This window comes from Pinus tabuliformis, chromosome 5_1 (genome assembly GCF_031772625.1).
Source record: "Pinus tabuliformis cultivar Carrire ecotype Pingquan chromosome 5_1, CPIR1, whole genome shotgun sequence".
NCBI lineage: Eukaryota > Viridiplantae > Streptophyta > Pinopsida > Pinales > Pinaceae > Pinus > Pinus tabuliformis.
In genome coordinates, this window is record NC_142305.1 from 530,673,853 (window position 1) to 530,781,248 (window position 107,396).

Below are 107,396 nucleotides of genomic sequence, written 5' to 3' on the forward strand. Positions count from 1 at the left end.
TGGAGGAGTTATATTAAACCTAGCTGGTTTTAGGATTCACAGTTTCCCCTAGGGCTTGGGCATTGCTTCCAGCATCCAAGCAGAGGCTTTGGCTCTTTTTCAAGGACTCATGATGCTGAAAGAGCTGAACATCAAGGAGGTTAACGTTATTGGAGACTCTCAGGTTATTATTAACACTATGGTGACATGTTCTAAGCCAAAGGACCTAAGGCTTGCAAGGCTGATTCATAGAATTTCATACCTTGGTGACTCTTTCCAGAATTTAAATTTCTATCATGTGTTGAGAGCCAATAACAAGGAGGCGGACACTGAAGCTAACAAAGCAGCCCTTCTTACGGCTAGTGCTCTGCTCAGAGGTAGACGGGAAATATGGGAACCAATCCCTTAATTTAGAACATTGTCATGTTTTATTGCTTTCTGTTAAATTAGTTTGTTTGTACCCACAAGCTTGGGAAAATCTTTAATATTGATCACATAGTTGCACCTAAGAAAAGATGTGAGCTAATCATAAATGTCACGGTCTTGCAAGGCTATTCGGTAGTTATCGTTTTAGACTCATCCTTTGTAATCTACTCTTTGGCATTAAGGCCAAGTTTCTAATATATCCACTACCCGTTTCTGTAAAAAAAAAAAAATGTTGATCAATCAAAATCACCCTCAGGACTAGGCCTGAGCATCCCCAATCAAGACTAACATTCTGTCAAATACTTGGCATCAATGCAAACAACAGGTTTAGGATACAAGATAAAGCATAAACAACCTAAACAACTTATGAAACATAAACCGAAAGATCACCTCCTTCTCCATTGAACTACTACATCATCAATTAGGTCTTGCATCCATCCATTTAACAGTTATAGTTAAATACAAGAAATAACCATGACATGAACCAATAATTCAACAATGCTTATAACCAACGTAACACCAGATAAATATCATAGATATGACATCCATTAAATCCACATATAAATCAATGCAAAAGTAAGAGAATTTTAGCTTTTATTAATCATATGCAAATCCGACCAGGTTCAAACTTCCACATACAACCCGACCATAGACATGGTTGAACCAAATCTCTCTTTCATCCAGTCACCCTCATGCCATATTCCAAGCATGAATGTGGGATCTCATAGAACAACCAATCCAAGAATAACCAAGGGAATCTAGAGGTTAAACCACCTCCACCCTCATCAAACCATGATCACACCAAAACTAGTGCTCCGATCACAACCGAACAAAACTTGGAATGCCATCTGGAATCCATCACTATCCTTGAGGAATTTTCCATCTCCTTGTCTCTCAGACTTTACTGCAATCCAAACTCTGATGACTAGGCCCTAAACTGACACCACTCCCTCAGGCTTTACTGTGTATCTCGCCAAAACCGGTCAAGGGATTCCTAAGCCTTTGGGAATGAACCTTGAGACCACCTTCACCCCGAATTTTGAAATCCATCTGGCAATTCCAAAGTTCTAAAACTGAAATAAACATCCCAACATACCATGGCATCTAGAAAAAGGCTAGGCTAGGCTGAAATCCACTATCATAATCCGGAAAAACCATGCCACCAAAAACAAAGGAACCATACACCAACATGCAAAGTCATGCATGTATAAACCAACTAGGAAATCACACATACAAAAAGTTACTTGCAAGTATTCCTGCTGAAGCAGCTTGATCCTGCTTTCCTTTCCTTGATCCTTGCTTGCTTTTCCTTTCCTTGCTCCAAACTAGAGTATTCCAAGAAAATTCTAAGTGACCAAGAGAGTCAGAGAGAGAGAGAGAGAGACAAATAATAATGAGAGAGCTCCAAACTTGAACTGACAAAAGGTTGAACTGAAAAAAGCCATGAACTAGTCCTCAAAAGACTTTTTATGCACGAGGCCTCTAATCTCTTCATTTTCCATTATTTTCCTTCAATTTCCTCCTCACATGCAACCTATGACCTTTCACCTTACTGTTCCCCTAATTTCCTTTATTTTCATAAATAAATGTGTCAAAAATGCCTTTTTTCCTTTTAATGCCTTTGCCTTAGCCTTTTCCAAATTTTCTTAGCCAAAACGCACATCCAGTGATGCCCACTATGATATATTTTCCCAATAGTCAACTTCGAATATGTGTCCCTTACCCGTGGTCTTATTTTGCCTTCATTAACTTTTATTGCATGAACTTTTCACTATGGCTATTACAGAACCCTCCCCCTTGGGGAACATCATCCTCAGTGTTAAACCACACCAAGACCTCAACAAAACCGCTGAAAAGCAAACATACTTCCTATGGATATTTATAACTTAGCTCGTTGCGGTATTTACAATGAAGAACCTGCTCAAAATCAAAACAACTTGAAAACACGACAAGATAATAACCATACTGCTTATTGGAGCTTTATAACTTAGCTCATGGCGGTATTTACATCCATATACATATACATATACAAATATCAAAACATCAGCAAAACATATGCCAAACATAAACCAACATCAAACCAAAACTGCTTTGCCTCAACCGAAAACAATGAAGGATATAGGGTTCGCATCTGATCCATCATCTCCCATGTAGATTCTTTAGGCCCAAAGTGCTTCCACTGCACTTTAACTTGCTCTATGGCTCTATTACTGAGTATGAGATGTTCCCGCTGCAGTATGCACTGAGGCTCCGACTGGAACTCTCCTTCTTGCTCCACCTGTAGTACAGACCAATCAATAACATGATCAACATCCTTTATATACTTCTTAAGCAATGAAATATGGAAAACATCATGGACTTTCACTGTTGCAGGTAGTGAAAGTCAACATACCACTGGTCCAATCCTCTCAAGGATCTGAAAAGGCCTACAATACCATGGTGCCAATTTGGCACATGAACCAATCCTCAAAGAGATTTTCTTGGGCTTAATGTGCAAATACACATGCTCCCCAACCTGAAAATCTTTGAACACCCTATGTTGATTTGTATAACTCTTCTGTCTATCATGTGTTGCCTTTAAATTCTTATTTACAACCTGCATTTCCTGCTCCATGTCCGTCAACATGTCTGGTCCAATAAGTACCCTATTCACTGGATCACTCTAGCTGATGAAAGTGTTACAACTTCGTCCATACAATGCCTCGAAAGGACTCATCCTCAATGACTCCTGATAACCATTGTTTTATGCAAGTTTGACCAAAGGATGATACTCCTCCCATTTCCTTTGTTGGTGCATCACGTACATCCTCAACATATCTTCTAAGATCCTATTGACCCTCTCTGTTTGACCATCTGTCTGCGGATGATAAGCTATATTGAAGGCCAACTCTGCACCCAAGCCTGCAAATAGCTTCTTCCAAAACTTGGAAGTGAACTTTGCATCCCTATCTGACACAATCTTCTTTGGAACACCATGTAGTCTCACTATCTCTCTAATGAACACTTGTGCTACCTCACTGGCTGAATATGTAGTCTTCACCGGAATGAAGTGAGCTACCTTGCTCAACTTGTCAACCACGACCATAATAGAATCATGTTTCCTCACTGTCCTCGGAAGACCTGTGATGAAATCCATGAAAATGACCTTCCATTTCCATTCCGGAATCGCAATAGGTTGTAGCAAACCACCTGGATGCTTGCATTTCTCCTTTACCTGTTGACAGTCTAAGCATCTAGCCACGAACTCTGTCACTTCCTTCTTCAGATTCAACCAATAATAGAACTGCTTAACCGCCGTCAATGTCTTTTGATATCATGGATGACCCGAATACGGTTTCACATGAAACTCCCTCAAGATAAGCTTCTTGAGCTCACTGCAATTCGACACATAGATCATGTCTCGAAACCTCACCAAGCCATATGCCATGAGAAGATAGTCTGCATCCTGATCCCCTATACATGTACATGTACCTGCATTTGTACTTGTGCCTGCACTCTGTTGTACCTTGTTCATGATCTCCATGTATTTGTCATCTCGTTGTCCTGCCTGCAAGATCATATCCTGTAACTCTGTCCCATAGGAGCTTATAGATGCTATATGATTTACCTATACCTTCCTGCTAAGAGCATATGCAACCCAATTCTCCTTCCCTTTGATGTATATGATCTCGAAGTCAAACTCACTAAGGGTAGCCAACCATCTAGCTTGCTTGGCATTTAGATTCGGTTGGTCAAACAAATACCTCAACCCACTGTGATCGCTCATCAATGTAAACCTCCTACCCAGAAGATAATGTCTCCACATCTTCAATGCATGTATAATCATTGCTAGCTCAAGATCATGCGTTGGATAGTTCTTCTCGTGCTCATTCAATTTCCGTGATTCATAGCACACTACCTATCCTTCTTGCATGAGAACTCCACCAAGTCCCCTCTTGTAAGCATTTGTACACACTACAAACTCCTTGTCTGGATCCGTAATCTTTAACACTGGTGCATTTTTCAACAACTGCTTAAGCTGCTCAAAACTACCTTCACATTCCACCATCCATTCAAACTTCTTACCTTTTTGCTGCAATGATGTGATAGGATATGCAATGCATGAGAAATTCATGATGAACCTCCTGTAGTAACCTGCCAATCCCATGAATGATCTCACCTCATCTACATTCTTAGGAGTTGCCCATTCCATGATGGCCCTTATCTTTTCTGGATCTACTGTTATGCCTTCCTTGGAGACAACATGTCCCAAGTAGTGTACCTCAGTCTGAAAGAAGTTGCACTTGCTAAGCTTAGCATACAACTGATGCTCTCTTAGCAATCTCAACACTGTTGCTAAATGTTCGACATGTTCTTCCTCATTCTTAGAATATACCAGTATGTCATCAATGAATACAATAACAAACTTGTCCAAATAAGGACGCAACACACTATTCATCAAACACATGAATGTAGTTGGAGCATTAGTCAAACTGAATGGAACAACAACAAACTCATAATGCCCATACCTGGTCCTGAATGCAGTCTTGAAGATATCCTCTTCCTTGATGTGTACCTGATGGTATCCCGATCTCAAGTTGATCTTAGAGAACATTGTTTCTCCCTTTAGTTGATTAAACAAATCATCAATCCTCGACAAAGTGTACCTGCTCTTGATCATTACCTTGTTCAACTGCATGTAATCAATGCACAATCTGAGAGTACCATCTTTCATATTTACGAACAACACTGGTGCGCCCCAAGGTGATACACTGGGTCTGATGTATCCTTTGTCCAACATTTCCTTTAGCTGCAACTTCAACTCTACCACCTCAGGTGTCCTCATCCTATAAGGTGCTTATGATGTTGGAGCTGCCCCTGGCACTAGCTCAATAGAAAATTCTACCTCCCTTTGAGGTGGAAACTATGTAATGTCCTCTGGAAATACATCCTAAAACTGCTGCAAAACTAGGTACCTGCTCAACACATCGACATCCTGAACCTCCTTACCCTTGTCACTGGAAATGTGTACTACAAACATCACACAACCTTTTTTGCAACTACGCTTAGCCTGCATAGCGGTAACTATCCTCACTGATGTAGGTTTCTTCTTTCCCTATAAGTTCCTCTTTTCTCTACTATCATCCACACACTCAATGGCCTTATCGAAGCAATCCACTATGGTTCTGTGAAGGTATAGCCAATCCATACCCAAAAGCATACTTTACGAACCCAATGGCAATACATTCAAATGTGTTGTTGTAGGCATACCATTTAACTCAAATTCACAAGCTCTTACCCAATGGTGAACTCGCTTCTTTGTACCTATAGCCAACTGTACCAACCAAGATTTTGCATGCACTTCTTTTCTCAAACCACACTTATCCACCAGGTCAGGATTAATATAACTATAGTTAAGATCTAGGATCAATCAAAATAGAAACAACTTGATCTGGGGTCTACCACCACTCTGATACTGTGGACAATCCCTCTTACAATGATCCTTACCACATATCCAACACTGTAATGGCTCCCTACCACCACCTCTATCTTGTTGCTCTCCATGTCCCTTCTCATTTGTATTGAATCTCTTGTAAGGAACTGCATTATCTTTCTCACTTACATCTTGAGGTCTTTCTCACTTTGGTGGCCATTTTCCTTTAGCTTTGTCGTTTCTCTTCAAGTCATGCTTTGACTCAACTTTTCACTTTGACTGCTCATAACAATGCTTCCACTTTTGGATGGCCTCCTCCAATGATCTAGGCTCATCGAACTCAATCTAGTCTCTGTATGCAATGGACAATCCACTGATGAATCTATGAACCTTGGCCTTCTCCTCTCTTAGGTAAGGTGCATATCTCAACAACTCCAAAAATCTGCTAGTATACTCCTCATCTGTCATAGAACCCATTCACAACTCATAAAACTCCTTAGCTTTGTTATCATAATACCTCTCAGACAAGTACTTCTTCTTGGAGAGCCTTTCAAATGCATGCCAAGTAAAATCATCCTCATGTATGTCCCTGACATCCTTCACATCTTCCCACCAAATATCTGCTTGACCTTTGAGACTGAAAAGTGCTATCCTTGCTTTCATGTTTTCTGAGTAATCATGCAATCTAAAGAATTTGCTCATGCCAAGCAACCAAGCCTCTGCATCTTGCAATTTATTCATCTTTCCATCAAAGGTAGGTGGCTTTGCCTTCTTGAACTCATCTGGAAAGTATCCCCTATCATTCCTCCTGTACGAATGATAATGATGACGATCATGATGTCTATCAGAACCAAAACTAGAGTAATACCTGTGTCTGTCATCCCTCCTATCCAGAGTGTCCAACATCTTGTCATCTTTGATAGTGTCAAATCTATTTGACCTATGTCTACTATGAGACCTGCTGCCATCTGCCCCATTAGTTCTGTTCTCATGTCCATGGTTGATCCGAAGAGGTCCTTGTCGCTGCATATTTGACAAACTCTGAAGGAATATTGCATTCACCTCTGCTTGTTTCTCTTATTCCTGCATGATTTTGTTGTCTACTTTGCAACTCCTTATTTCTTCCTTCACGGTTCTCAATGTGTTTGCCAAGTCAGAAGAGTTCCCCACACCATGTTGCCCATCCGATGCATAGGGAGATTGTATGTAGTCTACCACCTTGCTAGCCATCTGATCTCTTTCCTGCAAGGCATACTATGCCTGCTAAACCAAATCACCATAAATCAACGTACCTTAGCATAACTCGGGGAGGATACCTTGTCTACAACATCATCAAATCAGCATGATTCATGTACAACATAACCATAATAACATATAAACATATATCAATAAGTGCATCAACGCATAACCATCATACTAATTAGGGTCCAGTCATCAATGCAAGGCCATATCAACAATGCATGCTATGACCTCATGCATGACAACAACCATTACTCCAGTATACACATTGCCTCATGCAACTATCCACCTACATAAGCAATGCCTAATCAACTACACATACGCATAACCGCATGTAGTTGAGCATAAGCGATCAATTCTTGTAATCAACCTACAAGATTGATGCATGTAATCAAATAACCAAGAATGAAACCCAACGTACAAGGATGTAATCAAGCTGCATATAATTGTATAACCAGTCATATACTCATGACGATGCATTCCATAAAATCGACATCAAGTTCCTCATGATAACCTTACTACTACCATGATCAATATGATGCAGTGCAACAAGCACATGGAACGCAAGTGTAAGAGCCACACATGCAACTGACATGCATGCATGACCAACACATTCACCCATATATGTAGCACTAGATATGACCCAAAGAGAGCATAACCATGCTCTGATACCAATCTACAACACCCCCTCCCAGGTCTACCCAAAGTAACCATGCCAACCGAGGTAAAATGAGGAGAGATGTTACTACAATCATATTCGACCTCCTATGTCACCTTAAGGAAGTGAAATCGACGGAACATCACATACAGTCATCCAACATCATCAACAAAAACCTCAGGACACAAGTTAGCCACTCAGACAACTTGTTCCTAGGTCCCATTGATATACTGCAGCTCTTAGGCCATAATATCTCTCATGTTATGGGCAAGGGAGCGACCACAAACCCAAAGTCGCTCTCATAGGCCTGCTTGCCAAGCGACTGTGGATCAAAATTGCTAGTTCAGTGCTAGCAACCTCGGGATTTAAGCCACTTTTCTAGCCCAAAATCCCGGCCTCTGCCCAGAACTTGTTGTAACTTCTAGAATTCATTAAAAACATGATAACAATGTTGATCAATCAAAATCACCCTCGGGACTAGGCCTGAGCATCCCCAATTGGGACTGACATTCTGTCAAACACTTGGCATCAATGCAAACTACAGGTATAAGATACAAGACAGAGCATAAACAACTTAAACAATTTATGAAACATAACCAAAAGGATCACCTTCTTCTCCATTGAACTACTAAATCATCAATTAGGTCTTGCATCCATCCTTTTAATAATTACAAGTAAATACATGAAATAACCATGACATGAACCAGTCATTCAACCATGCTTATAACCAGAATCACACCATATAAATATCAAAGATATGACAACCATTAAATCCACATATAAATCAATGCAAAAGTAAGAGAACTTAGCTTTTATTAATCATAGGAAAATCCAACCAGGTTCGAGACTTCCACGTACCACCCAACCATAGACATGGAGGAACCAAATCTCTCTTCATCCAGTCACCCCCGTTCCATACTCCAAGCATGAATGTGGGATCTCATAGAAAAACCAATCCAAGAACAACCAAGGGAATCTAGAGGTTAAACCACCTCCACCCTCATCAAACCGTGGCCACACCAAAATCGGTGCTCCGATCACAACCAAACAGAACTTGGAATGCCATCCAGAATCCATCACTATCCTTGAGGAATTTTCCGTCTCCTTGCCTCTCAGGCTTTACTGAAATCCAAACTCGGATCACTAGACCCTAAACTGAGACTACTCCCTCAGGCTTTACCGTGTATCCTGCCAAAACCGATCAAGGGATTCCTAGGCCTTTGGGAATGAATCTTGAGACCACCTCTGCCCCGGATTCCGAAATTGATCTGGTAATTCCAAAGTTATAAAATTGAAATAAACATCCCAACATACCATGGCATCCACAAAAAGGCTAGGCTAGGCTGAAATCCACTACCATAATCCAACAATACCATGCCACCGACAACAAATAAACCATACACCAACATGCAAAGCCATGCATGTCCAAACCAGCTAGGAAATCACACATGCAAAAGGTTACGTATTCCTGTTGAAGCGGCTTGATCCTACTTTCCTTTCCTTGATTCTTGCTTGCTTTTACTTTCCTTTGCTTGATTTTCCTTTCCTTGCTCCAAACTAGAGTGTTCCAAGAAAACTCTAAGTGACCAAGAGATTGAGAGAGAGAGAATAATGTGAGAGCTCCAAACTTGAACTGACAAAAATTCGAATTAACAAAAACCATGAACTGGTCCTCAGAAGCCTTTTTATGAATGAGACCTCTAATTTCTTCATTTTCCATTATTTTCCTTCAATTTCCTTCAATTTCCTCCTCACATGCAACATGTGACCTTTCACCTTACTTTTCTCCTAATTTCCTTTATTTTCATAAATAAATGTGCCAAAAATACCTTTTTGCCTTTTAATGCCTTTGCCTTAGCCTTTGCCAATTTTCCTTAGCCAAAACACGCATCTAGTGATGCTCGCTAGGATATATTTGCCCAACATTGAGCTTGGAATATGTTTCCCTTACCCGTGGTCTTATTTTTCCTTTATTAACTTTTATTACATGAACTTTTCACCAGGTTTGTTACAGTTAGGTCAGTATTGGCAAATGTACAAGTGGAATATTGTAGATATTGTAGCATTTTGTTCAAAACTAATAATTTTGTAGATGGTCGTTGATACATACTCCATTCCAACCATGTTCATTGGTTTCAACTTGCTTATGTAAATCCTGTATCTAAATTGAGCTTTAGCTTAATGTCTTTTAATATAATAACTATTCTTGGTTCTTGTTAACAAAAATTAAAAAAAATCAAGGAGGGTTGGCATTGGGGACCCTATACTAATGAATAAAGCAATAGGGGAATTTTTTTTTGGAGATTCATCGCTCAAGAAGAAGACTGATGGAAGGAAATTCTCAAGGAAAAATACCTTCAAGGAGAAAGAATAAGAAGTTTGGATTCAATTCAAGCCTCAAGAGGGTGCTCCTCAATTTGGAAATTATTTGTATCAGTGACCCCTCTCATTCGTTCAAGTCTGTATTGGAAGCCAAGAAATGGGGAAAATATAAACTTGTGGACTGATAAAATAATGGATCAACAACCACTGGAATGTTTCCAGGAGTTTCTTCCTCTAAGAGAATTCTTATGTGCTCAAAGAAAATTCACCCTAGTTGATATTTCTAGTTGGGACTAGGAAGATAATTGTATTAGATGAAACCTTAGAAAGATCCAAAAGAATCTATAGCACTTGGCATTCAAGCTTCATGATCGACTGGTGGGATGCACACCATTGAGATTAAAGGAAGTAGATCAAGTAAGATGGAATGCCTCGACTTATTTAATGAAGGAGGGATACATCGTTTTACTTTTCTAGTCTCGAGTTTGCCCAAAGCTCAACACTTGGGATACAATATGGAAAGCTAATGTTAATCCAAAGTTAAATTCTTTTTGTTGGCTTCTTGCTCATAGAAAAATTCTGACAACTGAGAATTTAAGAAAAAGAGGCATTCATGGCCCCTCTCAATGTCCTTTTTGCTTGCATCAAACATAATAAATCTCCCATATCTTTTTGGACATTGATTATACCATAGCAGTTTTGATGGAAGTAATTGCCCCACTCTATAGTAGAGCAAAATGGCTCTATGATTTTCAATAATTCTTCTTTTCCTACACAAAAAATTATGCTAGAAACTTTTTGAGGAAACCTCTCTCCAAAAGTTATTGGGAAGCTCTCCCAAAATTTATATGTTGGAAAGTATTCTTAACAAGGAATAATGCAACATTTAATAACATGAATACTCCTCCCCACAGCACAGTGATCAAAGCAATCTCATTATGTGTTGAGTTTGGAGCTCAAAAGATAGAGTAGATATCTTCTAAAAAACCTTAGACCAAATAGAACAGGATTGGCTTAAAAATTTTATAATTTTGGACAACTTTTCCCAAAAAACATGATGGACTGAGTATGAAACAAATGAACGTTGAAATCTAAGACTGACATAGGTAGAATTAAGAGCATGGAAGGGTTCACGACAAGGTTGAATTCTCTATTTTGATGGGGCATCCAAACAAAACCAAGGGTGGCAGTAGGGGGAGGGGTACTTTATAGCCTTCAGGAGGACAAAGTGTTCAAGTACTCATGGGGCCTTGGTCATATGGCAAATAATCAAGTAGAAATATGGTCTCTACCAGAGACTTTTGTTAGCCAAAGAACATTAGGTGGACACACTTAGGGTTATGGGAGATTATCACCTAATCTTGCATTGTCTAGCCAAAGGCTCCCTCCAAAAGAGAAATATATGGAAAATATTATAGAAAAAATGTGGAAGGTATCCCATCCAAAGCATACTCCCATGTCCTAAGAGACTTCAACAGAGAAGTAGACAAGTATGTTGATGAGAGGTGTAAATGGAGCATAGGTGAATTAAAGATTAATGACCAAATCAAGTCTATTATAATTCCCTAATGGTGGATGAAGTCTATTAAAAAAAAATTCGTAGTAGTGTTATGTTAAATTTTGTAAGGTATTCACCCATACAAGCCATCATTTTGTTGCTAAGATATATTATCCTCAAAAAAGTTATGTATTCTTATTCGAAAGGAAAAAATAATTAATTTTTTTAAATGAATTAACTTTGTAATACCTGATATTTGTTGCAAGCTAGACACAAGATTATATACTATAAATACTTTTCCAATAAAAAATAAAAATAATAATTAATTATTAAAAAACATTATAACATACAACTGTATTATATTTAAGATGTGAGATGTATTATGTTTAATATGTCATATGTTATTACCTTGCAAAATGGATTTTGTGTTTAAATTATTTATTTCTTAAGTTAGGGAAGATTGTTAACCATTCATGGCAATGACCTTCTCACAATTCATTGTTCAATAACCACCTTTACATTCCCAGTCGTCTAGCATCTAATGCCTTTTTGGTTCAAGGGAATTTTAAGGCTTAAAATTAACAACATAGACACTCATGTCTCCTCCACCTCACTTTTTCTATATTCTAGCAACTCCTAGAAAAACTTCCTCATGAGCAGAGATGAGAATTCAACAATATACTCATTTCCTTCGGATAAATTTATGTATTTAAATTTTTTTTGGACTAAATATTTAATAACTATTGACTTTTCTTGCATGTCTCTTATATGAATCGAGTTGTTTTTAGTGAGATTTTTTGGAAGCTTTTCTGGTGGGTTTTTCCGATTTAATTTCTCTAAAATCCGACACGAATTTATTAAAATCACGAGCTTGATGGGTAATATTTGCACAATCGAAGTGCCATAGGGGTTTTCCAAGGTGTTGAATCCATATATACAATAAATAGAAAAACTAGTTTAAATAACACAAATTGAGATTTCATCTCAAAATTTTCTGCTGGATTTCGGCACCGGAAAATCCAAAAAGTCGCACTAAATACAACTCCTATATGAATTCTTTGTTTTTAATGCCAATGTCTATTTGCTTTATGTCGACTTTTTGCCTTTGTTGCCACCAAAGCCTAGCCTGATATGGGGAGATGGTTTTGTCCGCTGTGTTGAAGTTTTTTCTCAACATATAGTTCGAGTTATATTTTGTTGGAAATAATATGAATTTTAATGAGTTAACATATCAAAACATATTTTACATGATCCTTTGAATAGTTTTGATTGGGGCATTTAAACTTTTTTTTATTACATTATTTTATTTAATTTTATATATGAGAGGTTTACGAGGCATAGAGTAGATAGTGATAGGGTGATTTGTGTGATTTAAAGGTTATTGGTTTGAAATTTCATGGGTAAAAATCCACCCATGCAAAGGGTTGGTGTGGCCTAAGTCAGGTGTGATCCTCAAGTGATTTTGATAAATTAGATGTCCCTAAGTCGCGACTACTCAAGCCACAAGTTAATCATGCAATGATCACAAGACTCACATAAACTAATAAATAAATAAAAAATTATGAGAAATTTCAAATTTCAGAAACAAATTTAAATTTAAATATTTTATATTAAATTATTGTTTATGATATTAAATTTAGATTCAAATAGAGTAGGATTAAAAAAAAAAAAAAAAAAATGATATAAAAATTTAAAAATTCAAATAACATTGCACTTAATATTATTAATGACTTATCCTTTTAAGAGTTTTAATATTATTGATGCCATATCCTTTAAGAGTTTTTTAATTGTTTCTAATATGTGGTTATATTATTAGGAAATTGGATCCATGATGTGAGGAATGGTCATGTGACTCCTTTGAATTTGTAAGCACATTGATATGTGATGAACGAAGTGCTCATGTGACTCCTATGAATTTGAAACTTAGTTATTAAGGTGAGAAACACATTTATTTATTTATTTTACAAGAGTATAACATTTTGTGATTCCTTTGAATTTGAAACTTAGTTATGAGGGTGAGAAACTCCATCCTTATACTACAAAAGGATAATTATTTATCTTTGAGTTTATGGATACTTTGAAAACCTTGTGGGAATTTGAGGATTTTTTGTATTGCTGGTTTTCATTTGTATCTAAGTCTTTCATTACAATGAGCATGAAACATGTAATTTATTTATATAGAAATTGCGTTGATGTGTTATATGGTTGTTGTAGGAATTTATAGGGACACCGCTCACAAACAGATCACAGTTCGGTACATCAATATTTTTGACATGGTTAAAACCCTCAAAGAGGGAAACAGTCCACTGCCTAAGACAACACGATCACTTCAAGCAATTTATTAATGTAAAAGAAAGAAAATTTACATAAGTTTCTCTTATGAACGGTCACCTTACAAATGACCCTCCATGCTCTTTAAATAGAGATCATGGACCAATCGGGTGTTAAGCCATGGATCAAGTGTCGGTAATACCGAGGAGAGAATGAACCGTCAGATCACTTCATGTCTAGAACATATCGTGGCTGTCGGATTGTAAGTTACAAAAAGTACATAGTAAAGAAACACACTTTACCTAACTATACACTAGACCAAGTTATACTTAACTATTTCCTATGTGTCGGAATATCCTAACATCCCCCTTAAGAACAACTTGGGATAGGATTGAAGGATGTACAAAGATGACACAATAGGAGAAGGAAGGAGGCATTAGAGCCTATCCCCCTTAGTGACAACTTCCCGAACTCCAACCATAAATCGAAGTTTAGTAAACTTCGCCTCTGTGAGAGCCTTTGTAAAGATGTTTGCAACTTGATCATTGATTAAACAATATTGCACTTCAAGAACATGGTCATGAATAAGCTTTTTGATGAAGCGCATGTGTAGTTCAATGTGTTTTCTGTGCTGATGTTTGACTGGATATTTGCATAGTTGAATGGCACTTTGATTATCACACCAAAGTGTAGTCAGATGCTGCTGCTGAAAACCAAACTTTGACAGGATCTGACGAAGCCATAGGGCTTCCTTACTAGCTTCTACAACACCACGATATTCTGATTCTGCTGAAGAAAGAGAAATGGCACTTTATTTCTTGCAAGCCCATGTAATAGGTCCAGAACCAAGAGTGAATACATAACCTGCAATAGACTTCTGATCATCAGGGTCACCAGCCCAATTGGAATCAGTAAAACCAACCAATAGAGGAGATGCTTCTGCACTATAATGAATCCTAAACTGAATTGTACCTCGAACATAATGAAGTATTCTTTAAGTTTCTTTCCAATGACTTTCATGTGGGTTTTGCATAAACCAACCAATAAGGCCAACAACAAAGGAAAGGTTAGGACGGGTATGGGTCAGATACAAAATTTTTCCAACAAGCTGACGGTATAAGGTAGCATCAACTTCAGGGAAAGTACAAGTGACTAAAAGTTTGGCTCCAGACTGATGGGGAGAAGGGGATGGCTTATAGTCTTCCATGTGAAAGTGGCATAGAAGATCACAAACATACTTGGACTGGGAAAGGGAAATACCTTCTTTGGATTGTAAGACTTGAAGACCAAGAAAATAATGCAAGTGTCCTAAGTTTGTCATTTCAAACTGCTTTTTAAGGCTAGACTTCACATGGTTTATAAGGTTGCGATCACTACCAGTAAGGATAAGATCATCAACATAAAGAATAAGAATGATAAGAGACTTACCCACTTTCTTGGTGTAGACAGTATTGTCAAAATGACACCTAGAAAAGCCAATATTTAAAAGAAAGCTATCCATTTTGGCATACCAAGGCCGAGGGGTTTGCTTGAGACCATAAAGGGATTTCTTAAGCCGACATACAAGGTTGAAGTTTGTTTGTATAAAGCGAAGAGGTTGTTCCATATAGATTTCTTCATGCAAGTCCCCATGCAAGAAGGCGGATTTAACATCCACCTGATGGACTTCCCATTTGAAAGAGACAGCAAGGGAAAGAACAAGGCAGATAGAGTTCATTTTGGCAACAGGGGAGAAGGTTTCAGCATAGTCAATGCCTTAAACTTGTGAAAAACCCTCAGCAACAAGACGATCTTTATGTTTATCAACTTTTCCATCTGGTCCAAACTTGGTTTTGTAAACCCATTTGCATCTAACAAGTTTTCGTCACTTTGGAAGAGGAACAAGGTCCCATGTATCATTTGACAATAGTGAATGATATTCTTCATTCATAGTTGCATCCCAATCTGAATGGCCTGAAGCTTCTACAAAGCTATCAGGATCATAATTCGCTGAAGCTTGAGCTAGTAAAGAAGAGGCTCTATCAAACTAAGAACGTGTATGACGATGATTTGTAGGATCACCTGCAAGAGCACCTGCTACATCCAGAGTAGCACGGACCCATTTTGGAAGCTGAGGAGCAGAAGGAAGATCCCGAGAAGGTGGGGGAGGATTGTCATCCTCGTTGTCATCATCTGAAGAAGAAATATTTTCAGAAGTAGAAGGGATAGAGAGAGGTGGCACAATCACTGAACTAGGCTCATAGGCTGATATATTTTCAGCAAAATTTACATCTCTTCTAATGATAATATTTTTGGATTTAGGTTGAAGAAGTCTATATCCTTTGACATCTTCAGAATATCCAATAAAAATAAAATTTTCACTCTTAGGTTCTAAGGCTTTATGTTTCTCGTCTGGAATATGGGCCCATGCTTCACTTCCAAAAACACGAAAGTGACTTACATCTGGTTTAATTAAGCTCCATGCTCCTTTTGGAGTGATATTCTTTAAAACCTTAGTATGAGTGTGATTTACTACGTAATTTGCATAGTTAATTGCTTCTGCCCAAAATTGAAGACGAAGTCCTTTAGATTGAAGCATACAATTAGCCATTTCTTTTAAGGTGTGATTCTTCCTTTCAGCTACACCATTTTGTTGTGGAGTATATGGAACAGTATGTTGCAATTGAATTCCATGCTCAATGCAAAAGTTGATGAATTTGTTGTTAACATATTCTCCAACATTATCAGATCTTAGCTTAATGATTTGATGTCCAGATTATTTCTAAACAAAGGCCTTAAAGGCCAAGAACATGTTAAAGACTTCACTCTTGAGTTTTAATAAGTATACCCAAGTGCGTCTGGAGAAATCATCAATGAAAGTTAAGAAATACTCGTAGCCAGAGAATGAAACAACTGGAAATGGACCACATAAATCACTATGCACAAGCTGTAAAGGGGTTGAGGCATGCCAAGAGGCACGTTTTTCAAAACTATCCCGATGATGTTTTTCGAGTACACATCCAAAACAAACACCATCTCTGCAAGATACCATAGGAAGACTTGTCACAAAAAGATATAAAAGAAAGATCAATTCCTTAGAATTCAACCACTTCGAGGGGGCAACCTCCTTTACATTACACAAATGAACAATTCTTGAATGATACAAATGAAAAAACCTCTTTTCTATATGTAGGAGTTTATGGTCACAATATAATCAAAGACGACATAACAATAATAATATAAGGGCACAACAATAACAATAGTGGGCTTCTATCGGGAACAATAATAACAATATGGGGACAATAGGGGCACAACAATAACAATAAGGGCTACAATGACCATAGTAATGGGGGAATCACTAGTATTATAGGGACCTAACATGCCCCTCTCCTTCAACAAAGCGTTGTCCTCAACGCTTTAGTAGTTTTGGATGCTTCTGTATAAAATTCTCATCCTCCCATGTGGAATCTCCAGCGCATAAGTTCTTCCACTTGACAAGATACTCCGAAATTGATCGATTTCGCAGCTGTCGAGTTCTTGTTTCTGTGAGTTCTTCAGGTTCCAATATGATTTTTCCTTCCTCGTCAAGTTCTGGCAATATTGTTTAAACTGGGAGCTTGTCACCAATAACCTTCTTTAAGCATGAAACATGGAAAACTGGGTGCACTCGGGAAGTTGCAGGAAGCTCCAATTTGTATGTCATAGTACCAATATTTTGCAACACCTTGTACGGACCATAATACTTTGGTGATAATTTATTATCCTTCTTAGCTTGCTTGAGGGACATTTGTTTATATGGTTGTAGTCGTAGAAATACCTAGTCACCTATATCAAAACTTCTTTCGCTGTGATGTTGATTTGCCTGTTGTTTCATTCTATTCTGTGCCAAAGTTAGGTTATCCTTTAAGAGTTGGAGAACTTGTTGTTGATGCTCGATGTGATCTTCCACTGCTTGAACCTTAGAATTTTCTCTTAAATATGATGTGATGGATGGTGGGTGATATCCATAAATTACCATAAATGGGGTCATTTTTGCTGCAGTATGGAAGGAAGTGTTATACCACCATTCAGCCAAAGGCAACCATTTGACCCATTATGTCTATTTATCAGATACAAAGCAACGAAGATATCCTTCCAAACATTTGTTTACTATCTCAGTTTGCCCATCAGATTGAGGATGACAAGATGAGCTATGAGCTAACTGAGTACCAAGACAAGAAAATAACCGTCCAAAAATTTCCAGTGAAAATGGGATCTTGTTTCTTACAATAATCTTTGGGTTTCCATGTAGCTTTTTAATTGTTTCCATAAATTCAGTAGAAACTGTACTAGATTTAAATGGATGAGATAATGCAAAAAAGTGTGCATACTTGGTAAGTCTGTCGACTACGACCATGATGAAACTATTTCCTTCGGAATTGGGTAAACCTATGATGAAATCCATTGAAACCTCCTCCCAACGTTGATTTGGAATGGATAAAGGTTGTAATAGACCCGGGGTCTTAATTGTTTCAACTTTATTTTGTTGGAAAACCAAACATTCCGCCACGAATTTTTGAATATCAGACTTAAGGCCATCCCAAAAAGACTCCTTCTTAACCCTGTGGTAAGTTTTTAAAAATCCTGAGTTCCCTCCTAAGGGAGAGGCGTGCAATTCCATAAGAATCTTTTGTTTGAGTTGGGAATTCTTACATAGGTATAAGCGATCTTTGTACCATAATGAATCATTTTTCCATCTAAATGTATCAGATGTACTGGGATCTTGTTGTAACTTTTGAATGAGTGCCCACACTTCTTCGTCATTCTTCCATTCATCCCTTGCTTCGTTTATCTAATCTGGTTGGATAATAGAAATGGAACAAAGCAATGCTTCCACATCCTCATCCTTTCTTGAGAGTGCATCTGCCACAACATTTTGCTTCCCTTTTTTGTATATGATTTCAAAGTCATAACCCGACATCTTTGTGACCCATTTTTGCTGCTCTTTTGAAGATAATATTTGTTCTAAAAAGTATTTAGGACTATCATGATCTGTTTTTACCTTGAAGTGCCTTCCCATTAGGTAGGATTGTCATTTCTTAAGTGCATGTAGTATTGCCAACATTTCCTTCTCATAAATAAATTTGTGTAAATACTTTCCTTTGATTGGACGACTTTCGAAAGTAATGGATCTTTCTTCTTGCATTAAAACAACACTAATTCCATTTCCTGAGGCATCACATTCCACAATAAAGGTTTTTGTGAAGTCCGGCGTAGCTAAGACTGGTGCTTGGCATATTGCCTCTTTAAGATGTTAAAAGGCCTTCGTTGTTTCTGGAGTCCATAAAAATGCATCTTTCTTCAATAATGTTGTTAGAGGTGCTGCTATTCTCCCATAATTCTTAACAAACTTGCGATAATACCCTGTCAACCCGAGAAATCCTCGCAGATGCTTTATGGATGTGGGAATTTTCCATTCCTTAATGGATTTAATTTTGCTAGGGTCTACCTTAACACCTTCATGAGATACAATATGACCTAGATATTCCACCTCTTGTACTCCAAAGAAACATTTGGAGCTTTTTGCATATAATTGTTTCTCCTCCAATAGTTTGAGCACCCTGTCAACATGTTGAACATGATCCTTCCAAGACTTGCTATAGATTAGTATATCATCAAAAATTACTAACAAAAATTTTCTAGGGAAGGGTTTGAAAATGGAATTCATCAAACCTTGAAATGTAGAAGGTGCATTGGTAAGGCCAAAAGGCATGACCAAAAATTCATAATGACCGTCATGAGTTATAAATGCTATTTTTGGAATGTCTTCAATCTTCATTCCGATTTGATGATATCTTGAACGAAGATCCAACTTGGTGAAGTAAATTGATCCATGCAATTCATCCAATAGTTCATCAATGACAAGAATGGGAAATTTATCTTTAATAGTGAGCTTGTTGAGCTCCCTATAATCTGGACACATGCGCCATGATCCATCCTTCTTGTGCACCAATACTACTGGAGAAGAGAAAGAACTTTGACTAGGTTGAATTATACCAGCCTCTAGCATTTTTGCAACCATACATTCAATTTCACTCTTTTGGGTAGAGGGATATCTGTAAGGCCTAATGTTTGGAGGAACACTTCCTGGAATCAAATGAATATCATGGTCATGATCACGAATAGGTGGGAGACCTTTGGGAGTCTCAAATACCTTGGAATGATTGTCCAAGACTTTTTGGAGATCTGGAGAAATAGATGATTTTGATGTGGGAACCTCTAGCGAACATAACTGTGCAATTATGCCTCGTTGTTCTTTCTTTAGAAGCTTTGTCATTCCATTAGCACTGATTATATTTCCTGGTTTCCCTGCGATACCTCTTAATTCAACTTCCTTTCCTTCCGAAGAAAATTTCATGAAAAGTTCTTGAAAATTAAAAGCTATTGTACCCAAGGATTGTAGCCATTGGACTCCTAGTATTACATCAGCACCACCCATTGGAATGGAAAGCATTGGGCTATTCAATACATATTCTCCCATGGATAGCTTGGTATTATGGCACTTTCTAGAGCAATTTATGGTTCCTCCACTTGCAACCATCGCTTGACACTCTAGCGCTGGATATAGGAAGCAATTCAATTCCTTGGCTATCTTACAATGAATAAAATTATGGGTATTGCCCGAATCAATCAACACTATTACCTTTTTCTTCTTGATATGTCCTTCTATCTTGATAGTTTGAGGAGTGGTAATTCCGGCCAATGCATTAAAGGATATGGTTGGATTCATTTCTTCTTTCTCTAGGGTTTGTTCCTTGTGTAAATCCTCTTCTTTTGACATTTCTTGTTCCTTTTCTTCCTCCTCTTCACAATCTATGTAAAATAATTTTTTCTCAACACACTTATGACCTTTAGTGTATTTTCTATCACAACTGTAACAAAGCCCTTTTTCTCTTTTTTCTTCCAATTGTTGGGGTGTCAACCTTGTAGGTTGTGGAAGGCTAGGGGAAATAACACTTCCATCCTTATAGTTGTGAGTGGCAGGCTTCCTTATTGCCATAATTTTGCTTTCCATTTTTCTTGCCAACCTGAATGCCTTCTCCAATGAGTCAGATACCCAAAGGCGAACCTCATGTTGAATGTTATCCTTTAAAGTCCCTATGAACACATCAATCCTATGCTCCTCTGGAATATCTTTTACCCTTATATTCAATTTTTGTAAGTCCTCAATGCGCTCCATCATTGAACCCTTTTGTTTGAGGTTTATCAATTGGCTAAAAAAAGTGTTGCTTTTTGTATCCTCATAATGTGCTATCATTTCTTCTGTAAATATTGCGCAAGTAACAATTTGTTTACGAGAGCAAAGCCATTTATACCATACAAACTGATTTGGTTCCAAATATAAAGTTCTAATGCGTACCTTTTGTGTGTTTTGCACATTATGGAGATCGAAAAATTGCTCAATCTGTAGTATCCATGTTACGAGATCCTTGCCATCAAGCTTCCTCATATCGATCTTTGGAACATGGTGGGTCTTCAATCCAACATTAGAGTCTATGAAATCATGATTAACATTTCTTTTGTTCTCATCATGAGTTTCCTTTACTACCCTTTCACCATTAGTAAGCATTTCTTGTAGCAACTTATTCAAATCTATCTTCAAATCTTCCATCTTAGCGTCCATGCCATTCATCTTAGCTTCCATGCCATCCATATTAGCTTGCACGCCATTCATATTAGCTTCCACGCCATTCATCTTAGCTTCGGTTACCTTTTGTGAGAGTGAAATTTGTTGCACTTGGTCTCGTAATTTTGATATATCATGTTGCAATTCTTCCTCTTCTTCATGAGTCATGCTAGAGCTTTCAGGTTGCTTACTAGGTGTTTCCATTTTCTTTATTCGGGGCATCAATTAATGATAATTATGCTTCACTATGCCCTTTTAACTTCAACCTAATTTTTCAACCCAAACTTATGCAAATTTTTAAAAATACTACACAATATTTTCGCTTTGTAGAAGCTCGATATTGAATCTGTTGTATCTCTATAATGATCTCCAAGGTCTGAAATTTCTTCCTGTGGTAGCCCTCTGAGTCCTCTTTCCAATGCCACCAGTCTGATCAAAATTGGATTCTCCAAGAAAGAGTTATGCCCAATCTCCCAAGATGACCTGATTATATAATTTTTCAGTAGAGCGAACTTGTACGACGTGCCATGTGTCACTGTTTCGACCTTCGGATCTGAAAAAGATACACAGAAAACTACAGTCCGTCCTATTTTTGTAACTTCTTACGAAATTTCAATCAGATGCTTAAAGAGAAAGTTATGACAATTTTCCCAAGGTCACCTGTTTGGAATGTAATTCGGGAGTCTGCAAAAACCCTAACTTCCTCAGATCATATCTCCGAAAATATAGCGAGACAAGATCTGAAATTCGGACCCGAGGTTTAGAATGATTTCAGCTCAAATGGTTTTGTTTTTAGCTTACGAAACATCGTAGAATTTTTTTTATAGCGGAAATTCCACGATGACCTGTTTAGAGCAGCGAAACCCTAGAATCCAAAGCTCTGATACCAAATGTTATGAAACCAGCTCACAAAAAGGTATAAAAGAAAGATCAACACCTTAGAATTCAACGTCTTCGAGGGGGAAACCTCCTTTACATTACACAAATGAAGAATTCTTGAACGATACAAATGACAAAACCTCCTTTCTATATATAAGAGTCTAAGGGGTCACAATATAATCAAAGCCAACATATTAATAATAATATAAGGGCACAATAATAACAATATGGGGACAATAGGGGCACAACAATAACAATTAGGGCTACAATAACAATAGTAATGGGGGAATCACTAGTATTATAGGGATCTAACATTCTTTACATAGATTTTGAAGGGAGCAATAGTTTAAGTGACTAAATCGCTCATGCCAAAGTTTGCTCACTTCATCATTATAAGCAACAAATACCGAGGGAAGAGTTGATGACCCAAAGTTGTTAAACTTATACAACATTGTAGAATCACCAACAATGTCAGTAGCTAAAATCTGTCTAGGATCTCTTACGTCCTTAATTACAACATCATGAGATGAAAATTCAACGATTTTACCTTCACCTGAATGAGTTATCTAATATACAGATAGAAGGTTGCAGGATAAGGTAGGAACATATAATGCATCATTAAATTGACCATTGTCTAGATGAATAGTTCCAGTCCCAGCAACACTAAGAGATCTATCATCACCAACATATATATTTTTGGTGTTACAATCATTTAAAGAAGAAAACATGGCTTTGTTTTTGGCCATGTGATAAGAAGCTCCATAATCAATGAGCCACTCATGAGAATGAGAAGAAGAAGATACATTTAGTGCATAACCAAACCAAGATGCTTGAAAACCACATGCAAAAAGTGTTATTCCTGAAGATGAAGTTGAAGTTGATGTTGAAGAGTGCTCCAAATGGATGTTATGGTTCTTCATTGCTGCTTCCAAGGCTTCCATCTTCTTAAAGCATTTGGATTCTAAGTGGCCATCACGATTACAAAAGTTGCAATGTTTATTAGTCTTCTTCCCTTTGTTTTTATTTGCCTTATCATTTTGTTGAATTGACTTTTCATTTTGAGACTAAAATTGCTTCGGACCCTTGTTTGGTTTAGGACCATTCCTTTTAGAATGATGTTGTTTAGGATTCTTTGAATTTGATTGCTGCTAGGTTGATAAGGCTTTTTTAGAAGAGTTTCTAGTATTAAGAAGACCAAGATGTAAGAGTTTTTCTTGTTCTCTTATTAAAAAATCACAAAAGGCATCAAAAGATGGGGATTTGTAGGCTTGTCCTTGAGAAATAAAGGCTTCTCTAGTAGAATGGAAGGTGGAAACAAACACAGAGTAGGTTGTTCCTAACTTAGTAAGAATGGAATAGATAAGGCTACCATCTCCTTTCTTAACCTTAACACATTCCAAGAGAAGTCTAAGGATCTTGAACTTGGACAAAAAATCTTCAATGGAAGAAAAATTATTGTGGTCCAATGTAAGCAACTCATTTTCGAGTTGATAGGCTCTAATTTCATTTTTAATTCCAAAAACTTTATTGAATTGTTTCATTGCTTCATCAGGGGTATCAAGTTCTGCGATATGGAATCTAAGGTCTCGAGAAATAGACATCTCTATTAACCCACATGCTTGATCTTGTTTATTTTCCAGTTTAGCTGCCTTATCTTCATCTTTAGGTTTAGATTCTTGGCCTGAGGCTATTCTATAAAGACCTTTACTTCTAAGTAAATCCACAATGTAGGATAACCATTGGAAGTAGTTGGTGTTGTCAAGAATAACTAGGCATGGAATTTCCATTTTAAAAGAAACTGAAGCTGAAGATGTTGAAACTAAGTGTTTCAATGGAAAGATCTCGAAAAATTAGGTCGATTAAAAAAAACGGCTCTGAAAACAGCTTCCAGATGAAGAAGTTATGGCTTTTTGAAGAAAAGTTGTTGAAGATGTCGATGAACTACGTGAATGTTGGGAAGTGAATGATAATGTTATATTTAAAAAGAATCCCCTCCCTTCCCTCCCCCCTTTCCAAACTTAATCTAATTAGCTCACTTTTAAAAAAGATTACTTTATGTGGCCCACTTTTATAAATCACTGAAAGTCACTTTTACAATGGTATTTTATAAACTACCCACTAAATTGTAACTTAAATCAAAGATAAAGTGACTTAGAATTATAAATGACTCACTTTTTATAATGGGTGTGAACACTTTTACATAAAGTAACTTTAACACATAAGTTACACGTGTTTTTTGAAAAAGTAATTCAACAAAAAGAAAGACTTGAACCCAAGACCTCTCTTCTCATAAAGTAACTTTGGACCAAGTGAGCTAGTTTAAAAGGTTAGTAATTTTTGGAAATGAGGAAGGGTTTTTTTTTCTTGCTCACTGAAGCTTTAGAGTGCGTGCTTACTTGAAAAACCTATTTTTGCCTTCTAAACAAAAAACACCACACAACCCAAAACGAACATGCAAAATAAATCCAAGCCTTACGGCTTAAAGTTAGATTTGGCCATAAACTAAATATTTTCCTCAATATTTATGATTTTCCGAGATCACACTAAGGCACAGCGGAAAAGAGCATACGCATGAGAAAAATCATTTCTTTTTGTTTCTGGTTTGCCCAGGTCATACAAAGTCGCAGAGCAAAGAGCATACGCAGAAATGAAAGGTATATATCTGGTAATAATTTTTTTCTATAGAGGACTATAAACCGAAATAAACAGAGAGATAAATAACTGTAACTGCAAATAAAGACTGTATACCTCGAGATCTTAAAAATGACATAGCTAAATCTACCAGAAACCTTTTCGCGTGAAACGAAAGGCATTCCTCACTGGAAGAGATGCTCCTAACACAATAGAGCAATCATCTCGCCCTGAAAGTAGTTAGAAACAATAAATCTAGGAAACAACAGTTGGATGCAGTTGTACTGGCTTCGGATTTGGATCACCAACAGATGTGGCCTTCGAATAGCTCCGATACCATGTAGGAATTTACAGGGTAAGTTCCTTAGATAGAACACCAAAGGACACTGCTCACAAACAGGACGGAGATCGGTACACTAGTATGCTTGACGTGGTTAAAACCCTCAAAGAGGGAAATAGTCTATGGCCTGAGCCAACGTGGCCACTTCACGCAATTTATTAATGTAAAAGAAAGAAAATTTACATAAGCTTCTCTCTTGAACAATCACCTTACAAATGATCCTCCATGCTCTTTAAATAGAGATCATGGACCAATCGAGTGGTAAGCCACAGATCAAGTGTCGGTAATACCAAGGAGAGAATGAACTGTCAGATCACTTCATGTCTAGAATATATCGTGACCGTCGGATTGTAAGTTACAAAAAGTACATAGTAAAGAAACACACTTTACCTAACTATACACTAGACCAAGTTATACTTAACTATTTTCTATGTGTCGGAATATCCTAACAGTTGCAATTATCTTTTATGTGTTCTAATTTTTGGTTTTAGAAATTTCTTGGTATAAATTTCTAATTGATTCACCTCTATTCTTATCACGGGGTATCTTTACTATTTTCATCTTGAGAATCAATATAAGCAACTTCTATATGTCTATGTATATAATCCAATATTTTTATATATATTTTTCAAATTAATGAATATCAAACTAAGCATGCATTTTAGATGAGACATCATTTGGTAAATAAGGAAATGATCATAAATAATTTGAATCATAAACCAAAATCATTAGAGCTTCCAAGTCATAAAAAAATTTGGAGACAAAGCTCCAAACTCGGTTTCAGTGTGGAAAGGGAATTTTATTTCCTTATTGTAAATAATTTTAATTTCTTTATTTCTAAAAAAATTATGGATATGGATGACATAATAGATAAGATTTTAGCGTGGGAATCTACCTTGAAAAGCTTGAGAGATTCTAGGGATAGATTGAGTGGCTTTAGAATGTAGAAAAATACAATTTATGGAGTGATTTTAGGATTTAGGAAAAAATGATTTATGGAGTGCTTTTAGGATTTAGAAAAGCTATTGCATTTCTTAATTCTACTTATTGTAAGCCTACCAACAATGAGAACTGATGGCCAAAACAAATGTAGAAATAGGCTAGAGGACAATAAATCAAGATTTGTATTATATATGTACATTTCTGGTGTTTATTAATGAGAAGAGGAATTCATTAAATGTTGTGCTTTGATTTTGTATGTTTATGCATGAATACATGGATATCTAAATGTGAATGATTACTTATTATTGTACAGGAGTCCTGCCAAATTTGCGTGAATGATTGTAAGAGAAATAAAGGCGTGCTAATTTGTTTAGACAGAGTTGAGTTGCAGGAAAAGTCAAATTTTCTTGCTTCAAGTGGTATTAGAGCAAGGATATGCTCTTTGGGAAATATAGATATGAGTGAGAAGGTTTTTTGCATGAACATAACACATAGAAGCTTGTGCAAATGATGGAAGAGCAGATATATTGAGATATGATAGGTTATTGGTCTTGTGTTTTTTAATAATTAATTAATGTGCATGTAACAACCATTACGACAGTAAATTTATGACAGAGGGAGAAGAAGCATGCAGAACTCTCAAGAGAAGGAATTGTGACAGAACCCAACAACAATATGAATTGTTGAAGAGGAAGAGGACAAGCAAAAGTTCTCAGTAAGTAAGTAAGGAAAATGCAACAACCAAGAGAGCAAGGAGTGCTTAGAAAGAAGGTTCAAGCGAAGTGAACCATTGACCAAGTTTAGAGGAGATAGCTTGGTGAGGTGTTGGCTAGATTGTAGCTCACAAGTGGACAAGGAGAGTTCATGAAATAAGGAAGTGATCATGAATACTGATAGTCATGTCAAGGGTTTAGTGAGAAGTCACAATCAGATGAAATAAAATTCCAAAGTAGTTGGCATGAGGAATATGAAAGATGAATAATTCAAGAACGAGATGGTTGAGGTGAAGGCACAGTTATATGTGCTTATGGAGTTACTACAACAAGATGAGGAGAACCAAAGAAGCAAATGAAATATGAGGAAAAGGGTTCAATGGCCTATTAAGAAATTAATTGCAAGGAAGCATATACAAAAGCTAAAACACAAGTTAAAGGAATAACTCAGGGCAGTTGAGTCTAAGCAAATAGTTCATAGGGGTGAACCTGAACAAGGAGAAATCCTTGGAGAGGATGGTGACAATGTTGATGGAGATTTGATGTTTGAGACATCAAATGAGGCTACAAAGCCTTATGTTTTTTTTATGATTCGTTTATGGTTGCAGATGTTATTGCAGATGATGGACAATCTTTTGAAATTATCATGAAGAGAGAGGAAGTTGGAGGGGGGGAAAATCTGAAGTCAAGATAAAGAATAATACTTGAATGGGATGCTCATAAGGGGTGATGAACCAGAGACAAAAATAGTTTTAAGTTCTCAAACTAATCACATGTATGCAAGAGGAACAAAATGTGAGGATGGACAACTTTCAGAAGTTGTTATGAAGGAGGATATGACAAAGCCAAAGGATGCAGAATTTACTGGCAGCATGGAAACAAAGCTCAATCAACAAATTGAAGCAGGGCAAATAATTTAGGCAACAACTCTACAAGCATGGGATGAGGTTGAAAGTATATTTGTTTGGTTATATACTTTTGTTTTGATCACTTTATTGGCTAGAAAATTTTCACTTGAAATGGTGAGCAGAAGCACAGTGAAGACAAATGTCTTGCAATTAGAAAATTAGGAGTGGAATTATGGTGGAATTTGAGAACCAAGTGCAAAAGGACAACAATATAATGAGATGGATGACCAGTTGCAACACAAAGTTTGGGATCCTAGAGGATTTGGAAATTAATGACACATGGCCAAGAGGTCATGATTTTTTTCTACCTTGGGAGTATGATGCGGGAGCATTAGAGCTTCCAAGTCATCAAGCTTTTTGGAGACAAAGCTCCAAACCGGGTTTCAACATGGACATGCAATTTTTTGTAAATAAATTTAATTTCTTTATTTCTAAAACAATTATGGATAGAGATAAGACAAAATAGATAAGAATTTAGCATGAGAATTTACCTTGAAAATCATGAGATATTCTAGGGATAGATTGAGTGACTTTAGAATTTAGAAAAATATGATTTATGGAGCAATTTATGGATGATTTATGGAGTGATTTCAGGATTTAGGAAAAGTTGATTTATGGGTGATTTATGGAGTGATTTCAGGATTTAGGAAAAGTTGATTTATAGGTGATTTATGGAGTGCTTTTAGGATTTAGAAAAACTATTTCATTTCTTAATTCTACTTATTGTAAGCCTACACACAATGAGAATTGATGGCCAAAGTGAATGTAGAATTAGGCCAGATGAGAATAGATCATGATTTTTATTATGTATGTATAGTTACGGTGTTTATTAATGAGAAGAGGAATTCATTGATTGTTGTGCTTTGATTTTGTGTGTTTATGCATGAGCATGGATATCCAAATGTGAATGATTACTTATTATTGTACAAGAGCCCTGACAAAATTATGTGAAATATTGTAAGAGAAATAACGAAGTGCTACTTTATTTAGAGCAAAGTTGAGTCGTAGGAAAAGTCAAATTTCTTGCATCAAAAAGTCTAAAACACATAACAAAAGTTTGCATATGTCTATTTGGAGATGGGTTCAGGCAACTTTAGTAAGGCTACTCCTTTTAATGAACTTATAAATGTTACTACAAGATTTGTTAAGTGTTTGTAGCCCTTATACAATTCTGATCACAATGTTAATTGATTCCATGAAGCAATATTATTATAATTACTAGTGGTTAAATTGTACTGCATATGTTAATTCTAACTAGCATATCTAATCAATGTTATCTTACTTGATTCTTCGAAGGTTGTTAAGCCTTTATTTCCTTCTTAATTGTTTATAATGCCTTAGTATTCATTCCTATAAATAATGTTGTTAGGGAGAACACACAACTTTCACAAGACAGGGGCATTGTCTTGCCACACTAATTCCTTCCAAGCAAGAATGTATAAACCAATGTGTAACCTAAGCTCAAGGTGCCTACTATAAACTCAACATTTGTTGTGATTGATGGTTTAAGCTCTATGAATAAGTGAGTCTCCTTTCATTTCCACCCATTTTATTTTAATGGTTTCTTTTGAGAATGTAATCCTTTAGTTTCATATTGTCTCATCCATCCTAGAGAAATTTCTAAGAACAATCTAATGTGGTCCTAAATCTGTTTCTAGAAAAACTAATATTAAGCACCAAATTGAATATTGAGGATCTCTAATCAATGATAAAAAAATAAATATATAGAAATAGAAATGTGATTTTTACAACTATAACATATAGATCCTTCAACAACAATATTTAAAAACTTCAAATATAACATACAAAATTGTCTATTATAATAGATCCAAAATACAATAAAAAAATGCACCAATAACCATGTATTATTTTCAATATTGTCAATATGAGAAGGAATAACATTACAAAATGAATTACATAGAAGGAAGGAGTTGAGCCAAAAATATGAATACATCGAACATCGAATCTCCCTTCATTGAAATTATGTGGATATCTCATCAAGACATATTGGAGCCGAGCCCTCCTATGAGGGGCTCCTCCCTATAGCATATCCAACCTCTTATTTATCATTGTTGAGGTGATGGGTACTACAAAACAACTCCAAATTATTGTGTTACCATTTTATATAGTCCCTTAAATGACTTTCAAGGCCATCCAACACTACCCACAATTTTTCTTTGATAAAATAAGATGCCCATGAGGTCAAATGTAATCCCTAACAACAATAAATTATGAAATTCATACGCAAACATAAAACAATGAAAATAACATATATAATGTGGATTATTTCATTTCTCATTCGACCCAATGCATGAGCAAAATAGAAAAAGCGTTGTATAAGAAAACAAGTATGAATACTTATATGCAAATAAAGCCATGTCCATCAGAATCATTTTCGAGGAGCAATGTTCCACCATAAGCACCAACAATGGATTCCACCCCAAAGCCAAACCATGATACCACAAAGCCAAAGGAGCCTCCAACATGGTTCTAAAATCATTTAATCCAACCAATTACTCACTTAATAGGCCAACCTACTTACTAGAAAGCTCTCTAGGTCCTCTTCTAGCACTCTCCATTACACTACCCCACATAACACAAGGAAGATCCACTCCTTTGTTCAATAGTCCCTCAAAGTTCTCTTAAGTGTGTGCAAAAAGAGCCCAATATATTGTCTACCTTCTAATAATAACCCAGGACAAAAATAATATGTCCTCTTATAGTCAATGAACATCCTTAATATAGTGATAAATATGAAGGTTTTTCCTCGGCTACTATAGACATTTCCATATTTTTAGTGGCAATATTTCCCAATTTCTATGGGCTCTTATCATCCATTGGCAAATGGAAAATTTATGTCATTTTCAACCATAACAACCATCTGAATAAGCATGAAAATTAGGGAGAAATATGCCCATGGCATTAGAGCTTGTCTCCTTTCCATGCCCATGAATGGTTGCATAAAATATGTGATGGTAAAAAATCCTTGAATGTATGGAAAATACTATAGAAGACATTTTGATGCATAGATCCCCCTCTTCTCAGGATATGTCATATATGACACAAACATCTAGTTTATACCCACAATTCAAATATCAATAGGAAGGCTATAAGGAAGCATGGACAAGGAAATATAGTACTTCCAAAGTGTAATGACAAGATCAAATCACCCAACACTCCCTTTTTTCTTCCCCTCTCATCATATCAAAGCCCCTTTCTCCCTCGAGCAACCATTTTTTTGGATACATATTATTATGCATTTTCCCTCTTCATATATGATTTTACATACACAATAGCATATTATTGAAAGTATATCTGCTATATTGTAAATCTAGCCCACCACTTGGACTCCTTTGCATTTTCTAGTTAGGCCTTGGCCTCAACCTTCGTAATAGGAACATTTGCAATGCACTGTATTTTTTTCCTATGTAACAAAACAGCCCACCCTCCAGCTCGTAGATAAGGGTAAGATATGCTTCATTCAACAACAAGGCTTAAAGCCATTACAACAATATACTCAAAATGAACTCAACATGTCACTTCAGTAATTGAAGCTGGGTGGGGAAGATAATAATAATTTATTCCATCCACCCGAAACAAACATAATTGACAACATTGCATTGCACTTATTTACAATGTGGGATCATTATATCTCAAGCCACACAGCTTTATTACCCTCGCATAAGCCACATCATATACATGATTTATTACATTACAATTGAGGGTCAATACGAGGATATTACACTCACCTCCTTCTACAGTTACCTGGCATATAGTTAGTCAATTCATTGATAATACATTAACAACATCCAAGACATTGATAAAATAATTTTTAGAGAAAATATATGAAAAAGAGATCAAAACATAGGATCTATCAAACCTTGCAGATCATAATAATAGAATAGTCAACCAATTGAGCACATTCCAAAAGAGGAAGATCCTAGGAGAAGCTTGCACATCTATGATATAAGAATGTAATTCTCATGAGAGCCTATATTAGTATGTAAAGCAATTACACACATCCAAACATTCATTACGTCAAATGTACCTAACATGGTAGGAAAAATAAAATGGCACTATATGTCTACATCCCTAAATTGAAGCCACACCTACATATTGTTGCACATCTACAAACGTACACAAAATACAAGTTAAAAATTGATGATGTCTAAACACATTTATCCAAACATGTTAATCTCCTCATTATATCAAACTTACTTAGGATGATGGGGGATGCATTATTTGGGTGGGGACATCCCTACTTATTGAGGTATTGAAAATGAAATGGTTCATATTCAAAGGCGTGCATATGCTCATGTTCATATTCAAATCAATTATAAACTACAATTTTGTTTGCTTCTAATGTGTTTCTTTTTGGGATAAGGAAACTCTTCTTTAAAGAAAACTTGAAAGCACCTAACTCAAGTGTGCAATCAAAATCCATAATATGTACATGGTCTCATTCGATATTCTTTTAATCACACTAACCAATTGGTTGGTCTTTCTCAAACCAACAAGAAGATTGCTTTGAAGCATATCAAGGTAGTCAAAAAATTCATCTTGAGCTAACTAAAGTCCCTCAACTTCTCAATTGATAGTATTAATGTCCATGAGAGTGCTATCAACATGTGCATCAAGGTTTAGTGTCTCTATTTTTGTCTTAATATTTTTGTCTTAAGAGGAGCATTAAGTGCGTCAAATGTTGCATCATGATCCAATAATATGTATGAACCATTTAAGGGGAAATACAACTAATCAACATTTAAGATGCGCTTCTAGTTGTTACGTGAATAGACCACAACATTCACATGCTACAAAATTTGTGTGATTCCAGGTGACAAGTCTTCTTAATTGCTTTTTGTTTTTTTTACAAGGATGATTTTTTTTATAAGGATGATATTTTTGTTTCTTCTTTCAATTCCTATTATTAATTTAGTTTTACTGTACCCTAATTTCTATTATTATTAATTTATTTTCACTATACTCTTTTTAATATTTTTATATGGTATATTTGGTCTCCTTATAGTTTATTAATCATATGTATTTTTATAAATTAGTTATTAAAAGTTTTCTTTTCCTTATATTTTATACTTAACTTAAATTCTTTTCTTTATTTTTCTTCTTGTTATGTTTGACCTTTATCCGAATGGTCTTTTTCTGTTTTATTTTTTTTTCATAATTTCATTAATTAATTAATTTGATTATTCTTATTAATTTTTCCAATATTTATCTGTTTGATTTATTTATCTTTTTATTTTAGTTATTGATTTTATTTTATTTATTTATTTATTAATTATTATTATTATTATTTAGAACTAATTTGGTTCTTTATTATTTGTGATAGTTTATTGATAATTGTTTTTAATATTTTTTATTTTTTATTTTATTTTTTTAATTAATTTTGATGAGTTTTTTTGTTATTTTTAGATCCCTTGACTTTATATATATATATATATATATATATATTCTTTGGTATATATTATTTTTATTTTTTATTATATTTTTTTGACCTTGTTTCATTTGGTGTTATGTTTGACTTGACTGTGTTATTATATTTTTACTAATATTTCAATTGTATATTAACTCAATATTTATTATTATCATATTTTTTAACGTTATTTTCTCTCTAATATTTTCTTTATGATTATTGATTGCAACTATTTGACTCAATTCTATCACCCAGATCAAACTTTTCATCTTAGTCTTGATGATGAACCACACTGGATGGTTCGAAACGCGTAGACACAAAAATTCCAATGTGATTTTTACCGAAAGAATCAATTTACAAAAATATGGATCACAGAAGCCTAAATTCAAAAAAAAAAAGTCATCTTTTATCGTGATTGGTTTGACTCCTCCCCCAATAAGAGTGTGATGTACTCTTATGACACTAGTAATCATTATCTAGAATTCTTCTAGCTTTCTCCATTGATGATTCATGACACTATTTCTTTTACTCATTCAAATACTCTTATTTAAAAAAAAAAATTGTTGTACTAGTAATAGGGTTCAACATTTCTTAGGATCATGCACAACAACCAAACCATAGTATGGACTCATTTTTGTAGGTTTTAACCTTCCACAAATAATTCTTGCAAACAAATTCTCAATAAAATATAAAATATTCAATAGCAAACACGCACACATTAAGTGAGATTTTATCCTGGAAACCTAAAACATGTAAAACTATTATGAATTTTCAATATATATATTATATTTACTAAATCTGGTATAGGAATAGATTTTCATTTTGAAGACCTTGGAACCTCTTTGACTCTCATTAATCTGTATGGTCTGTCTATAAACATGGTGGAATTTTGGGACAACTTTTTATCAAAATCTTTTGGGAAATCAAACTCATTGATCATAGGTGGGGATCTAAGTTTCTCACCGGGGGCTTCAAAGGTATGAGCTACGAGGGCCAAACCAGATTCACTAGTCGAATTCTTCTCCCATAAGCTAATAACCTCTAAGTTAGTTGATATCGAATTGACAAAGCTCAAAGCAACATGGAGAAATTTTCAAACAGGAGAAGAGCACATTGTAAAATGATAGAGCATTCTAACTTGATCAGACAAATGGTTAGGAATAGGGGGGAGTTTGATTACTCTCTAATTATCTTGGAAGCTAAAGGGTCATAAGACAAGCCTTCTAGTCATTTCAAAATGAATTCCTATTGGTTAAAAGACGAGGAATTCATCTCTATTGTAAAAAAACCATTGGAAAGGCTATGGCATTTAGGTGGGAGGTTCTGCAACAAGTCAATTTAAGGCCACTCTCAAACTTATAAAAAACATAACCAAGGAATGAGCCTTTAAGAAAAGACAAGTCCAAGATCAAGAACTCAAAGAAGTGGAGAAGGAGATCCATTCTTATTCCAATGATGGAGGTGAAGGATTCATTGATGCCAAGTCAAGGGAGGCCTTCATCTGTTTGGAGGCTAAAAGAAAAATTATTTTGGAATCAAAGGAAGCAGCTTGGAAACTTAAAAGTAGGTCAATCTGGTTGGAGAGTGGGGACAAAAATACAAAATTCTTTCAAGCATACACTAAGGGATGTAAGATGGACAACACTATTTGGACCCTTGTGGATGGGGATGGAAGAGATCTCTCAAGTTTCAAAGATATGGATGCATTAGGGAAGAATCACTTTCAAGATATCTTTAAAGCACCAGAGGGGGTAACCATTGTAGAAATCATTTGAGTGGCACAGTCTTTCCCCAACTTCATTTAGGAGGAGGAAAACAAGTCATTAATGGAGGATGTCTCCGAGGAAGAATTCAAAATGATCCTTCATTCCTTTCAAAGGGATAAAAGTCCAGGTCCTGATGGTTTTTTTGGGCCTATATGACATCCTTGTGCAAGATTTACTAAAGGTCATTGAAGAATCAATGAGAGAGTGCAACTTTCTTCCAACCTTCAATTCTACCTTCATTGCCCTCATCCCAAAAGTGGATAATCCTCAGACCCTAGACAATTTCCATCCTATTTCTTATGTAATCATATCTATAAAGTTATTGCCAAAGTGATTTCCATGAGATTGGAGCCTATCTTGTCTAAATCCATCTCAAAAGAACAATTTATCTTCCTAAAAGATTGATAGATACAGAAAGAAATTGGTGTGGCTCAAGAAGGTATTCATAGCATCAAAATACACAAATTCAAAGGGGTTGTCCTCAAGACAGATCTTTGAAAATCCTATGATTGGGCTAGTTGGTTATATATTAGGATCTTGTTCACTCATATAGGTTTCATCCCGAACTATGTATTATGGATAATGAGTTGTATCGAAACTGTGCCCTTTATAGTTTTAGTTAATGGTTATGTGTCCCCTTTGTTTCATTCTTAGAGGGGTCTTCGACAAGGATGCTCGATATCTCCACTCCTCTTGCTTTTGGTGGCAGAAGGCTTAAACAAAATGTTATCAGAAACAAAATGGAGAGGTGAGTTCAATGGGACAACCATTGCTCAAGCTCTTGTTATTACTCATCATCTTTTTCTTGACAATGTTCTTATATTTTGCAATGGCCCCATTAGATTTTTTTATAAACTCCTTGAAATTGTACCTCTTTTTGGGAAAGCCACTCAAATTCTTATAAATGATAGGGAAATCTAGTATCTCCTTTCACAACTTGGATGATAAAGGGATCCAACACCTAAGATATAATTTTCCATATGAGCTAAAGAATTTAGATGATGGGATGAAATACTTGGGATACCATCTCAAACCAAACAGTTATAACAAGGAGGATTGGAACTGGCTTTTAGTGAAGTTGGAGAAAAGATTAAAGATATTTATATGCAAGATCCTTTTTGCCTCCTTCGGGTTATAATTCATGATTAGTCACAACACTTGGACAAATATGTCTAGAAAATGAAATAATCCATTATATTCCTATAGACAGTGGATAACTATTTTAATTGATGTTATCTTTTATGCTTCTTTTTTTGGTATTTTTATCTTTATAAAACAATGAAGAAAATAATTTGTTTTTTTCTAGGATTTTTTGGTTGGTTGTTGGTAGTAGGCTTAGTGCCTCGTGGGGTCAAGAACAATAAGCCTATAATATTTTGTTATCTAGAGCTTATAAATTAGAGTGTAAGACTAGAGCCTAGAGGCTAAATATTCCCTTGTCTAATAAAGATAAGCCATGAAAACCAAGGCCCTAAAATAAGGGTTTCATCAAGGGAAAACCTTCACCAACAAGATCAACAATGGGTTGGAAAAAATAGTTACAAACCTTGCCAAGGAGCATAAAACCAATCAAGATAAGAGATAGAGTAGTTATCAAGCCAATTAAGGAGAACAAGAGAGATGCAAACCTTAGATGTCCTCCTTCCATGAGACAAAATTACCCTTCAATGGATCAATCTTGCTAGCTTGTATAAGTCTTGAACAATCACAATAATATCTTCAATGATAAATCAAGAAAAAATATCAAGATAGAGAGAGCTCCAAGAATTGACACCAAAAGTCCAAGAAAAGATCTTCTATTAATGGCTTATGAAAATGATCTCCCACAACTCACAACAATTTGGAATGAGAGGACGACCTTTATTTATAAATGAAGCTTCTAACTCCTTCCCATTCTTTATTCCCTAATTCTAGGTTAAGGAACCAACATAAAAGTAACTTGTCATCCACACAAGTAAGGAGACCAAGTAAAAAAACAAGTAAATGATGCCACTTGTACACAAAGCCTCACAAAAGAGGTGATGGCATCCTTAGAAGGGGAGTGACTAGCCTTATAGGCTCAATGTTCTCCTCAAAATGGTTTGGACATACTTTAAATAGGTAATCAAGCATTCTTGCCCATGTTTCCTCCAATATCTAGTCTTAGGAGGTGGAACCATCTCTTTAAAAGTGGAAATAATGCTCTCATAAGTGGACTTCTCCTCCAAACGGGTTATATGTCCTCAAACAATACTCTTAAGTCACCTCCACATCATCAAGTTTGCTTTACATGAGTGCTATGCCATTTCTTCATGTTAGTAAGTCACTTAATTGACCCCTTTAAGTCATCATATGCTTAAAATAACCCCTAGGTTGTCATAAAGAGGCCACACGTGCGACTTGACCCTCATAGTGGATAAAAATCAGCTCCAAAAAGTGGTAAATACAAGGAGCACTCTCTATCTCTTCACATGGTATGTGTAGATGATGTCCATGTGTGTACAAATAGTCCATATGTGCCTCAAAGAATGTGACTAATGCCTCGATAAATGTGAAAATGCATGAGTAAGAGCAACATTATCTCTTGCCCAAAGTGTGGTACATACATAAGAGAAGGGGTACATGCGGGGTACAAAATAGGTGTGTTGAACATAGGTATAACTACCTTTATATAGTGCAATCACCTTTACATAACATATAAAATAAGTAAGTGACTGGGGCTCTTGTAGATCATGTATCCTATTAGATCCACCCCAAGATGCATGAATACCTACCTATGACATAAATGTCCAACTTCAGGGGGTGTTATTGCCATCAAAGGGTAGCCGACTCTAACAATAAAACTAAGCACCTTGTAATGGGGACTAAAATTATCAGCTATGATTGAAGACCAAAGGGGTCTAGGCTATTAAGTAGACATACACTTTTACATCAATCATCCTAGCATGACCCAAACATAATACGTAGATACATCATCAACACACTTTTAGCTCATCAATCATATTCATTGAAAAAATGTAGAGTACACTACAAAGTATATAGGGTGTAACATGTTGTTCATAAAGAAATAGTAACACATTCATTAGAAGTTTGGAGCATACCTAATAAGAATCATTATGATATCCCCCATTGATTCATAAGTAAGGTCATGATTGGTTCTTCCTCTACACCAAGTCTCCTCTTCTTCACCATTAAGCAACACAAATAGAGACCCGAGATATCAAATAAATGAACAATTATTAAAGAAGAATCAACAAAAGAATTAGTTTACCATTTATAATACATAAATTTTAAGATATAACACATTTGATTTAATAAAAAATTGTGCATACTAATATCCACAACTTGCAAGTTCATAGTAACAAAAAAAACTTGCAAGTTCATAGTAACAAAAATATGTGATTTGGTAAGGATCTAGACATACAGAAACTTTTCCATGTGGGGTTTCAATCCACAAGATACCTACCTAGGGAAAAAACATATATTCTTAACTATTTAACTCAAATTACAGTAAAATAATTATTTATTAACCAAAAAAATATTAAACTACTTTTTTCGAGATCCATGTTATTAATATTTTATTAACCAAAAAATAAATAATAAACTCAGAGCTTTTTTCGAGATCCATGTTATTAATATTTTATTCTAATAACAATTACTTCATGTGTTCCTAGTTTAAAAACCCTTTAACTTGTAACATAATTATTTATTAACCAAAAAATAAATATTAAACTACCTTTTTCGAGATCCATGTTATTAATATTTTATTAACCAAAAATTTCGAGATCCATGTTATTAATATTTTATTCTAATAACAATTACTTCATGTGTTCCTAGTTTAAAAACCCTTTTACAAGTTAAAGGGGATTCAAGGTCTCTTTCAAATCTCTATGTTGTTAAATTTAAAGTCTCTGTTCATATCTAAGTATTAATATTTTATTCCAAAAACAACTACTAGTCTGTATTTTAGTTAGAACAAACATATTTTCACAAGTCTGCAGGTCACACGGGAAATCTTTGTAGGTGACCACGGATACGCAACCATGAAAAAAATAGGCTTAAGGTCACCTAAGTCCTCCACCCGGAGAAAAGGGAAATGAAATGAAACAAAACAAAATGAACCGAAATGCAGGCCAGACCTCGTCAAATCCGCTAGGGCATAAACGAACGGCCTCCACGCCATGTGTCCACCCGCTTCACCAACTCCAACCTTCCCTCCTCGATCGATGCCTGCGAGGTACTCTGAACCTTATTAGATCCATGACACATTGCTTCACGCTCCTTTAGAGCTTCGAAATTGCTGGAACAATGAACTCTTTCGCGTTCTCACCCGCATTGAACTATTGTCACACGAGATGCGAGTCTCCGAGCAGCAGCAGCTCCAATGGCGTCGCTGCGCCTTCGCTCGTTGCAGAGAGGTCCATTGTTCGAGTCCTCCAGCGATCTGTCGTCGCACCTGTTTTTATGGGCGCAAAGATCCGCAAGGGGAAGAAAGGTCGCGAAACAGAGTATCCGTGGCCGGAGAAAGTCTGCGGGGACCTCAAAGACGGTTATCTGAGCTACTTGTCGAGTTTCAAGCCCAGTTCTATCAAGCCTAAGCCCTTCATCCTTCCTTTCGAGAGGCCAATTGCTGAAATCGAAAAAAAAATCGCTGAGGTAAGTCGAATTCTGAGCTTGTTTTAGTGTCGATCTGGTTCTGTTTTACAACATTTTGAATTTTAAAAGTTGTTTGTTGGAGGTTAAATTTTACTTCTGCTTCGTTCTATGAGGGTTTTTATGAGGCTTTATCTCGCTTTAATTTTCTTTAAATGGATTGTGGTGGAGCTCAAGAAGTAAATGACGGAAAAACACTTGAGCTAAATGTTGTCGTTGCTCCCGCTTCTTTCTTGTTCCGTGATTTGATCTCGTGCATCTTGTTGATTGCCTACTCATGTTCTTTATCGAGCTTAAATTTCTTTTGATTTTTTTTTCAAATTAGTCGTCCTTCGGTCTGGAGAGAATAAAACAGTTGTTAATTTCGGTGTCTTTACCTTGACCTTGAAACTTTAAGGAAGATTTCAACCGTTTGCTTCAGTTATGTTATTGTGCTTTAATTTGGATACTTTTAGAAGGCTTAAAATTATTCTGTTTCTGGTTGCTGCTGACCTGTTTAGATCGACTGGCGGGCATGCACTGCTCTATATTTTATTTATTTATTTTTTTCTTCTGAAAATTTAATTGTAAATTCAAAGTGCTCTTAAAATAAATTGTTTTGGTACTCTTAAAATTAATTTCAACCTCAAAAAGGAAAAAGAAAATTACAGAGCTGCATTTGAAAACTTTATTTTTCAGAGTTCATCAACTTAAAGTTTCATCTGCGTGGCCGTGTATGGCTTTTAATGGGATTAAACTTGTTCTGCTCGACTTTAAATTACCTGTCGACGTGGAGAAAACATCTGACCTGTTTAGATCGACTGGCGGGCATGCACTGCTCTATTCTTTTTTTCTTCTGAAAATTTAATTGTAAATTCAAAGTGCTCTTAAAATAAATTGTTTTGGTGCTCTTAAAATTAATTCCAACCTCAAAAAGGAAAAAGAAAATTACAGAGCTGCATTTGGAAACTTTATTTTTCTGAGGTCATCGACTTAACGTTTCATCTGCCTGGCCGTGTATGGCTTTTAATGGCATTAAACTTGTTCGGCTCGGCTTCAAATTACCTTTCGACGTGCGAAAACAGCATAGGCCAGCCGGCTCTGATTTCCTTGTCAAAAATTTTTCTTATTCCCTTTTGCAGCTTTTTCCTCTGCTCCGACCACGATCGTATATCGACTCGTTTGTGGATTTTATATTAGGTTATATTTTCAATGAAGATCTAGGAAGAGGGCCACCGCCATCCCTTCTACCAAATATTCTCGACGTCATATCGAGAAGTTGTCAGTGAGCTAAACGAATCTGCATTCGGACAAAAGAGAACTTGTGTATCTCAATTTCCGCAGGAATGGAGATGGAATGGTCATTTATCCAACGAAGGCTTCCAGACCTTTAGGGCTAATCCTAAACTATTTTAGGAAGTTTATTCCATAGTTTTTGCATGTCATACACCCGTCTACAAATCCGTGACCACCGCATTTTATCTCTAACCATAACTAAGTTCATTTCATTGTAAAAGCAATGCGCTTTTCTTGCTAACTATAAATAAGTTCATTTCATTGTAAAAGCCATGCGAGAGGAAGTGTTTTGACGAGAACATCAAGTCATGGCCAAGATAGCCTATATGGAGTAAGCCTTGGAATAAGGCTTTGAGGTTGAGGTGGATGCGAGAAATGCAATATGCAAAATTCTGATGCAACGACAAGGACTTGTGACTTACCATTTTAATTTTTTTTTCAAACAGTTATTTTACTATTCCATATATTGTGAGTTGGTTCACTGATGCAACAACGAGGACTTGTCACATACCATTTTATTTTTTTTTCAAACAATTATTTTAGTACTCTATATATTTGAGTTGGTTCGAGCAATAAAGTACTTACGACGTTTTTTTGGCTTAGAAAAGCGACAATCACATTCACATTTTATTTTTAGTTTTAAATTTTGACATTTTGAGTCAATGATGATCACTCATCATGTTAGGTAAGGGGCAAACTATAGAGAAATTTTATGCCTATTTATATGTTTATAACAATGTTCCACCAAGACGCGGGTGTGGGGAGACGCGGGTGCGGGGAGACGCACAGGGGGGACGTGTGGGAGTACCCTCAAATTTTAGGGAAATTTCGGGGGTGCGGGGAGTCGTCGAGGTGTGTGTATATATATATATATATATATATATATATATTTCAAGTTCATATTCATTGTTCACTGTTCAATAATGAAAGCATAAAAATATTAAATAGACAATTGAAATTTGAATCATTGATCCATCCTCATCATTCATTTTGATACATACATCATTCATATGACATACTCAAGTGACAAGTCTCATTATTGAATTAATTATTATTCATACATACCATGAGATTCGAAAAACAAAAATAAAAATCAATAATAAAATATTCAAATACATTGATTGATATCATTCATCATTCAATGGTTCATCATTCTACAATCTACATTGATTTAAAAACTAAATTCATCATCCATCATTCTAGAATCTAAATTGAAAGCAAAACATACTAGTATATTTTCAAAGTTTGAACACTAAATCTATATAACTCAAAGTTTCAAAGTTCAAACTCAAAAATAGTTAAGAGTGAAATGGAAATGACTTTGGGTTGAAATGAAATGAGCTTTTAACTTTAAGGTTTAGGCTTTTAAGTTTTAGTTATTTAGTTTTAATTTTAATTTTTTTTTAGACTTTTAAGTTTTAGTTATTTAGTTTAAAAAAAATAAAATTTAATGGTTTTGAGTTTTGAATTTTTGATTTTGAATTTGAATTTTTAAGTCTTATTAGACAAATTTAAAGGGGGACGCCCAGGCGCACCCTTTTTGGGGAGTCTAGACTCCCATACTGAAGGGGGGCGCCCAGAAGCACCCTTTTTGGGGAGTCTTGGGGAGTCTAGACTCCCACACTGGGGAAACGCACCCCCTTGCGTCTCCCCAAGACTCCCCAAAAAGGGTGCGTGGGGAAATGCACCCCCAAGAGACTCCCCGTCCCGGGTGCGTGGGGCGCGAGGGGTGCGCGCACCTGACCCTGGGGGACGCGTCCCCGTGGAACATTGGTTTATAATTAGGCCAGGGGTTCGTAGCCTAGATTCTTCTTTTTAAATCACTTTTGGTATATAAATATTGTAAGGGTTTTTAATATACCTCCTTAGGTAAGAGTTAAAACCACAACTTGTGATAGATATTTTCTTCATGTAGAGTTAAGTCACATGGAGAATAACAGATACCGACTATCTTGGGGTTATTATAGGGGATTGAAATACTTTTTTGATTCTATGGTATGACCTTAAGTTGCTTTTAATTGGCTAGGAGTTTATCTACTTCAAATGTAAGAAATTAGGTTAAGGGTCCAAGATTAGAGGCATTTGGCAAGAGTAGAAGTTTTCCCCCTTATGGACCGCTAGTGGGCTATTTCAAGTGGCTAGGTTTTGTTTACCCACAATGATGCAATTGCATGTTGGGGCCTTGAGATTGTATCAACAAAGTTTACGTTGGTAGATTTGAGTAATGTAGGTTTTTTTCCTATTTTGGAAAAAAAAGAAAAAGGAAAAGGAAAAAAAGGTTTTTTCAATTGAGGATGGTTGAGAATCACAAAGATGGGTCAATAACATGGCTCAAAGCCATTATAACAATATACTTGTTAATAATTCAACATGTTACTTGTAGTAGTTAGACTTGGGTGGGGAGGATATCACTCCTTCGTATAATCACCTAAGCTAGACCCAATTGATGAAAATGAAGAAAGTTTCTGTATTCAAGCTTCTGTGATCCATAATGAATTAAGCAAAGTCTTTCAGTAGAAATCACATAAGAGAAATTTTTGGCCGACGCCTTTCGAACCAACAAGTGTGGTTCATTATCAGGTTCAGATGAAGAGGCAGACCATTGCAAAGGCTTAAATAGAGAGCAATGTAGAGACATAATTTCAAGTAACGACTATAGTCGAACAATAATACTTAAATTATGATATTAATTTATTAATATAATAAAAACAAATATTATTCAGTAAGGGCTATATTAAACGGCTAGTTTTTGAAAAAATATATTTAAATAATAATATTATTTCATTAATTTATTAAAAATATTAATAGGTAACGACTAGTTTTTGAAAAATAATATTTAAATTAATTTATTAAAATCAAATATTACTAATTTTTGAAAAATAATATTTAAATAATGCTATTAGCTTACTAATTTATTAAAAATATTAATATGTAACAACTATATTAAACAGTTGGTTTTTGAAAAATAATATTTAAATTAATTTGTTAAAACCAAATATTACTAGTTTTTCAAAAATAATATTTAAATTGTGATATTAGTTTATTACTTTATGAAAAACAAATATTAATAAGTAATCGTTATATTAAACACCTAGTTTTTGAGAAAAATATTTAAATTAATTTATTAAAAAAAATCAGACCTTAAAGGAGTGTATTAAAAAATTATAAAAATAAGTCAAAACCCTAATCTAGACAAGATCATTTGATAAATAATTAATGGAAATACAATAAACTAAATAAAAAATAATTAATAGAAATATAAATAAAATAAAACAAAAATATACACAAGTATGTATATATATATATATATATATATATATATATAGTTTTAAAACACTATATATATATATATATATTGTTTTAAGACACATATTAAGGAAGTCTACTGGGTCTACCTTGGATAGTTATAGCAAGGTGTTTTTTGTGAAATAGTTATCAATGGTATTAAAAATTATAGTGGCTTAAGTCATATAATAGGAGTGACAAGATTCAAAAGGACATCTTTTGACAATATCATTAACCCTTCCTATGTATGCTGGGGTCGATTCTAGATATTGTTTTTCCTACTTACAAACTTTCTTTCCTTTGTTGTTGTACATGGATAGATCTTTACATATTGATTAAATAGTTAGTGCACATTAAAACATTTCATTTGTTGAAATGATTTCTTAGATTTGAGTTTTTTTTGGTAATTCTCACTAATTTTGTTCACTTGTGTTTTAATTGTGTTTGTTTTGATCAATGTAGCCTTGATGCATCTAAACTTGTGTTGAGAATTCAAATCTACTACTTGATGGGCAAAAACAAGCTTTAGGCTCTTCCTAGTGCTATTTTGGTTTGATCAATCTTTGTGGGAGAGTCTTTGCTTTCATCAAACTTAAACGAATTTATCAAATTTGATTGTTGATTTCATTCCACTTGCCAACAACCCTTTGAGGAAGGAGCTTCCGTATCTAGGATAACAATGATAAACTCTTCTCTCTTCAAAGTTCATATTTTATTACCTCATAAGTTGATTCTCCTTAAGACATTTTTAGCTTCTTTAGTACTTGGTCTTCAACTTTCCCAATGATTTTGAGGGGGTAGGTTTTAATCCCTCTTAGTTGAGCTTTCCATTTTTCCCTTTCTCCATATGAAATTATTTGTAGGAGTTCAAGAGCTCTCTTGCTTCTTGGGGCTACCCCTCTCAAATTGGATCTTGTGGATAGTTGAACCTTCAAATTTCTTCGAGAAAGTTACCATTAATCACTAGGCTGCTTATAGATTCAGTAGCAGAAGCCATGCTTTTGTAGAATAGGCCCTGGGTCTATTGGGATCCTTCCCATTATAACAAAATCTTGTCTAAGAGCCCTTTGCTTAGATCTAGTTCAATGAAAATCCTTGTGAAAGAGGATAAACCCTTCCTTGTCTTTGCTTTCATCATAACAAATGAACGATCCTAGGGTGTTCTCAACTTAGACGAGGGTTTCCTCTTCCCAAAAGTGCATAGGGAGATTTGGAGGCTATGCCCAATTTGGGATCCTTCCCATTCCATCAAAATCTCATCTAGGAGCCCTTTGCTCAGATCTAGTTTAATGCAAATATTTGTAAAAGAGCATAAATTGTTTCAGTATTTGCTTTTGTCATAATAAATGAATGACACCAGGGTGTTCTCTACTTAGGCAAGGATTTCCTCTTCCTAAAAGTGCATGGGGAGATTTGGCAAATGCACCTAAAGTAAGTTGAAGAGAGATACTAATCTTGTATTAAAATTTAGATACCAAGGGTCCATGAAGAGCTCTTCTCACCTTTGGAAACCTTAGGCCATGTTTTAGGATCTGATTTTTCTACACTTGAGAACAAAACTATAAAGAAGCCTTTGTCATAGAATATTACTGGATAAGGCCATTAAATAAGCCAAAATTTGACCAACAATAAATGATTTCCTTGATAAGTCCACTTGAAGGTAATCCTTGGTGGATTTGGTGTGTTCTCCTCAAAAAAATGCCCTTTGCTAGACATTGAGCCATTAATACCTTGTGGTGGTCTGGGAGTGTGGATTAGGGCTTCCTTGAACGAGAGAACACCCTTAGATTCCATTGGACTCTAAGGCTACCTACGTTAGATCATTGGGCACAATACTTCTTCCAAGACAAATCACCCGTTGAGTGAATCCCACTGGGCATGATAATTCTTCTAGGACAAATCTTCTATTGAGCTAGGGTAGGAACCTTAGGCAAGCCCAAGCATGTTGCTCTCTGTACCTCCTTGTATGTAAAAACACTAAACTTTACTAAATATGTGGAAATAAATGAAGAGAATTCACCAAGTAAGTTTGAAGCAAGAAAAAAAAAAAGAAAAAGTGCAGAACAAAAGGGGTAGTGAGACCACGAGGCATGATACTTCTTCTTGGATGGATCTCTCACTTAGTGAATAACAAGGGTAGGAAGCCTCATCTCTTGCAAACACATTGTTCTCTTTATCTCCACATATGTAAAACCACTAAAATTTACTAAATATGTGGAAATTAAAGAAATGTGAAAATAAAGTTGAAGGTACAAAGAAACAAAAAGCATAAGGACTAAAGTAGTGTTATTTATTTGGGCTGGGTTTCCCTACGGAAATATGGAACTCAATATTTGTGAACTATTATGATTAACAAGGACATCACAATGCGTGCTTTGTGACAAAGAGGGCGACCTCTACTTGGTCGAAATATTTATTATGGCTATACATGGCATATATAGTGTGAGGTTCATAAGACCTTCATAATATTTTGAAGTTAACAAATTAGAAGTTGGGTAAGTATGTTCCACTTTGAGTTTTTAATAGGACACGGGAGTTTGTATCAAAAGCTTTTCTTTGTGTTTCATTGAGTACTAATAACATACTTTTAAAAACTGGAATCGATGACAAGATTGGTTCACCTAATAAATAGGGTTTCAAACTGGAATCGGTCAAACTAGGACTAGTTAGATCTCGATGAACTAGTTTAAAAAAACACATGAAATAAGTAATTTTTAAAGAAAAAAAACTATTCTAAGATTTAAAACCATGATTCCAAACCAATAGACACAAAACATGCAAAGTTTGCTCATGTATATACCATGTAAAGGTGAATATATCAAAATGGCACCAAGTGCAATACATATCAACAACAAAATATATAATCAACGAGGCTCTAAATGGCCACTATAGTCCAAAAGCAAAACGTACAAGCTATGGAGCCACTGGCCTACTACAAGTCTACATATATGATATTAGTGATCAACATTATCACTTGAAATTTGAAATTTCTCATCGTGATCAAACTTAGTTGTTTGACTCTCGACTCCCAAACTTTGCAATTGCTTGAGTCACAAATTTCTCTGTTGGTTTAGTGACTTGAGTCTCAAACTTCTGAAGGTATTCTGCCCTATTTTCCCTATTACTTCATTTGGTGCTCCACATGGCTTTACATGGCCTCCTATCCCAGCCAAGTGTTGCTTGAACCTGTTAATACCCCCTCCTTCAATAGATTTTTGGCAATATTTGCAGATCATTTTGTCATCAATCATATCACGATGAGCCCACGCAGTGTACTTGGCTTTTGGAGGCATGGTGGCTACTACTTAGCTCAAACTCTCTATTGTTCCACTACTCTAGCAAAAACTAAACACTCTCCAAGCTCACAATGAAGCTCACAAAAACTCTAAATGAGATGTGTGCGGCAAATGAGAAGGGAGACCTCCTTTTATTTAATTGGAGGGGTTGTTTTTGGAGGGAAATAACCCTTCTTTTCCCTCCAAACCTACTCACAGGTCTCCAAGAATGCCTCTGGTGGGTCCGCGGCCGGCCTGGCAATGAATCAACCAGTTTATCTAAAAAAAGGGCAAATGAGGCTATTAATCGGGTTTTTTGACCAGTTTAGTTGGTTTGGCCAATGAACTGGCCGGTTTGATCGGTTTTTGGTTCAGATCGACCAGTTTTTAAAACTATGACTAATAATAGAAATGCTTATCTTTCATGGTGGTCATGGATACTTTGTAGGAATTTGGTTTTAGCATATCAAATAATGTAATATTTTTCACAATGAGTGTTTGGGTGTACTTTGGTTTATGATTATCAATTATTTTTTTGACAATGGTGGTAAATGTTTTACTAACTTTTAGTAAGAGTTGTTGGGATTTACAAAGATTGAATTTTAGATGAGAATTGCTTTCCATCCTTGAACATAAAGTTTAAAATAATAATTAGTCACACCATAGTTTAGGGGTCATGAATTTTTAGTCACAAACATCCAAATACATAGAATGCCAAATATCCCATATGGGTAGAAAAGTTACAATTGTAAAATGTCCCAAACACTTTACCTTTTCAAATATGGCTTTGAAAAGTTACAATTGTGCAATGCCCCAAACCCTTGACCTTTTCAAATATGTCTTTGAAAACTTACAATTGTGCAATGCCCCAGACACTTTACCTTTTCAAATATGTCTTTGATTTTCTCTTATGGATCCATTATCCATTCTAGATCCCATCTCCAAGGCAAAGGCAATGGTGATAAATGAAGCCATTGTACACAAAAAAATAAATAAATCATAACGTTTCTTAGCTAATTTCAAAGATCCATGTTCAAGTTTGAAAAGTTTTGAACACGGGTCAACCAAAAACAGGAAATACATGATTCACATTGTGTTAATCAATCACTTTTGAACCTGGGTCAACCCAAAAAAAAAACAAGGAAATACATGATTCACATTGTGTTAACCAATCACTTTTGTCTTAGGATATAAATGTCGAGTCTATCTTAAGAAAAACACCATTGATGTGGAACAATATTGAAATATAATCTATCCCGTGGATTCTTGAAGAGGTTGATCACGTTTATTTTCAAAAATGTGTCGTCAATATAGAAAAAAAAAAATAATGAAAACGAATTTATCATGTCAATTACTAAAGTCTTTAAAGTTGGTTGGAAGTTGAAATTATATTACTAAAGTCTTTAAAGTTGGTTGAAAGTTGAAAGTAAATATAATGATATAATGTATAATTATATAATGCAAAGGATGTAAAGAGCACACTAATGAGATTGAAAATTATTTTAAGGTCCGGAGGGCTTGCGCTTCTGAGGGCAAGGGCCTTTCAGGTTATAAGTCCTTTCCCTTCCAGGACCTTTCAAAAGAATACCTTAGTTCCGAAGCCTTCTCGAAGTCCCTAAAAGGACCAGACCTTTCAAGGCCTTACTGGCTGGAAGGAACGAAGTATTCACCCCGAAGAAGACCTACCTTTCTTCTTCAAATGGCCTAGAAGGTCCGGAGGGCTTGCGCTTCTGAGGGCAAGGAAGTATTTACCCCTACCTACCTTATAGGGCCTTTCTTCTTCAAATAGGTCCGCCTAGAACTAGATTCACTTGGTCTTGCCATGCCTAAGTCACGTGTAAGGGCCTTGCCATGCCTTATGTCACGAAGTCAACACCGGGAAATGTATCTTACGTTATTTACATGCACTTGACTGTATAAAATAGGTCCGCCCTGGACCAGCTAGGCTTACAAATATTAACAAATTTTACTCACTATGCAAATTATGAAATATTTAACAAATTTTACTCACTATGCAAATTATAAAATGTTTATTGATGTATTTATAAAATTATTAAAATTTATAATGTTTTTATATACGCTCTCTATATAAGGTTGACTATTTTTAAGATAAAATAATTTTATATTAAAATTTAGACAAATCATTTTTATAAAAAATAAAAATTGACATTTTTTTATTATAAAAATTGACATTTTTTTCGTTGAAAAAATCATGGAAAATTAATTCACATGTAAATATTAACCCTAAAATTTACACTTAATACAAATCAAAGTGACTAAATGATATTATTTTAAATGTGATAAGCTTTCTAGTCATGTATTCCGACCTAATCGACATTTTTAAAATTTGATTACCTTAATACCTTGTCATACTACCTTGACACATTAACTCTCATAACATGTACATAACCCAAAACCAATACAAACATGGTTGCACTGATATACAAAAGACACAGTGCATATAGACAAAGAGATTGTTTTAAGTTGTTTTTTTTTTTCTCTTAAACTTTGTACAATTACTTATTATATACCAGCATAGATTTATTTTAAGTTTAGATTTAACATGAGTAGAGAGGGATCAAATTTTTTAAGGGTCAAATTTTTTTAGAGTGCAAAATACAATGTGTTATTTTTCATTATTTAAATTATATTTTTGAATGCTAAATAAAGTATATATAAGACCAAATAAAAATTTTAACGATAAAAACTTATTATTATTATTATTATTATTTTTTATGAAGTTAATATCGACATAAATTAGTTAACATAGATTTTCAAATATTTTATTTAAATTTCTTGTTAAAATACTTTTGAAAAGTATAAGATTATTATTATTTTTTATAAGGTTAATATCGACATAAATTAGTTAACATAGATCTTCAAATATTTTATTTAAATTTCTTTTTAAAATACTTTTGAAAAGTATAAGATTTAAATATCTGATTCACATTTTTTTTTTTACTAATAATTATTTTACAACATATTCATATTTTTATTTTTAAAATACTTTTGAAAAGTATAAGATATTTAGTTAACATAGATCTTCAAATATTTTATTTAAATTTCTTTTTAAAATACTTTTGAAAAGTATAAGATTTAAATATCTGATTCACACTTTTTTTTTACTAATAATTATTTTACAACATATTCATATTTTTATTTTTAAAATACTTTTGAAAAGTATAAGATTTAAATATCTGATTCACACATTTTTTTTACTAATAATTATTTTACAACATATTCATATTTTTATTTTTAAAATACTTTTGAAAAGTATAAGATTTAAATATCTGATTCACACATTTTTTTACTAATAATTATTTTACAACATATTCATATTTTTATTATTTATAGCCGACATTATTTTTCTATTTAGAATATAATAATTTTAATTTTAATTTTAAATGGGCATGGATGGACAAACAAACTTACACATCCTCTCATACTGTTTTAGAATGAGTCTCTGGGCTCAAAGATCATACTAGGTTGTAAAATGAGCTGAGACCAAAGATCATACTAGAAATGAGCCTCTCAGTGCAAAAATAAAATAAATAAAATAAGATGATATTTTTTTGATTTTATAATTATTTTAAATTTGAATTAAGATTCATTTAAATGTTAAATAAAAAACGATTTATTCACTTGAAAAATATTATTACTAAAATCATGTAAATTTCTTTTTTTTTTATACGCCGACAAAATTCTTGATTATGTTTAAAATTCAATTTAAACATCTTTAAAAACGTATTTATAAATAACAAAATATCTTCTACTTTTTATCCTTTTCTCTTCTTAGACTTTATAAAATTATTTATTATATAAAATATGACAAGACGACAATCTGTTTTTATGTTTTAAAGATATTTATACATCACCTTGACATTGGAATGAAGTTAGTTGGCCAGTGGATTGACAGTTGTTTGTTGTAAGGCTTTATGATATTCACAATTCGATACGCGTAGTTGTTGAAATTAAAGCGGAGTAGTTGTCCAATTATTATTGCGTCAATGTGTGGTGGATGTATGGATTCATGGTTCAAGCTAGCTTATGGATTTGTTGCAACAGAAGCTCGTAGTTATTTAGTTTAGTTGAACTCATTGCAATTGTTGTGGATGCTTTAATTTTAGTATACCCTTTTCATCAATCATATATATTTATATTTATATTTGTAAAATAAATGTTTGCAATTGTTGTGGATGCTTTAATTTTAGTATACCCTTTTCATCGATCATATATATTTATATTTATATTTGTAAAATAAATGTGTGTTTGTTTGTTTTTTTTTAAGTTGTGGTTATTTAGTTTAGTTGAACTCATTGCAACTGTTGTGAATGCTTTAATTTTAGTATACTTTTTCGTCTATTTTTTATTATTATATATATTTATATTAATAAAATAAATATTTTAATTCTAATTTTTTTATAAATTTAAAAATACATATTTTTTATTATATATATTTATATTTATATTTATAAAATAAATATTTTTTTGGTAAGTATAAAGTTAATAATACATATACTTTAAGGGACTTAAATTGTGATAATATAAATATAATTATATTTATATTATTTAAGAGATGCATATTAATTTTGTTTGTGGTTTAGTTTGTATGAAGTTTTTAGTTTCCAAAAGACTTCTAGATTTTATTAAATCTGTTACGAATGTCTTACTAGTAAAAAAATCCTCCTTTCTTTCAACATTAGCACTATAACAATAGTCACACCCCACCTAGTTGAATACATAATTTTTTAATTAAATTGTTATAAACTCCTTTTATTTGGTTGTTAAAACCTTCTCTATGTACTTTTACTTATATTTGGAGGTTAAAACCTTCTGAATGTAAACCTCATTGTTAGATTGTGTATTCTGTGGCGTACGATGTTGTTAGTATTTTATTCGAAAAACACTAACTACACAGATCTTTGACCACTTGGGTTTGCAAATAGTTTTCTATTTCAATATCAACAACTTCCTAGAGTGTGACACCAAATGGCGGTCTTCGTCTCCTAACAGTTGAGAAGCAATGGACTTAAATGCCAACTAAATCTTCAACTAAATTATTTAATAATACAACCGGAGGATGGAAGACCTCGTAAAATCAGCTAAGGGGCCAAACGAACGGCTCCACGCCATGTGTCCACCCGCTTCACCAACTCTGTCCCCTTCGCTACCACTCTCGATCGATGACATTGAGGCTATTCTCTTATACTGTCCGTGACATATGTGTTTCACGCTTCTTCATTCCTCCGAAGTTCCTGCACAATGGATTCCTGCACCTTCTCCCCCGCATTACGCTACGGTCATACGAGATGTGAGTCCCTGAGCGCCAACGCCAATGGCGCCTCTGCATCTCCAATTGCCGCAGAGAGGTTCAGGGTTCGACTGCCGCGATCTGTCGTCTCCCGTGTTTTTATGGGCTATAAGATCCGGAAGGGGAAGAAAGGCCGCGAGACTGAGTATCCGTGGCCGGAGAAAATCGACGGAAATCTTAAAGATGGATACCTGAGATACTTGTCAAGTTTCAAGCCTCTGTCTACCAAGCCTAAGCCCTTCATCCTCCCTTTCGAGAGGCCAATTGCCGATATCGAGAAAAAAATAGCGGAGGTAAGTCAAATTCTCAACTCATTCTGTTGTCGATCTGGTTCTGTTTTACATCACTTTGAAATACTTTGTTCTTTAGTTCGAATTTCTCCAGTTTGTGGTGAGGAGGTTAAAGTTTGCTTCAGCTTAATTCTATGAGGTTTTACTTAAATTTTCTTTAAATGGATCGCAGTTGAGCTTAAGAAAAAAGTAACAGAATTCTGAGTTTGAGCTAAATGTTGCCGTTAACTTGGCTTCTGTTTAGTTCTGTGATTTGATCGCGTGTACGTTGTCGATTGCTTGCTACGTTCTATTTGAGTATGCTTTATGTTTTAACTTTCAATTGCAGTTAAATTTGTTTTGATTTTTTGTTTAAATTAGTTGTTCATTTGTCCCGAGAAAGTGAAAACTGCTGTTAAGTTGTTTAATTTACTTTGAAACGTAACGAAGTTATCGATTCATAGTCCGCCTCTGTTATTGTGCTTTAATTTGAAAGCTTTTAACAGTCTTAAACTTGGAGAAGAGAATGGAGGAGGGGTTGATTTTTTGAGGCTAGACAAGTTTTATCTTTTACTTGGCTACCAGTCCTTTCACTAAAAGGATCATTCCATGAAGGGGGATTGATCATTTCAAGCTAGATAAGGTTTATCTCTTACTTGGTTGTATTTTTCACGGCATGTGTTTTGTATCTGTGATGGAACGGATTCTGAGCTTGTAAATTGGTTCATGGAAGACGTGACTTTTTTGTTTTTACTGCCTGTAGATAAACATCCAATTCAGGCAAGGACAAGATGTTGATGACAATATGGAAAACCTTGGATCCATTGCTCTGTCAAGCAGTGTCTGTCAGTTGGTTACATTTCCTTCTACCTTGCAAGATAATTGAAATGTTCTGCTTGACTTACAAAAGAGTTTAAAGGCCTTAATAAACTTTTAACTCTCTCTGGGATCTTGATTTCTTTTGAGAGGGTTATGAAACCAAATATATTTTACCATATATATGCAGAGGAATCTGTAGAGAGAGAAGCTCTTGCTATCCAGGAAATGAAAGCAAATTCTGTTTCTCCACCCACATCACAGCCAGCATGCAAATAACATAGAGAGCATCAACCAAATCAGCAAAGAGGTTGAGAATGAATTCAATAATAAAATTGGATTAGGGAAGTCTCAATACTTTAACATCAATTAAATTTTGACATTCAGATCCGAGGGAAAGGAGGTAACTGGTATTTGCCAAAATTTCTGAATAAAAATTTAGTGCTGAAGCAGAAGAGATACAGGATTTTGTGAGGTCACCCTATGCATGCAGTTATCAGGATGCCATTGACTTTGGAATGGAATTTGTCAATGGAAACTCTGGTGATTTAGAGATTACAGATGTTTCATTCATCTACAAGCCTCCACTACGGTGGCATATCCCTGTGGTGGGATGTTGTTCCACATTAATAATCTCACTCTACTGCAGGCTATTCAGATCTTGAGCTGCATTGAATTCAATCATTGCACTTCACCAATACCATTTCTGGCAGTTTCTGTTTCTCCTTTGCAAACTGGATCAAAGAAGAGGAAATTGGTGTAGAATTGAGAAAATAGTTTCACTAAAAGTTTAAGTTTGGCAAATTCTTATGAAAAATAACATTTTTTCTGATCTGATCTTTTCTGTGGCATTGCATCTACTGATAAATGTGTACAGAGAAAAGTCAAGAGGGTTAGATTCTCTTTAAAGAACAATCTTTCCTGGAAGCAATATGGTTCTTTACCACCAGAGAGCCCGAGACTGCCTCCATATTCCACTGTAAGGGCAAGTGCACTGAAGAAAAGAGTTCTTCTAGGACTGATTTGTATCATAGAAGCTCTTGATATCCACAAAGTACCAGTAGATCCTGTTTCTCCACATCACAACCAGCATGTGAATAACATAAAGAGCATCGACCAAATCAGTGAGGAGGTTGATAATGGATTCAATAATAAGCTTAGATTAGGTTGCCAGTTGCAAAAAGAAGACCTAGTTTTGGGCAGATGGATTTCAAACAGTTGAAGTGGAATTTTGATCCCAACAAGGAAATCTAAACTGTAGCTCTTGTAGAAGACTCTAGAAGAGTTTATATTGTAGTCAAACCTAACCACTAGTAAACTATTGGGTTGTGTTATAATCAGGCCACTAGGAGGAAAAGGGGTTTCATTCTTTTGAGTGCATTTGTTCCATAGTTGAGCAAAAATAGCCAAGAGGGATAGGAGGTTGAGTAAACAGAGAGGATAGGCCATACTTCCATTAAGAGAAAGAGAGCGGAGCGACCTCACCTTCCAGCTTGGTTTTTCTCCCGAAAGGGTTTCCCGAGTCATATCGCATGTCAAATGTGTGTGTGAGATTTTATTTCACTGTTCTCTATTTTTTGCATAATTTTATATTCGCATGCATGCACTATTAACAGTGAATTTATAGATCCAAAATTCTAATAAAATTGTAATAGTGTTAAATTTCAGATTTTAACTATAATTTTATCATATCTGTTGTGACGAATTGTCCAGTGGAATATCCACGATAGTTTACAGATCATTTTGGTATCAGAGCAAGTTTCTTTGGGTGTATTGTGGAGATTTGCAGGGGATCTAAATCAGATGGGCCAAAAGTTGTAAAACCCTAATCATGGCCGACGAATCTGGGAATAACTCTCGTGAGCTTGTAGAGAGGTTTTCGTAGTTGGAACAACAAGTTGTTTATATAAATCTTAATGTAAATCTCCTCATGGTGGCTTTGAGCAATAACCTTGGGATATTTGGAGAAGATGGGGGTTCAAATGCAGAGGACAAATCAAAAGGGGGATTAGGAGATTGAGGAGAGATGGAGAACCGGTCGAAGAAAAATCTTGGAAAAGATCAACCTAGTTCGAGTGCCGTGAATCAATCACAATCCCTGCTTAAAATGGAAGTAAAGGTTGATATCAAGCCATACCACAATGAGATTGACCCTGTGAAGCTAATGCACTAGTTGCAACAACTAGAATTGTATTTCAGTGGCCAACAAATTGAGACCCCGATTTTGGAGGGAGCCTTAATAGTGACTAAGTGGGAGGACTTCAAAACCCTCATTAAGTCACAGTTTTACCCTATTTGGTATGTAGAGGACCAGTGGATCCGATGGCACTACTTCGAGTAAAAGCTAGGGCAAAGTGTGCAATAGTATACCATAGAGTTCAGAAAGATGGCCATAATGCTAGGTATCTCCCCAAAGAACCGAGATGTACTCCTCAAGTATTTGGGGGGTTTACATCGCCATCTGCGAGAGCAAGTGATGTTGTTCAAGCCCAAATTGGTGGATGGGGCTTGTGTACAAGCACAATACTTGGAGAACACAGCCTTGAAGAAAGCGTCATCAAGTGGATCAAAGCAGAAGGAGTAACACCACGCTTCTAATGAGGAGAAGGAGCAGATGGGGGAAAAGATAAAAGACGACAAAGACAACACGCTAGTGCAAAGATCCCAACAACCACTGCAACCATTGCAACATTGATGACCATATAGATGAGAAGTGCTGAAAGATTCATCCAGAGCTTAACCCAAAGAGCAAAAAGAAGAGAATAAGAAGAAGAATCTCATGGCCACTGATTTGACCAACCAAGTGGAAAGCAACTCAAATGTGGATGAGAAGATCGATTGTACATCAGTGTAGAAGGAGGTGAATTTGAGTAGCCTTCAACAACAGGAAAAGAGAAATGACCAAACTCTTCCATATAAATATACAGGTCAAGAAGACTGAGATTGATTCTTTGTTTGACTCGAGATTGCAGGCAATTCTCATTGCAACAACGCTGGTCAAGGAATTGAGATTGAGAGTTCGTGATCATCCAAGCCCATATCCACTAGGACGGGTAAATAAGGATGCAGAGTTGAAGGTAACTAAACAAAGCAAAATTAGATTTGCCATCAGTGCTGATTTTATTGATGAAGTAGAGCTAGATGTGGTTCCCCTTTATGTATGCGGAGTCATGTTTGGGAGTCCCTACATGTACATAGATGCAATATTCATGTGGAGAGCCAACCGGTATCGACTCGTCAAGGATGGAAAATCATTCACCATCAATATGCAAAAGGGCAATTTGAAAATAACACTGGTAAGTGCCAACCAAGCCAAAAATTGATTGGTTTCAACAAGAAGTATGTTTTATTGTTTTTAATAGAAAATCAGTCTGTAGAAGACTCAGTAAGAGGCAAGACATCCTTGGAGGGGTGTACTAAGAACCAGAAACATGAACAAGAAGAGTTGCTATAAACATACATGGATGCGTTCTGAGAGTCTAAAAGGTTACCAAATTACCACCTAAGAGGGAAGTGGAGCACGAGATCCAACTAATGCTGGACTCCCCATTTCCAAACATTGGGCTATACAAATAGTTTGTTATAGAAGCAAGTTAGGCGAAGAAACAATTGTGACAACTACTAGAATAGGGTGCCATTTGACTAAGTACATACCATGCGGGTCACCCATCATCATTGTGCCAAAGAAGGATGGGACTTGGCAAATGTGTATAGATTACAGGGCGTTGAACATAATCATGCTCAAGAATAGGTGCCCTCTGCCCAGGATAGGTGATCTGTTGTATTAGTTACAGCAAGCAAAACATTTCACCAAGCTAGACTTAAACTCTGGATATCACTAGGTTCGAGTCAGAGAAGAAGATACCTGGAAGATCGCTTTCAAAACTAGGCAAGGTTTGTATGAGTGGTTAGTCATGCCATTTGGCCTATGTAATGCACCAACTACATTTATGAAATTAATGAATGATGTACTGCACCCTTTTATAGATTCATTTGTTATTGTTTATTTGGATGATACTCTGGCATACAATGCTACCTTAGAGGAACACATCTCACATTTGACGCAGGTGCTAGAGACATTAAAGAAGCACCAACTGCTAGCACATCTCAAGAAGTTTGAGTTTGCATTACAATCTTTGTTGTATCTGGGATATATGATAGGTGGAGGAGAACTAAAGATAGATCCTGCCAAAATGGAGGCCATCATGAAATGGTTGGTGCCTACTAATGTTTTTGAGGTCAGGAGTTTCATTGGGGCAACACAGTACTGAAGAAATTCATAGCCTTATTTTCAGCAGTACCAACACCACTCCATGCCATAACAACAAGTGGTAAGAGTTTCTAGTGGGGAAAGGGTTAGCAAAGGGCTTTTGAGGAACTAAAGAAGAAGATCAATCAAACACCAGTTCTAGCATTACAAAACATTCAACAACCCTCTGAAGTGGAGACATGTGCTAGTGAGTATGTTATGGGAGCGGTGTTGATGCAGGAAGGCCTGTATGGGACCATTCTAAAGTATTTCATGGGGTAGAACTTAACTAGCCTACCTACGACAAGGAACTCTATGCCCTGGTGCGAGTTGTGAAGAAGTGGACGCACTATTTGATGGGAAAGGAGATAATAATCCACACAGACTACCGACCACTAAAGTACTTATAGGCCTAGAGTAGGCTACAACAGACTAGGCATTACAAGTGGATGGGGTTTCTACAACAATTTCATTTGGTGATCAAGTACAAGAAGGACAACACAAACAAGTTGGCTGACATGCTCTCAAGGCCACCCACATCAAAGATCACAACTTTGGGGACTCTTATGCACATGGAGCCATTCACCCATGATGCATATAGAGAGGTATATTCAGAGGATGAGGACTTCAAGGAGGTGTTTCAACAGTTTCAAAGTCAGAGTCATGTGCATGATTGCAACAACACTGTCGACTACCATCTCCAGGATGGGTTACTTTACAGGCTGGATAGGCTATGTGTTCCTAAAGGTGAGCGATTGTAGCTGATTAGAGAGGCTTACACCTCCAAGGTTGCAGGGCACTTTGGCGTAGGGAAGACCGTCGCCAACTTGCAGAGTAATGTGTATTGGCCCAAGATGCAAGAGCATGTAGCTAGGTTCATAGGAGGATGCATGCTTTGTTGTACCAACAAGCCTAGCAACAGGAAACAGGGTCTATATCATTCCTTACCTGTATCCACTCACCTTTGGGAAAACGTTTCCATGGACTTTGTAGGAGGTTTACCAACAACCAGGAAGGGACATGACTACTTGTTCGTGATAGTTGATAGGTTCAGCAAGATGTGTGTTTTGATGCCTTGTAAGAATACCATCAATGGCCAAGAAGCAACAAACTTGTTCTTTGGATAGGTTTGTGTGCACTTTGGGATACCAAGGAGAATTATTTAGACAGGAGCAAAAAATTTCTTAGTACATTTTGGACTACATTGTGCGAGAAGATGGGCACGAAGTTGGAAAGATCTACAACATTCCATCCACAGACAGATGGGCAGACAATAGTCAATAGGACTTTGGTGCATCTTTTGAGAAGATACAACCAAAAACATTTGAAAACCTGGGATGAAAATTTGGTATATATACAACATTCTTACAACAAAGCAGTTCACACTTCTACAAGAAACCCCCCATTTAAAACCTGGTTTGGATATTTGTCGCCTTCACCTTTGGACATTGCATATGGACAACAAGGAGGAGTGAGGGAAGATCTTACAGGAGATGCCTTGAGGGCTGAAAAATTTATAGAGAAGATCAAGCAGATCCATATACAGGTACAAGAGACACTGCAAAAGTCACAGGAGAAATATAAGGCTAGGCATGATCAACATCGAACAAAGAAATCGTTTAAGATGGGAGTCAAAGTATCGCTATAGTTGAACAAGGAGAGGATATAGGGGTCTGGTAAGAAAATCAAGGCTCTGAGGTATGGTCCCTTCGAGATACTGGAAAAGGTGGGTGATAATGCCTATCGACTTAGTTTACCACCATATATGCGCATTTACTCAGTTGTGAATGTAGAGAATTTGAAACTCTATGAGCCTTCCATGCTAAATCAGGAAGAGGAACAAGTCCTACCTTTTGTGGAGGATTTGGCACCAGATGCTCAAGCAGAGTTGACAAAAGATATAGTTTTGTAGTAGAGGTCCAGAACTACAAGATAGGGACAACATGGCGTTTGGCATATTGGGTTGAAATGACAACTTCCCGGCAAAGCTAAATGGTACACTAGAGAGAAAGTGGAGGAAAAATTTCCTCACCTCATTGAATAGAATCTTTTGGGGACCAAAAGCCTCCCAAAATAGGGAGGTGTGATCCAGATTGTATCATTGTATTGTTTGTCATCATATCAATGCTTTCAGAGTGGAAAAAGTGGAGGAATCAATGCTTATGACCATTTTTACTGGTGGGACCCAGTTTGGCAAATTGGGGTCTAAAACCTTCTAGCAACGTTTTGAGGCATCAAACGATGTTTTTTGGGGGTAAAACTTTGTTGCTTTAGTGCAACACCTTTTTTTCCTATTCTACAAAGAGACCTTTACAATAGGGCAAGAATTGTGTCAATTAAGTCCGTATGGGAAAGTTATGGCACTCAGAAGTTGACATTCCAGTTTTCACCACCATAATTTGAGAGAATGCCATGTCAGCCCCCATTATTCATGAAAAAGGGGCTAGCCACGTGATTATGATGTAGAAGACTCTAGAAAATTCTATATTGTAACTCTGGTTAAGAGTTGAGGTAGTCAAACCTAACCACTAGTAGGCTATCAGATTGTGTTATAATTGGGCCACTAAGAGGAAAAGGAGTTCCATTCTTTCGAGTGCATTTGTTCCATAGCTGAGCAAAAATAACCAAGAGGGATAGGAGGTAGAGCACACAAAGAGGATTCATGCATTATAGCAGCGCACGGGCCATACTTTTTTGTACTCGCAACCATATTTCCATTCAAAGAAAGAGAGCAGAGTTGCCTCACCTTCCAACTGGGTTTTTCTCTTGAAAGGGTTTCCCAGGTCATATTGTGTGTCAAATGTGTGTGTGAGATTTTATTTCGATTTTCTATATTTTCTGCATACTTTTAAATTCACATGTATTCACTATTATCAGTTAATCTATAGATCCAAAGATCTAATAAAAAGGTAATAGTGAAGAATTTTAGATTTTAAATATAATTTTATCAGAAACTGTTGTGACAAATTGTCCAGTGGCATATCCACAACAATTTACGGATCAATGGGTCTTGGGACAATCTACTTTTTGACCTTTATGAAATCACTCAAATCTCCACAACATTCAAAGTTCGGATAATATAACGGAGAACTAATCATGGAACGTCCTTGTCTCCCCTGTATTGTCTTCACAATTCAAGGGACCTCCCTTTTCGGTAGACGTAGGCTTAACATCTATATTGCTATAATCCCTATAGTCCTTATCTGGAAATTCAAAGTCATTTAAAAGAATTCACCTTGAAATCCTTGATAAATAATGAAAATCTATGCAATTTCTATATTATTTGATTTTGAATAGTGATATTTTTGAGACGTTGACGATTGTCTTTGCTCTTGCTTGATGCCAAAATCCAGGGATTAAAAGGAAAAGATGAAGTCAAACCAATATAGGTACAACTAATTTATGGCAGTAGCCATTGTTAGTTTTTGTAGCATCAGAGGTGTTCTATTCTCGAAATTTTGTGGAGAGGCTAAAACACATGAGTTCTCCATAACCAGAAATCGTTTTTTGGAAATTCCACCTAGAAGTGTCTCAATTAGATTATTAGTCTATTTTTTTAATTATTTCCTGAGTCTAAACTTAGGAAAAGGGGTTAATCAATCAAAATTAATTGAGATAAGGTGTGAATCATCTAGAAACTCACACAAATCGACAAGGAATTAATCTGGGCCCTTGTTTAAGTTTTAATCTCGGCTGTTGGAGGTCCAACAGGAGATTATAAGAGGAAGTCGATGGGTAGATGGAGAACATACCAGTGCAAACACTTAGTGGTGTAGGCAAATCGATCTTCCAGTAGCAGAGTGATTCGGTAGGAGGATTTGAGCCAGAGATCGAGTAGTAGATGGCAGAGGAGTGAGGCAGTATTTTGGTGGAGGTTTCCAGTACCGAAAGAGTCAAATTGAAGGAGTGCGAGTTTTCCTAGAGGTACTACAAAAGGACTGCGCAAGCTACAACAGGAGAGCAATTCGATCTAGTTGGAGGAGCAATCGATTCAGTAGCTGGTGGCTAGGATTTTGATCATGAGGACCAGTGAATCGGTTCCAAACCTAGAGAGAAGCAAAGTTGTAAATTTCAGGAGTTTCCAGAGGCAACAACAAGCAAGCACTACGCAGAAGGAAGGACGAATTGCTGAAGGGCCAGTTTCAGGAGTTGAAATCAGCTGTGGGGTGAGGAAAAATACTCACAAGAATTTTTCCAGAGATTCTTTTAGATTGGATTTCCAGTTTGACATCCAAATTATTGTACTTAGATTTGTTGTTGAAGAATAATAATAAAACTCTCACCTGTTGCATTGGTTTTTCTGGGGGGGGGGGAACAACTGTCCTAAAATAACGGTGTTAAAATTGTGTGCTAAAATTTCTCAGTTTCCAACATTTTATCTTCTGCAGAATTTTTATAGTGAAAATTGTAGTTGTGATCTTATTCATTGTTTGCAGTAGCAAATAAACTGCATAATTAAATTTACATTTAGGAGAATAATTTCCAGTTGTTGTAATAGATGAAATTTTCACATGATATCGAAGTGTGATTGATTAGACGAGGAAGCTCAGAAGCAGAGGCAGACATTCACTGTTTAGAGGGAGCAACAAGACGAGTTTCTGGATGCCGCGCAGAGCCTAAGCCACGCAATTCAAATTGCTTGGGGAACTTCGATTTTTCAGTACAGGTTGGCAGAAAAATTCGACTTGCCAGTTGAGTGATTCTGGCAAGAAAAGGGAGCAACAACAACTCAATTTTCATTGAGCAGATTCCTTGTGTGGGAGCAGAAGAGTTTAGTAGTAGAATTAGCGCCAGGTGGAAGAGACATAACACACTAAAGTATACCCAAAATTTTCCGTTGTGGCCATTGATCTATTTGATATTCAGGGAGCTTCAGAACTATCTTCTAGATTGGAGGATGAATTTGCTTGCTTATCAGGCTCAACTTCACAGGGTGTCTGGTTTATAGATAGTGGAGCGTCAACTCACATCACAGGAGTTAGAGAATATTTCTCTAGCTACAATGAGGAGCATGCCAGATTACGATGGAAAACAAAACAAAGTGTCTCACATGACAGGAGATAGAGAATATTTCTGTAGTTACAATGAGGAGCATACCAGATTACGATGGAAAACAAAACAAAGTGTACTCCAGTGGGGAGAGGTACCATCGATTTTCAGAGGGAGTCAGGAGCAAGTACCAACGCTAAGGATTGGGTATGAACTTGATTTCAATATCCTAGCTATAGGATAAGGGATATGATGTCCACTTCATAGGGAAGAAGGTGTTTGTCAAACACCCAAGCTGGAAGAGGGTGAAACAAATTGGAATTTGAAGCAACAAGTTATACAGGTTGCAACTTGATTCTCTAATGGCATTGATAGTAGCAGTTGGAAGGAACTGAATGAGTTATGGCATAGGAGAATGGGACATTTACATCATGGAGCACTCAAGATGCTCAAGGAGACAGTAACAGGTGTTCCAGACAATGTTGCACGAAGCGGGAGCGAAGCGGAAGCATTTTTTGGAAGCGGGGACGCCGAAGCGTCATTTTCCAAAAATCTAGGAAGCGAAGCGTCCGCGGAAGCGTCTGCTATATATATATATATATTTATATTTTTTTGCATTTATACTCAAAACAAACATCCCAAATACCAAATTAATTGTAGAAGACATGAAAACATGCATATTTTTGCATAAATCAAGATAGATATAACATCCATTGTACATTAATGATCTAGAATCTAGATTCTTCTCCTCTTGTCTAGCCTTTGCCTCTACCTCGATTGTCTAGGGATATTAGTCAACATTGCCCAATTTTGATCAAACTACCTAATTCAAGACTTAAAATATGGTAGAAAAAGCTTAACATGTTTGATCGATGATTTTGACTTGATTGAAAGGTAATTTTTTGCTAAGGGCGTGCCGCGTGACAAAGGAGTTCAACAATTAACACCACCAACACCAGGGTACATATAGGGCTTGGTGCTCTTGATTAAATGCTAATCGCATACCTTCATACTTGATATAATCTAATGAAATGCCACGATCCCATTGATCCTGAATACCTGAAAACTGTTAAGTCTGCTGAATTTTGAATAGGATATGAAATTCTATTTTCTCCATATGAAGTCCAATGAGGCTGGAACCACTCTCAAACATTCTGAGTCATTTCATGGTAATGTTAAAAATTTAAGTAAAAGGATGAAAATGAAAAATAAAGGAGAATGTCACTTTTACTTTAAGAATTTAACATTACCATGAGGGAGCATCTGCTATATTTATATTTTTTTTTGCTTTCATTTGTCACCCTAACCCAAGGTGGACCCACCCCCAACAAGCAAACTCACCTAAAATTTAAAAAAAAATTGAAAAAAAAAAACGATTTTCTAAATGCTTTTCCGGAAGCTTTTCTGGAAGCGTACGGAAGCGCCTGGGAAGCGTCTGGGAAGCGCCGTACGAAGCGCGCTTCGGCGCTTCCAAATTTCCAGGAAGCGGCTAAAAAATCCGGAAGCGCGCTTCCGGCCAAGCTTCCTAGGCGCTTCCGTACGGGACGCGCTTCGGGGCTTGGAACCGGGGGGGGGGCGCTTCGTGCAACACTGGTTCCAGAACTTAGCATGGAACACAATGATGTGTGCAAAGGGTGCGTGCTTGGGAAATATGCTAAAGCAACATTCCCAAGAAGTGACAACAAAGTAGATGGCGTGTTAGGACTCATACACTGCTATTTGTGGCTCGATGTCCACTAGAGCTCTCAGTGGGGCCTTATTTTGGCTGTAAACAACATATTGGTGTATGTTGACAATCAATTCTCTTTTTCAATGTACAAAAGGGTTTTTCAATAATTTTTTGCCAAAAAATAGGTTTTCCTAAAAATACAAGCAAATATTACAACCAGCCTAGATCCATCTTAACTCCGGATCTACCAAGCGCTGAGAGGGATCAATTTTTTTTTTTTTTTCACTCTAAAAGAGGTTTGCATATTAAGAGATTTGATCCCTCTTGGCGCTTGGTAGATCCGGAGTTAAGATGGATCTAGGCGGTTTAATTTCCCCCTTTAAATAGGCTATATCCCATAAGAATACCATGGGTTGTCAATACCATGGTCCATTTTTATTTTTATTTTTTTTATTTTATTTTGATAGAGTTAAAATGCTTATATTACATTAATCTTTTTATTTAATTTAATTTGTCTATATTTATTTTTATGTAATTTGACTTAGTCAAAATGTTAAACATTACATTACAACATCTCTACCATACTGGGCTGGAGACCTTTCGGTGCAATGAAGCCTATTGGTTTTTAATTGTTGATATATTTTTGTAGGCAGAATGTTTGATTTATTAGTTGTAACATTTCATAGCTATACAGTGATTGCAATAAAAAAAGGTTCATTATGAGACACTAACTATTTGGTGGGGGGCAGCTGTTTTTTAATGTTAAAATTATACTAATAGTTGTGTAGTTCCTCTTGTATACTTTTTTGTTTTGTTTGAGATTGTAATTTTGTGAAGTATTTTTGCCAATCCAAAATTCTAGTTGATATTAATGCATTACAACTACTTTTGTTCGGAACTAATAGGTAAGGGATTTGGCAAAGGAGACTGGCATGGACTTCAGTGAACAGATTCTTGAGCTGGAGAAAAAATATGAGCAGGTACCACCCATGCCATTATCTTTATTTTCTTATCTACAACTGTGCCATTGAATTTTTTATTTGTTTGTGTTGGTAATTCATGAGTTGAAATGCTTGTGATCTGATGTGGTTGTGAAACATGGGGTAATCTTATTAATTTTTCGTAGAAGAAGGTGGTCTAATAACAATATTGAATGTCAAGATAATTGAGAACACTAGTTTCTAATAGCAGTTTCCCTAGTTTTGGCTTTTTCTCTAATGGCATGTTGTGAAAATGGAGTGCAGGACGTGTAATTCGGTAATTTGAAGAACTTTTGTTAGCATTCTTGAGTCCCTTTTGTCATCATATCTTTCAGTACATCTTAGTGTGAGTGTGAGGAAAGGCACCAAGTTGAAAATTAATTCATTTTAGGTATAATAAGAGTGGAGTATGTGTCATGTCAATATTTATTAAGAGACCAATGCCACATTCTAGAGTTGAGGCATGGAATCATTTCATATCATCTAAATTAAAGTTAAGCAAATTGTACAGGGATTTGTTGCTAATAGCCTAATACTTTCATATTTAGGAAATAAGAACAAAATATGTTAATGATAAGCAAGGATAAATGATATCATAAACAATATGCAGGAGAAGGATTAAATGGATATGGCAATGGTTTTGGAAAATACTATCCAAGCTTGAATACCATTTCAATTGAGAGAAAATATGCATGAAAATGCTACAGGCTTACGGTAAGTCATGAATTAGAAGTCCAAGGGGTTACCTTAACTGGTTGCTGCCAATGATGTTACGCATTTGGCTAGTTTTGTGATGGCAGGGCCGCAGGTGCCCAGTTTGAATCTCCTTGGGTGAGGTAGACTAATCTACACGAGGGATACCATCCATGAATGCAAGGAAGTTTCCCTTGGGTTTACCTCTGTGTTTTCCTTGGGAGAATAAGTCATGAATTAGAATTTAATCCAGTTCTAGTTTACGATTCATGGAAATGGCATGCCCAAAGGGTTAGATAAATATAGATGGTAGATCCATTTGGAATGAAAAGTTACCCTTTCAGATGTTGAACCTTTGAATTTAAGTTTTTAACAAAGGATAATTGCATTTTTCAATATATATATTGTGAAATATAGCATATGTTACTTCATAAGTTCATAGAACAAATAATTACATCATGGAACATAATGAGTTACATCAGGCAAAAACTAGGAGTACAAGGAAATTCTTACCTTAAAAAGGCCAAAAAAGAAGGCATAGGAGTTTGTTGCCTAGTAGGAAGGGAGTCAACATTTCTATGGAAGATACTAAGGTTGACTTTAAGAAGCATAGCCAATCCCCCCTTAGACCTTTAATTCTCCTAGGATAAGGCCAGATGGTTCCTCGATAAAAGTAGTTTAACACTAGTGTTTACATAGATATCCATTTACAGTCAGCCAAACTATGTGCCGTAAATATTTGTATTGTCACTAATCATCCAAGTGTCCCCTAGAAAAGGACCTTTCCATGAGAGTATGGTAGTAAAGAAGAAGTGAAATTCAATTTGAAATGATGCCTGATAAGTCTTGGTAGGGTTGCAACTTGCATGTCCAAAAAATAGGCTTAACCGTTTCATCCTTACCACAAAGGGTGGAAGCAACATTTCTAACACCAAGTTTATGAACCTTGGTCTTAACAACTAAGTTACTAACCTTTGATGAAGCATAAGCAACCTCCATACTTTCTCTTTGAAAGAAGATTGAGATGTCCAAATGGACTAACACCTGCTAAACCAACATGCTTCACAATATCATAACACCTTTTATTCAAATAGGAGGCAATGTTAGATGTGTGCCACCATATAATAATAGATCTCTGTTGCTGCATAAGTGTAAAAGGGCTTCCCACTACATTTATGATTCTACTAGAACATACTTGACCCATGATGCTGCATTTTAAAGGGACATTTTCCAAGAATCACTCGACAAATGCACTTATAAATAGTTATTTTTTTAGCTTTTTAGTTTGGTAAGACTGTGACAGGTTTTCCTCTAGTGATGCTCACGATTCCATTATCCTTTAATTTGAAAAGACCTTTTTTGGCTAATCATTTGCTAGAAAACATGTTCAAGAGACCAAACTAGCTTGTAGGAGATTGGAATGTTGAAATTGACCGATGCATCTTGAGGACCCTCATATTTCCATGTGAGAAAACTATAAACTATCTGCCACAAAACTCACACCCTTTTTAGCAGAGTTGAAATTGAAAGCATGAAGGCCTTTACATCGCCAATTATGTCACAAAATTGAAAGTGGCCTTTCGTAAGCTAAATAAATAGCCTCTTGGATTTGTTGACAAAACATGAGTTGCCAGGGTGCATTCCCCTCCACTTCTACTACCCATTTGCCAACAATACTGACACCTTGAGATCTTATGTCAAGAAGACCCAAGCTACCTTGATCTCTTGGCAAAGTGCAAAAATATCCAGTAACCAAAAGAAACCCTTTCATCCCATCGTCTTTGCCCCAAAGAAAACTTCTAAGAACCTGTTCAATTAGTATAAGCCTCCTGAAAGGGGGAACATCTTAGTATTTAATAAGTTTCAAAGGCATGCTTCGAACCCATGGAGAACTTGGCTAGGTTGATAGAATAAAAAGTTGGGAATTAAGTTGTGGATCCTGGTCTAGTTGGAGTAGAATTTTGGGAAGTGACCTCATCAACCTCAAGTAGTAATGAGAAAGCAATAAAAATCTATTGATGATGCATAATTATGGTGCTGGAGCATTAATGTTTGAATATGTTAATATGCATAGGCCTAGATTATGTGAGGACATATTAATTCCATTGGGAGCGACCTTGCAATTTTGACTAGTTCCCCACTAACTATCAGGCCAAATTTCAAAATCCTCACTTTGTTGTACTCATTTATGGGATGAAAAGTAATTTTTTTTATTGTTTTTGGCTTTGGCGATCTATTCTCTAATTTTTGTGGCAAATAATTTTTTCAGGTCGTGAAAGATCTATATGCACAACTGACTCCAATACAGCGTTTAAGTGTTGCACGGCATCCAAATAGGCCTACTTTTCTTGATCATGTGTTCAACATTACCGATAAGGTAAATTGCCATCCATTGTATTTTCTTAGCTATATGTTATATGCATTCTGTTTCTGTCATTCTCATTGTTCATAGAATATATGTGTCTTCTCTCCTTGTTAGTGGGTGGAGCTACATGGTGATCGTGCCGGATATGATGATCCGGCGATCGTGACTGGTATTGGAAGCATAGATGGAATCAGCTTTATGTTCATAGGACATCAGAAAGGCCGGAATACAAAGGAAAATATCTATCGAAATTTTGCAATGCCAACTCCACATGGGTAATGCTTTTGTTGTTTTATATATAGCATGTGAGGTGTACATGCTGTGGTTTGCATTAGGATGATTTGATTTGACCTGTTTTGTGTAGGGGCTCAACTCAGATTAGATCAATTGATAAGAAATTATTTTATCTGAGTTATGTATGTTTGTCTGCATGAAATTCTCGGCCATTGTGGTGCCCACATGTACTTTATAGGAAGGTCTTAAAATTTATATTCAGAATTTAGTCTCTGATGTGGAACCTGAGTTTGCCATGGGAATGATTTGCTTGTTTTCACCAGCTTATCAAAGCAATAGTTCTGGTCCTCTTCAAATTTATCATTTTATTGCACACAATTTCTTCTCAATTGTTTATTTTGGATCTTTGCGAGCCAGTTGGTTTCAATTTCTAATATGCATCATGGAGGTGCCAAAATGGCTTCATAAGTCATTTCTAGGATTGTAAGATTGTTATTATGTAGAAGTGTAAACAAGGTCAGTTGATGATATTGCATGCATGAAATTGCAGCTATCGAAAGGCTTTGCGAATGATGGAGCATGCTGATCACCATGGTTTCCCCATTATTTCATTTATTGATACTCCAGGCGCATATGCTGAGAAACAGTCTGAAGAAAAAGGCCAAGTATACTGAGTGACTTTTGTTTACCACTTTATTTTGATCGTTAAGATATCTGGAAATGATTGTATTTAACAAATTTTCTACTAATATGGTACCTTTTCCTTAATGCTTCTCTGCTATTATTTGTAGGGGGAAGCAATAGCCCACAATTTGAGGTCAATGTTTGGCCTTAAGGTTCCTGTTGTTACAGTTGTGATTGGAGAAGGTGGTTCAGGTGGAGCACTTGCAATAGGATGCTGTAACAAAATGCTAATGCTAGAAAATTCAGTGTATTATGTAGCCAGGTAGGTTCAAACTAGCACTGCCCAGCAATAATTGCCAAGGAGGATTAATGTTAATTGAAGTAGCACTATTTGATTCGATTAGATTCAAATTTCAATGTACTGGATTTAGAATGAAATCACAATACAAGGATTTAATGTTGTAACAGAGAGGTTATTACATAATTCTTGCACATGTTCAAGTTTGCTTTTCATATTGATAATCTAAATCACTGGAGATTTTACTGATAAGGTTGCTTTTCATTTTGATAATCTAAATCACTTGAGATTTTATTGATTCTGCCCACTTCGATTTTCTGTGGGTGTATCAATAAACATTTAGGAGCAATTATCCTTCAGTTAAATGCATATATATCCATCGGAAATTTGCAGCCAGAACAGTAAATCTATTAAAGGGATATAATCTTAATACCATATACATAGTATGCACTTGAAAATGTCTGCCAGTGTGTTCCACTGTAAAAATTCAGAGCATATTTGGTAGTGCCTTACCAATTATAGATAATAAACAACTTAAGGAATTTAATAGTACCTCTTCTTGGATACTGTGAATCAATTGTGAATTGTACAACTTTCCACTGGCAATAGAGTTCATATGTTGATTTACAAGTGTGACTTTATTATGGAAATGATGAAATACAGTAGTTAGATTTTCAAAACTGAAGAATTGATAATATCTCAAACACTTGATACAGGAGAAACAGAAGGCATGTCAGATTGCTAAATCAGTTGAACTGCAAAATTAAACATTTCTCTTTCTCAAGATCAATCTGTTAAGCTTCTCAATTTTCTTAGTCTGTGTCGGCATGCCCTGATATTGTGCCTAAAATAGGCATTAATCTTGTGCCTCCACTGCCGTTTTATGTATTGGCCACATTGGGTTTGTGACTATTGTTGAAAGATGACTGACTGCATTTATATATCTTCACGAGGTCCTCCCAATAATCTAGAGATTTTGAAATCCCAGACAGTACTTAAGATATCTCATTAGTCTGATTGTGCATTTAGAGAGATGTTTAGACAGTTCTGGTCTTTCCTAAATCTATTTTTGTGTAATTTCTGGACCATAGAAATGTTTGATATTCCTAAAGTTTTCATTTTCTTGCACATGGTGGGGTATTCCACTGGCTGCTTTATGTGTTTGTCTTTGCTGCAGCTAACTGGCATCTCCACTCAACAGTATGGGTGATCCTTTCAGAGATATTTCTTTTAAACTTAAGTGTAGCATTTTATATCTGTGGTGATTATCATTCTACTATTCATGGTTAGCCATAGTGAGATATTCCTGTATTATTTTGGATGATAGGTTCTGTTTTGTTGCTATCCTCTTATTCATGTTTTCTATATGTTAGCTCCCTGTAGTATGCATGCCATTTTACTGATCATTTGCATTCTAACTGATCCATATGGAATGAGTTTCTTACTGGTGTTGGCCTGGAAAATGCAGTCCCGAGGCGTGTGCTGCAATCCTTTATAAGTCAGCTAAAGCTGCTCCTAAGGTATATAGTTAGTATAATTCATTCTCTCTTATCTTTTGGTAAAGTCAGAACAAAGTGTTAGTTCTCCTTCTGGTCTTATTTATATTTTTCTTATACAGGCAGCAGAGAAATTGAAAATTACAGCCCAAGAGCTACACAAGTTTAAGATTAGTGATGAAGTTATTCCTGTAAGTTTATCCTGCCCTAATATGAACAGTGTTTTTTTGGGAATTTTTTCTAGTATTAGCTGTTACATTTGGCAGTACAAGATGTGTGTGTGTACATACATACATACATACATACATATGATTGATCAGGGAAAGCTGGCTATGTATATTTGAGAGTACAGTGGTTATTTTTTTCATAGTTATCAGAACCAGAGCAGTCATTGAACTGGTTGACCCAAAAAACCTGAACTGGAAATAAAGCAGACCACAAAACCGGTTGACCAAAAAATATGTAGCATATTTAAATTCTGAAAGAAAACACACACACACATATATATGTGTGCGTGTGTGTGTGTGTTTGTGTGTTCTTTTTCAAAATTTAAATATTTTCTCTCTCTGTCTCTCTCATATATATATATATATATATATATATACTTTTTTTGTTTGTTTGTTTCTGTGGGAAAATCAACAACTTTCTATTAATAAAAATAAAAAGTTACATTGAGTAGATGCACAAAGTGCATTGAATTGTCCCAAGGGACCAGTGAGTGTGCATTAAGCACTCAAAGTAGCAAAACTACAAAAAAAAAATAAGAAATAAAATTACAATTGGCCAGATAAACTGGTTCTCTTTTCTGCCTTTTTTCTTTTGGACTTTTTTCCAAACCCCAAGGGATGGAGTAGCTGTAACAATTGCCAGTCATTATTTCTTGGAAGGTTTATGCCTTCTTTATCTGAATCTGAGCTCTCAGAAACATGAGATCGCTTAGTTCCACCTAATCCTTGATTGTTGATCTTTTCCTCATATTGATTCTCAAGGGTCAAAGTCACTGCTGAGTTATTGGGAATCTCTGCCTGTTTATTTTTGATCCTTCTAATTCTCTTCTCCCTCCTTTTGAGAACTTTGTTGATTTTGTGTTTCTGGATGTTGCTGGGTCTCATCCGTTTCTTCATCCTCATCATCTGAAGATGGAGGTTCTGAGAATTGGCATCCTTTTTGCTTTGGCAGTCTTTTCTTTGTCCTTTTCTTTGCTTGTTTGCATGTGTTCTGCAAGTGCCCTGTTTGATGGCAGATCTGGCATCTAAAAGCGGTATTTTCAAAATCTAACCACTGTGTCCACTTGTAATCTTGGTGCGTCAGTTGAATACGATCATGAAGTCCTTTGCTTAAATCCATATCCACACAAATGCGTGCAAAAGAGAATATACCTTTGTTCATTCTTTCGCTATCCATCTTTAGGAAACTTCCCAAAGAGTTCCCGATGCCTTCTAGGACCTCATGGTGCCAATAGGGAAGCAAAGGTTATGTAGCCTTACCCAGACCAACATTTTTGTAACCACCATTGTGTTAGCATCAAATCCTGGAAACCATGGGGTTACAAAGAGACCCGCCCTTCCCCAAAACCATGGTCCTTCATTTATGACATAATCAAAGTCTTTTTGTTTATCAAACTAAACCACAAAAAACCCTTTTGCACACAGATAAATGTCACATTGTCTGGTCCAATTAAGGTAGATCCACTCATTTAGATCTTTCGATTTGGGTCAATATCCATTAAATTGACATATGATAGCTTTTGCTTGCAAAATAGTGAAAAGACCACTTACTCTGGTATTTCTATGGACAAATTTGGGGCTTTCTCCATCTTCTCTACGATTTACGACCCTAGTATTGTCAGATTTGGGTTTTGTTTGTCCTGTGTGGCAGCATTCCCTCTGAGTGCATCCTTGAACGATGCTGGACCCTTTCCAGCCGAAGATGATCCAGGTGGAAAGCTCACTCCTGGGCACCACCTTGCAATCTTAAATTTAGGATAATTGTGGCGTTTCTTTGAATACCATAGTCTTCCAAATGGATCGAATCCTGCATCACTTTTCCTAAAAAAATCAAACTTTGTAAAGAAGCAGGAATACCTGTAATATTTTGGACACTCTGCTTCAGATCTGTCACTAGATTCGTTCCCCGGACCCTTAGCATGTTTGATTTCACAGTAATGGTTTTGATAAAAACCTGAACCAACTGCGCTGGATCTGCGTCCTGTGATCTCCCTTCTACTTGTCTTTTGTTTGAATTTGAACTTAAACGTTGGATTTGTGTTTTTTTATGAGAAGCGGGGGCTCTCTGCCATGCAATATGATTTGGATCCTTGATGCATGTAGAATTTAAGCAAGAAAACACCATATATAGAGGAAGCACCTTCAAAGTGTAGGCGCGAGAGCGTTCTCTGTCCAGAGACATGGCCTAATGATAGAGTCGTTCGACTCTATGAACGATTGGGTAACATCGAAATCATTCGAGGACTTTTGATTCGCCCTAGGAATATCTCCACAACAGGCATTTCCAACGTCTTGAAACCACCTTTGCACTCTGAGCAATTGTGTCTTATCCCTGAGATCTGCACTGTAATACACTGCACAACCCGATTGCAGTGCCTGGCCCAGGGTTCCATTCTCCTCAGCCTCGTCCAATACGATTTCAGGGGCCAAATCGGCAATTCTTACAGTCCAGAGATCGGATTGGATGAGCTTCACTACCAAATGGCGAGCTGCGAAACCCCAACCACCTGTAACCACGCAACAGGTGCGGTCCCTTTCCTCGCATTGTCCTTCATTTTTCTCCTTTGTCACCATTCACGTCTGCTCCCTCGGTCTAAAGTCCCCCTCCCAAACCCTCATACCTCGTCCAATCTTGTGATCATTGCACAGTTCAATACTCTCATGCCCCTAGTTGCCATGGAAACCTTTAGATGATTTGTCCATGACGACAATGCCATTCTTTGCAAAAATGACTGTCAAAACCCTAGCGCCAAAGCGTGCTATTCTTCTCCAATTTTTTCCTTAAAAAACCAGCTATATATATATATATAAATTTTGGGAAAGAACACACACACACACACACACATTCATGTGTGTACATACTACATATGATTCCAAACAATTATACACAATTATGCTAAACCAAACCACAAAATTGGTTGACCAAAAACTACATAAAATATTTAAATTTTGATCAAGAACACACACACACACACACGTTGCACCTGCCTCGCAGTCTCAGATTGAGGATGATGGTTGAATCTTTAACTACTCCATAGTGTTGGAGTGTGCTGGTGTAGAATATCTAATATTAGGCTAAACTTAGATGATATTGCAAATAGTAAATAGATGTAGACTAAATAATACAAGTAACAATTATTTATGAATATTCAACTCCTTATGAATAGTCATGACTCATGTCTTATGGGCAAGTATGTAGAAATAGGGAGAGCGATCAATTGTATTAATCAAATCCCATATAATATTTGATGCATATTAATAAACATTATTATTTCAATATGGTGTAAAATTATCTGCTTTCCCACACCGGTTTTCAGTTTCACCTTATTTCTCCCATGTAGTTAAATGCCCATTCCCATAACCATACATTTAACAGACTGAAAAAAAATAAATATTGCTGAAAACACAAATTCTGGAAACTTTTCAGAATGCTGGAAATTGCAGAAATAAAAATCAGCAATTAAAAACAGCCATTAAAACACATTTAAACTCAGTGATTTTTGGTCAACTTGACCCTGGAAAAACCCCCTACAACTCTTGGGGAAAACCAGTTTGAGAGCTCTTCTTTATTTCTGGAAAATGCCTTTTTACAGAGAAAATTTTCAGCAAATAAATTTCAGCAAAAACAGAAATTTCCAGCAAGCAAAACTTATCTGTTTTCAGCCCAACAGACAATCTGAAAAGTGCTGTACGAGATGTACGGATGTACGGACTGTACGGATGTACGGACCGTACAGACTGTACGGACTGTACGGACGGCCGTACGGACTTGTACGGACAGCCCTCGAAAAATGTGCAGAAAATCGCCTCCTCGATATTCGTGCTGAAAATTAATTTTTCCACTGTTTTGCTCACAAAAACTGCCTTTTTCTGCTTGTTCTTTATGCTGTTCGGATTTGCTGAAGTGCTGCCTGTATGTGTGCCAAACTGCTGCCTCTTTCTCCTCCTTGTCCAGAAATCTCCCTTGCTCTCTTGCTCTCCTTCTCCCAATCTGCTCATGAAAGAATGAATGATCTTTTTCCTCCTTTTCCTCCCTTAACCCAACCCTAAATGACTTTTGGGTGATCCCTAAATCCAATGGCTGAAATAGATTTAGATCAATGGCTGAGATTAAATGCTCATTTAAATCTCACTTTCTATTTTTTAATTCACCCCACTTTAATAAAGACCCACTTAGTCATTTATTTCCAAAGTCACTTTTCCTTTCTAATTCTTCATTGACTTTATAAAAGTCACTTTAAAAATTAGACTTAGTAACTTTATCACTTAAAGTCACTTTCAAATTAGATTTAACTTTATAAAAAATTATAAAGTTACTTTAGGAGAAAAATTAAATTCTTTTGGACACTTTTCCCTAGGCCAAAGATCAAAGCCTTAGGGAACCACCTGTCCTCCGGTACCAAATTTCAACATATGGCTATTCTAGGGTTCTGTCTTCATGGATTACTTGTTTTCTAGGTTACACTGCGTGGGGAAAACCTTCTGTTCCTTACCGTATTTTCAGGATTGTATTCAATGTGAACTCAACTTGTGTGGGGAGGATAACACTCCATCCCACAACCACTCCAACGAGACCTAATTGATAGTCTTCATGAAAATATGATTTCATGAAGCGAACCATTAGGTTTTATGCATTATGACACATTTATATTATTAAGGTATCAATGTCCATAATGCATTTGACAATTACACTATTTGGAATTTGGCATTTGAAAAGGAGAATCATTCTACTTCTCAGTGTAAAATTTCATGTTGAAACTATTGGTATTTTCTGGAATCTAAATATCAGTGGGCATCATGAACTTGTGGTAAAATCGGAAGTATTAAAGAGTATAAAATTAGGCTCTATGCCTTTTGTGGGCATTTTCTTCTTGTGTTAGACAATATTTTTGAATATATTGCAATGTCTTGGGGTGATATATTGTTTGGCATAAAAGTGTTGGAATTATATATATATATTGTAAGGATAATTGTATTACCTCAGAAAGTCAAGTAGTAGCATGTGCATCCATCAAGCATCATTAATTTAATATGACTTTGGTAGGTGGTCTCTATCTGCCCAAATGGGAGACCAGATAATTTTGACCACCTACCTATAAAGTAATTACTAATTAGTCCAAAATTCAAGAAGTTTCAGCATCATAAGCATAACAAAACTATCTAAGAGAATACTGTAGAAACCAGAGCTGAAAATAAACATGAAGACTCAAGTATCAGAGGAGGCTGGAGTGACATCTCTGTCATTTGAACCTGAAGAAGCATGAAGCCCTGGTTTCTCGCTTGTTGGTGGCTTCTCGTTCTGCCTCATTTTTGTCTCGTTCCAGTATCATCTGGAGCTGCTCCTGCCATTCATACTGAGTGCCCGGAGGCCAGCTTGTATCAAAGTTGATGCTTCTCTGATTGCATCCTAGATTAGCCAAGAAATCGGCTGCCTTATTTCCAGCTCTCATGGTGTGCGAGGTAATAACATAATTGAAGGATGGCAGCAAAGTTTTAACTTGGGCAATCAGATTAATTAGCTGCCAGCTCTTTGATGGTTTGTCAATAGGAGTACCTTGAAGAAGTTTATAAGCTACCCTTATGACCAATTGGGAGTTGCCATGAATTTGAAGGTTAGTCACGCCAGCTGAGGCAGCTATCCGAAAACCTCTTTTCAGAGCCAAAAACTCTGCTTCATTGTTGCTGGCTGTGCCGCAATCAGCTGTGTATATCTGGAGCACCTGGTGATTTTGACCTCTGAAAATCCCTCCAAAACCTGCTATCCTAGGGTTGCCTTTTGAAGCTCCATCAAAACTTAGTTTCATGAAGCCCTCAAGGGAGTAAGTATATATCAAGGGAGACAAACACTGAGGCTTAAGAGCTTTGATAGAGGCTGGCGATAGCATGGATGGGGAGATGGGAAATTTTGCAATATTTTTGATATATTGATGAATCATGATAATTCCAAGGCTTGAAAAATCATCAATGTTCAATCAAAATGAAATTCAATGAAACAAGTACATCCATCATCAATTATATTGTAAAGAATTATAATCGCTGTAGCAAAAAATAAAAATTAGAAGAAATTGGACAAGGTTCAAGCCACTAGTCATGCTCAACCAGCCTCTGCTTGGTCCTTTGCATCAGTGTGCCATGGGAAACCATCAACGTCATCTATAGGCATGTGAAGACAACTGACCCCTAGTTCAAATCTAACTGTTAACGTTTTCATGCAAAGAAATGAAAAAGGTCGTCGTTCTCCAAGTTTTCATTGAAAGAATCTAAAGTTACACTTTGGTAGAAAATCCCCGCTGCCCACACAATTTTTCATTTGATGGCTTGCTGTATAAAAAGTACAACTTCAACATCCTTAATGTACGTTGTATTCATACTAGCGTGTTGTAGTTGAGAAATAACAAAAGTTAAGATTTGGGAGGATTATACAAAGAAGAAAAGGCATTGTGAAGGTGGTGGGATGCTCATCTTGCTTTAAAGGAAAAAAATACGTCTTTTTTTGAATTATATGTGGTTTTATGCAGATGTGCCCTCATGAAGCATTACAGAGGAACTCTCCCTAGAGCACTCATTTCTACAAGTGACATCCCCAATGATGTCCCCAAAGTACTAGGGGCATATGGGGGATTTTAGGGAAGGTTCCGAATCCATGGAGTGCAGGGAGTGTAGGGGGATGTGTACCTGTGGAACACTATTATTATTGTGCTGGGAAACCTGGGAAACATTTCTTTGATGTTTCTGTACCACTTCCATAATGGAATCATGTCCTGTATAGAAATATGAATCTTTTGGTTACTTGAATTATGAATGTTTCGGTTACTTGAATAAACCATATGTTATGCTTATTTTGGAAAAAAAGTAAGGCAGGATTATTTAAGTCATCGTTCAAGTAAACTGATTTCAATAGATCTCAATTTCAACCCTTATTATAAAGAAGTTGAATGGAGAATTTCCATCGGCATTTATTCTGTCTGTTATAAAATGGCTAATAGAATGAAAATTTATTTTTAAGGCAAAAAATAATTTTTTTTCCTTAAAATAAGGGAACTCCACCCAATAAAATTATTAATTAAAATTTTACTTTTATCGACTTGAAACAGTGAAAGATTACAAAGTACCCTTTGTGTTATTGGTTTTGTTCTTCATTTCCTACCACCTTATCATCTCTTCTGGCAGGGTAGACAGTGGTCACAATGGAAACTATGCATGCAGGACATCAGGACAAATAAATGGGTTATTTAGATGTAGACAGGTGTTGAGAGAGAATTTTTTCCCAAGTTTGATAGAATTGCAAGAATTTATCTTGAAAGGAAAAGTGGGTTCTATCCAAGGGTGTTATAGGAAAGACATGGGACCAATGGCTAGTCTCTTAAAGGGTAGAATTAGAAAAAGAGAACTCTTCTTCAGTATTCGACTTAACATGTTATGACTTTAGAAAAATGAGTAAAAGCCCTTATAGTTCGTGAGGGTAGTGTTGTTCCAAGAGTTTGGTCTATAACTTTGTCATGACAAGGATCATGGCCATGCCAAATTTCTGGGCCAACAATGCATTTGCATTGGGAAATTGCTTCTCTTCCTACATGGGGTTACTTGTAAGTAACAAACTAGATTCACACATTTAACCCAGAACACCTAAGCAGACACAATTCAAGAATACATAGACATATACTTTGGAGTGAAATAATCAACTAGTATTGTAATAGATGAACGAGTAATAAAAAAGAGAACGTGCTTCTGTAGACATATTAAAATATCCAGTTTTGACATTATTTGAATTCTAAGATGTTTTTTGCAAGTAGAGATCCTGTCTAATTTTATTTCTCTATTTTTCAATAGTAATCTTTTCCAAGTTCAACATGATTTCATCTACTTACTTCTTGTGTCACATTTTCTTCAAATGCTTATAAAGCAGTGCATTGAAATTGTCTATTTTCATGTTGAGATTAGTCCATTCTCTAACATAGATGTTGAAATGCACAGGAACCTCTTGGTGGTGCACATACGAACCCATTTGAGGCTTCAAAACTAATAAAGAACGCTGTCATGAAGCACATGCATGTAAGTAGTGGCTTTCTTCAGGTATTCCAAGTTTTTTTGTTTTTATGTTATTCATAACCAATGTATATGTTACCAGGAGCTGCTCAAAATGAGCCCTGATGAGGTGCAGCGGGATCGGATTGCCAAGTTCCGTGCTATTGGTCTCTTTCAAGATGGTGAATTGGATTCTTATAGAAAACGTAACATGAAGAAGAGGGATGCACCTATCCCAGAGCCACCAAGCATTGTGGCCCCTTCACTGCAGACATTGGAATCAAGTCTAAATTACAAGCCTGAAAACATGAAAGGGGATGATGTAGATTTCAAGTTACCCTCACTAAGCCCAAAGTCAGAGAACATAAAAAGGGATGATCCAAAAGTTGACAAAACAGACACTGTTAATGCATCATCTAATCACAATTTGGTTTAGGATTAGGTAAGCTTTAGAATCCAGTGGGCTTTCTGCGTCAATAGGAAGTTTGTTTGTTTTATTGGCCAAAGTTAATTCAATAACACATTCTTGGTAGGGGTGTAATGAATAAAGGTTTGAAGTAAGATATGTCTGTGACATTGTTCTACTTTGCTGTATATGATATGTTACAGAAATGCAGGCTGTTCTTTTTGCAACAGTTACAACTACAAACGTGAGTCAGAAAAGGGCCTGAGCTCATATAATTTTGTGAATTTAGAGCTCAAAGCTGTCCTTTAAAATCGGTTATAATGTTGTCACTTATTGGGTTAAAGGTGGTTTGTATCATTCAGGGGCATTACATGTGTCTATTAGCAAATTTACGATCATTCTTACCTTATTTATATGTAGGTTTAAATAAAAATGCCACAGCTGCCCTATTGGCTTTAATTTACTAACTGGGAAGCGATCTGTTAGGTTTAATTATAATGGAGGTGTTCTAAGACACAATAATCGATATAGATTTAACTATGGTGTATGTGATCTAATACACAGTAATCCTACGCTATAAGAACTTATATTTTTAATGAGGTGAAACCATTTTGTATAGGATATGCTAATTGTTTATGAACAAGTCTAGCAATTGGGTGTCAATTAGGTAATTGTAAACAGTACTCATGCTGAACTGTGTTCTAGAAGCAATGTATCAGCCTTAGATTCTAACTTATCGGTGTTTCGAGAGCATTAAACTTTAACAGACCAGCAATTAAATTTGGACAAAGAAAGAATGCTGTCATGCAACACATGCATGTAAGAAGTAGCTTCCTCAAGTAAATGGGAGTTTCTTATTATTCTAGACATGATTCATATCATTGTCTATGTAATCAGGACCTGCTGGGAATAAATCCCGGTCAGGTGTAGAAGCATCAGATGACTAAGTTTTGTTCTATTGCTTGTCTACAGAAAAGGAAATTTATGTCTATAGAAAATTTAGCATGAAGAAGCAGGATGTACATATTCCAGATTCAAAAAAAATTACAGTTCTTGACAGCAAACCGTACGATCAATCCGAAATGATGGGACTGAAAACTTCAAAGTTGATGTAAATTTCAAGTCACAATCACAAAGTATTAAGGCAGAGTATAAAAAGCTATGGTCCAAATTTTGACATGACAATAAAGAAATGAGGATCACTGTTAAATTTCAATGCTTTAGCTCATCGCATTTTGATTTAGGTTAGATAAGCTTTAGAATCCAGCTTTTGCAACAACAAGAAGTGTATGTCATATATTTGTTAAAGTTATTTCTTTGACATTCTTGGTTGTAGTCAACAAATAAGATTGAATGAAGAAATGTTCTCGACACTTGTAATTTGATGTATACCATTAGTTCACAGAGAACTTGGCCTATGGAACTTTATGTAAGTTCCATCTGCAAACATGAGTTTAGAGTTGGAGCTAATTTAGGCATTTGCAAATAGTACTTGTTCTGAATAAGCAACTAACCGTTTAGCCATGGATGCCAACATATGGCTGTTTGGACAGCATTAAATTTTAATAAGCTGACAAAACCATATATTATCACTTTAACAGTTGGAAGGTTGACAAAATACGTGCATTGAAGAATAATGTAAATCTATATGTATGTCGGTTAGGATATCGTGGGTCTTGAATGTGAAGGACTTGTACATGGATCCTAGCTCTATGCAGAAATAAACACCTTATTTAATTTGAAAGTTCATATTTGAAAATAATTGTTAAGATTGAGCAAACATTGTTGAAGCTAGAACCTGCATGCAGAAAATCAAAATAAAGTTCTCTGTTGGTAAGAACCTCTGTGAAAACATGCATGGGGAAAAACTTGAACATCTTCCATTGAAGAAGTCTGACACCAATTAGAGTCCATCTTTCATTAGTTCAGAATATGAGTCACATTCCGGATACAACGGACCTCATTTAGTGGCAATATTTCTTATCCAGTTTGGTTCTTGTCCATTTTGAATGGCAATTTTTCTTATTCGCACTGGTTCTTATCTTTATAGGTTTTCAATCATGATTCTCAACCAGCAATGCTGGTTCAAGAGTCTCAATTTGTTTCTTCTAGGATTGGGTTCAAAATTACTCTTGTAAGGTCTATCCCATTGACAATGGCATCAATAAAAACTATGTAGAAAACAGTGTTCGAACAATGGTGATATTTAGCTTATATGCTTATGTGATCGATAGTTAAAAAAGATACGCACAGTTCCCGTTGGCTTCAAAGCTAATGAATCAAATGAACTTGGACATCGTTAATGATAATATTTTTTTTTCAGTGGTTTCTTGTTCTTCCTTTCGAGGCCCTCTTTGGGACTATTTTAGGGATTGAACCGCCCCCTCCCTTCCTTCAAAGCGTGTAGAAGACGGTTCACCAAGATCGCTTATAAAGACGTGAGTTCAGAGCTGATTATTTTGTTTATTACATATTTCATTTTGCTATGAGTGTCCAAGTCTGAAGTTCACTAATTGTTTATTGAAAAATCTCCCTCACTATTGTAAATCTTTCGAACGATGTTCAAAGGGTTCGTTTTGTTTTGGGTAAATAGGGATTTGGTTTCCAATGTTACAAAAACATTGAAATCTTCAAAAGTAAACTTCAAACTTCAAACGAGATAGCTCGTTAGTGTGCGGTGCTCATCGAATTCCCTCAAGAATTTAATGGAAACACTGATAAAACTTGTATGTGTAATCAACACAACAAAAAAGGGTTTTAAAGTGAAAAAAGTGATCAAATATTTGTTTTAAAGTTTTAAACTTGCTGAATAAAGAGGTTCTGAAATGGAAGAGTAATCAAGTTGTTAAGATGGAAGAAATGTCTCGAATGCGCAAACGAGATTCAATGTTGATTGTTTTCTAGTATCAAATTATTAGAAATCCCAGATTCATATGGAATCACTTGTAATGCTAAAGCCAATTCTTGAGCTCTTACACACTTTATTGAATCCATAGATCTGTGTGTTTCAGTGATTCATTTTGAAAGTAATGATTAATAAGACAATTATCATGTTTTGATGGATGTCCATCTTTGAGGTAGTTTTTGCAACATGGTTTTATTCTTTCTTAAAACGCCTTTTAGGGACTTTAGCATCTTGCCTCGTGGTCAAAGTGTGTTGACTGTATTATTTTGTTGTCTTTTTGCAATTTTAACCAAAGTTTTGAGAAAATGCTTAATATTTCTATTTTTTCCATAAATTTAAAATTAAATTCCTAATTTCCTGCAAATCTTATTTTAGTTTTCAATATTTGTTAGTGCCCGAGAATTCATTTACAAAAAAAAAGCTAATTTTGTGAGTGGCCGTTTTGTGGGTGAATGCACTAACACTGGCTCTGTTATGCCACTGCTTTGCCCAATGATGTTGGAATTGACGTAGTTGCAGGTCCTTTACGTAGGCAAAGGTGTGGGATGTGGAAATTTGAACTGGCTCTGTTATGCCACTGCTTTGCCCAATGATGTTGGAATTGACGTAGTTGCAGGTCCTTTACGTAGGCCAAGGTGTGGGATGTGAAAATTTGGAAGATTCAAATTTCCACTGTAACAATTGATTAAGTTCATTCTATTTGTTAATTATTGAACAAATTATTTACTGCATCCTACAACAAATAACGAAACTAGTACATTGCAGGCTTCACTAATTAAATTAAATGTGGAAACAAGAAACTAAGCAAGAAAGAAATACACAACAAATGGCACGGTTATTTTTGGACAAATGTCCTCGGAAGAACCCAATGTGGGAAAACCGTTGCAACAGTTGAGGCTCTGTATTATTAAGCAGTAGTTTTCTAAATACAATCTTTGGATGCCTTACTGGCTATCCAATACAGAGAATCTGATTGGCAAAAGATTAGTGAGAAATACCTCACACTATCACTAGCGATCCAACACCGATCCAGGATCTGGATGACTAGCCCTAGGCTGGCTCTGCGTGGCTACTACGTCAGCCTACGCAGTTCTGCATCAGCCTCTCTAGGGATCTGCGTCATCTCTCCCAGATCTCTTGCTTTATGGAGATTCGAACTTCAGGGCTTCCAGTCTCACACCTCGACTTCCTACACTGAAACTTGTCTCTCCTGGTTGGAATTTGAACTCCCTTTGAAGCTTTGCGCTGCCTCTGCATGAGCTTACGCTTGTGAAAATTTCTGAATCTACACATTAGAAATCCTACTACAATCACTGGTTTATCATCTCCTACTTGTTCTTTACATTCAACAAGTTATTTAAATATTTAAACAACAATGAAAACACTATTGCAGACTACACTTATATATAGATCATGCACTGAAATAAATTGAGACAACCACACAAGGGACATCGTTATTTTTGGACAATCGTCCTCGGAAAAACCCAATTCGGGAAAACTGGTGCAACATATAGAGGGTTTGTATTATTAAGCAGATTTCTGAATACAACTAGGGTGCCAAATCTAGCTCACCCAACAGAGAATAAACCTGGAAGAAGTACCTCTATTTGGAGACAAATATTTTGGCAAATCCAACAACTAGATAATAAAATCCCACAGATGACAATGCTGGGCAGCGACGGTTGCTCCAAGCTCTGCGCTGGAATTGCGTCACCTCCTTTAGGAGTTTCGTAAGCCTTCCAGTGAGCCTCCCTTGCTCAGAAGTCGATATGCTGAATTGTTGCTCTCTCTGCAACACTGAAAACCCCAATGCTGCCTCTAAGGGATTGCGTCAGCCCCCTAGATTCTGCGTCACCCTCTCTGGAGCTGCGTTGTCTCTCTTGTTGTTGCTCTGCCTCTCTACTATGTATTCTCGGTCTTGGACTGAAGTCCCTATATCGAACTGCCCCTCACTGCAACTCAAACCACTAGCTCGATTTTCTCAGCAAACCATGCCCCAGAAAAATTGAACTCTTTGATCTCTTGGTGTATCTCCAACTCACCCTCAAGCCTCCTCTTATACTTTTCCTGTTGATGAATCAACGACCGTGATCTAATCTCTAATCAATAGATAAGATTAAAACATGCTTGATCCTCGTCACTTAGAACCTTCTCACCCATATTTTTATTCATACACATTAATATTTATATTTTCCCTAAGTTTAGACTTAGGAATTCATTAAAAACATTAATTATTTTAATAACTTCTCATCCGTGTGGAATTTCTCCAAACGATTTCTGGGTTTTGGAGATCTCATGTGTTTTAGCTCAAAATTTCGGAGCTAGAGGACATCCAATGCTACCCAAAATCAACACTCCCTCTTAGCGAGGAATGTGCTATAGCAATACTTCCTTATAGAAGCATTACAGTGATCCACTGCATCGGTCCTCTGTGTCGCTGATGCTTGGCATGCTGCCCTTCATCCACTGCACCGTTGCTTCCTGTACTGCTGCCCATGCCTCTGCCACAACCACTACTACATCTGTACTACAAGTCTCTCTCAAAATGTTGCATCATGCTGCTCATAACATTGCCACTGCTAACTGCTACATTGCAAATCAGTTGTTGAGAAGTAAGCAACTGAAAACTCATCCAAACACTGACATGTTGGTCAGTTTGGATGCCTCGTGATGTTGAAGCTACCTTTGCTGCTAATCTATGCTGACCCTTTGCTACTACTGCAGTACTGCAAATTGCTTTGTGCCTCTCGCATTGCTACAACATCCACTGTGTTGCCTCCAACTTTGGCACTCTAGCAATGCCATTGTTGCTCCATCACACCTCACTCCAACCGACACCCGTCATTATGCTACTGTCGTTACAAGCTCCAGTAGCCGTATGTGATCTAAGAGTTTGGCCACCTCAAGGATCCCGCCCCTGTGTAGTCCTCTCGACTATAACTCAATATCGCCCACCTATTCTCTAGAGGTGCATGAACACTCATGGCGCAATCATCATCCTCACCTTCCTTGTCGGCTTTCATTGGAGCAGCCTTCGATTCAGAATCGTCCCCCTTGCCCTTCTTCCGGGGGCACTGAGTGGCATAATGTCCCAGTTCCCCACAGTTGAAGCATCTGACCTTGGTGATGTCCTTCTTCTTTCTCTTCTGTTGCGTTTGCTATCCTGATGATGCGAGAGCTCTTCTTGTCGAAGAGCTGCCCACATCTCCTTCCAACTATGGAGAGTCCCTTTGCCCAAGATACTTTGGACAAAATTCTCCCAGTCCTCAGTGATTGCATTTAGGGCAGTCCCGACCATGAACTCAGGATCTGGAGTAGACCCCATGGAAGTCAACTGGTCGCGAATCCCTTGCAGCTTGAGAAGTAAGGGATCAATTTCCTCTCCTTTTTGCATCTGGTACTGTCTCAGCTGATTTTCTAATAACATCTTTTGTTGGACGGAAGATCATTGATACACGGTGGTCAACACCTCCCACATCTCCCTTGCTGTGTTCTTCTCAACAATGTGTGGTACTACATCATCTTTGACCCCATCTAGAATCATGCACTTGGCCTTGGCCGGGGCCTTCTCGTACTTCTTCAACAACTCAACGTCCACCGGCTCAACAACTACCTTCAAGGCATAGTCCTTGATGTGATGTTTGTCTAGGATTGCTAGGATCCTGGGCTTTTAGATGACAAAATTGGATGCTCCATCCAATCCATCCTGATCCCTCAACCCACTCATTGCCATCTCTGCTAAAAAATAAGATCGGTTCTCTTCTTCCTCTCCTGCGGTCAATCTAGCAAGACTTGGATACAGATTTCTTTGGCGCAAGAAACCCTCTAAGGAACAAGCTCCTACAGACTCCCTCCGAGTCTTGATTTCCTTAATGGAAATCCTTCCGCCGACTATCGAATCACTTCCTCTCCAATCCTCCTTTGGTGCTGCAACCCAAATCTAGATTTCTTTGGCTAAAAATCTGTCAAGGCAGTGACTCCCTCTACCTTGGCTCTGTCTCCACAGACACTATTATGCACCAACAGAAACAACGTCCCACCAGCTCCTTAGATCGAATCTGCTCTGCTCCCTCAGCCCCGACAACTGAAGAATCTGAGCTCCTATGGCTCCGCGCAATCACTCCGTGAGCTAGATCAACCCCTCCCGACCACTGCGTCACTCCTTCCTAGTTCGAAAAGCTGATGTGGCTTTGCGTGAGCCTGATCTGCCCCTCTCTGCTTCTACGTTGGCCTACACAGCTAACACAGTGACTGCATGAGCTCCTCCCAGCTACTGCATCACCCTCACTTGGCTCAGAATGCCAACATAGGCATTGCGTGAGCCTCTGCTTCACCTCTTCTGCACTGCGTCACTCTCCCTTTGCGTCTCTAGCTTTGGAACAACGTTGTCACTCGGGACCGCTGCTGCTTTGCAGCAAATTCTCTGGATCTCCCGGCTAGTGTCTTTAGTCTCCTATGATCTGCAATGCTTTAATACCATGTGAAAATTTCTGAATCTACACATCAGAAATCCTACTGCAATCACTAGTTCATCATCTCCCACTTGTTTTTTACATTCAACAAGTTATTTAAATATCTAAACAATGATGAAAACACTATTGCAAACTACACTTATATATAGATCATGAACTGAAATAAACTGAGACAACCACACAAGGGACACCGTTATTTTTGGACATTCGTCCCTAGAAAAACCCAATTCGGGAAAACCAGTGTAGCATATAGAGGGTTTATATTATTAAGCAGATTTATGAATACAACTAGGGTCTCAAATCCGGCTCATCCAACAGAGAATAAACCTGGCAGAAGTACCTCTATCTAGAGACAGATATTTTGGCAAATCCAACAACTGGATGATCAAACCCCACAGATGACAATGTTGTTCCCAGTGTTGGGTAGCGATGGCTGCGCCAAGATCTACACTAGAACTTCGTCACCTCCTCTAGGAGTTGCGTCACCCTTCTAGTGAGCCTCCCTTTGTCAGAAGTCGATATGCTGAACTGCTGCTCTATCTGCCCCACAAAAAACCCTAACGCTGACTCTAAGGCGTTGCATCAGCCCCCCTAGCTTCTGCATCACCCTCTCTAGAGTTGCGTTGTCTCTCTTGCTGCGACTCTTCCTCTCTTCCCCTCTCACTGTAAATCAGACCACGAGCTCGATTTTATCAGCAAACCACTCCTCAAAAAAGTCGTACTCTTTGATCTCTCGGTGTATCTCCAACTGACCTTCAAGCTTCCTCTTATACTTTTCCTGTTGATGAATCAACGACCGCGATCTAATCTCTAATCAACGGCTAAGATTAAAACATGCTTGATTTTCGTCACTTAGAACCTTCTCACCCATATTTTTATTAATACACATTAATATTTATATTTTCCTAAGTTTAGACTTAGGAATTCATTAAAAATATTAATTATTTTAATAACTCCTCATCCAGGGGGAATTTCTCCAAATGATTTCTGGGTTTTGGATATCTCATGTGTTATGGCCCCTCCACACTATTTTGGAGCTAAAGCACATTCGATGCTACCCAAAATCAACAGTGCTACCCAGCGTAGCCTCTGTGTTGCATCTTTTGGATCTCTCTCTGCCTCCTTTGCAATATATTCTCAGATCAGGAAATCTCCCTCGAGAATTATTCCCGCCCCTCATTGCTATAAATCTCCTCAATCGATTCTCTTGCAACTGTTGTGCTACCCTCTCTGAGAAATTCGATCTCCTGATCTCTCTCCGATGTGTTTTCTAAATGCCCATCGAAGTCCTCCTTATAACCCTCTAGTTGAGTAATCAACAACTCAGATTAGATTCTAATCAATGGCTCAAATCATTTGGACTCGATCTCTGTCTTCTTCTAGAAGTTTCACTCTCAGTTTGATTAATACCCTTTAATTATTTTAATTTCGTAAGTTTCGACTTAGACACCCATTAAAAATAATTAATTATTTTAATAAAACTGTCTCCGGATATAATTTCTTAAAACGATTTTTGGGTATTGTGGAATACATGGGTCCTAACCTCCCTGCAAATTTTGAGGTTTAAAGCATATCTGATGCTACAAGAAATCCACACTCCCTCTTAGCGAGGAATTTGTTCTAATAATGCAACCAGCTGAAGCATCACTCTTCTCTATAACATCTCCCTCTGCACTTTCGATGTTTGACATCACTACCCACCAACTATTGCACAAATACTGCATCTGTACCACTGTTGACCTTGCCATTGCCAACACTGCATCTGTACCACAACCCTCATAAATTCTGCATCTCTGCTGCTGCTGGCCCTGCCACTACCAACACTGCATCTACATTGCAACCTTCCCCATTTACTGCTACAACTGCATCAACAATGAAAAAACATCCAAAATTACTGTATAGGTGTTCAACATGATGCATCTGTTGCTGGAGTTCTGACTGCTGCTAGTCTTTGTGCTGACCCTCTAAAGCCTCTGCGCTGCTGCTGACTCTGCCCTGTGCCAACTGCACTGCTGCCAACTTTGCTTTGTGTTGCTCAATCTTTGGCATTCCTAGCCACTGCAACTTTCACTCCGACACTCCTCTGCATCAACTGATCCTGGTCCATCTTGCTACTTCTGATTTTGGCTCCCGTAGTAAGGTGTTGATCCGAGAGGTGGGCTCCTCAAGGATCTTGCCCATCTGTAGTTCTTTCAAACTTATAGTTCTAGATCACTCCACCTCTCCCGTGGAGATATTTGGGCAACCATGGCAAGCTCCTCCTCCTCGATCTTTGCGGATGTAGCCGTCAGAACATGCTTCTCGTCCTTGTCCTACTTCTTAAGAGGACACTGTGTAGCATAGTGACCAAGTTCACCACACCAAAAGCACTTGATCTTCGAGACGTCCTCCTTTCTCCGCTGCTCTTGCAAGGGCCATTCTCTTCCTCCTCCTTGGGCTTTGTCCCATTGTTGCTGCTGCTATCAAGTTTGCACTTGACTAAGTCTCTTCTCATCTCTTCCTGTTGAAGAGTGGCCCACATCCCTTCCCAATCTGACAATCTCTCTTTGCCCAGGATACTCTGGACAAACACTTGGCATTCTTCTGAAACAAAATTCAGGGTTAGTCTCACCATATCAGTAGGCTGAGGTGTTGACCCCACAACTGCCAACGAGTCTCGGATTTCCTGAAGCTTTGTTAGGAATGGATCAATGCGTTCCCCCTTCTGCATCTGTGTGGATCTCATCTTCTGCTCCAACTACATCTTCCACTGCTCGAAAGATCCTTTGTATAGCGTGGTCAATGCTTCCCACATTTGCCAGGCAATATCCTTTCCGATAATGTGACATACTACATGATCTCTCACTCCGTCGAGGATCAATCATTTGGCCTTCAACATTTCAGCATTGTACTTCTTGAGCGAATCTGGATCTGCGGGTACAACTACCATACCATCGACATAGATTTTGACATCGTGCTCATTCAGAAGGCATGAGATCCTTGCATTCCAGATCACATAGTTGGATGCACCTTCCAACCGATCCTGATCTCTTAATCCACTAGCTGCCATCTTTGCCAACGAAATGTCAAACTGCCCCCTCTCCTCTGCACAACATTAGGTTAGCCTACACACTCCCTGTTGGAGTTAGTAGATATGCTCTTCTCTGCGGCTGCTCAGCAATAGAGAAATGGAATTTCCTGGCTAGGAATTCTTTGAGGAAGAAATTCCCTCAACAATGTCTCCTTCCTTCTGACGCTTTTCTGCCCCAGCAACCACTGCAAAAGATTACGTCTCACCAGAAACCTCCTTTTCGCTGAAGCTTCTGCGCTGCTCCCTCTGACATTGGAAAACTTCGATTTGAAAGTCTTACCTCTCTGTCAACTCACTCAAAGAGAGACCTTCCTCGAAATTTTTTCCCTCCTGGCCTAGACTGCGCAATCCCATCCCTCCAGGGATTCGGTTTGCTGCCTATGCATCACTTCGACTTCCCTCCTTCTCTTCAGCGTTGGGCTCCTCCGGCTCTGCGCTCTTGCTTCACCTGCAACTTCAATACCATGTGAAAATTTGTAATACTCAAATTTGTATTGCAACAACTGATTAAGTTCTATTTGTGAATTACTAAAATAATTATTTACTGCATCCTACAACAAATACCGAAACTAAGACACTGCAACCTTCATCAATTAAATTGAATGCAGAAATAAGAAACTGAGAAATAAAAAAATACACAACACATGACAACGTTATTTTTAGACAAATGTCCCCGAAAAAACCCAATGTGGGAAAATTGATGTAGCAGCTGAGGGTTTGTATTATTAAGTAATAGTTTTCTAAATACAATCTTTGGATGTCTTACTGGCTATCAAATACAAAGAATCTTACTAACAGAAGATTAGTGAGAAATACTTCGCACTATCACTGGCGATTTGACATTGATCCAGGCCCTAGATGACTGGCCCCACGTTGGCTCTGCGCAACAACTGTGTCAACCTCTGCAGGGATCTACGTCACCTCTCCTGGAATTCCTACTGTCTCGAGATTCAAACTTCAGACCTTCCGGCCTCACACCCTGGCTTCTTGCACTGAAACTTGTCTCTCCTGGTTGGAATTCAAACTCTCTCTGAAGATCTGTGTTGCCTTTGCGTGAACTTACGCTTCCCAACGTAGCCTCTGTGCTATCTCTTTTGGATCTCTCTCTGCCCCCTCTGCGATGTATTCCTGGATCAGGAAATCTCCCTCCGGAACTATTCTTGCTCCACTGCAAGAAATCTCCTCAATCGATTCTCTAGCAACTGTTGCACTGCCCTCTCTGAGAAATTAAATATCTTGATCTCTTTCTGATGTGTTTTCCAAATGCTCATCAAAGTCCTTATAATCCTCCAGTTGAGTAATCGATGACCCATATTAGATTCTAATCAATGGCTTAAATCATTTGGATTTGATCTCCGTTTTCTTCTAAAAGTTTCACCCTGGGTTTGATTAATACCTATTAGCTCTGGTATTAATTTCAACATTTGAAGGTCAAACGCAGGCTTGATCAGTTGTCTATGATAAAAAGGGGATTTGCAGTAGCCATCCCGCCCATTCCTCATCACTCCGCTTACACTCTTATAACTCCGCTACCTCCGTTTTGCCTCTAAGCCCTGTGTAAGCCTTTGTTCCATCAAGCCCATCAGTGCTAAAGTCTAAACCCATACGACCATTTTCACGTGACTGCGCGCCTTTATCGCCCTTTCCCGTCACATCCACGTAAATCCGTGCATTTAACTCTGCGTTGTCCGATCTAACCCCGCTGCGATCAGACGACATTCGCGCCTCTCGCCGCCGAAACCTGCACACGCAATAACCCGCGGGGAAAGCGGTTTACCGCCGGTCCCATCGGCCACGTGTCAACCAATGAATGGGATCGCGCGGGTCTGTACAAATACTGCCCACCTCCAAAAGGCGGTGCGGGGAATACCATTTACCGCTTTCTCACCAATTAAACCCCGCGCAGCTTCCGCTCCCGATCACCGTTGGATCTGCCCGCCCGCGATCCAACAACCCTCATTCGTTCGCTCCCTCTTCTTCCCAATAGCCCCTGCAAATCAATCTCCACCGTCCATTTGCAAGATCCGACAGCTCACAATCATTTTCGCCTCCATTTCCTCCTGACGCTTCCCGTCGATAGATCTCCACCGTTCGTTTGGTTGATCTAGTAGTTGATGTTTATTCCCATTCTCCTGCCATGCAGCCTTCGTGATTCCCGACTTGTAGCATGTTCTCGAGGGATGAAGGCGATCATCTTCCGGCTCTGCGCAGTTAAGCTTCAACTACTACATTCAACACATTGTGTACCCGAGAGAAGAAAAGGACAACCTCGAGCAGTTAAAACATTTATCAGTCATGGAGCTTCTTCTGTACAACACTCCACCTGTTCAGGAAGGACAAACGAACACCAGAGAATGTCAAATTCACTTATTGAAGCAGCAGAGGGTAGCAGAGGCCCATTTTAGATAGTTAATGTGGTTGGTGGTCCTTTATGACCCCTCCACGCATAGCATAACAGAGATTTTTGTAAACGAACTCCATATATACCCAAAAAGACAATGTAATGAGGTTGATGGTTGTTGTTTTGATGTAAGGTTCAACTTCTGGAGACTGTAACTACTGTAATACCTGCAGTGTCTGGTTTTCATTTTCAGCTAATACACGATTATTTTGCTGTTAATTGCTCACTTTCCACTTCTTATTTGTTCCAGGCTGTGCCTGTTATGCATTTTTCATGTGCTATTGATGTTTAGCATTAGAGAGGCTGTCATCCCACCTTTGTGTTAGAATCAAGTATGTATCATTGAATGTGTTATGCAGGTTTCTGTTTACTTAATGCCAGAGAGCTGTCATCCTGTCTGTGTATTAGGAAATAGATTTGCAGACCTTTTTACTGGTTGCAGCCGGTGATCACATGGTCTTGTGCATCTGCTGGTGTGGTCAATATTCTCCATGTTCACCTAATCCTCAAATTGTGAGTAATTGGTGGTCTAAAGCCTTGTAGTCTGGGGGTGTTCACCCATGTCTGGGATTAAGTATAGTAGAAGTGGTTATCTGGCTTGAATATGCATCATTCCTTCCATTCATCCACCTTTTTCCAACATTTCTGTTGAGTTTGTAATGTTCCCGAGCATCTTTGAGATACAACCTAGGAAAGTTTATTGCGGTGATAACATTAATTGGCGCCGTTGCCGGGGAGAGGAAATTGAAGCTCAGCTTTCCTGGGAGAACGACACAGTTTCAAATTTTGATGATAGACAAGGTCTGGGCACATTTCTGGTTGTAATCATCTATCTGGCGACTCCACTGGAGGAAGACCAACCTTTGGTGACTCCACAGTATAGTCCTGGCTCAGTTTGTGAGACATACTCGAAGAAATCCTTAGAAATCACCAGCTGAATCAGTGCCTGACCCTGAGAAGATTGTCAAGTTGAAGAAAACATCACAGAAAGGAGCATCAGGATCATGTAAGCCCAAGAAATCTTATTTGTCTCTGCATGAAGAGTTTTTAGTTGAGAATACACAATTTGAAGACTTAGAGCCTAGTGTTGCTAGTGAACAAACACATGCAGAGATTCATAAAGCTCTTTGTCCATCTAGTTCCCCTTTGAATCTTAGTCCAATGAAAGTATCCCATACAGTCCAGAACATCCCTTTGTCTCTGCCATCCATTACATTGTTTCATACTGCTCAATCTGCCAGTGTCCTTCCACATATCCCGGCCATGACAGGAGAGTAAGCACCTACGAAGATGGAAAGAATTATTGCTGCTAGGTATGGGCCTTTAGTTTTGCCTTCTCCTTCGAATGTTATGCCTGCAGGAGAGTATCAGAAATATATGCCCAAATTCACTGGTACAAAGGGGGTAACAGCTGAAGAACACCTTGAAGCTTTTTATAGTTATGCTGATAACTTAGACATAAGTGAAAATGATGTGTGGATGAGAGTTTTTGTTCAGAGCCTCGATGGAGAGGTCAAAAAATGGTTTAGAGAACTAGCCCCTAGATCTATTGTTGATATTGAAGCCTTAGATGATGCATTTTTGAAGCATTGGGGAGATAAAAAAGATTTGCTATATTATCATACTGAGTTTGGTAACTTGAAGAGGGAAAATGGGTAATCATTGCCTGATTTTAATAAAAGATTCAATCGTATGTATAGTAAGATACCAGCTGAGGTAAAGCTTACCCCCACCTCTGCCAAAATCACCTATGCCAATGCTTTTGACTCTGATTTCTGCTTGTTGTTGAGAGAGAGAAGATGTGCCACTCTAGCTGATATGCAGGATGCAGCACTGGAGGTGGAATCCAATATTATGGCTGCAGAAATGCTTAAAACACATGCTAATAGAAAGAGGCAGAGAGGGGAGGCTTCTTCTTCCTTTGCCTCATCTTCAGAAACTAAATTAGATAAAATGACTAAAATGATAGAGTCATTGGCTGTTGAGATATCCAAGCTGAAGGTTGAGCAGAATTTAGGAAAGACAAAGCAGCAGAACACATTTGCTCCAAGAAATCCAAATCCATTCAGAAGAGCAAATGAACAGTTACAAATAATTCAGAGGGGTAAAGAAACAAATGAAGTACAAAATGTTAAAGCTTCTTTTCAAAATGTAGTCATGGAGGAGGAACAATTTGAAGATGAGGATGAAATTCATTGCATGGAAGATAAAGGAAGCGCTGCATTTTTGACATTGGCTGCATATGAAGAATCATTGCTACAGGAAAAAGACAGTAAGGAGTGGGACAGAGAGGCTGTTCTACAGACTGGTGAACAACAAAGATATAATTTGAGGTCAAACACAAAAAATGTCAAGGAGAATCCTGTCCAAAGAGCTGCTGTCCAAACAAAGTCACAGAATATCAGGCATAGAAGGCCAGCAGCTGATCCAGTCATCCTAAAAGCTCTAGTTCAAGAGGTAAGAGGTTCTGATAAGTTACCTTCCTCTTTCAGCTTAGAGTCAAAAGTCCAAAAGTTAAAAATATCTGTGCCTTTGGTAGAGTTGGTAAATAGTGAAATATTTAGAAAGCCTATCCTTGAAGCTCTTGAGCTGGAAACCACACAAACCTCCACTGACTCTGTAAATTTGCAAGATGACAAGCTTGCCGTTGTGCTTAGCCCCATGATTGAACCTGCTGATAATAATTCTCCATCATTTTATGTCTCCTTGACCATTCATGACAAAATCCTCCACAACTGCTTGCTAGATACAGGGGCCAACCACAATCTGATGCCTAAAGCTATCATGGAAGAGTTAGACCTTGATATCATTAGACCATATCATGATTTATTCTCTTTTGATTCAAAGAAGGTGAAATGCCTAGGATTAATCAAAGACCTGGCCATTACCCTAACCCAGCTGCCCATGAAGAGTATAATGATGGATATTGTGGTAGTAGATGTCCCTCCTAAGTTTGGCATGCTGTTGTCCAGGGGATGGATTAAGAGATTAGGTGGGACATTACAGAATGATCTATCTTATGCTACTGTCCCAGTCTTTGGAGGAGAAAGCAGGAGATTGTACAAAGAAGCACAGTTGGCATACATCACCAGTGATGTGAAGAATCTTACTAATCATCCCATATATGCTGTGGACACTCATTTTGGAGTATGCATCCTCCAAATAGAAGAATCCCAGAAGGCCTCAATGCAGCTCAGGAAACCAATAGTTCAGGCCGAGGAAGAGCAAGGAAGTCAGGTTTGGGAGATGTTCTTTGATGGAGCATGTTCCAGAGAGACTGCAGGAGCAGGGGTGGTGCTGATATCTCCAAAACAAGAGAGCACACATCTGTCTTTTAAGTTGGTTTTTCAAGTCACTAATAACATAGCTGAATATGAGGCTCTGTTATTGGGCCTTAATGCAGCAAAAGACAGAGAAATCAGGAACATAATGGTGTTTGGAGATGCTGATTTGATCATTCAGCGAGTAAACAAAACATTTCAAGCAAAGCACCCAAGGTTGAAAGCATACAAAGATGAGGTATGGAGACTCAAAGATTCTTTTGATAATTTTTGTATCTCATATATCCCTAGAGCCAAAAATCAACTTGTTGATTCCCTTGCTGTGTCTGCTAGTCTGTTTATTCCCCCCGTGCCTCCTAGACTAGTTTATGAAGTTCTAATGAAATATAGACCATCCTTGCCTGATAATGTCCAGCATTGGAAAGTTTTTGATGATGAAGATGAAATAAATAGATTTCTGCAAGTCATTGATGAGTTTTCCAAAATGCAAATTGACCAAGAGAATGAAGCCTTGCAAGAAAGTCCCTAATCCCAGCTTAGAAATAAAATTGGAAAAGAAAGCATTGTCCAGCTTCCTAGCAATCATATTCCAAAGGGTCTAATTCCTCTAGAAAGACTGTTTGACCAGAATGATGTGCCCTACAAGGCTGCCCAAAAATAAGATCAATCTGCAGTCTGAAAGCATGATATAGGGAGTCCAGGTCAGCCTAGATTCATAAACCTTTCTTATCATCTATCTGCTGACCAAAATGCTGAATACTGCAATTTAATGAAGCAATTTTCTGATGTGTTTGCCTGGGAATATAGTGACCTGAAAACCTATGATAAAAAGATTATTCAACATAAATTCGTTCTGGAGAAAGACACCATACCTTTCAAACAAAAGCTGAGACCAATAAATCCTATGCTTCTTCCCCTGATTGAAAAATAAATTAAAAAGTTGCTGGTTGCCAAAATCATAGTCCCTCTCAGATATTCAAAATGGGTAGCCAACTTGGTGGTAGTGAGGAAGAAAAGTGAAGAAATCAGACTCTGTGTTGATTTCAGAAACTTAAACAGGTGCTCAATGAAAGACAATTATCCTTTACCTAAGATGGAGCACCTGCTGCAAAAAGTCTCAGGGGCCAAAGTAATGTCTTTCTTGGACGGTTTTTCAGGGTTTAATCAGATCGCTGTGCATCCAAATGACCAAGAGAAAACTGCATTCACCACTCCTTGGGACACTTTTATGTATGCTAAGATGTCTTTTGGACTGACGAATGCTGGAGCTACCTTTCAGAGAGCTATGGATATAGCATTTGTGGGAGACAAGGATAAATTTGTCCTTATCTACCTTGATGACATAATAATATACTCCAGCAGCCATCAAAACCATTTGCAGCGTTTGAAGAAGGTGTTCCTGAAGTGCAGAAGGTTTGGGATTTCGGTCAATCCTAGAAAATCACAATTTGCTTTAGAAGAAGGCAAGCTGTTTGGACATATTGTTCCTGCTGCAGGTGTCCGAATTGACCCAGAAAGAGTAAGCAATACAGACTTTGTCTGTCCCGAGATCAAAGAAAGATATTCAGTCCTTTTTGGGCAAGATTAATTTTATGAGGAGGTTTATACCAAATTTTGCAGAACTGGTGAAGCATATTACCTCCATGTTGAAGAAAGGGGCAGAAATCAAATGGAATGATATAGAAAGAAGATCTTTTGAGTCCATTAAGAAAGCTATCATGGAGGTTCTCACTTTAATAAGTCCGGATTACAACAAGGAGTTCCATGTATTCTCATTTGCCTCTGAAGACACCATTGCAGCAGTTTTATTGCAAGCAGATGAAGAAGGCTCAGAGCATCCAGTGGCATTTTTCAGCAAAACATTAAGGGATGCTGAGCTGAGGTATGACATTGTGAAGAAATAGGCATATGCTCTTATTAAATCTTTGAAAGCCTTCAGAGTTTATATTCTGCATTCCAAGATAATTGCATATGTATCCTCTGCTGCAATAAAAGATGTCTTAACACAACCTGATGCTGATGGAAGAAGGGCTAAATGGATTGCAAAGTTAATTGAATTTTATATAGAACTGAAGCCCACCACGCTGGTAAGAGGTCAGGGTCTTGCCAAGTTATTGGCTGAAGAAAATTGCAGATCATTGGATATTGATTGCCTGTGCACAATCGCAGAAATTGGTCAGACAGATGAAGAAAAGAAAGCAACTGAACTAGAGAAAAAGCAGTCAGTGGCCGAAAATCTAGCTTCTTGTGATTGGTATTTTGCAATAGTTAATTTCTTGCTGAAGCTAGAAATCCCTTCAGGACTTACTCAGAGTCAAGCCAAAACTATTAAGCTTAGAGCAGCCAAATATTGCATTAATGAAAATCTGCTCTACTAGAGGGATCCATTTGGAGTGCTTTTGAGGTGTCTGGACAAAGAACAGTCAATAGAAGCTATGCAACATTTTCATTCCAGCATGTGTGGGGCACATCACTATTGGAAAACCACTGCCCACAAAATTCTCAGAGCTGGGTACTATTGGCCCACCTTGTTTTTTGATGTGTTTTCATTTGTTAAATCTTGTGACAGGTGCCAAAGATTTGAAGGGAAACAACAGTTGAAGTCCCTACCCCTAAAACCAATACATGCAAAAGGACCTTTTCAGCAGTAGGGCTTAGACTTCATTGGAGAAATCAATCCACATTCCAGTGGCCAACACAGATGGATATTAGTAGCCACTGATTATTTTACTAAGTGGATTGAAGCAATCCCTACCAGGAAGGCTGATCATAATGTGGTAATGAAGTTTTTGATTGAAAATATTTTTATCAGATTTGGTTGTCCACATAAATTAGTCACAGACAACGCAGCAGCCTTCAGGGCAAAAGAATTGGTGGAAATGTGTGATTCAAAGGGTATTAAACTGGTTCATTCCACCTCCTACTATCCTCAAGGCAATGGTCTAGCAGAATCCTCTAATAAAAGCTTGATAAGGATAATTAAGAAGCTGTTAGAGGACAACAAAAAGAATTGGGATTCTAAGCTCAAGTATGCACTGTGGGTTGACAGAGTGACCATTAAGAAATCCACAGGGAATTCTCCATTCAGGCTGGTATATGGCACTGAGGCTGTGTTTCCAATTCAGTTAACTCTCCGTGTGGCAAAATTCCTTCAAGCTGAATGTAATGAGGAAGAAGACATGGCACAAAGGATCACTGATTTAGTATAAGTACATCAGATTAGAGAACAGCTGGTTGAAAAGGCTGCAGCACATCAAAAAAAGATCAAGGAAACCTTTGACAGGAAGGCAAAGACAGATAATTTTCAGGTTGGAGACTTGTTGCTGAAGTGGGATGCATTGAAAGAAAAGAAAGGAAATCATGGGAAGTTTGATGCTTTCTGGACAGGGCCTTTTATCATTTATCAGATTCAAGGGAACAACACCTTCATACTGAAAAGTATGGGAGGAGAGATAGTTTTTGATGGCCCAGTTAATGGGCGTTTTCTGAAAATTTATGTGATTTAAGATCTTTCGGCCTTAAAGTTGTAAATATTTTGTTTTATCAGTTTAATGTAAGCAAAGTAGACTCCATGCCTAATGGAACACTAGGAATTTTACTAATTTGTTTTCATCAGGAAGGCATTTATCTGCAGGTTCTTGACACCTCACAGGGAGGATCTCATCCCCAGAAGGAGCCAGTGTTAGCTTTGCTATTAATTTCAACATTTGAAGGTCAAACGTAGGGTTGATCGGTTGTCTATGATAAAAAAGGGGATTTGCAGCAGCCATCTCGCCCATTCCTCATCACTCCGCTTACACTCTTATAACTCCGCTACCTCCGTTTTGCCTCTAAACCCTATGTAAGAATTTGTTCCATCAAGACCCTCAGCGCTAAAGTCTAAACCCATACGACCATTTTCACGTGACTGCGCGCCTTTACCGCCTTTTCCTGTCACATTCACGTAAATCCGTGCATTTAACTCCACGTTGTCCGATCTAACCCTGCCGCGATCGGACGACATTCGCACCTCCCGCCGCCGAAACCTGCACACGTAATAACCCACGGGGAAAGCGGTTTACCGTCGGTCCCATCGGCCATGCGTCAACCGATGAATGTGATCACGCGGGTCTGTACAAATACTGCCCACCTCCGAAAGACGGTGCGGGGAATACCATTTACTGCTTTCCCGCTCGTTCTGCCGATTAAACCCCGCGTAGCTTCCGCTCCCGATCACCGTTGGATCTGCCTGCCTGTGATCCAACGGCCCTCCTTCGTTCGTTCCCGCTTCTTCCCGATAGCCCTTGCAAATCAATCTCCGCCATCCATTTTCAAGATCCGATGGCTCACTATCATTTTTGCCTCTATTTCCTCTCGACGCTTCCCGCTGATAGATCTCCGCCATTTGTTTGGTTGATCTAGTGGTTGATGTTTGTTCCCGTTCCCCTGCCATGCAACCTTTGTGATTCTCGACTTGTAGCATGTTCCTGAGGGATGAAGGTGATCATCTACCGGCTCTGAGCAGTTAAGCTTCAACTACTGCATTCAACACATTGTGTACTCGAGAAAAGAAAAGGACAACCTCGAGCAGTTAAAGCATTTATCAGTCATGGAGCTTCTTCTGTACAACACTCCACTTGTTCAGGAAGGACAAACGAACACCAGAGAATGTCAAATTCACTTATTGAAACAACAGATGGTAGCAGAGGCCCATTTTAGATAGTTAATGTGGTTGGTGGTCCTTTATGACCCCTCCACGCATAGCATAGCAGAGATTTTTGTAAACGAACTCCATATATACCCAAAAAGACAATGTAATGAGGTTAATGGTTGTTGTTTTGATGTAAGGTTCAACTTCTGGAGACTGTAACTACTGTAATACCTGCAGCATCTGGTCTTCATTTTCAACTAACACAAGCTTTTTTTGTTGTTAATTGCTCACTTTCCACTTCTTCTTTGTTCCAGGATGTGCTTGTTATGAATTTTTCATGTGCTATTGATGTTTAGCATTAGAGGGGCTATCATCCCACCTTTGTGTTAGAATCAAGTATGTATCATTGAATGTGTTATGCAGGTTTCTGTTTACTTAATGCCAGAGAGTTGCCATCCTGTCTGTGTATTAGGAAATAGATTGACCTCTTTACTGTTGCAATCACATGGTCTTGTGCATCTGCTGGTGTGGTCAGTATTCTCCATGTTCACCTAATCCTCAAACTGTGAGTAATTGTGGTCTAAAGCCTTGTAGTCTGTGTTCACCCATGTCTGGGATTAAGTATAGTAGAAGTGGTTATCTGGCTTGAATATGCATCATTCCTTCCATTCATCCACCTTTTTCCAACATTTCTGTTGAGTTTGTAATGTTCCCGAGCATCTCTCAGGAGTTTCTTGTGATAACAATACCCTTTAATTATTTTAATTTCCTAAGTTTAGACTTAGGCGTTTAAAAGAATTTCCCAAAACAATTGTATTGTGGAATACATGTGTCCTAGAGCAAATTTTGAGGCTTAGACTACATCCAATGCGACTCGAAATCATTGAACAAATCTCCAATTAATATTATTATGTTTCATTGTGTGAAACTGTGCAGAGGACAATGTGTGGGAGAACGAAGGTGTATGAGAACTTTATTTCTCAGTGACAAAATTAATTTTAAACTCTTTTTGTGTAGAATTAAGGATGTGCGAAGGATGATGTATGTGCAGGAGAACATAGATGCAGAGATTATTTTATTCCATAAACACGTGATTAATTCAAATATGAACAAAAACTTTTATTCGTAATGTAACAAACATAATTAGAAAGAGCAATTAAATGACAAATATTTCACATTTTCCTATTACATATATTATAAGGTATGTTATGCTTAATATAAACATTGACTAAGGTTGGCTATTTCGATATGCGTTTTGTACAATAAAAGCTCTGATTCTTCTTTCTTACTTTGCATATTCCGAACTGCGTACAATTAAAACATTTATCCTTAATGTGGTAAAAACATTTATCCTTAATGTGGTAAAAACATTAATTATTGAACATGCATAGCAAACTGTTTCTCCCACGCATAGAAAACTTTCGATTCTTAGCTTTTAGTACAAAGAACTAAATCATTTGTTAAGTGCATTGAACATGATATATAAAGACCTTATATCATAATATTTAAACTATACTATTATCTACCTAATTAAGATATATATAAAGCAGGAATGTTATATTACTAAGCATGTAAAACATGAATGTTATATTACTACACATGTAAAACTCTATTGTACACAGTTTCTCTGCAAATTCTTTCTTCCGCACTTCATTTCTCTTTGCTCTGCATGTTACAAGATTAGTCTCTGTTATCTAGATATACGAAACATTGCGAATCCATAAGGATATGCGGGGGACATGTGCAGAAACTAAATTATTTTTAAACCTTTTCTCCTTAAAACTTTTACAGATTTAATTGTGCAAGAGAGAGTTATATAGAGCTATGAATTTGTGTGGAATGAAGGGTGTGTGGAGTGTTGATATTTAATCTTTGGGATTAGGTAAATCTATATGAATATTGTAAATAGAAAAATAAAGAGAATTGGAAGACGAAGAGACGTTGGGAGATGAAGCCCAATAGTGTCTTTCTCCATGTATATATCCATGTTCCAAAGCACAATGAAATTGGTGGAGTTACTTTTGGTATAACATGTTATTAAAGCCAACCCCTATTTTTAGCCTCTTTCTGCATGTAACTCCTGCAAATTCTCTATGATATTTTCTATCCCTATTTTCTCTATGTTTGGACAAAGCTTTCTCTGCTCTCTGCGTACGATCCATTTGATGCTTCTCTCTGGTGTACACTACTCTCCTGCAAATTATATGTGTATGGTGCGGTGAAAGCCTGATCGATGTGCTAAACATTGAGCTTTGCATATTGTATCTGGTGGTGCGTTCATCCCTGTCCGTTAAACCCGCTGTGCGGTGAGCATCTAGTATGTGCATTAAAGAACTTTATTAAACATCGTGGCATGCGCTCTATCTGTGTTGAATTTGTTTTATGGCGTTAAAAACAATTTTGGTGAATTAATATATGATCTCCATATTGTTCCTTGGCCGAGTATCATGGTTAGTTTTGAAATGTTAGGCTGGAATGAAGGTCATATGATATATATTGAATGTTGAATTGGAGTTATGATACGGTATTCTGTACTGCATGAATCCTCGAACTTTCTAATTTAGGAACGTTACGTTGAAAAGTGTTTGAAAGCCGTGAGGTGCACTTAAATATTGAGTACAAATCTCTTGTGCACTAGTGGATGTGACTTGATTTCATTTTTTGAACGCTGCTTGGGGTCAAATATGTTCCCATGGAACATATGATAAAAAATGAGATGGTTGGAATAATCTTCCTTTTAAAGGCTACATATTGCATATATATATGAAATATGGAAAGTCCATATGTTATGTATATGTGGTATGGTGCGATGACAATATATGGAAGACCATAATTAATGTTAAAACCATACATTGAGTTCATTGAATTTTCCCATTATGAAATACCCATGTATGGTGTAAATATATTAGAGAGAGGTTTAATATATGGTGTGACATGTTATGATTATATAGATGCATCATGAAGAGTGAAGGTATGTCATTTAAATAGAAGACGTTAAGTAAATAGAAGACATCAAGTAACATTGTGATTTTGAATCGAAAGAAGATAGTTTTTTGATGGTGTATTCACTTATATCTGTTGTGGGTGTAGTTCTTTTTGGAAAAGTGAACTATCATGAGTGGTCCCTGAAAATAAAACACACGCTTATTTTCAATGAATTGTGGAAGATAATTTGTGAAGGAGAAAGAGACAATGCATTGGAAAATCCCATTTCAGACAAGGAGATTTCTATTTGGGAAAACAAGAATAACAAGGCTTATGCCTTGATTGCAACATCAGTAAATGAAGAGGTGAGTTGCCATATTTCACCATTTTCAAATGCCTTTGAAGCCTTAAATAAGTTGAAGGAATTGTATGACTCATACTCTGAACTTGAATTAGTTCAATTGATGATAAAATTGTTCAATCTTGAATTGAAAAATGATGACCCTCTTTCCTTAGCATCAAAAGTAGGATTGATTATGCATGACATAAAAGCCACTGGTGTTGAAATAGATATTCCTCTCATAGCTTATGCCAAAGCACTATATCCCACCTATTCACATTATCTTGAGTCATTGTAAGCAAGTGGAAATCTTAAGGAGATTACCTTTGATTCCCTTCAGAAAAAATTTGCTGAAAGAGAGAAGGCTTTTGGGAAGAAGAAAACTCCTCAGTCTTCTAAAGAAGTCGTGCACCTTGCACAAAAGGAGAAGAATCATCCACAAGATTCTTCTAGAGGAAGAGGTGGTTGAAGGGGACGAGGAAGGAGGAATTTTAATGGCAGGGGAGTAGATAGTTCCAAGGAGAAAAGTTTGATCTTCATTGCATACGATGCAATACAGATGGATATGGTGCTTCCACTTGTAAGTTTCCTTGGGACCAAATTGAGTAGGAAATAAATGAAGAAAAAGGTAAAACAATTGACAAAGGGAAAGGTAAAGCACCTGAATCTGCTCATTATGTTATGGCACATTGCAACGTTGGAGTAACTGAAGACTTATTCAATGCTTCAATTGCTTCATGGAAAGATGCTTGGTTGCTTGATTCAGGAGCAACTTGCGACATGACTTTTAGAAGAGTTTTCTTTGAAGAATTCACTGATAATGTTGATGTAGTGGTATACTTTGTAGACAAGTAAAAAATCAAGCCAACAGGGCTTGGCACTATCAAGCTCAAACTATTTGGTCTTCTAGACTTTCTTCTACATGATGTTCTATACCTCCCAGAGTTGAGGGGAAACTTGTTGTCTTTGGTCCACATCACCAACAATGACACTCCATTCACATATTTGATGGCAAGGTTGAGGTCATAAAAACATCAGATCACTCACTTTTCATGATTGAGTTAGAAGAAGAAAGACTTCTAAATTTGCAAGGAACCTCTACTTGTGCACACAAATTTTCATATAGTTCTCACTATGATGAAGGTGCATTTCCATCAAGTATTTTATGGCATGCTAGATTTGGACACTTGAACTATGACAACCTTCGTTTGCTGAAGAAAAATGGTGTTACTAGTTTGCCTACAATTTTCAGGAAACTTAAGCAATGTGATGCTTGTATCCTAGAAATGAACAACAAACAATCTTTTCATGATTCTCATTCCAGAGCACATAGAAAACTTGAACTCAATCACTCTGATCTATGTGGACCAATGCCTGTTCCTTCTACAAATGGTAATAAATATATGATGACATTTATTGATGACTACACAAGAATGTGTTGGGTTTATTGATTGAAGAACAAATCTGAAGCTTTTGAAACATCCAAGACCTTTCATGCATGGATTGAAAATGATGCACAATCTGATATTGGCTCTATTCACATTGATAATGAAAAAGAATAAACTTCAAATGAATTTTAAAACTATCTTCGCCAGCATGGGATCAAACATCAAACAACCATGCTTTATAATCCCCAACATAATGGAGTAGTTGAAAAAATGAACAAGACAATCTTAAATATGGTATGCTCCATGATTTTTTTCAAGAATGTTAAGTTGATGTTTTGGGCTGATGCAGTTCTATGTGCAGTGTATATAAAGATTAAGTGTCCGTCTAATGCTATAAAAAACAAGATTCCCTATGAAATGTGATATGGTCACATTCCTTCGATGAGACATCTCAGGGTTTTTGCTTCCACCTGCTATGCCTTGATACATAAGGAACAGAGAAACAAACTTGGTGCATGGAGTCACAAATGTATCTTCTTGGGGTACTCAAATACCTCCAAACCATATCGTCCTTATGATGAAGTGAACAAGAAGTTTATAATATATAGATATGTGATCTTTCTTGAATCTTCCAAGACTGGAAACGTTGTTGAACAACAACTTGATTGTTTGGATAGATTTGGATATCCAAAGTCTTTTCAAGAATTTGATAGTGAGATTCCACATCTTGAAGGGGGGGTTCCTATACTGGATCAATTTGCGGAATCTTCTTCTAAAGCACTCTCTCCCCCATATGAAGCTCCAGCCAATGATGACACTTTGAGTGATGTGATTGAAAAAATTGGGAGACTAAATCTTGATTCAGCCTCATCTCAGTCAACTGAGCAACCTGGGCCATCTCAGAAAGGTCCTCCAAAATCGCTGACAAAGACACTTGAAAGTGTTCATCCTGATGAGGTTGGAAAGATAGGAACAAGAAGCTTAACCAGACAAAAAGGAGGTGATGTAGACAATCCTGATTCACCTATCGATATGGATGTTTCTTATGATTGTGAACTAATTTTTTCTACAAATTTCGAACCAACTTCCTTCAAAGAAGTTGCTTCTCATGATGAATGGAAAGAAGCGTTGCAAAAAGAATGTGATGCTCTGATAAAGAATGGCACCTAGAAACTAGTTGATCCTCCATTGGGAACCAAACTAGTCGACTGCAAGTGGGTCTTCAAGAACAAGTATAAAGAAGATGGCTCACTTGACAAGCACAAAGCAAGGCTTGTGGCAACAATTTTTTCACAGAAGGAAGGGGTTGACTATGTGGAGACTTTTTCTCCCACAGAAAAATGGGCCACCATCCAATCACCCTTTGCCTTGGAAGTTCAGAATGGTTGGAAAGTCCATCAAATGGATGTAAAAACTACTTTCTTGAATGAAGATCTAAAATAGAATGTTTTTATGTCCCAACTAGAAGGATTTGTTGTGAAGGGTCAAGAACACAAAGTATGCAAGCTTGTAAAATCCTTGTATGGCCTCAAGCAAGCATCACGAGCCTGGTACGAGAAGTTAATTGAGCATCTTCTGAAACTCCACTTCAAATATTATGATCGTGATGATGCAACTTTGTTTGTCAAGAAAGTTGGCAAAATAATTGTATATCTTGTGGTGTATGTAGATAATCTTCTGATGACAGGGAACAATGAGAGCTACATTGCATCCATAAAGAAGGATTTGAGGAGGTTTTGGAATGACAGATTTGGGCTATGTTCACTGCTATCTTGGTATTGAAGTAACTCAACATCTGAAGTTTATAT

General features: G+C 37.0%; 1 protein-coding gene across 2 annotated transcripts; it reads left to right on the top strand.

Annotated features, from left to right (window-relative positions):
• The first annotated feature begins 39,239 nt into the window (after positions 1-39,239).
• Positions 39,240-80,533, top strand: LOC149165871 (uncharacterized). Of its 2 annotated transcripts, none has more exons than XM_089432409.1 (10): positions 39,240-39,693; positions 65,734-65,808; positions 68,771-68,878; positions 68,981-69,141; positions 69,651-69,765; positions 69,892-70,046; positions 71,491-71,542; positions 71,641-71,709; positions 79,720-79,797; positions 79,874-80,533. In XM_089432409.1, the coding sequence occupies exons 1-10, from the start codon at positions 39,346-39,348 to the stop codon at positions 80,204-80,206; spliced, it is 1,494 nt and encodes a 497-aa protein (XP_089288535.1). In that variant the 5' UTR covers positions 39,240-39,345; the 3' UTR covers positions 80,207-80,533. The 2 variants fall into 2 exon arrangements, with proteins under 2 accessions (XP_089288535.1, XP_089288536.1); XM_089432410.1 differs by lacking the exon at positions 39,240-39,693 and adding an exon at positions 52,667-53,129.
• The last annotated feature ends 26,863 nt before the right edge of the window (positions 80,534-107,396 follow it).

Bases quoted from the DNA above. Each gene is read 5' to 3' on its own strand.
- LOC149165871 (XM_089432409.1), top strand. From the start codon at position 39,346: ATGAACTCTTTCGCGTTCTCACCCGCATTGAACTATTGTCACACGAGA. The intron at 69,766-69,891 runs GTATACTGAGTG...TATTATTTGTAG, and splicing joins AGTCTGAAGAAAAAGGCCAA to GGGGAAGCAATAGCCCACAA. The intron at 70,047-71,490 runs GTAGGTTCAAAC...TGGAAAATGCAG, and splicing joins TCAGTGTATTATGTAGCCAG to TCCCGAGGCGTGTGCTGCAA.